The sequence below is a fragment of the Styela clava genome, chromosome 5 (genome assembly GCF_964204865.1).
Source record: "Styela clava chromosome 5, kaStyClav1.hap1.2, whole genome shotgun sequence".
NCBI lineage: Eukaryota > Metazoa > Chordata > Ascidiacea > Stolidobranchia > Styelidae > Styela > Styela clava.
In genome coordinates this window covers 23271306-23397402 of record NC_135254.1, presented here as the reverse complement: position 1 = coordinate 23397402, position 126097 = coordinate 23271306, and the positions used below count along the sequence as shown (strand labels likewise).

Here is a 126097-nt window from a genome sequence, read left to right as displayed (position 1 = left end):
TTTAGCAGTTAAATAACTCAAAACTTGGGAATATGCGCCAGGGCTGACGCGGACCGACCGCTGTGGAGAACCACTTGTTTAGTCAACATTAAATGCGCTCGACCACCCGATTTCGGCGATCGACACGTTGGCCTCCTCTCGTATGTCATTCATAACTCGTGTTACGCGTGATAACTACATACTTCGTGAAATGCTCATCTCCATTTATTTATATGGGCTTTAATACGGAATTTTGATAGGTGTGATGTCAATCAAGCGATACCTCTTGTGACCAGTGCCCATTGAAAACCAACGCTATGTACGTACTTTGGTCCAGGACGGCGTTGAGTGGCGATATTATGAGACGGCTGTTTCTGAGCCATCTACTTGATCGTGATAAATCGACTTTGGCAACAAGTCATTGTACAGCTTTCTATGCCTCAACTTCAACCAAGATCTTGTAACACAGAAAAGCTATGGAAAACGCCAGATACATCTTTTGACTCGTTAAGAGGATCGTAACGTTCGTGTATGTCAGCAAATCAGAATAACTGCCTCATAAAGTCATTCAGAAAAGCATTTCATATATTTTCAAATAAGGTTTAATTCTGAATGGGCTTTTCAGCACCTCAACAAGCATACAAATAGATGTAATTGAAATTTTTAAAGTTGTCATAATAAACAACAGATTTCCACGCATTGCACTTGGCAGCACCAATATTGTGCTAAAAGATCATGCATGTATAATAGGCTGTCATAATACAACAAACTATATTGGAAGTGAAGTTACACCACGCATTTGTTGAGCAAGTAGTAGAAAACAACACTGAATAAATGCCACATTAACCAGACAAACAACATAAAACAGGATTACAATGTAGGAAAAGGAACAATGATGGATGTATTTAGCCTGATCTGTTGAATACTTCCAATTAATTACAAATTGGGGCACAATATATGTATGTGATTGTTCAACTCTTGCTGAAGATTATAATATGTTCTGTGATTTCTTGAAGAGAACAGCCTGCTGGACTGATGGAATATAGGGAATAATTCCACAAAAACAAACTACAAATATATAGCCTTTCTATCGCGCATTACAGGATAAGATCTTGACTGCTGGTAGAGTGGCAATCAGTTGTGAAGCATCAAAGTATAAGTTTATGTAACTCATAACCACCAATATCTTATATATATGAGAAATATGACCAAAAGTATAATTATGGCAGCAATCTTAGCATAGGAAGACCGTAGATTAAGAAAGTGTGCATCTTGCTTGTACTTATGCGATAGCGTTGCTAAGTTGCTCGCTTTGTCACCAAGATCTGAACGAAAAATAATAATAAACAGTTTGCATTGTATTGAAAAAATATTTACCATAATCGAAAAAAAAACGAATTTTAGCAAATAAAAGCATTACCGGTATGTAATATCTTCATAAGAAAATTGCAATATTTTATCATAATTTGCTACATTTAGGAATAATAATATTCATCCTGAGGTAACTTACTTTACAAACTAGTGTAGTGTGCTATCTAGTAAAAAACGTTTATATATAACGTTTTAATAATCAATACCTGACAAAGCAACTCCTCGTTGAAGAACATCATCAATATTAGATACCATAATCCTCTGTACATCTTGTAACTCACTCGCAACATGAGTTAAATTTCTTCTTGTTCTGGTATCAGTGTACGCTTTCTTAGTTTTTTGAATATAAGTATCTGAAAATTAAATAAATACTGCATTATGCGCAAATAAATATGAAATATTAAGTAAATGAATGAAAAATATCATCTGTCATCGTCCGTAACTTGTTCAGTATTTAGCTTTCTGTGAGGATATTCCAATGATTCTACCACCTGCCTATCAGTGAAATGGGATTTTGACAATAGCCAGAACAATATAACAGACTGTCAATAGTATGGGCAGATAATCAGCCTTAAAGAATGTAATTATTACTGAGTGGCAACAAGTCATCAACTCCTAATTTATATCAGTCATTGGTAACCAAAGCAGGCCAAACAAAATATCAGCATGGAGGTCAAAATTAATTGCTCCAGCCTCCAGTAAGTACAGAGTATGAAAAACTTACCAAATTCTATAAAAGCGTAAGGTCTAGAAACAGAATTGACTCTATTTCCATATTGCACAAAAAATTCTGATTTTAACTCCTCCAAATATGAAAAAGCAAGCTTCTTACTGAATGATCTTTCACACAGAACAAGATAACATATCCCCTTATCAATCAAATAGCTGTAAAACAACTAAGTTATAAATGCCATTTCCTACAATGCGAGATAAAATACACAATTTGAAGAATATCAGGCAATTCAGAAAGAAACTCCCTAATCGAAGATTGGCTCATGAAGTAATATTGTTTGATAGTATACAGATGTATTGAATGCAGAAACCTTGTAGATTTTAATAGATATCAGATATTACAGGAATGCAACAAAAATGCTTCATGGAAGTAAAATATAGTATATCCATTGGATCAATCGTTCAAAAACCAATTTCAACATTGTGCGGTTTTTAAGGTTATAAACAAATCCTTAACCAGTAGAACTTCATATATAAAACTATTTATATATTTTAATATAATTTTCAAATAGCATACATGAATGATACCATACATATACTTCAAATATTCTAAATTATGTTACAGCCATTTCATTAAATTGAACAACAACAATTAGAAAACTACAAACTCACTGAAAAAGCATAGGTGGAGTTTCAATAGTGCATCGGTCCGGACTTTGTTGATTTAATTTTCGAAATAACAGTTTTGCTTGATTCTGATATTCTGTTAGACTGCGACCAACCTGCAACCAAAAATTCAAGTATATTTTTTTTAACTGTTCTAAATTCTGAAATTTGAGTCTTTGGAAATAACTGAAAAAATACACAACGTTTGAACTTATTCATAACCCTATCATTGAGTATCATCAACACTTTTCAACTGTATACATGTGCAAAGGTTTCACTTACATTTAAGTTGATTAATTTGTTTTTATTTATCAAATCAAAAAATAAGAATCGAGGTTTTTCTACACCAATTGTATAGGATATTCGGAACATGGGTATACAATAAATGCATTTACATTTCAATTGTCAAAAAAGCTTGTGGAGATTAATTCTGTAATTCCTGTTACTAGAGCAACTTGATAATGTGACATAAGATATCAGAATATAATAACCTGTTCATCTTCTTGTATTGAAGCTGCTAATGCAAGGCCATCTGCCACCCTTGCAATCATTGTCATCAAAACCATCTTGCTGTCTTGCCTGGGTTGTGTGTATTCAGGTATTTTATTCCATATAACAAAAATTCACAAATTTCTTTTACCCAGAGTTCTCTTTCAATACCCAAATACAGTAGGTACTACCGGTACTGGATATTTTAATTAAAGCAGTAAACAATATACTGAAATCTGAAAAATATAACTCCTTTGTACAAACAGTTGGGCATACTCCACCGTTACCCATGTTGCCTAATCCACCCTCCTCGCACAACTGTCTGTATGAAGGACCATATTATACTTATTCGATTTATTGCATTTTATGCTTATCATAAGGGGTGTATGCCGCACGTTCATGTGTTTTAGGCCAGTATGGTCTTGTGTATACATCCCGTCTTCAATGTTGATATTTACTAACTCCTGTGTTTTTGCTTTTACGAGACGAATAAACATACATACATACATACCACACACAGATATATCTTTACCGCTATACCTGTATACAGCTATATCAATTTTATAATTGAGTATTTCGGTATTTACTGCAGTAATGATCTTCTTGTTAACATGATATTTTAATGAATGGTAGGAGCGCGAGAAAGTAACGAACTTTATGAACTGTTACGGCAGTACGGTAAACCCCGGACAGCTTTCAATGCATTGCAATAGCCTTGTATAAAAGGCTAATATAGACTAATATACCTACAGACCTATAGTGCCGGTATTGCGCTATAATTCCGTAATTTTGTGCAAACGTCTCAAAATACAGAAATATGTTTTTACAGATTTTCGTGACGTGTACTTCGCTGAGCTGTACACTCGACCCGCGTACATGGTTGACTGACTAGTAGTCCGGCAGATAAAGGGACCTTTTTGGCCCAAGTCTGAAGTTTTTTTTATTTGTGATTATTCATCTTAGGGTCATTGCCCATCATTTCTACATGGGTGTGGAGTTTGCAGCCTTGAGCAATTTTTTTACGGCTCGATATTTGTATTAGTGTTTTTTGTCAAACCTGTGTATCATAATGACGCACAACCTGAACCATAACCTGTTACAATACTATTTTCAGGTTGTGCGCAATCTTGGTGCACAAACTACGCAAGCACCAAATTTACTAGGAAATAAAATCAATAACTTTTAGGTATTTATTGAGATATTTGTATTAGTGTTTTTCGTCAGACATGTGCATCATAATGACGCACAACCTGAACCATGACCTGTTACAATACTATGTTCAGGTTGTGCGCAATCTTGGTGCACAAACTACGCAAGCACCAAATTTACTAGGAAATAGAATCAATAACTTTTAGGTATTTGTTGAGCCCAGCTTTGGTTCGCGACCCATATACAGTATATGGAAATACTGTCGAAACATACGCGTAAAATAAAGAGTACTATTTCAAAATACCCATTTTTGTTGCAATTAACAATACAAGCCTGCTAATGCAGTCGCCAGTGGTTCAAGTGGATATACACCCGGTGGAGAACAGTCAATTATTTGTTAGCGAGAGCCGAGAATTGTTATGCAGCGGGATGATCACGACGACGCAGTTAATGATAATGATATCACGAGAACAAGAATAAGAAAATTGCTACATTTTATAGTATATCCCTGGGAAAGAATGTAGTTCATTCTTATGTTCCATGCCAATGCTTTTCAAACTACCAAAGACTCTCAACACTTTTGCTTCTTCTCTTCTATAAAAATACATTATTATTATATATTCTCATTTCCATCTGTTTGTTCGTGCTCCCAGATAACCGATCAGCGGCCTCCAAGGAGGACGGGGGCTCTTTTAGGAAACCCTGTCATAAACTAAAAGAGGCGACCGTGCTTCTCTTGCCTGTTGTCATGCTGTCCCTGGAATTCAGCTACAACAAAAATTTCACGAAAACGGATTTTTAAATTTCATGATTTTACTAATATTCTCAACAATGAATGATATACGGGTGGTAAAATGCCAAGTTATTCCAACAACATGATCATGTTTTGCAATTTACAACCAATATTTTGTATGTAACTTTGTTTGACAGAGCCCCAAGAGCTCTAACTACAAATATCAAAAATGTGAGGCCAAAAAAGTCACACTACAACATTGTCAAATGTGCTGTATTTACGATAGATAACAGGTTCACCAAAAAGAATTATATACATGAAAAATGGTAGAATAAAGATCAATTCAGCAATATTTACTTGGTGATATGCATCTGTTGATGATTTTATGTGTTTGTTCCGGAAGTTTAATAACAGAATTAATCGTGGTTGTTGGGGATGTTTTAAAAAAAGGTTGCATGAAAAAAAGTTTTCACAAAATGTCAAGGTTTGATAGTAGTAGAGAAGTGGAAAAAATACTCCCATGTTTTTTTTTCATTTGATAACCACGCCACAGAACTTCCCCGATAAGTATACGCAGCAATTGCGAAAGACAGAAATGCCAAGATGGGATTTCATCGCATTGCAAACCAATATTAGCAATTCTTATATATATTCGCGCATTCCCATCTGAACAGCGTGATAAAGATTATACCCATCTACACACTTTAAGAACTATGTCAGATGAGCGTCATATTATCGAATATCAGTAAAGGAATGGTGCAACGGGAAAAGACATATAAGGCGGAACTTTCGGTAGTATGCAATCAAATCATCTTATTGTAGAATATATATTTAAAAACATGTCATCACGCCAACTGCAGTCCGAAACTTTTTGTCTCTGGCTGAGCTTAGATACCAATTGGCACTCATGTAGGCTAAACTGGTAAGACAGTAAGAGGCACGCAATGGAGCAGATACTAAGAGTATCCATCCCCCAGCTGTCATTTGAGTGGATACTGCTGTTTTTATTGCAGATGTTACTGATCTTTTTGTATTAAAGATTTACTGGCATCACCGATTAAAGGATGTTGGAAACCAACACGCAATATTACAAAACTTACTTTCAACACGCGTTTTGAATGAATGAAAAGCTGAAACTAGTATTCTTTAGAACAGCATTCAAATTCTATGGGATGAAATCATACACAAAAGCTCGTCAAAAACCTATAGCTCAATAATCAAGTGGAATTTGATGCATGTGCGCAAAAATGTGCGCGTTACTAGGTACAACCGAAGCACGCATGAAAATGTGTGTGATGTACTAGTATTCAAAACGTTTGACTCAACTACGTTGGCATAACAAGTGCACATCTCGGTTTCGCATACGCATACCTTCGATCTTCACAAGGATATATTAATTTTGCCAAAGTCAATGCAACACTGAAAGGTTGCGGTTTTTCCAAAAGAAAACACGTTACACATCTTTATACCAGTGGATGGTTTTACATGGCCTTGTTCGGAGGGAAAGACGAGGTCAAATATTCCAATCCAATTCAACTAATAAAATATTTCCCAAGTCCGTAAGCTTAAACTAGGAAAACGAAATGCGCGCGGCAACGCAAATGTAGTCTGAAGAGCGCAATAGAAAGTGGCTAGATGATGTCGATGGATCTTGGCTCGTATTAGTGAAATAAACTACCATTTATTCTTCTAAAATTGAATTTCTGACATTGTAAGGAGATTCAATGTTACTATGTATGCAAAACTAAACCATGTAGTTATGAAATAATTGTTTTTAACAAAAAAGCGCTCTTGAAGTATTCGTACCAAGATGGCGCACAACCTGAACATTGTATGTTTACCAGGTTAGTGTTCAGGATGTGCGTCATCTTGGACCGAATACTTAAAATCCACTTAAAAAAAATTGCTCAACATTATATACTCCACACCCACCTGGGTATCATTATATATGCCATATACATTATATCTAAACAATAAAAAAAACATTATGTCCCAAAACAATGTTAAGGCCCGATTCTGCCGGACTATAGCACGAGTAAATTAAATTTTGAAACAAATATTACCTATTATGTTTTGAAGTGTTTGGACACATTTTTGAGAAAATAAGCCATGGGTGATTTGATGTGAAATTCGATATGAACCCAGACTCGACCAAACAAACTCAGTGCTGCTGTATAAACCTGGCTGGGAAAAATGGATGTTTCCAAGAGCACGAACTTCCTCATTTTCTTTCACATTGGCTAATCAACAAGCTGTCAACGGCGACGTAACAATGGAGGGTATTCATTAACGCCGCTGCGCGTCGCCATTTTGTTTTTATGTGGGCATGCGCGGGAAAGTACTGTCTTCTGCTTCCCCGTGACGTTGGACTTGTTTGGGCTTTTCGATTGCAATGGCGGCTCGTGCGTCTGGTGGTTCCAAATTGCATTGCTGCGTACCGTTGTGTAATGGCGATAGCCGTTACTCACCAGACTTATCGTTCCTCTCTTTCCCTAAAAATGAAAAAATGAAGAGAGCGTGGATTCACAGTATTCGTCGCGATCCTGGTAAACATTTTCAAGTAAGTCAGTATTTTGTGGCAAATATTTTTTTCTTCTGGTTTTAATTTTAGTTTTGACCCTGATTTTCTCTTCTCGCTTCTACTTTAGTTATTAGGCTATATCTATGCGGTTGTAGGCTATATGTGAGTGTATTTAAGGTGAGCACAGTCCACGACTTTCTTTTCCAGTTTTTGCAACAATTAATTTAACTAATGATTTGGTTTCTACGAGACTAACTACTTATCCTTCTTCCATGCTTTTGTGTCGGTATGCATATAATGCAAGGATGCTGTAGCAAGAGTAAAGATACCGGTAACTATCCCACAGTCCTAAGTGATTCAAGAGTCTTGCAGTGAGTCCTAGTGTGCCGCAAGACTCTTGAATCACTTAATTAAATTAATTTAACTTCTGCTCTTTTCAAATCTTAGTTAGGGCTCTTCTGATTCTGTAGACTAATAAGTGTTTATTTTGTCAATACCGGTATCTTCCTGGTGTACTGATTATGGGAATCAAGCTAAACTTAATAACCTATATTATTATTAGGTGGGCATACATTGATTCCTTGAAGCCTAGCTTCACTTTAGTTGGTGTTATTTATTTAGTTCGTATCAGCTAGTTTATTTTGACTTATTAAAACAGATTACACTAAGCACGCGAGTTTACGGCAATCATTTCAGATCCGAAGACATTTATGAGACGCCTTCTGGTCGACGCCGTTTGCACCACAACTCAGTTCCATCAAAATTTAGTTGGACAAAGTTAATTGCAGAGAGACCACTGCCAAATAGACTGAGGTAAAACAGATATATCATTTTTTAAGTTAGACTATACCACCATACTAGTATCAAACCAAAATTTAAAATTAACCAATTTGAAAAAATATTTTGACCCAAAGTCTAGAATATCAGGGTAATCCAACATTGTCGGCTCCGCGGGCCACAAAATTATTTTTTCATTGTTCGCGGGCCACAATAGTGCCAAGAATAGGTAAACAGTGCAATACAAAACAAACACTTTTTATTGTGCAAACACATAGTCATAAGACATAGCCTGCTCTGGCTAATAGAATCCGCATTCGATTCCTAGTTTTCTATGATGCCTATATTGTTAGCATATATTCTCGACCAAAAAGATAGAAAGCCAGATACTAATTTAGACTACCAAGCACATCATTCAACTTCGCTAGTTGCAAATTGGAATTATATCAGTTGGAATTATATCAGTCACCTTTGGCACATTTTTTTCACATAGACAGCTTAATCTTCAGGCATGGTGGTGAACATTGGCTCATTTTTTTGTGGTTTTGCTAGCTATTGGATATTAGTTTTATGTTGTGTTTCCGAAATTATGGGCATAAACCAATGAGCATATAAAGCCATATATACAATGAGTGGAAACTTCCAAATATTTGCTCATTAATCCATTGTGCCCTGCATTTTTACGTCGTTCAGCTAAATGGTTTGTTGCATATGAAGAAAGCACATCGTTCGCTGCAAAAATCCCTTGATTCAGCTGGGTCCAGTGCGAAATTGGCCGTATTGAGGCTTTTAATTTTTCGATTCGTATTCGGTTTTGGGTTTCGAAGTATGGTACGTTGAAAGCATACTAACTATAAGCATATGCATATTGGGAATACATATCTATTATCCCTCCACCACCAAGTCCATGCTTCCGAAAACAAACAATACAGTAAAAACTAATTCCATACCCGTCTTCGAGGCGCGGCGGTGTGGCTCAACGGGCGAAGCGTTAGGAATACGCTCGCCACCGCACCTCTAATTACTCTGCGTGGGTTCGCAGGTTCGAATCCCATGCAGGGATGGGTATGTGCGAGAGGATTGCTGGACTCCTCGCCGTCGTTGGGTGGTTCACGTAACCGCTGGTCGGTTACGGCTTCCTCCACCACCAAGTCCATGCTTCCGAAAACAAACAATACAGTAAAAACTAATCCCATACCCGACTTGGAATGGTAACCGGACGAGAGGACGTGGTTCGCCATATGGATAAGCCGTCTTATCGGCTTTCCTCTCCCCCGGGATAAATATGTAAATCCTATCCTATCCTATTAGGCAGAAAACGTAGCTACAGAACAGAATATGAATCAGTCGCCACGTGGGGTGCGGTTATTGCTGTATTTATTCATTGATATAACATGGGACTTACATATTTATCCGGGGGAGAGGAAAGCCGAAAGCCTTTCAAATGACGAACCACGGCCTCTCCAAATAGCTCTGTCTGCCTGAATTTTGTGAGCTATTCGTATACTTATTAAAAATACTGATTTTAACTATAAATTACTCTGGGATATCTTGCCATTGAAATTTAAAATTTGCCATTTTCATGTCTTGTGAATTTACACAAAAAAGTTCGTTTTTTATTTTATTACATTTTGTTATCAATTATGATTTTTGCATGTATATTATTTAATTTTAACGATCCTTCATATAGTCATATATATAGATACTGTTGATTTGGATGCAATTATACTTTTGTAATCAATAGTGAGATATAGAATTTGAACAAGGGTCGCAGCCAGGATTTTTCCAACGGGGTGGGGGGCATACGGTGAAATTAAAACAGTGCGCCAAAAGTGCAATTCACGACTGCGTGAGGCGTGTAATAAATTAAAAACAATGCGACGTTCACAGCGAAATTCCACAGTCACGTGTAGCTCGCCTCTGTTTTCTTGACGGTGTTTGGTGAATATATACAAAAACACGCTCGCGTGTAGCGCCGATCGAATCATGAAATCTGGAAATTTTACTTGGAATTTAATGCTAACAAAGTTGATTTTTTATTGTCATTTATTGATTATATACATGCGGCGTGATTAGTGGTGGGCAAACCGTATTTTTTTTATATAAAATTATTCGAATATTTTAACGAACATAACGAACATCGGCGAAGATGTTAAAGACAACTATTAAGGAATGTATTCACAACAAAAATTAATTTTATTCTGATTTTTATCTTCTGTGTTGAATTAGTATCACAGTTACGGTCCCAATTTTGAGCAAACAATATTATCATTACTGACTCCGGGATGCGATATTTGTGAAGCTGATAGTTGACATTTTTATGTTTTAAATTTATATCGTTTCCGTGTTACTTTCATATTAAATAATAATTAAAAAACTCCGCAAATTGGTAATCTCTAGAATACTCAGTGTTGAGTATTCACGTAACTCAGCTTTGGTTTAAAACACTGATACTTAACACGTGAATAAATCAGCAATAATGGCATTTCTACGTGGTCAAAATATTATTTCTCCGCAATATCTCGGGAAATTTGCATAGAATACATTATTCACATGCCTTGCTTATCTGATTCAACGTTTCTAAATTTACAAAAACGATGTTGACGCGATTTACGCAAAATTAGAAATTGAAAAATATGATGGCGCAAAAATGACACAAAATAAAAAATTCTCACATTCATCGTTTCTGTCTGTTGGCGATAGCCGTCGGTAAATTTTACGTAACTCGTTGTAAATTTATCGCCCTGCTTTGTATTAAAATAAAAGAAATCGGGAAGAGAATGTCCTGAAATTAGCTCATAACCTTTCTTTCATTTCGAACGGCCATAACGGCGGTTACATACGCGTTACTGAATAACAATCAACAATCACGCATTCTTATTTGTCATTATCAGCGCCAACAAAAAAATAACATATCGTAAAGATAAAAAAGTATGGCGGTGTTAATCGCGCTGCGGTGATAATACGCAGAGTAATATCGTTTTGATGAAACCATAATGCGCGACCGTAAAACGACAGTGGAAGAAGTTTTGCATGAAATTTTTTTCTCAAACCAAAGGGGGGGTGGGTAAGACCAGTGGTGGGATTTAGCCCGTTCTATACAACCGTCTCACGGAATTTAATAAGATCAGCGAATCGGTCAGCATTACTAAAAAAACATGTAACAGAACCGGCCGAAAACTATGACTTTTGTGATGGAACCAGCTGACAAACAATTTAAATCCCACCACTCGTTACGACCCATGTAAAGGGGGACGTGGGGCTTTGTATTCATTGATATAGGATGGGGTTAACATATTTACTCATGTGGAGAGGAAAGCTGATAAGCCGATTCCCTGCTATTCTTCTAATTTTTGTCTTCGTTTTTATTGTCAAGATATCCCAGACTGCCAGAGTGATTTGAAATCGGAGAGCCCTGGGGCTTCGTATGGAGCGTCTTATAAACTATGATTGCGAGAAGCTGTGGTTCGCCATATATTTAGGACTTCTTATCCCTTTCCTTTCCCGTGGATAAATATGTACCTAAATGCTAAATCCCATGCTATAATCAGAAATAACCGCACTTGACTTCATATTCTGTGCTATAGCTAATAGATATGCATTCCCAATAAGCATATGCTTATAGTTAGTATGCTTTCAACGTACCATACTTCGAAACCCAAAACCGAACACGAATCGAAAAATTAAAAGCGTCAATACGGCCAATTTCGCAACCGGCGCGGCCGGAGCAAGGGATTTTTGCAGCGAGCGATATGCTTTCTTCATATGCAACGAACCATTTAGCTGGACGACGTAAAAAATGCAGGGCACAATGGATTGATGAGCAAATATTTGGAAGTTTCCACTCATTGTGTATATGCTCATTGGCATAAACCAAATGACTCAATAGACATTTCGTCTTCCAAGGAGTTTTAGTTTACGGTAGTTATTGTGAAAAAAATAATCCCAAGAAGTTGCGATGAATCATGCTGAAATTAGCTTTCGGTACTCTTGAATGACGGGTGACGAAATAGTATGAATTCAAATGATTGTTATGAAGAATAGACGCGAACCCACGCAGTGTAACCAGAGGTGAGATGACAAGAGTATTCCTAACGCATAGCACAACGCGCCACACCGCCGAAGATGCAAATTCGTATGTCAACTAGCGAAAACACTATCAAAATGAGCATCAAAATGTTTGGGGTACTAGGTTATTGTGTTTTCAATTTGTGAATGATACTCGATCGAGATGGTATTAAATTGATAAATAAACGAGAACGAAATCGTACATTTGCACAATCCAATATCTCTAGTTTGCTGGTATAATATATTGACATCTGCTGCCCGAAAATTCTAAAATAACTAAACTGAAACTTCTGAAAATAACTAAACTAAATCTCACAAATACACTATATAGGCTAACCTATTTGTCGTGACTAACAGTGGGCTACACAATTCAACTTAGGAAAGGAGGTCATAGGTAATTAATGAATGTTATCGAGCAGAGACAACCGTAGTTCTTGTAGACACATGTAGATCTATTTAAATTAATGGCTATAAAGTAGTCTATTGTCACAATTGGCAGTTTTTTTTAGCACGGAATACGGATCTTTCCTGACGAAACGCAAATGCATCAAATATTTAGGACGAGGGCAGATACCGGTAATATCTTTCACGCAAAATAGTTTGTGTATGCGACACGCTATGTATTGTTAGGCGCTCCTTCCCATTTCCTAGAAAAGAGATAGGCTACACGTCGGTGCACGCTTTTATGCTATTATTGATACTATCCCAGCTCCTGCTGTTTTGGTACAGAGGTGTGCAATATGCGAGCAATGGTACGGTCCGTGAAATATATTAACGTTAAAGATTTCGCATTCTATTATTTTTAAATGATATTTTTGTAATGGCGTTATCAGCGTTTTTACTTTGTGTTGAGTCACATTGGGATGAAATTTCGTTGGAGAATATTCAATATTCTAATAGGCTATTTCTTTATTGGCGCTATGTTTTGAGTAAAATATCAAAAATTTTGAGTATCAGTAAAAAAGAGAGGTTGATTATGAAAAACGAAAATTCGACAATGGGTGTTATCTGAAGTATCTCGTTGTTTCACACAATAAAGATGTAGTTGTCATGATTTGTCAAAGAATTATACGACAATATCGAGCGGCACTCAGCGTCACCTTAATTTTACGACGTGGCCCATTCCATTGCGATATAAACAACTGCATGCCCCTGTTTTGGTGTTTAAAAGTGCTAATTCGATAAATGTTTTCGAGTCGTGTTCATTTGCAGAATATCAAATATATATATATATCAAAAATATGGGTAACGACCCAATTATTGTCTTGGACTGTGCAATATCAACACTGAACTCCATGAATCTTGTCCTGCATAACTCAAAAAATGTCTTCCCAATCCGTCGGTGCAGCATTGAATATAAGTTGGCCATACATTGTCACGGTGTCAATCCCTGGAATTTTGTAGCCTTTGTGGATCAGTGCAAAGTATGGTATCAATCCAGATATTATAAATATCACTGCATATAAGTAGATCCAATTTGGTGAGTCGACAATTGGTGCTATCACCAGATACAATGCAGACAAGGTTACAATGATAGGAATGACAATCGGCACCTGCAAATTAGAAAAAATATTATAAAGCTTATAATAAATTCAGTATTAGCGGAATTTTTGCGGTAACAATATAATGTTATCTGCTACTAAGTTTTTTTTTTTTATTCTATTGCTGATGATGAAACAATAGTTCCAGTTTGATCTTTAGTGATAGATCAACCGGCACGGGTAAGTTAAAATATAGAGATATGCAGGCTTCGTACCTTGTAAGGCATCGGTAAATCTTTCCTAGTAAATCGAAGCACTATAACGGCCGCAGCGCTGAGACCATAAAATGTCCAAGCTGTAAAACTGAATGCATATAGCATCGTATCGAAGTCACTTGGAATCATAAAGATGAGTGTGATAGCGGAGTTGAGTAGAATAGAAGGCGTTGGCGTGTAATATTCAACGTGGACCATTTCGAATATCTGAAATATTAGAAAATATAGAATGCCTGTTCTCGAGGGAAGATCAACCAGCATTTTTGTTGTAGCTGTGAAATAGAATGGGATTGAGATAAAACTGAAATAACTGGTAGTGTTATTGGAAACGAAGTGACTACATGGATCGTTTTGGTAAATTTTTGTTGGCCTTAATGTTGTTTCCGTTCGACTCTTGAGTCTTTTTGGGATGCGGAATTCCACTGTTTAATTTTAAATCATGGGACAACTGTTTTCTTTAGGTAAGCGTGACCGTTTTCTTCACGTCTGTCCTTCGTTTGGTTTTGCAAACTCAGCTTTACACCAGTTTCTGATGACGATTAGCATGCGGCAATAACGAATCGAAATTTCAAGGAGCGCGTACAAATTTGCTTGGTAAATACATGGATCTTATATCAAATAAGCATATCGATATACGGTACATCGTTTAAGAGTTGGTAAAGCAAATTGACACCACGTGATTAGAGAAATAGTGTATGAACAAAGAAATATGATGCGGATGCTGAATTACATCAGCCTCCACTTGGTGAATAGTGAGTAGGCTACATCCAGCTTTCACTTATCTAGTTCAATGTAGACGAAAGTATCGTCACATTATCTGTACAATTTTAGTGGGGATAGCAAATAGTGAAAGTACTTCAGCAACAAATACTTTTTAATATATTAACGATCAGACGTTAAACCTGAGACGTCCACACAAATTTGCCTGTTTCTTGTATTTATGTTTTGGATACGCATCTACGCAAAACATTTTATATATATATATCTACTGTAAAAAATAGATCCCAAGCAAACATATTTGAATGTATATATATAAATATATATTATTTCTTACAGAAGGCCACTGCCCCGCGCGGGCTGTCACAAACGGCATTCTTCCTCCACTTAAATACGATCCGTTTAATGATCCAGCAGTTGACAAGCACACAGTCACCGGTATGATCCACGAGAATGACCCGAGAACACGATCACCAAATGAAATAGCCACAGCGGGCGAAGTGATCATTTCGTTGGGAGTTAAAACTGCAATAAAAACGATCAGTTGATGAAAGTTCATAATTCAAAAAGAAGTGATATTGTCACCGTATGCTTACAATAATATGTTGCGTTTCTAATTTGACATTGGTAGTGATTGACTTACCTGATAAATAAGCAACGTTCATTAACACGTAGAATCCTGTCACGAGAGGCACTGCTATTAAAATCGCGCGTGGGAGCGTTTTGTGGCTTTCTTTTACTTCTTCCGTTACGTAGTTCAAATTATTCCAACCATCATAGGAAAAAAGTCCTTGATAAAATGCCAGGCCAATCTGTGTGAAAGTAATTGTGGTCATGCTTTCTGTATCAAATGCTTGATCAAAGTTGGCCTTTCCAATAGGATTTCCTTTCCCAAGCTGAACCAAGCCCCCGATAATAATGATAATCATCGCAAAAAATTTAGCGGCGGTGAAAAAGTTTTGGAATTTAGTAGATGCCTTGACACTCCAGCAATTTATCAATGTCAGTAACAACAGCAATATTGTTCCGGCAAATTTAACTACAATATCAGGCGGAACACAGTCGCCTGGATAGAAAGGTTTAGCTAAATATATACCGAATGTTATAGCCATCGCGGCACTCCCAGTAGATCGAACAATAATTATTGACGTCCATGCGTATATGAATCCCATAGGTTTCCCATACGTAATTCCATGATACGCAAAATCTGCACCAGATTCCGATATCCTTGTTCCTAATTCAGCATAGCATAGGGCCGCTAAAAGAGCCAACAACCCACAGGACGCCCACAGCACTAAACTTATCCCAACGTTTCCGTTTACTCCTTGCAATAGACCAGATGGTGAAACAAAGATTCCTGATCCAACCATTGTCCCAGCTAATAAGGCGACCGCGCTCCATATACCAATCGTCTTCTTTAATTCAAACTTTTCCCAAGATTGTACTGCTGAAGTATCCATGTCCAAAATGTGCAGATATCAAGCCACTATTGGGCATTAATTATAAGTTCGGTTACTGAGCGAAAGCTGGTTATTGATTGAGCCGAACAAACGATGTTTGCAATGAGGTCATTCGACATGCAGGCTTTATTGACTTGCTTTCTTATTCAAACAAACGAAACGGATAACAATCAACTTAATTAGAAAATGTCTTTGTCAAGGCTTTGTTACACGAATCGTCAGGAAGCGGCTTAGCATGAATCCTGAAGAAATGTTCTTTTCTATTTTCTCAAGTATGAAATATACAACACGCTCGCTATAAGTAGTCACAAACAATAAAATTATCACATGCATTTTCTTATTCCTTGAGTCAATGTGGGTTTAAATCGAACAAACAATGGTTATTGCAAAAGAAGCTCATTTTTCAAGACGAAAAATCTCCCACGAATTGACATTTTTCCTTCAATAAACATCCAGCATTTTCTTGTATATATCGAACTCTTTAATTATTTCTACTTTTATTTTAAGTAGTGCAATTTACTCCCGTATCAAACATTGAGTCGCGATCAAAATAAAGTTTGTAATTATCACCTAATTTTTGCATTTTACCCTCATTAAAGTTTTGAGTATTTAGTGGCGTCTGAAGCTGCCGCTAAACCATTGCGGCTGATTTTTTGGCTGCCACAAACCAATGGCGTGAGGCGGGGTTCCACGGTAGCAAATTGAAAATCATGACGGGCGAAATTTTGCTGCCACAAACCAAGGCATGTAGGCTGTGAAGGAGCTGCCATGAAGGGGTAAGAACTGCGCCTCCTCATTAATTATTTTTTTCGTATTTTTGCTACAATTAAAGCATTCCCAAATAGTCGACCATAAGAGGATATCAAACGCAGCCACACAAGAACCGGCAAAATGTTTAACAGATAATTGTAATTATAATTTAATTGAAATCTAAATTCTGATTGGTTCAGAAACTAGTATAATAACTAGGGTTACCATATTTTTTGTGACTTCGAAGGGGGACGCCTCCAAAGACAACGACCCCCTAGCTGTGATTTTGTAACTTTACATGTTCCGATTTTACTACATAGGCCTCATCTAAATCCATCCCGGCTGTCTTCGTTGACCATATATATATATTGCCATCGAGAGTTCATGCGCATATTCTCTGTATAAATATCGGGTTCAGTTCGAAAAATAAAAAGGGATTGACGTTAACGATACAAATAATTCGAATTAGATTTTTTATGTACAGCAAAAGGAAGAACAATTAATAATGAAATAGCCTGTCGTTTTTAAGCATTGACAATTTACTTATTTGCCAGAGCATGCTTTTCTGCTTTTCAATGTTATTTTCACGTAAACGTCAGAACAGGACCGATTAGTATTGATTTCACATGTGATACGTTACGGGAAACAACGAAACAAACAAAATAACACATTCACCTCCAGTAAGTTGGCTAGATCTGCGCTGCACAGCAACAACAGTAACAAGAATATGTTGGTACATTGGTAATGTTCGTGTATTATGCTGGATGGCTGAATGCCAAAGCGGGACGTTTGGCTGACTTGTCGGGACAAGACGCTAAAAAGCGTGACTGGTCCGCCTAAAGCGGGACGTATGGTAAGCCTAATAAAAACACCAACAAATGTATGATCGTATTGGATTGTATTTCAGGTATAAACATAGATTTTCAATTTAACTGCAATAACAACCAGCGATATATTTTAAAGCCGTGTAGTTTAAAAGACAATTAAAATACGATGTAAACAAATTTATTATAAACTTTGTCTGCACCTTGTGCATATATTGATGACGACATAAAAATGTCAATCGGAGGTATATGCTAAAGCCAATTCGATTCAACTCAAGTTCTATTCTTCTAAATTCTGTTTTATTAAAAAGTATTATACAGAGTGTCTATACAGGTGCATTTTGTTGAATTTTTATTCTGAACGTATTTTAGACATGAAAAACGATTGGCAAAACTGCGCCTTGTTGCGAATTAACAATTTACTGTACATCAATAAAATATACAATGCATGTAAATCATTTTTAACAGGCGCTGTATGCCAAACAGGAAGGAGAGAAAATACTGTTATATTAGGCAAAATTGCAACCAAAATGTCGGGGAAAGTGTACAATTTTATCATATTTGCGAGCATAAGTGTTTTTCGTGACTTAGGTTTCACAATAGCGCAAAGGCCATAAACTAATTATATAAGTGAGTACAGACGGATTACGATATGGTTCGCCATAAACAGTAGTGAACACATAGTGTTCGAATTCCTAGATAACTTTAGGCTAAGGGTGGAGGGACGAGGTATTTTCATTGGAGACAATATAACTCTCGAGAAAATCGTCGGCTACTGCGATTGATTACAAATGTGACTTTCCAATAGACATTTTTCTTAGTTCCCTTCGAAGTATCTTTCCACTTGCTGACTGCGGTATCGTCTCGACAAATTGCACTCCACCTCTCAGTCGCTTGTAGTGAACCAAATCTCCTGAAGTATTAGCAATATAAATAGATTAGAAATAGAAGTCGATTTTTTTTTATTTGAAAACTATGGAATTATTTGTATCATTAAAAATTGTGTGCCTCCACGTGATCCAAGAAATTTAAACATTGTTGTAGGTTCATGATAATGATGTCTACTAAAATTGGGAAATGAACGTTGAACGGAGGTACATGGGGTTTGTGTGAAAACATTCTTTTTTTTGACAAAGTGATATGGTGTTTTGTATATTATATCAACAATATGAAGAAACTAAATCTTTCGTACAATGGTCTCGCAGCCTTTCTCATCAAATTATTTAATAAATCTTAGTCATTTAAACAACTGAATTTCGAATAGCAAGTGTTGAGTCTGCGTTCCCAGAGTTTACACCGACTCAAAACAAACAGTTAAATAGTATTCGTAGATATTATTTAAATAGTTTTCGTAAATATTATTATATTTTTTACAAATTTTATAAAGCACGTCCTATTTTGTTTAGTTTTTAACCAATGTCAGAATGAAATCTTACGCTCAACAAATTTTATAACAGCCTCTTCGGTCAACGACGGGCTTTTTCTGACGACAAATGCCTTTGGGAGTTCTCCAGCTAATACATCTGGAATACCTATTACAGCAGCATCTTTAATATCAGGATGGGTCAGTAACACTGATTCCAATTCAGCTGGTGCCACCTATGAGATTGAATTATTGTAAGAAATTAATTAAAAAAAATCACAATTTAGACTATGAAAATAAAACATTATAATAAAGACAATTTTGATAATATACCTGGAATCCTTTATATTTTATTAATTCTTTCAAACGATCAACAACGTACAGCATGCCGTCTTCATCATAATGCCCAAGATCACCTGTATGTATCCATCCATCCGCATTTATAGTACGTTTAGTCGCCTGGGTATTTCCCAAGTACCCGCTCATCATCTAAATAGGAACAAGAATATTTATGATTTCTTATATTTTTAGTTAACTCCCAACATATTTTGTACATATTCAAGTGATCGATATGTGACTGATTTATTAATTAAAGCACAAAAATGAATAACTGATTCTATCTATATTTTATCTACGATATAAGACCAATGTGATTTTTTTAAACTTCAGTAAACATTCAATTACTTGGGGTCCTCTGGCCAAAATCTCTCCGTCTTCCCCAGCGTTGAGCTCCTTTCCCGTTTCTGGATCAATTACCTGAAATTCAAAACACGAAAAGTGAAAAATATCGTCTAGTAGCCTACACCTTAGTATTTTTATGGGTATTATTGCCTCTTACCGGAATCCAGCAAAATTTCGTTTACGCAAAAAAGTACACATTAGTGTAATCGAACACTATTATATATGTTTTCACTATGCACACACTATATTTCGTCAATTGAGCTAAATTGACCTATTCGTTCACACTAAGAGTGAGAAAATGTGGGCAAACTGCAAAATGATTTGAATAATTTTACCATAATTTCGGTGTTTGGCACGATTGTTCCAACCGAATCCGATCTAGAGACTAATGGATCTGCTAACGTAATAGGCACCATCTCAGTCATACCATAACCTGGAAACCACAATTGATTTCAGTTAGTGATAATATAAATAATTTACTCACTTCATCAAAAACTAGTTGAATATATATATATTGTTAATCATACCTGGAGTTATCAATAAATTATATTTATCTTGTACAGTTCTAATAAGAGACGGGGCACAAGGAGCAGCCCCAGTAAGCATTCTTTTTAAAGATGAGGTGTTGTATTTGGTATGTAGATGTGTTGAAGCAAGTGCAATCATAATTGGTGGCACGGTACATACGTGAGTAACCTGTAATGAAGTATACATTAGAAGTAATGTAACTGAATGACGAATAGCTTATTTCCATCAGCATTCATGGAAACTCAGTAACTGCCTATAAAATGATTGGATGAACGGCTATAATAATTATTCTAAAAACTAACCTGGTGTCGTTGAACAGCTTCCAACATTGTTTCAAGATGAAATCTTTTATCTACGACAAGTTTCGATCCCCGAGAAATCGTGTGTAATGCCATAGAATAGCCGAATACGTGAAACATAGGAATCACGATATATTGACAAGAACTTCGCGATTGATAAAATGATACACTGAAATGACAAATTTAAAATATATATATATACAGAATAACAGTATATAGATACTGCATTATACATATTATGTGAGCACTTTCATATGACTCTCAACAACTTTACAAAAATGATCTATTCATTTATAAAATTGACCTCATTAATAAATATTTCGTATGGTCCAAATCTAATCATGCCATTCAAACCACCAGTTTTTCTCCGATAGAGTTGCCGGCCGTGCCGTATTTGACAATAGTTGGTATTAACGTTCGTGTTGCATTGGTGCCAACCTGCATAAACATAACATAATGGGAAAAATACCGAGACTTTTTATAACTTACGAATTGATCACTGTTTGAGCCATTGTATAATAATGTGACACGACGACACCCTTCGGTAGTCCCGTCGTTCCGCTTGAGTAAGGAAGGAGAAAAACATCATTTCTCGGGTCAAACTGAACGAAAGGATAGCCTGTAACAATATCAATCAATAATCAGATATCCGAAGAAAAAAAATTATCAATTACGATTGCGGTAACTGGCGTTACGAATGTTCGACGAAGTTTTGAAAATAGTGTGAAACCACAATCAAATCGCTTCCTGTGGAGCAATTCAATTAAAACCACAATCAAACCTTTTTGGGGGGGCAACATTGACATTCAACTTAACTTAGGGTTCTGAAATTTTTATTTGCTAAGTTAGATCGAAACAGCTAGCGGGTCCGATCTAACGCTGGAATACGCGTGTTTTCATAAGTCGTGTGGGTCTAAAAAGCATTTTAATCTACGGAATATGGCAATCTCTGTTTATTTTTTTTTTAATTTCAAAAGGTGGGAGGGGGGGAGTCGACCCGCAAAACCCCCCTGGCTACGCCACTGGTAATAACCACATAATAGGCCTACAATATTCTCAAATGTATTAGGTTAATTTTTTAAAGAAGCTGAGACTGTTACTACTATTGTTCACGTAGCCTACCTTGTCCGTCGTCGGTTCTCACTAGCTTGGCGTACGAAGTGATTCCTGGTGTTTCTTCGAATGTGAACACGTTCTGAATTGTAAAAAAATTATTCACATGACAGCACTAAAACAGTAATGACAAAAGTACTGTTTGGTATAGTAGCCTACTAACTTTACTAGAGGATAAGGGGAAAGTCGCGCCTATGCCATTAAATCATGGTTTACTTATACGGTTAGCTCCCGTTGTCGGATTCTACCTGGTGAACCGCTATGTTCTTAGAATCCAAACTTTACGTTACACGAATATTGCCCTGGAACATGCGTCCCCGATCAGGATATTTCGATGTTCCGGTTGATAAGACAGTGAACCAAACGGTCTACTAGTCCGTTGCAAGCGGTACACGTCGCGCAGTGATAGTCCCGAAACGTCAGAAGGCTTGCCCAAACAGCTTCTCGTTTCTGACCAGTTTCGTATGTACTTGCCATGATGGGTCCCATCACATTTGAACCCACGTACATTTGAACCCACGACAATTGCACATGCATACTATTGCACCTATGGAATTTTTCTTGTTTTACGGATATTTGTACCCATACTAACCCTAACCCATGGGTTTTAGCACCCGCGGATATACATACGCGGATATACATGGATATTTGAACATGGGTTCAAATGTACGGTCACCGCCATGATGTTCTAATGTTATGCTACCTATGAACGATTAAAACCAAAAAACGAAGTGGGTTACCTTGAGCGTTGAAAGATATTTCTTTACGCTTTTTAGGCGTTTGTAGACGTCTAGATCACAAAATGCTGCGTTTGGATTTGAGAGCTTGAGTTGCTGAAGTATTTCGGCTGAAATTAAGCGGAACTGATAACGTAAACATTTCGTATCACTGATACGAAATTGATCAAACACCAAATAAGCTTACCTTCTGAATATAATGGGTTGCAAGTTGTTGTTATTCCACCGCACGCTGAAACAGCGAGCATGACAACAATATATTCAATGCAATTGGATGAACATATTGCCACAATATCTCCTTTTTTGATTCCAAGTTTGTTTAGTGCACTTGCTAGTTTTCGAACGTGCTCGCTCACTTGGTTAAAAGTTAAAGTTTCTCCCTTGGTGTTGTCAATCTATTACATATATAATATTAGTCATGAAAATAGTTCCACGGGAAAGATCATCGTCTATTGGAAAAAAAAGCTCTCAATATTGGGACATGTCTAAAAATGAGGGTTTAAATTTGAACTTTTGTCCATAGAAGAACGCACACCGCAGGTTAACTGTTGGGTTTGTTTGGCAATAGCATCTCCAAATATATATATTTGTTTAGTTAGAAGATAATTTGATTTCGGGTTCTAATAAATTATTCTCATATAATATATATATAATATAAATATTTATGGTCTACTGGCTCTCATGTGTATACGAATACTCGAATGAAAAAAAATATCTGCATGCACCGAGATTTGTGAGTATATACCATGATACATATACGTCACACTATGAGATTCGCGTGACAAGGATTTAATAATGTGATATTTTTTGTTGGTTCCGTGTAGGGATTGTAAAGGTAAAATAAGGAAGTTACCTCATTATTCAACAAAATCAAGATGGGATTGTCAAAGCAATCGACACTATTGAATAAAACACTATGCTAGTTACAATATTCATCGGATAGTGTCTCTGGAGAAGAAATATTTATTGAAACAGATAGGTTGATCAGTGGCTCCCCGAAAGAACGAACTCTCGGAAAATATCGAAGTCGAACAAAATTACGAGCAATTGTTGATCATAAACGAGCCTACCACGGAAAAGATTTGCATATTTCTACACGAGCTATATGTATAGGCCAGGGTGGCTAAATTATCTGTGGCCCGCTACGCTTTCAGAGAGTAATAAAAAAATCGCATTTGGTGTTATTTCGTCATAAAATACCCAGAAAAATCTTTTGACATATTGTTACACCACTGATCATGCATAAAATGATCTATCGTTAGGCATTACAAAGTGCTGTGAGCAATTCATTAAAAAACGACACTGTGCGAGACAAAATTCAGGAATCAGCTCACAGATGAGCACTTGCAAGTTCAATTTTGAGTTGCTAAGAACTCATATTTTTTTTATAGTCAGGCACTCACGGTCACTATAATTTTAAATAAATAGTTGCACGCTCTAGACCAGTGCTCCGCAACCGGTGTGCCGCGGTTAACCTGCTTTCACGTTAGCTTGAGCGACACCAATCCAAATTTCTAACACCAACTTTCAAATGAAGCAATGTTTCCGAGTAAACTTATGCGCCACTTAAATATGAAACATGCCGTTCATGCGCGCAAGCATATAAATTATTTCCAGCGGTTGTTAAGTCAAAATAAGAAGCAAGAGTGCTCTGTGAAGTCGTCTTTTACAGTCTCCGAAAAAGCATTAGAAGCTAGTTATCGTGTTGCAAAATTGATTGCGCGTCACGCAATGATCCTAATTTAGAGCGATTGTGCTCATTAAAACAACCACAAATCTCTCATTGTTATATGAACATAAAACAAAGTTACACCTTGTATTTTTCGTTTGTTGTGGTGTGCCGTCAAATTTGACAAGTTTTATAAGTGTACCGCAAGTTAAAAAAGGTTGCGGAGCACTGCTCTAGAGACTAGATCTATCGGCGTCTAAAATGTCAAAGTTAAAAAATATGTGATCTTACCAGAGCGATGTCGTCACCATAAGCCGCAATCTGTTTCAAAATGTATTCATGAACGGGAACTTCCGGAATAACAAGATCTGGGTAAGGACTATGTTTCACCATTATGATTTGTTTGAATTGCTTTAGTACTAATATGTATTATGAATCTAATGAAGAAAAAGTCCAAATCTTAAACTTTCTTAGAAAGTCGGATATCAAACGGCGATAGAATGAAAAGCGTACTTCCAAAGCAAAATATTTCAAAATTGAACCATCTGCAACCTTCAATTAGTTAATTCGAAATTCGTGAATAAGTCCCGACAAATGTTTTTATATTAAAATCTAATATTTGACTCAATTCGGTCTCAGTCTGGTCTTTAACTGATAATGAATAACTAGCTCATCCGGTTGAATACGAACAGCGGTATGTTGCATTAGTGAATGACTCAGTTTACTTGATGACTATACCTTGCTTCATTTTGCCAATTTGAACAACTCATGACATCTTTAGTTTTTATTAATTTATAACCACAATGCAACATCCGAATACTAATCCCGAGATTGAGAGTGATTCGCTTCATTATTCTCCTTCTCGAATCTTTGTAAATAAATCGATTGCTTTCTGATGCTGTAATCTGGAGTTTCTACATAATACAGAACTCCCTCTTCACGAGGAAGAGTTGTGACTCAATACACGGGTAATGTTAGTTTGTCCTGGAATATAATAGGAGCAATTAGTGACTTGTATGTCTGCAACCAAATACATCATATGAATGACACAGCTCTGATGAATCTCTTGCGCCGCTAATAGTGAAACAGATAGTTGGTCAGTTTTACCACGCCGGTAATGATCTATGCTGTCATTTAGATAGTGAGTCGTGAGCTAACGACAGACTTCTAAACGACAATAATATAAGGGCCTCGGGCCGTCTTGGCTTTCAAATTGCGACTTGTTGGCGATCAGTTAATTGCGGAAATTGCAGAGATAATCTTGCAACCGACCAGAAATAATTCTTCAAGATTTTCTTTGTCACAGACTGTACTAGATTTCCATCTTCTTAATGTTGTAAGTCACTGCTCAGATATAGTAGGCGGAAGATCCAATGGCTTGACAATAATGAACCATACTTTTCTTTAATTCCAGATGCCTTACCGATCTGCATATTCTTAGTTGTTATAGTTAAAATGTACACGTATTATCTTTGGAAAAATGACTAGCAGCATTCATTGGTATGAAGTTTAAAGCGCACACTCAACTGAAAGTTCTAGATGAAAATTCAACTAATAGATCATTCATATACAGATATACTCAAATTCTACGGAAGATGTCCTCGGCATTAGGGTAACGAACGACTTCCTTGACAAAGCTAGCTAGCTTTTTAACTTTTTTAAATTTATGCCCGTCTCCAAGGTATCTCTGCATTTTGTTTTGTCTGTTTACTTTTTGTATTGTTTATGACGGCGAACCAAAATAAATGATTGATTGATATGATAGTAGCTTGGCCAAGGGTACCAGCAAGATTTACGTTATAATTTTAAAACTTTCTATTTAAATTAGACGGTATGCAAAACCACCTACACAGCAACGCCCTAACCCTTATGTCGATTTTGTATATACTAGTGCATATATCATTTCATTATGTCAGCTTTCGTGAAATGCAGCAGAAGTATAGATAAAGGGCGGCATATTGCGTTGCTTCGTCTCTCGCGCATAGCGTAGACATAAACATTTACCGTACAAGACATAAACATTCACCGTACATGCCCTCGACGAGAAAAGGCACTCTGCACTCATACACAATGTAAACGGATTATGATTCGAGCGTGCTTTTTATCATGCTGCCCTGGCATATTGAGGTGTCGACTGACCTGCTGGTAAATTGCAATATAACAGAAAGTCTATGTTCAACCAGGTAATCATATTCAGCTTCAAATTAAAACACAATGACATCCATAAAATGACCATGCAAAATAATTTGCAGCGATATTCTCCGCTATCTACATCAATATGAAATTGTTTCAGTAGCAAGCATCATAGAGCTGCAAATTATCCAATGCAAACTTGTGATCAAACATCAATCAAGGTCTGCTCAAACCCGAATTAGTTTGATGGCACAAAAATGAAAAGTACAAAGTGTAACAATAAGGCAAATTCAAAGTCTTTCACGAATGTTGCTCGGGAAATATTTTCAACAAAAAGCCCTGCAAGGAGATAAATAAATCTACAGCAAGCCAGAAGATTTGATTATTCAACTTCAATCAATAATATTATTTTAAATCATTTAATTGTAATGGAAACAAATTTTGACAAAGTGATTCTACAAAAATGGCATCGGTAAAAAAATATTTGAAATTGCAGTCTTTGAATTTTATAAAACTCGACCACATAGTGACGTGAACTTACAAAGCTGGGTATATAGATTATTGAAGTTTTCCTTATAGGTGGGTGGAGGGCCACACACAACTGGGCTGTAACACCAACATAGAAATGCTCTTGTATTGTATATTCGTGCCCTATAACCAAAATACCGACAACCTACATTAAATTTGTTCGCAAACATATTACGAATAGATTGTAATGAAATTAAAATCATTTGATTCCATAAACACATACAAGATTGGTAAATAAAAAAATCCGAAAAAAATCACATATCATACATTATTTCTTCCACATTATTTCCAATACACTACTCAGACAGGACATGTATAACAAGTATCTCATATTGACTGTGATTATAAATATTGTGAATTTATGCAAGGTCAACAAATGCCCTTCTCTCAAATTATATACTCATCAATTATCTGGTATATAAGGTAAGGAAAATCATAATAATTAATTGTAGATAACTAGAGTAGAGTGAACCCCATCAAATTTTACTACCATCAAAAGCCAAATTACAAAATGACAAAACTTCACAGCAATTTTTTTTTTAAATCAGAATGGGAGAGCAGAACAAAACTTCTAGTAAACTCATGTTAGTGGATTCAATCATCCAAGTATCCTATATGTTCTGCATCAAAAACTATTCATTGGCAATTGGCATAAAAAATATACTTGTGTTGTTATATTTCTATGAAGGTTCTATATTTCTATGAAGGTTCTAGGAAGATTTATCGGCCAAAAAATTTTAGCTAAGATCATTTCACCGACAAAAAGAAGACTATATAGCATTGGACATGTAGAGTTCTTACTCACCACATTAATAGACAGATTAGTACATGATTCATACTTTGACAGTTCATATAAAGTTACATAAAATAATCATGATATCAAACACAGCAAAATGCTGCCCAGATTACATAAAAAATGAACAGTGGTTTGCAATGAACACACAGAAACAAACATAGTATGTGTGGTCTGTGGTCACACCTCGAATAGGTTCCATTGACAACGCGTTAATATTTGAAGTTTGTTAGTGGCTGGAATAGTGCATTGATATACAGACTAATTATCAGTGTTTGTGAAACAGTCTTAAAAGTCAATATTCCGAAAATGATAATATCAGTGAATGAAAAGCATTTATGGTTTTGAAAGATTTTTGAATTTGTTTTCGAGTTATTATTATCAGCCAAATGTTGATGTTGATGCACTTAAGAATTAGGAACACTCAAAACGTTGGAAAAAGTGCTAGATCATACTTTTTCAAAAATATAGGAGTAGGAAAATATAGCATTACCAATCTTTCATTACCAAATCGTCAAAAAGTATGACATCAGCATGTATTTAATATCATAAACCACAGATGTAATATCCATGAAGGACCATGATGACAAAAACTAATCTGGATATTTCTGGCCGCGGATCATACTTGAGTAAACACTGCATAAATATTGAGTTCATGTGAAAGTACCATGGCTAAATGGTATGATTATAAAAAGGGTGTTCAAAGTAAAATTTATATATTCAGCAATTATGATACTTTTACTTCATGATACATTTCTATCTGAACTTTTTCTGTTTTAACATTGTGTAAGAAGTCAAACAACTATAACCAAATTTAATTGGGTGATAAATGCCAGTAAATTTAGACTTTGGAATTTTAAAAACATTTTTTTGAAATTATTGGATATGTATGAAACAAATTCATTTGACAAAGTTTTTATAGATAATACTTATCACAGGACACACAACACAGTTGTAAGTTTTGATTGGCAGTAGAGATCCTATAAACTTCAATAGGTTTAGTAGGCAATAGGTAATTCAGAGAAAGCGCTTGAAACTGATTGAAAAATAGAAAATAGAACTATGCCCAATCTTTAATATTCAAATATAGACAACACTTTATTGTTGGCCAGGAAAGTGCATGTGATGATAAGGATTTGGGACAACAGGTGGAGGTTGTGCTTCCAATGGATGATGCAGCACACCATTGCCGTGCATAACAAGACCTGGGTGCATAGGTAAAACATGCCTTTGATGGTCAGTTGATGGTTCAGGAATATAATTAGGTTGTGGTTGGGTATGGACAAGATGATGGTGTGGTTGTGGTTGCTGAACATCAATATGTGGAGGTGGGGTTGGTTGCGCAATGGATTCATAATTTCGTTTTCGGGAAACTGTAACTGTAGTGGGAATAGGTAGAACAACTGGTGTAGGTACATGTTCTGGTTCAACATTTGGAACTTCAATAACTCTTGGACGATCAATAATCCGAGCTTTTCTCTCACCCTTTTCAACTATTCCTATAATCCAAGCTTGAAGTCCCTCATGCTTGAAAATTTCTTTGCAATATTTTTCTGCTTGCTCGCGTGGAAGTGCAATTAATAAACCTCCAGATGTTTCTGCAGACGTTCCTTCTAATAAACCAAATTTTATAACGCTGGCCTTGGCAACAGCGGCCATTTTTTCGAATATTGGTAAATTATGTAAAACAAAATTTACCTCATTTCGCTGTTGTTTTGCTAGATTATCTGCATGTCCGAGTATTCCGAAACCTGTTACATCAGTTGCAGCATGGGCGCCAAAAACATGCATCAATTGCGCAGCAATCCTATTCAGTCTAGACATATGCAACATTGAAATACAATAAGCATTCTCAATTTCTTCTTTTGTAACAATGAATTTGATGCGATTATAGTGTTGATTTTTTTGTAGCATCCATTGATATGCATTTACCGCTATTTGTGTACCAAGAGGTTTCGTTAAAACCAGTACATCGCCGGGAACTGCTTGATCAGGCATGATAAATTCGTTTTGTTGACAAATCGTGGTTGCTACTCCACCGATAAGGCACCATGGATTGACTACAGTTTGACCACCTGTTACAGAAGTACCGGCTTCTTTTGCCAAATCCCGAAAGCCTTGCATCATGAGTGGCAAAATAATATCTCTTTGTTCCTCAGTAAATTTTTGACTTGCACTTAAGAGCATTAACATATTGTCACATTCTAGCACACCCATTGCATATAAGTCACTAAGTACGTTTGCACAAGCTATTTTGCCCATGATATAAGGATCATTCACAAGTGGATAGAAAAAGTCCGTTGTTTGTAGTAATGATAAACCACCAAATCGCAGTGGAATGACGCAAGCATCAAGTCCAATACCAATTGTTGGGAAACCATCCCTTTTTTGTGGCTGATCGTTGGTAAATCCCTCGAGAAGTTTGAGCAGAGTCTTCTGAGGGACTTTACATCCTCACCCTTTCAACCCAGTATAATCAGTCAATCGAAATTTTTTTGCTAATCCGTGCTCTTCAGGATCCCAAATTTTCCGGGATGCCATTATTTTGAGGGTCTTTGGAACAAGACACACAGTGCTTATGTTGAACTATTCACAAACTGAGGCAGAAATAAAGAAGAAAAAGTTAAAGTGGGTAACTTTGGAAGTGTAAATTTATACTAGTTTTACTACTATTAATAAAGACTGAGAGATGAGTAAAATGGATTCTGCTCAACTTTATCTGAAATGCTGAAGTGCATTAATTCATTTACTACAGTACCTATTATGCTATGCTCGTCCTAGAATCCCACTCCTGACTCTAAGAGGTTCGAATCCGGAGGCCTCGCTGCCATACAGCCATACGCCATAGGGCAGTTCACATACAGACATACCCGCTGGTGCATTTGGACATTTGGAAGTCCATACCCGAAATGAACTGATAACCGGAGAAGAGGGACCGTGGTAAGGCTTATTATATGTACCGGTACGGTATTATTAAGCCCTCTTATTGCAGTATTGGATTTCTTCTCCCTCCAGCCCCAACCCCCAAGATAAATAGATCTGTGTGACATTAAATCCTATTCAATATTTCATATTTTTTACTAGAATTCCAACCATCCATATGCCATAGCCATGCCACAAGGAGTGTTACAAAAAAGGACTTAGCCTATTTCAGTATTTCATGCCTCGATGCTCATTTTCATTACCAATAAAACGCTTAAAAGAGAAAGCATCCTTATTTCAGTATTTGAGAAAAAATTCCGTCAAATGTTAAAGAATACTCACTTGCAACATTCAGTAAACGCTTAAAAATTCATCTTTTTATTGGCTATGAATAGATGAAAATTAGAGACCATGTGTTATTCCTTATATTTAAGTTGTGGTATTATTATAGACTATCGTACGGTACGGTACCTACCGGTATTATTGCTTGTATTATAGGTGTGTTATACATATTTTTGATCTAATGACCACGCTCTATAAATTATAACTTAATAAAGGTACCGTAATAAAAAAAATTTTTTGCCCAAATCTTGATTAACTTGCTCTCCTACCAGCCTACAGTCAGACAGTCCTATAATAATAATTTTTGTCACTAATTGTTTGTGCCCATTTCAAACAACAGCCTTGTAACATTCGAAATATAAAAACAATGCCCCACTATAAACAATTGACTGATACCGGTATATATATATCTGTATATACGGTATATATACATTTTTTTAAAGTATGTGTTAATACAAGAATACAATAAAGTTCATCACATTACACATCACCATCCAATATAATCCCCATCACCATTGTATGTTCCATTAATTCAGCATCAGTATCATCCAATTTTTTCAAATACAATGGTCTATCTCGAACTACACACAATTCATGCCAGTTCATAAAAAACGACGATTCGAGCCTACGTTCAGCAGGTACAATACGGTATTACTGGAAAACACGCTCAACGTCAGGATGACTAGTAATGCCCCTTCTAGTGGCCTAATCGTACTATAGCAGTGTTTCCCAACCCGAGCGTTTGAATGAGTCAGCAACGAGCCAGAAATTTAATGCTGGTCGCAAACGTTTTTGCGAAACTTAACTATCAGCCAAGTTACGATTTACGTTAGAAATTACATAAAACATAATAAGCAAGTTTATTCACATAACATTAATCGAGTCAATAATTACTGGTTACTAAGTAGGGCTGCTCATATATTCGAAAATTCAACTATTAGAATATAAATTTACTATTCGAAAATTTGGTAACAAGTGACGCGACGGGTCACTTGCGCGCCGCTTAATCAAACGATCGGATTTCCCAATTCATTTGCGGATTTCCGACGAAAACACGAGTCTGCACACGCTTCGATAGATACCTAAATGGTGTTTCGCGAGTTCGAACAACGAGGAATAGATTTTTTTTTCTGGTGCTAAGTGTCAATGGTGGCAACCCAAATTTTTTAAATTGAAAAGCGGCAATACTAAAAATAAAACGGAGAACACCTTAAGTTTTGTTTTATGATGGTCCGCGATTAAAAACGCTTTTTTAGACACCACGAATCGCAAAATTTCGGGTGCTGAGGTAGTATACGTACCAGGGCATTTTCCCTCAGAATTCCTTGGATTTTCTCTCAAGATTCTTTGGATTTTCCCTCAGGATGCCTCCACATTGGTACGAACAGCTCAGATTTGTCGAATTCGCAGAAATACGAATGAAAACAAAATGTAATCAGGCACTTTCACGCATTTTTGTGTCCACGCATTGTCATGATATTTTCTGAGTAGTATTGCTTTTATTTCGTCAACACGTCCGCAGATTAAAATGATCACAATTAAATTAATGATAAAGCAAGGCGATGAATATGTATTTTTAATTCACTGATATACTTCAAATATAGTTTTAATTCTTTTATTTAAGTGCTAAATCAAGTTGTACTTTCTGGAAATTTATAGCAGATAGTAGGATTTTTCTAACGGCGATAACAAATTCGCAAGATCGCAAAAAATATGTATCCAAACTAAATATAATCGGGCAATATATTTTCACATCATCATAGTCCCAGATTGCCTTGCCATTTTAAACCAGTAATGCTTTCATCTTGTCGTAAATCGAAGCAACCGCGAGTTTCCATGAACACAATTAAATTGAAATAGAAGGACATTTTAAATTCTCGTCGTCGTCATTGGATTGAATATTGTGCGACAGAAAAGGCCATTTTATACACTAAAAAATTCGGCTTTTTCAACGAACGCGTAATTGCGGCGGATTTCCGATTTTGAAATTCGTTAAAGTTCTGTTGTGTTTGGTTTTATTGCTTTTCACACAGAGTACGCTTGCAATAAACGCACATTGAGTCCGCAAAGGTTTTCGCCGGTGAGAAAATAGTCCGCGACCAAAAAATGTTGGGAAACGCTGTACTATAGTCTGGCAGCCGAGACGCGTTATGAATCATCAAGCATCAATGTTCTTGTTTAAGCCCGTAACAATGACCAATCAGCAATATATAGGTCAACAACAACCTAACAATTTCAAAATATTTAGCCGCAGAGACACATTTTTTTGTTCGGACATATATTGCCTCGTTTTCGTGCTTTTACGTGTTATTTGTTTTCAGTTGTGTTTCCGAAAACTTAATTGTCATTACCAGTATGTCTTTTGATCCATTGGGCTCAATCTTGTTTTTCAGACATAAGGTTTTCATAACTCGTGATTATTCATCTTGGGGTTATTTCCAGTCATTTCAACGTGGGTGTGGAGTTTGCATCCTTGAGCGGGAAAATTAGGATCAAAGTTGATTAAGCAAGCACCTAATTGTTCTGTAAGACAACGTGACAAGATTGCCGCCACTATAGCGAATGTGCGGTATAACTATGGATTTAATGTTATTTAACTCATTTGTATGATTAGTATGTGAATTCATTGAATAGGTCAATGCTCAATTTCCCCGATTATGATTTATCCTAATTAATCCTAAGTCCTAGCAGTGCCTCTTTGTATCGACAACTTTATCGTGCAACTTTTCAATATACGAACATTGGAATTACAATCTACTGTGTGCTTATTGACCTCTGAAATGAGTCAGTTAACGAAGGTATAAGGACACGCAAATAAGGGCATTCTCCGCTATACCACCACAATAAGTCACATGGAAATGACATAGCTCAAATTCCGATTTTATAATCAGTTTTATTTATTTTATTTTTATCAATTATTTTATTGTCTATTGCTGATTATGGAGTGGAAATAAACTTATACTTATACTCAACTTCTGAACTTAGGAATTTAATTGAGTCGCTTCAAGCTACATGCTTGTTTTGTAGCTACAATAGCCTACTTGACTAGGGACAGCTAGGCGGTATAATTTGCAACCAATTTCAATTAGTATTATATATAAAATCGATCTTGGTGTTTTTTCACAAATTTGAAAACCTCGCACGAGGGCCTTACAACACAGTGGTTCCCAACTTTTTTTCAAGCGACACAAATCTTGTAAAAATGAATCCTGTAAAATCTCGCAACCTAATAGTATTCACAAATACTAAACGACGTGTAGGGCTTCCATGGCCACGATATTGAATTACAAATAAATAAAAACTTTCATATAACAATTTATTCCTCATTATTGTTTCAGCATAATTAATTGTTTGCCATCGGCGATTTTTTGAAATCGTGGCGTGGCTTCACCAAGTGAAATAGATGCTTCAAAGTTTTCATGCTATGGCCTATGATAGCCTACTTCCCGCACATACAATTACTATTGAGCAACACCTCAGTATCACATACAAAATAAACAATAAAATTTACTAGAAAATAAAATCAATAACATTTAGCCTTGTGTTGTTAAAACAAGCGACCCAAAAGAATTTTTTGGCGACAAACTTTTGGTCGCCCAATAGGCTGGGAAAGACTCTTTTAATATACACGTAGGATATACGGAAAAGCTGCGTATAATGAAAAACCGCTCCATGACCTCCCAGGAAGGACGGGGGACCCGTTAGAGAAACCCTGTTATAAACTAAAAGAGAAGGCCGTGATCCACTTGCTTGTTTCATTTGCGTCTCTATAATTCTAGCAACAACAAAGAATTTCACGAGCACGGGGTCTCGCTTTTATTATTTCTTTATGTTATCAGAGATGGATAACATACGGGTGATATAAGGTATTCCGACTACATCACTACATGATCATATTTTGCTATATTTTGTATGTACCTTTCTTGGACGGAGCCCCAACAGATCCAACTACAAACTATGTTAGAAAGAGAAGACGCCAAAAAAAGTTCCACAGACTTGGTCAAAATATGTATTATTTACGATCGATAAACAGTTGCACCAAAAAGCATTACTTGTAATATACTAATATGATAAAACAAAGATCAATTCGGCGAAATCTACTTAAGGCTTGGTGAATATGGTGATATGCATCTGTTATTGAGTTTAGGTTTCGGAACTTTAATGACAGAGTAATTGTGGATGTTTGTGCCCACAAAATGTCAAGGTTTGAGATCGCTAGTATAAAAAATACGTCACCCTGCTATCTCCAAGCGATACATTACCACAGGCGGTCTCCGGAAGATATAGCTGGCACTATCTGCAAGAAGTAAAATGCGAAGATGAAATTCATCGTATTACGACACCAGTGTTAATGATTCTTAGATATATAACACTGGAATTACCCACTGATGTTTTATTGCTATTTCTTTGAAGAAAGTAATACAGGACATAACTTTCAATATTATGCAATTAATCAATCTTGTTGTAGACTAAATCAGGGCTACTCAACTGGCGGACAGTGGTCCGAATCCGGACATTTCGACCATTTAATTTGGACCGCGTTTGCTTGTTTATTTTGGCAGCAAAAGCATCGTTTGGTAGTTTCGATGATTTTGATACAATTTAAATACACAGCTATACAGTTTGTCGTACTGGTACCAATACGCGACATTTGTGTCTATATTTGCGAGCCATCATCATTTGACGTTTCGTTTATTTAATGAAAAAAATATTCCGTATCCGGACCCCAGTAATTTTAAAGTTTTCTAGACGGACTTTTGGTGAAAATACTTGAGTAGCCCTGGACTAAATATCCAAAAATGGCCAGTTTCAAACTTTTCGCCTCTTGTTTTATCGTTCATAGACGAGTGAAACTTGATACTCAAGCGAAACTGCGCACCACGTATAACCGAAGCAATCACGAAAACGCGTCCCAGTGATCAAAGCGTTTGATTTAACTGTGTTGGCATGGCAGGTACACATCTCGAGTTTACATACTAATCATCATCAGAAAGATATGATTTACAACTTACAACTAACTGGATATTTAAAACGATTTGGAAATGTTTCTTTGCAATGAACTTTCAACTTTTTAATAAATGTAGCAGAGAGTATTGTTAATTCAAAGCGTTCGACCAGAGACATTGCACAAGATATAACATTTATGGCTCGACACTCACATTTGTTGAATGAAACCATCGTTACGCAATTGTGCTTGAATCATGTAAAATATATTACGATCGGATGACTTTTCATTTCCACCAGTAGCAGTCGTAGTTTTAAAATTATTGGACATTGGACACGAAATGTTCACAGGGACAGTTTTGTTAAAATGTCATTTTTAGTCTCGCTGTTATGTGATGGACCTATCCGATCGTCAAAATTTTCGGTACTTGAAGTCGCTGGAAGGCTATTTTTAAACACTATTTTCTCTGAAATCTATGGGACGCGATATTCCACCCCAACTTTTTGTTTCACCTGGCATGCTTCCATCCAACCAGTAATTCAATAGAAAAAAAACTAATATTCTGACAAAAATATATTAGCTAAAAGGTATAGTTTGTCAACATAGAACAGGATATTACATAAAGCCACTAGACGGCAATCTGGCCAATCAAAGAACAGAATTAATAGCACTTATTTCCGTCAGACAAGAAAAGATTGAAACGATTAAAATAAAACTCTAAAAGATGCAGTACCCTGCCACTACAAACCATTTCCATCCTGGGAGATGCAAGATGCTTGCTGTAATGGGTATCAATTTTCTCAATCAGTTCCCATGTATGAACTTTCGAAGAATTTTTTAAACTAAAAGTACCATAAACAAAGCTATCGTTGATTCTAAATATGCAGAACAGATAACCAAATATCAAAAATGCACTGATGGAAGAAAATGCAAGGCTTTTGATTCCAATCTAAGGAAATAATGTGCATAACTTTTTGTTGTCTCAAAACAAATCATATGTTTCGAATGGTATGAAAACTGTACAACAGGACCTCCATGACTCATATGGTGTGTGAAGCTTCTGCCTGCAAAAATATTCAATCAGGGTTTTCCAAGGACTGAATCGATCATGCATAACTGAAGTTCTAGTGTGGAAGTCACTAAAAAAAAAATTGTCTTCAAATTTTTCTAATAATCAAAATTCAGTTCTGCTTCGAATCATCCGATCAAAGAGTTTCATAGAGTGTAGTGTGTAGTGTAGTGTGAAATGCGAGTGGGCAATAAATATGAGCATTCTGGCGACAAAATATCACAGATTTCAGTTTCATCTCATTAGTAGAGCTGTTAATAAAGATATTGCACTCATAGCAAAATCACACTAAGACAATACTGAATGGCATAAATATAATATAAATGAAATTAGTATGTTAGGAAAACAATTGCACTTGCCTAACTGACCTAGGATATATAACAAGATAACCCAATGCAAAACATAAAAACAAGACCAGCATGATAACCAAAAGTAAGCAGACTACTGAAATTCGGTAATTTTGTTGATAAATCCCGAGCAATCCATTTTATATTATGTTCATCACATCATACTAAAATTGATATAAATACAACCAGGTCAGAGTTAATCAAGTCTCATATTTTTTCAATATACAGAGCACCTTGGACATCAGTAAATGACAACTAGATTTATCCCACCAATCAATCGGTTAGGATATTCTAATTGTCAAGTATATTATGCCACAGCAGTCAATTAAATAGAGATTCTACATCAAACAAACAAGTAGTAACAAATGACAGAGGAACTGAAAAACTAATTTTCCATGCAAATGAAACAACTCGAATATCCACCAAAATGTTTAAATAATAATAAAATCTAATGGTATGGAATAGCACCAGAATATATCATATGCATGATACTGCCGTATTCTTTCAAACCCTGAAATAGTGACTGGCGATAAAACTTAAGAACAAGTAATTAAATTGGAAAATGAAATTGCATTAGTGTTGTATAACTGTGAGGAAATGCGTAGTATGCAAATATGTTGGGTTTCTTGTAGTGGAATCATCTATGACTCGCATCCTGACCTAAACAACAAGTACCGGTATATGTCTCCAAATGACAGGATGAGATGGACCGAAAACAGCATGTGCTGCATTTTTACATTTCTGATCATACATCATCTTCTTCCTGATTTTATTGATGATTTAACAACTTTCTTCGTGGAAGGTTTCGAACCGAACCATGATGTCTGTAAGGAGTAAGTAAACAAAAAATTTTCGAACACAGATTTAAAAATAAATAAAGTGAAAACATACATATATATCCCTTATGAATCACAAAGTAAAAAAAATTAGTGAACGCTGATAATAAAATAAAATGAATATTAACGATTCAAACGAATCAACTTATAGATGTGATGAAAGGCACATGATGCTGGCTCTTCGGAACGCGCCAGCTGTCAAACATCAGATTACCCAGTGCGAACTCGAAGAAAAGGACAAAAATGAAAGAGAGTACTTCTCACCGTCATAAAGCGGTTCACATAACCACTTCCCACTCCAAGTCCAAGCATCTGAAACAAGTAACTGGTCAACTATTCCCATACATGACATGAACTGGTAATTAAATTCGAGGCCGCAGTTTATATTATGATTACTTTCCTATCCATGTTTTCATTAACTCACCCTGTATTCAAATATATCCCGTACAAATTTTTCTTCATCTTTATTGAAACTTAGCAACATAGACATCGCTTTGATAAGTTGCTGAGCCTGGGCATAAGAAATAATAAAAGATTGTCAAAAAAATCAGTACAATATACTCCCAATTAAAATATGCTGAATAGCTTGTAACTCGATGAACGAGTAAAAGCCAAAAATTTGTTTCCATGGTATGCTTCAGTAATACACTACCAAATGTCAGTTTCAAATGGAAAAGAAAATGGTGAGAGGCGAAAAGGTTGCTAATTCGATCATGATTTCATTACAATTTGATGGACAATAAATCAAGCTGACCTAAATGCTGTGGATATGAAATCAATGAATAGCTTTTGACAGATGAGCCCACAGACCGTGTGTTAGCCTTGCTGGTACTCATGTAGTGTGTGTACCAGGTTAGGGTTAGGCCATAATTTTATTCCGATTTTCCTTATTTTAGTTCTAACTTCTAGCACAGATTCAGGGACTGTCTGTGTTAGCCAATGAATATACCCTCTGCTCATAGGACTCCATTCCTTTACACAACTGGAGGTAAAGTGGGCGAATAAAATTAGTTACCCCCATATTGGTACACACAGTTCTGGAGCGCCGTCTTGCCAAGGTAGAAAATGTCAGAATGAAGGTATAAGTTCTTGGCAAGACTCTCAAAAGGAGAAAACCAGCAAAAAAAATTAGAACAATCCGGATACAGACAAGTATGTCAGAAAACTGAAGAACAATGCTGCCAACTTACATAAGGCATGTTATAACCCAATCAGGCAAATATACAGTGATTCTCTTTAATTAAATAGGTATACTATAAATTCACATACCTCGGATTGACTACATGATAAAAATGTCAAAATAACATGTTTTAAATATTTCACGGTTATTTCTCGTTGCTCAAGACTTAAACTTGGATCATCAATTGCTGTTGTACCTGAAACAACATGTGAAAATGTAAGACTATTTATGGTACTAATAACAAGTTGTTTGTAATAAAGTTGATATTACTGAACAACTCATTATTGATGATTATTACAGTATTAAAATTGATAATAATAATTAGTTGTTTCAGTCTAACTTGGCAATTATAAATCTCAGAACCCCCCTCCCCCCCCCCTTGGAAAATTTCAGGCTACACCCCTGATACAAGTTTTACAAGTGATTGGTCAAATGTTTTTGGAAATGTGATTGATGATAAAACTGGATAGACCAGGCAAACTATTGTTTATTTAAGCTGATTTTGAATATAATACAAAAATTATTCCTTCCTGCTTTCCTGCTGAGTTTTCCCAGTCTCATTCATTCACTGTGTAGGTTTGTACTTCAAAAATTTCCCAGAAAATTATGCATTAGGATTGCTTCCTCCTTTAGTAATCTTGGGTGTGTGCAAATAATAGAATTTCACTTCATATGCTTACTTTAATCATTTACACCACAAAATATATACCCTAAGTTTCAGAACAGTGGGACAAGCGTAGCACTGTGAGGCAGGTGAACTAAAAAGAGAACAAACGGGACACAATATTTTTAGGACAGATTAATTTTTGCTTGGGGGTTTGTTAAATCGCTCTCAGCACATTCAAACCACTCTAGTTATGATAACACTAACACCAAAGTAAAACATTTTCATCTATTTAGCTTCATTATTTGTGTGAGTGTAAAGGCAACATAATGAGTGAGTAATGATTCGTGGCATATTCGTATAGAGCAGGGGTTCCAAAACTTTTTTCAGGACGACCCCAAGGAGAATTTTCAAGCGTCCAGTGAGACCCCATGAAACTTTGCTCTTTCACTGGACTTTTGAGTTTGGTCATGTGGTGGTATTAAGTAAATTAGGCTAAAACCAAACAGTGATGTCACAATGAGCACGTACATTTTCTATAGCTTAAGCATAGAGCGATGCTTATGGGCCTGTTTTACAGTAAGCCATGGTACAAACTGCTAAATTTAACATGGTTTGTCAAATCTTAGATAATTTGTACATCCATCCTCTACCATACCTCAGCGACCCCATGACCTGTTTGTGACCCTACCTACTTATCACTTTGACCCAATTTGGGGTTGCGACCCCTGGTATAGAGAGTAGAGATGCTCAAAAATCAAGATAATAAAGTTTATATTACAATATTTGTACCTAAAGCAGTTAAATCTGGCACAGTGTCTTCTCCGTTAACAAAAGGAGTAGGTTCGCCAATACCATTAACTTGAGATTCCTTCTTTATAACTGCAGAAGAAGTGGACGTACCATTTGTTGCACTAGCCGACCTTTTATTCTGTAAATTACGCATAAAATTTATAACTTTTCTATTGATAAACCATGCTGATTGTGGTGCCTCACAGCCGCCACAGGGCATTGCGTGTTCAATGATGTTGATATAATAGTAGAGTAGGTGTTCCAAAAGTTTGTCTACCAATATGGAGGTAAGTAATTTTGTTCGCCTACTTTACATCAAGTGTAAAGGAACTGAAACCTATGGGCAGGGGGTATATTCACTTGGCTAACACAAACAGTCCCCAAACTCGTAATATAACTTAAATAAGGAAAATCAGAATAAAATTATAGCCCAACCCTAACCTGGTACACATACTATGGGAGTACCTAATAGTAAGCTGTTTTATAATACTAATATACGCTGTGTAAGTTCTACAAAATATAGTGGGACCAGAAGCAAAACAACTGCTGGACACAAGAGTCTAGTGGTTAAAGCATTAGATGTAACCATTTCGGCACTACAGGTTAAACATCCCAGTTTCAAATCCCATGCCACAATCTCACAAAGTTATGTTATAAATTGGGTAGGTAATGTAACAGGTAATAATCAGCAATTAAACTTGATATAAAAAAACTTTATTCAAGTTTATTATCAGTGCAATAAGAATTCTAATATATGAATGCATGCAAGCTTACTAATTCCTTATTTAATGCTTTTTTCAAATCATTCAATCTTTGCTGTTGCAGCTTAATAAACCGTTCTTTTTCTGCGACCTTTTCTTCAAACTTATTCCGTTCTGATCTCAATGTTGAAACTTCTTCAGTTTCTTCAGCATGATTGTTCTGAAATTGTCATGTTTTTATTTATAAAAAGAGATAACTTGAAGCACTGTAATTCGAATTGATGCCTCATGATTCCTATAAAGTTAGATGTCGTGAACTCCAATCATAAAAAGTTATTACACAACAGAATCTCAAAATAAACCAAATTCCTTTTAAACTGATACCGGATTTTCTGTCTAATAAGCCAATTTCTGCTCCCAATTTTTTGGCCTGATTTTTCGAAGTTAGCATTTTAGCCAGCCCGGCTTATTTTTTTTCATGGTTTGCTTATTATTAGCTTTGGACCAGAAATACGAGAAGAGGGGGACAACAACATGCCTTCTCCGTTAGTTTTTATAAGTTGACGTTCTCACACTGTGAATCTGGCATATCTCAGCTGTGATTATTATATTTGTGCTAAATCGATAGAAATAGAGCACGCAATGGTGCTTGACAAATGATAATAAACAAAGGCAATGTATATCTTTCTATACCTTCAAATTTCAAAAAACTCCATTTTTGCATTTATTTTATATATTATTTTGTGTGTTTTCAACAGACTAGGTGGAGAAATATGATATAATGAAAAAAGTCTTTCACGAAACTCACCCTTAAACCTGCAATTTGTTGTTTACAATCCATTAACTCTTCTTCTCTGAGTTGCAATGAAGTCGTCATATGATTAACCTAAAATTTATTGAAAGTTACATTGATTGAACCAAGTGCTGGAAGTCATGGGAGCACAGTGAAAACTTACAAAATTAATTCGTTCTGGAATCTTAATAATCTTTCATTATTCGGAGCAATATTTTACAAAAAGACAATTCGTAAGTTGGGAATTTCATATTCGAGGTCTTTTGTTAATGAAGGATCCACTGTACATTTTGTCCACTTTATATTTTGTCTCTGCGGTTGGCTTAATACCTATAGTGTCAGCGATACGATACGATTACCATACGCAAAAAAAAAACCTTTTGTATAGAAATTATGTAATGAACATAGAAGGAACGTAACCTTGTTGCAAATTAATACATCTGCTGTATCAAAGTTCGAACGATAAATTTGTGACAACTGACAACAGCAATGATAACAGTTTGAATAAACAGTAAAATATAATGTTAGGATTTTTATACTTTCGTATATGATATGTGCAAGTCTTATTTTCCATCTGTAGAAACAAGATGTCTTTTTCAACCAAGCAATATCACTTGTATTAATAATACCTGGAAGGGTTCTCAAGAAAAAATCTTACTTTTTCAGTTAATTGCTTTATGTTAGAATTATTTTCTCCATTTAAACTTTCATAATTTAACAATTCTTCGTTCTTTGTCGCTAATTCCTGTTTCAATAAATTGATTTCCGTTATTGATTCTTCTAATTTTCGTAATGTTGCTTCAGATTCTGTTTGCGTCGAAGAGAATTTGTCCTTGAAATCAGAAGACTCTGTATATAAATGCACAAGATTGAGAAATGCTGAATTTATAATGAGATTTCAACCTGAATGTGTTCTACTGAATTGACATCTAAATTTTTATCTCGAAATTTTTCAAATAGCTGTCCAGTGTCCTTAATCATATCAACAATAGATTTTAACACAGAGTATCTCAGCTTTTTCAAAGCATTATTCGTGCATCGAAGAAGAGCTAAAAATTCTCCAGAAAGACAGAATGATGGTCGATTTGGACTAATTCACACCGAAATTTTAGCACCATGACTCAACTTATGAATGAAACCAAGTACTAAAAGTGCTTGAAAGTCTGAAAGCGGGTTGCTGATATTATAATTTTACAGAAGTAAACAAAGAAGTACATCAAGTTTCCCAAAACATCCGATTGAATATAAAAAAGCATGTATGAATTATTTGAAAGACGTTGTAGGTATAACAGTTCGAAGATTTTTTTTAAATGTTGGTAAGAACAAATTGTTCCTAAATCGTTAAGATTCGAAGCACTGTGTTTTATTATTGTTCAATGGTTTTATTTTGTTTCCAAATTACTCTATTATCCCTTTTAAGGCACTGAATACACAACAACAACAAGAAATATCTACAGTGCTAAAATCACTAAGGAAAAATCAGGAAGGAAAACTTAAAAGCAATAACATATAGCAAAGTAATTATGAGAAATCAGTTGCACACAACTTGGTTAATCATAAACAGTATGAATCATTCACCTCTACTTATCGTGTTAAGTTTTTCTTCGGTTTCGCATAACTTTGTTTCAATTTCTTTATAACTTGTTTCCAGTTTATTGAATTTTTCTCTTGTTTCATCTCGTGATAGTCTAGTATCCTCAAGAGCACGAGCCATCTCTTCACTGATTCGATCTCTGTTTGAAATTTCTACCTGCGGAAATCATTCAATTACAACATCATGTAAGCATTGTTTGCTCAAGGCAGAGGAATAGAACTTCTTTATATAAGTTTGCTCAAAGCTAGGTCTCAGGACCTCAACTTAAAACAGAAACAGTACTGATGAACTGGATCATTGAAACAAGTATGAAACATGCTTTAATTTTCCAATTATTAAATTTCGCAGAAGCGCACACAAATTTATGGAAATGAATCAAGTCACTGAGATATGAACTAGGGGGGGTGGGGTATCTTGAGCATATGGGGTTAATTGAGTACAATGTATATAAAGCTCGATAACTTTTTTGTTTGTTGAGTGAATGGTTTGTACTTTGTAGCAACAATAGTTCATATCCTATGCTTCCATTTCATTGCATATAGCTCGCATTCCTATCAATCATAAATTTGTTTCAGATATTTGTATGTGAAATTTTTTCTGTTCGTCAAAAAAATTGTTTTGAAAACTTTCATGTGACACTTCTCTGTTTGTATATTCAAAACTTTTTGTGATGCATTTTAGTACTTTAGTAGAGACTCTTTTTATCCCAGTAGATAATTTTAGTATAACTCATTTTATTTTTATTTTATTGAGGGTTGAAAAAATGGAGGTAAATTGAGTCTAGTGGAAAATTACTGTGGTGTAAATTGAGTATGTGTATAAATGGTCTTTCCTGCTGCTATAACACAAGATTATAAGGTCCTGTGTAATTATTCTGAGCCCTAACACTTTTTTTTTAGCCTGAAGCCTGTGAATTTTTCAGTATAGACTACTATATCTTAATAATATGAACGTGAAGCCTGTGGATTTTTCAGTATAGACTACTATATCTTAATAATATGAACGTGAAGCCTGTGAATTTTTCAGTATAGACTACTATATCTTAATAATATGAACGTGAAGCCTGTGAATTTTTCAGTATAGACTACTATATCTTAATAATATGAACGTGAAGCCTGTGAATTTTTCAGTATAGACTACTATATCTTAATAATATGAACGTGAAGCCTGTGAATTTTTCAGTATAGACTACTATATCTTAATAATATGAACGTGAAGCCTGTGAATTTTTCAGTATAGACTACTATATCTTAATAATATGAACGTGAAGCCTGTGAATTTTTCAGTATAGACTACTATATCTTAATAATATGAACGTGAAGCCTGTGAATTTTTCAGTATAGACTACTATATCTTAATAATATGAACGTGAAGCCTGTGAATTTTTCAGTATAGACTACTTTATCTTAATAATATGAACGTGAAGCCTGTGAATTTTTCAGTATAGACTACTATATCTTAATAATATGAACGTGAAGCCTGTGAATTTTTCAGTATAGACTACTATATCTTAATAATATGAACGTGTTCAATTTGTAAAAAAAAAATTGAGAAGATGCCAAGGACATACGTATGTGAAGAAACGCCCTCTGAAATATACAAAAGCGGAGTTGGAACTTGCCATCCGTCGAGTGAAACAAGGCGAATCTATTTATGCGGTGTCTAAGTCTACCAAAATGCCATATGAAACCATAAGAAGAAACCATCTTTACATAATGAGGAAGATCGGGCAACCAAAAGCACTCAGTGATGATGAAGAAATGCTTCTTGTGCAAATCATAGTATTGGTTTCTGAAAGTGGCTTTCCTATTGATAGAAATGATTTGCAAATGTTGGTCAAATCTTACTTGGATTACAAAGGAGAAATTTCTAGGTTTGTTGATAACAAACCAGGAAAAGATTGGATGCGATCTTTTGAGAAGCGTCATCCCGAGATTTCAAGAAAAAAGCCAGAGTTGTTGACCAAAGCTCGAGCTGAGGGATTATCTCACAGCGTTATATCTACGTTTTTTGAAATGTATAGGTCAATATTAGAGAATAATGGGCTGTTGCAACAGCCTCATAGAATTTTCAACTTAGATGAGACTGGACTGAACACTGATCCGAGATCTGCGAAGGTGTATGCCAAGAAAGCATCAAAAAATACATATCTGAAGTCGGCATCATGCGGAAAAACATCCTACACTGTTTTGTTTTGTTGCTCTGCTGCAGGAAAATTTCTTCCTCCATTTGTCGTCTTCAAAGGTATCAACTTATATGACACATGGACTACAGGCGGTCCAAAAAATGCCATTTATGGTGTCACCCCAAGTGGATGGATGCAAAGCAATGTTTTTGAGTCATGGCTTACGAGTTTTTCAAAACACATTGAAGCTCTTGAAAAACCGTGCTTGCTTATTATGGATGGGCATGGAAGCCATATCACATATAATTGTGCTGAAATATGCAAATCTAATGGCATCATTCTTCTCTGCATTCCTCCAAATACTTCTCATGCTTTGCAACCCCTTGATGTAGGCGTTTTTGGACCGATGAGAAGCAATTGGAGGGAAATTCTCAAAACATGGTTCAGAGAAACAAGGCTCCAGAATGTATCCAAACCTGTGTTTCCTAGCCTTTTAACAAAACTAGTTGAAAAAATAAATCCACAGTGGGCAATTGGAGGATTTCGAGGAAGCGGTTTGTTTCCTGTGAATGAGGAAATAGTAAAAAAGAGAGCAGTTGACAGGCCAAACCCAGATTCCAACTCATCATTAGGTCCAGTGAGCTTAGAGCATTTTCAAAAGGCTATAGTTGATGTAATCACCCCAATGTCCTCTCCAGAAACATGTAGCGCTAAGAAAAACAGCAGTCGTTCCCGGAAAAGAGTGCAGGCAAAAACAAGAGAAATTCTCACATCAGTCGAAAGTATGGATAGGCTTAAAAATGAGATGATTGGCAGAAAAAAGAAAAAAACAGCAAAAAGAAAGATCATGATAGTTCACGAAAGCAGTTCCGAGTCAGAATTAGATTCTGCATTAGTTGTTGACGATGAGGCAGAAGATGAGGATGAGCCTTGTTGCTCACTTAGTGATTTTACTACAAAAGAAAAGCATAAACTAAAAGGAGTGACTGTCAACTATGGAGAAGTTAACACCCTCGATTGGCTGATCGTCCAATATGGTGAAAGGAAATTCCTCGGTCAAGTTGAAGAAATTGTCCTCACTGATGTGTATAGAATGAACTTCGTACGATACCAGCCCACGAAAGAGCCCAAAGGATGTGTGTTTGCTTTTCCCCAAAATAGGGATATGGAAAGTATCTCAAAGAAGGAAGTTGTTGGCAAAGTCCAGCCACCCATTCCTAGTCGTAGAGGTGAACTGGTATTTGAACTGAATGCTCATTTGTGGTAATGACTTTATGGCAACCATAGGTGTGATTAATCATGCGAAGTTTTAAAGTGGTGCCAGATAATTTCGTTTCAAGGTTTTTTAAACAGTTTTTTTTAAAAATAAACTATATGTACCCAAGTTTCTCATGCATGCATTTGATTTGGTTCTAGGGCTATCTTGGCTTTGATTTAACTGGTGGATGTCAGTATACTCAATTATCCTCGAAAAATGGGGTAAATTGAGTATACCAACTTCCAAAAAAAAATTGTATTTTTGGGCGACTTGAATACGTTGAATAAGATTTAAACTTTTATGCAAGAAAGTACAAAGTCGGAGTGTTACAATGGAACCATAATATCAGGGAGAATCGATTCCACTCAGATTTCACATGTCTTCAAATGTCAAAATCTACTCAAATACCCCCCCCTACTGACTAACTAACTTACCAGTTTCGTTTGTATTTCATTTTCTAATTCTTTGATTTGATTTGAATATGACTGTACTGATATATTTCCATTTTCTTGTTGTTTTGCTAGCTCATCCTGAAATAGGATCAGTTTTTCTTTTCTATTGATCATAAAAGGGAAATCTTGGAATATTTACATAGACTAATGTATTATGAGCAAATTAGCTGATACAATTTTTCTGTATATTATAACATATCATATTGATACATGAATAATTGCAAATTGGTAATGAGTTAGTAAAATTTAATATGTAGGAATAATATAAGGTACTGTCCTAGAAACATGGTTCTAAAATACGATGATAGACTATTAAAATTTTATCTACTTTTGTAATAGTTGAGTGTAGTGGTAGTGGACCCCAGCTGGAAATCTATGGTTTCACAGAATGAACCTATGGGGGATCGACAAGCCTTCGCCCCAAGGGGTGACACAAGATCTCCGATTTGAATGAAAAAAAAAAAAATTTCCAATAAAGGATGAATAAAGTTCAACGAGAAATAACACTTCTAAAATAAATTTCTTTGTGGTTTTGATAAAAAGCATGGTTTCTATCAGAAAACAACTGTACATAACAATATTAACTGTTCCTAATATAAAGGGTCCACATACCAATATAATCTATGGCACTGGAAAGGTTGGGGAATGGTTAGGCTAGGATGACATACCGATTTGATTAAATACAAAAATTTATTTCGATCTCAAACATGTTGTACTTCACCAGCACTGCATCGCAAAATAAGAGTGAAATATGTTTACCTCTAATCGTTTCACATTTCTCTCTGAGTCCGTATGACATTTGTGCAATTTATCAATCTGTTCCCGTAATTTCGTCTCTGATATTTTATATTTATTATTAAGTTTTTCATTGTTGTGCTCAAGCTTCGCTTTTTCAAGGTCATACTTTGTGGTCTATAATTAAAGAAGGATATAATCAGAGATTATATAAATCCCGCTCTGTCAGAAGTTGAGTGAGCACTCAACTAACAAGTAAACATTGTATGTGACAAGACTGAAATGGTTATTGAAGAAATACCATCTAGCAATGCAAATTTCATCAATAGTTATTCCAGTTTTCACTAATGGCGTTTGGACTATGCTTTCAGCAAACTTCAATTCCAAAGATTGGCAGAAGTACACAACTTTCTGAAATGTGACTGGGTGCACGTCCATCATGCAGTATTTTACTTTATGGAATAAAGAGTTTGTTTCATAGACATCCACATTCAAAAAATTTGGTAGTCCATTCCTTTTAGATTTCAAACATATAAATTGACCAATTATGCAACAAAATCATGCCAAATTTGTTATAACAAATTTTAAATAACAAAGTGATTCCTATTGTGTAAAGACATCATAGGTCTACGAGTATCACTATTTGTTGCATGTTTATATATTTGAGAGGTTGAACTGTGATAATATAATAGCTAAGTAAAACACTTCTAGAAATCGAATTTTACATTTATCGAAGTAAATTTGACTACAATTCAGTAAAATAAGATCAGGTAGTATAGGTACATAATAAATGCATATCCATATGATACATAAAATTATAAATCTATAAATGAATTCAACTCGCATGAGTTATTGGACACAAAGTGGACCTATGAATCATTCTGCTAAATTGTTGTTCAACTTTTTGCTGATGTTGGGCGGATTGTTGTTGCGGAAAAGTAACTTTTGCAACTAATGGACCAATTAATTGCACATTTTTGGTACTTATAAATGAGAGAAGTCGTTAGAAAGCTAAAGACTTTTCAATATATTAAAATTCCCTCCTCCAAGTCTTAGCAGACCTGGTATTTCACCAAAAGTTAACTCTTTTACTTTGATTAAAGCGGAACACTTTTTTATTCTGTGGCACTTGACTGCCACAGTCAAGCTTGTCCACTGATAAGCTCTATTGTAAATTTATTATGAGTTATATTATTCGTACCTGTTCAATCAAGTCAGCGTCAAGTTGAGTTACTTGTTGAAAATATTCTTCACTTTGATTTATATTTTTCTCATTTTCTTCATGCAAATTATTCAAAGCTGATTTCAGTTCTTCAATCTGGAAATTCAATTCCATTCAATTCAATTCTCAATATGAAAAATGACCCAATGACTACTTAATTAAGGAGAAATAAGATTTATCTAATATGATATCATTATACCTTTAAATATGTGGGTTAGACGAGTAGGTAGACTTAAATCAATTTCAGTTTTTTGATGACGAAAACGATACAATTAGACCAGTTAGTTGTAGATTTTCAAATAATTTAGTTCAGAGATAAATAACACAAACTTCAAGTTTGAAAAAGGTACCCAAGCTAATGGAGTAACAGAATAAGTTTACAAAACATTGGTAAACTAATTACTGGAAGAGTGCGGAAAAATAAGCAGGGCTAGTCAGAAAGGACAAAGAGTGGAACCTCTGCCAATTGAGTTTTAATCCTGCTTCAATGTATGTTAGTTATTGCTTTATGTTGAACTTTTCAAGCATGTAAAGAAACTCATGTCACACTTTGAAAACCCCCTCTAAACTAACATATATCCTGAATGTGTATTGAAAATTTTAAGAATTAATTTGCTGGCGTTGTAGCAAAACTAACATGTTGTGGTCAATAAAAACCGAAAAAATGTAGCAAGTAGAATCCCCATGCTCATTCAAGTATGGCTGCGGATAAAACTACAGTAGTTACTGAAAAAAAAAATTAGGAAGAGTGGACTACTACTTGGATGGAAACTGGATGTTCATTGTTATGTGTTATGAAGAGTTCAATACTGCAACATGGTTAAATATTTTTAACATGGCATCGACCTAAAATATATTAGGCTATAAGAAAAAATTTCAGCTTGCATTCCAATTTGTGTAGTGCAATTCTGAAATAAACTATCGATAATTTATGAAAAATTATGTTTTCAAAATATATTATATCGTGTTTAAGATTAAAATATTGTTAATATAAATATTATCTAAAAAGATTTCAATTTGTCTTCTAAAAATATTTAACCCAAAAATATTCTGCAAATCGATATACTACTTGACAAATCCACTTCACGTTGAAGAGTCATATTGGACTCAACTGAAGTGTAATTGATAACAAACCATTTAGAAAATGCTAGTTGCAAAACAAGGTGCATAAATGATATGTGGAAAATATATTGGAAACGAATGTGTTTCGAACACCAAACAAAAACCATTTTAATTACCTTCTTTCTACTTGAAGATTCAAGCTGTTGAAGTTTATCTTCTTTTAAATTTAATTCCTCACTGTCTTCAGCTATTTTTGCATTTAAGTGTGAAACCTATAACAATAGAATAAGAAAATTAGGCCCATACCAGGGTTTGTTTACTGCATTGCTATGGCATCTGCTAGCATCAGTACAACTCTAACCCTAACTACCCTCAAATGTCCTATAAACAATCTTGCATAAATATATTATTAACAGTCTTTTGCCACCTCACCACCGACAAAAATGATATATATCATTCATCTTTACTCATGATACAAATTACAGCTCGCAAAAAGTAAACAATCACCCCATAAACCATTCTTATAATGTAAAGAATATTAAACGCGGCAATAAACTAACGTAGACATACCTGTTGTTCAAGTTGATTAATTTTTGTTGACCAAGTAGATTTAATATTATTTAATTGTTGATGTGACTCCTCAAGACGATTCTCTAACGATGTCCTCTGTATTGCGTTAATAAATGAATGATTAAAATTACAGTGACTGAAAAAATTGTCACCAATGTCCAAGAGTATACCATAACTCAAAAATAATTGATGAGATTATAAAATGTACTAATGCTTAATAAATAATAGGGATGCGACAAGATTCGGACTCGTGCTCGGATTCGTGGCCGAATCTCTCGTAACTTGATACTCGGATTCGGTCCGAGTCTTTGATAATTTTACCCGAGTCCGAAATATCATACGTCACGCGATAGTCAAGCGCAGACTGGTGGCGGATTCGACGTTCTGTTTTGCAACGAGACTGTCCAGCGTATTTTCTCTACGGTGAAATTAAAACTAGGCGCCAAAACTACAAATTCACGACGCCGTAAAAACAAAAAATGTCAGCGAAAGTCAGCTGAATAAATTCCAGTGTTGCGTGTAGCTTGCCTTCCATTGCCAGACGTCGTTTAGTAAATGTTTACCACGTCCTATTTCAAGCATATACTTGCTAATCCCCAAACAGTGATTAATCCGTAATCAGCGGTAACCATGTCGCGCTGTTCGCCTTTATCGTTCCATAAATGATCTAGTTATTTCCGGAGAGAAACAAATGTGAGAAATAAAACGATAAAATAGTGAAAATTACGGTACTTCTGAGAAAAAAGTACAACTCGCAGATGTCAGTGACACAATCGAATATATGTACAAAAACAATCTCGCAAGTTACATCGATTAAATGTGTATAAATTTGGAAACTATTACTCGTGGTCGTTGGATGTTAATCGGGCCGACTTTTTATTTTTATTCAAAAAGTATTTACATACACCGCGATTAGTGCCGGCCTATTTCTTTTTATTTACTGATAGTAGAAAATTACTAGAAGACTCGATAACAACGCGGCGTCTTTACTTCTTATCTGTAATTTTATCACAATCGCGAATTGTTTTTTTTTTGTCACCGCGATCGTTTCGGCGACCGACATCCTAATTGTTTTTGGTAAACTATATTTTTAAAGTACATTTTTTTCACTATCAGTTCTCACGCAACGCCGGACATCGAAGTTATTTACCTGCCTCATTTAATGGGGTTTGACGTTTCTAAATGTGAAAAGGTGTTGGCGCGCTTTATGCAAAATTGGGAATTGCAAAGATAACGATAGGCGCAGAAAGAAAACCAAAAACATAATAATTCTCACATTTATCGTTTCTGTCTGTTAGGTAGAGTCGTATGTGAATTCTCACACGTAACTCTCCCTTCTAAATTAATGTTAATAAATTCGATTTTGCCTTTCAAAGCGCCGTTATTTGTATTAATGAAAATGATTGTGTCAGAAGTTTGAACAGGCAGCTCTAACTTAGCATATAACACATTTCGCCTTTCACGCCTCTCTTATTGAATTATAATCAACAATTACACATTCTTATTTTCCGCGGATTCGACAATCGCTATTGATGGTTTTCAAACGAAGAATAGCTAGCTATTTTGTTGCGATATATTTATAAGATACATTTATTCGATGCTTCCACAGTTGGTAATTCTTTATTAATATCTCAATTATCACGGAGATGAGGGTCTGTATTAGCGCCGACTAAAAAAGATAACATATAAGTAAAAATTTCCCATAAAAAATTTGTTCCAAACGTGTGGGTTATGGCCCATATTTATCGTGACAGGACACGAGCGCGGCGTCTTCAGCAGTCAACGCAACAAAGTATTCCTTTGACGGGGAATAGGACCTATTTATACTAATTTAAACCAGCCGCTCAGCGAATGATCGTCTCGAAAGCAATAGTGTTTATGTGCAACGTTTTGAATTACATAGTCTTATCTTATCTTACACAGAATGTTTAATTTATGGCCAATATACACGAACAACAGCATCACTTTAGGTATTTATTTCAGAGCTATATGTGAGAGTATTGGACTAGGGACTCGGACACGAGTCCAGCACAAATACTCGGGATTCGGCCGAGCCGAACCTTTTTGGATTCGTCGCATCCCTATTAAATAAATGAAAAGAGTTGGTAAATTTGAGCATAAAGAACAAGCGACGTAAACTCAGGGCAAGCGTGATAACAAACATAGGTATTATTAAGAACATTCCTCAGTATCTGCACTAGTAAAATCGAAAAGCAGTTACCAAGAGGATTAATTTTGACATTAATAAAACAAAATAGATCTTTTCTAATTGATTTCGGTCTGTTGGTATTATTAATAATAACCTTGCTTGCTGTGAAATTCAAAATGGATTCAAATTCAATGATACCATTCGAATAATAGGATCACGGACCATTAGATATACAACAACCTTTGAAAGTCAATGAAACATAAAATATAGCTCATTCTCAAGTATGTAGGTAGAATGGCTAGTAAATGGAATCAATAGGAATATGATGGAAAATTATTGCGCAAATAAGCCTATATCAAATTAATATGACCATACAGCAAACCTAGAAGAAACTCGAACAATAGGTTCATGATGAAAATACCTTCTTACCTCAGAAATTAAAGCTTGAACTTGTTCATTTTCAGGCAAATTATCTGTTGTTATCCTCTGTTCTAGAGATGAAATTTTTTTCTTCAAATGATTGATGACAGACTCCTTTTCATCTAATTCAGTTGTTGCCTGATTACAAGTGAAAGGTTTCATTAATCATTTATCACCAAACTCCTCTTCTCTGTGTGTGAATGAGAAAATATGATTTGTGCAAGTGTATACCATGTGATTCACAAAAACAACATAGATCTCAGAATAACTTGTATGAAAATATTTATATTTATATATGAATTGTATGAAAAAATTGAAAATTTTCCTCCATATTTGGATAAATATGATTCCTGCCGATCATGGTTTCAATTGTTCTTAGTCAAGCAATTCACTAGCACCTTTCCCCCTACCCACGACTGTAGATTACTATGATTTAATTCCGCTATAGCTTCCACATTCAAGGTACTCATAGTCCTAATATGTTTATTACATTAGGTAACAATTGGTGGGCAGGAAATCGAAACCTGACCTGCAATGCTAATTGCTAACATAGCTAGGACCAGTGCACTAACCAAAAAGGGTACTAAAGCATTTTGGAATCTTTGGGCCGGACAGTAGTGCAGTGGTCGCACTAGTAAAAAAGTAAAATGGGAAAGGTTTCAAAGCCAAACAACCATCACAGCCTAGTTAGCGTGGCCAAGATTTTGTTGAAAATTTTGCACTTATTAACCACGTAATAAACTTTTTAAGGAGCCTTTAATTTGTAATTAAAACTAATGCGAACGTACTTGGTACATGTGGCGGTACAAAGAGTGAAAAAACCAAACTTAGCGAATCACATCCATCGTTAGCTTGAGCAATTTTAATGACGCAATAAAATAACCGGATATGCAAGAATGAACATGACTTGGAATATGTATGATCGTTTGATATATGAACAAAAACCATTAAGCAAGAAATTTATATGTAATGTTGGATTTATAGAACTTTTTTGCGTATCTCTGCCCATAATTGAAATTTATTGGAAGCTCACGATTGCGCCGCGGCCAAAAGTTTGCCAGCCACTGCTGTAGTGAAATCGATCTTATACGACATCTGTTATTTTAGGATATTTATCAGCGAGATTTTCAAAGAATCAAATATAGAAATGTCCTCAACATATATATAACCACTGTTTGACATGTCCTCGTTTGCGGTGACATATATTATGATTCCGAATACCGGTATTAGATTATGTAGCCCGATTGCATTTATGCACAATAATATTGTTTTTTCTTTCAATTAAGTAATGTATTTTGGGTGGCTATGTGACTATGTCTAAAAATTTTCAAGTTTTAGAGACAAGTTAATTTAGAAGATACATGTTTCAATTAAATATTCTGATTCCCGATTGTGTCAAGGAAGCATTTCGCATCTTGAATTCACATCAACAAAATAGCCCATTACTGATTATTGTGCATGAAAATAGAATAAGAATTGGCCGTGCCAAAACGAGCAATACAGTTTTCTATAGCAAGAGACATCATAAAACGAACTACAATTTTTATAACTTAACTAAACAACTAAAATAAAGATCATGCATTTGTTAAATAAATAAATGAGGTGGAACTGAATTTAAGTTTTTTGAAGAAAGGAAAAAGATGTTGCCTAGGTATTAATTACTCAAGTTCAGCATCACTAATGGTGATTTACAGTTTACACAAACTATGAAGTAACGCTATTTACATAATAACACCTATTAGTCATTCAGTATGCTATAACTAATGTCAACAGAGAATGATCGCAAAATAGAATATAGAAATAGAACATCTAAAATAAAACAAACCTTATTCATAATAGCTTCGCTACTGTGCCTTAGACCTTGGTATTTTTCGCAAACACTGGAGTGCGTACTTTCCAAGGCAGAAAGGCTGCTACGAGTCTATATACAGAGAAAATGACTAAATTAGAGCTTTGAAGAGAAGAATAGGATTTTCAATTCCAGATATTCACCAAATAACGGTTCAACTATTCCCATACTCAGCATGAAATGGTAACAGAACCAGAGGATTTTATCATCTTTCCTGTACCCGAGGATGAATATAAAAATCCTATCCTATTTTAATTAAGAAAGATTGATACAATATGATGTAAGAATTGAAACACACCTCAACTATATATAGATATAATATAAATATATAAAATATATATAAGTTTTATATATTTGAAAAACTGACTACAGAATAAGAAAAGTTCTTTAGAATATCATAAAGAACTTGAGGTGAGGTAGTCTGAGACTAGACAAAGAAATAGGATGAGGGTCTACTATGCTTGTAAGTAACAAACCAAATATCAGTAGGTAAGTTCAATATGTCAAATATATAACAGGTAGTTCGGAAAACAGTTCAGCATTCGAGAAAACGAATTTTATTTTAAAAAGCCAGATGTTTTAAATTTTAGATTTGTTATGATTATTATATGAAAATTATGCGGAAAAAAACGTTAAAGAACATTAAATGTCTGAATTATAAAAAAATATTCTTTCAAACATCAAAATATTAGCTGATGAACTTTTACCTATTCCTAGTGGAAAATATACAAATGATTGAGTATGACACATTTAGAACTAAAACTAACTTTTTTGAGTGCTTATCAAGTAATTTAGATTTACCTTCTTTAAATCGGTTGTCAAGTTTGAAATTTTGTCTTTACATTCCGAATATTCAATCTTCAATTTTGAAATAATTTCTTCTTGCGATGCTGCTTTTGAGGCAAATTTTTTACTGAAATTATGAACAAATCATGAAGCTAAAGTTGACAGAGATTCTCAATCTTATCGACCCAAGTAATTCGACACCAAACTAAACGGTAATATATTGACTACACTTATAATTTACAAGTAGCATCATTTTCTAATAAACCATAACCCCTCAGAATGTTACGAATATTCACCAAGCATAGATACCCAAAGTAATCAAAGTTACTTAGAAAAAAACAATGTTAAGGAATATGATAAAGCTAATCCGCAGGAGCGTTTTGCTGTAAAACAAGTAGTAACTGTGATAGCATGGAAAATCACTGCACTTTGTGCATGCACATTTTGCTGTAAAATAAGTAGGCTAGCCTATTCGTGATAAAAACAGTTAGGTTTATTGAAAGGTTAGGGTTAGGGTTTGCTCTTGAATAACGAATTTCTTTTAAATAAAAAGGTACTTCAAAAACCTAACTGTTTTTATTACAAATACTTGTTTTACAGCAAAATGCTCAAAATGCGGTGGAGTTTCCTACGACGAGATTTCCTTCGAGATTTTCCTGAAACCGTTAAGATCAATTAGCCAACCTTTTTTAGAAACTTCAAATGTCAACATTATTAAAAGCCTGAAATTCAGACTCCGGGGAGTTTGGAAATATAACTCTATCTTCAATGAACGCATGCCACAATTTGATTTCACAGCCCTGATTATAATGCAAAATAATGATGTATGTTAGACAATCTTCTTTGATGAACTGTACCTTTTTTCAATCTGAATTTTCAACTCTTGACTTGTAGAATTGAGAGATTCTGTTGTCGTTCTCAAAGAAACTTCTAATTCATCATTATTCTCCCGACATTGCATTAATTCAGCAATTTTTTCATCGAGTGATTCCTGTTGACGTTTACATTCTTTTTCACTGTTCATCAACTGAATTAAAAAAAGCGGTATAGCTTGTTACTGGAGAGATCATGAGTGTTGGTTTACATTTACAAGAAATTGGGCTATCACACTGACCATATGCTTGACTTTAGCCATTTCTTGCATTTGTAGATCATTTAATTCTTCATTGTTATCTCGTTTAGCGAAAAATTCATCTCTGTTTTTTTCAAATTCTTCTTTTTCACTTTTCCATTCATCAATAGACGATTGAAGTTTTTTATTTTCCTGTTTTAAATGGAATAAAGCAAATTGTAACCACATACATTATATTTATTGAGCACCACTCCTAGCTATTCCGATATCCCATCAGGTCCTATCTCGAGCATGAAATCGAAAAATCTATCATGTCTATTCATCATATCAAACTTATTATTAGAATGAGCATAGTTAGGCTACATATCAAGAAAATACTTCTTGAAAAAGCTACTACATTTTATAATTGAACAACGATCATGCTCTTTACCGGAAATTAGTTCATATAGATAATTTAATACAAATACACATATATAAATGGAAAAAAAAATTTTAAGATTTAAGAAAAAGTCAATTTTGCTTGAATTGTAAGTTACATATAAAATTAGTTTGTAAATGAAAACCTACCCTTCTTAAAGTTTCAACTGTTTCTGTTAAATCACTTTCCCTTTTTTCAAGATGAGAAATATTTTTCTCCATTTTCTTTTTCCCATCTGAATACGTTTCTTCCAATTCTGTCATTCTACGCATCGCTGTATCTTGCTGCTTTTCAAGTGTTGTTATCAATTTATCTCTCTCTTTTGTGCATTCTTTTAAAGATTGTCCATAATCTAGATGCAATGAGAGAAGAGTTGATCAGTAAAGAATGTAAGGAACTATCATCCAATAAATTATCCCAAAAAATATATTACCGGTACTATAGTTCAGTACTATAACCAGGGCTGCCATAACGTCCTTGTTTTGTTTTTAGGATTTATCCTTATTTTGAAGGTTTTTGTCTTAGAAAATATTTTTGTCCTTATTTCTAAGAAACGTCCTTATTTTGACATGTGTGTATATTTTATGGGTAGAGGTTCTAATACCAGGCACTTGGATTGGTCAATTCGAATGAAATTTTACAACCTCATTGATTGCTACACGCATTCATTACGTAATAACAGCAAATTAATTGACACCATGACAAAACAATAGCCTATCGGTCATAATCAGTGTGTGTAACTTAAATCAAAATACAACATGGATGTGATATGGAACAGGTTGTTTCTAAGAATAAAGAATTGCTGAAGCAAATCCTTCTTAGTGCAAAGTATAATTAGACATGTGTCGAACTGGCATGAATAATTTTGTTTATTACATTTCGTTCTTTGTTATCCTATTATTATGTTTCCCTGATGTCCTTATTTTTGAGTTAATATTGATCACAGTTGCAGCCCTGACTATAACAGATCAACCAAAATAACTTTTTTTTAAACACAAAAATAATAAGTGAATTAGAACATTCAACTCTTTAAAAATGATAATAGTGGGTCCAAATTTCTGATCTGTGCAAGAGATACATTTTTTCATCAATATCAGAAAAATAGAAATAGAAAAAAAATTGCCAGCACCAAACTTTCAGTAAACCGAATTGTGAAACATTAAACATAATCAAATAGAGAAAATCGCTACAAATAAAGCATTTCAATCTCTTCTCTCAAGAACTTCTCCAAATGAATTATTAGCCTAATGGCAGGCATCATGAAATGTTACATAAATGCAATGCATATGTACAAATACAATATGTGACTAAATGGGATACACAACAATGACCATTTGTCTAGAGCAGTGCCTTTCAACTGAGTTTCCACAGAGCCCATAAACACTTGTCGTGATGGCATAAGTTTTGGGAATTTTGTAGGGTAAGCAAGTTCCTCTTTAAGTTGACGCCAAAAGTGTGTCATTTTCCCAATACTTATTAGTGTGAAACAGCATTTTCTGCTTTAACAACTATCAAGAATAAAAACAGAAGTCTCTTGAGTAGTGTGGATATGTGCATATTCCACCGAGCAACATATAGACACAATTAACTTCTGCAATACCTTTTCATTTATATTGTTGGAGTGTCCAACTCCGAAATATTTAACTTTCATACATTCATGGGTGTTTTTTGAATAAATGCCAATAGGGTTCTGTGATGAGCAATAGCATATCAACTACCAGAGTATGTCAGCTTTAATTTTCTAACCTGCTAACTTGATTTCTAATCGTTTCACTTGTGTCGTTCTTTGCAAAAGTGCTGCAAATAAATCTTCTTTTGATGAAGATTCAGCCGGCTGTAAACATGGAAAAATATTTTATACCAATGTTTTCCAATATATATTGGTTACACCCCCAAATAAGTTGGGGATCAAGTAAATCTAATATACACTGCTCACTTCGTAAGGTCTACATTGTCATTTCAAATAGTCAATACAAAAATACTATGGAGCAAATTAAAGTGAGTAAACATAAAAAAAATTGCTGGTTTATAATGCAAATATTTTGTTCTATTTAAGAAAAACAATTTTCTTGTTTTTAATCACAATCACAAGTATAGCTTTTTTGATCAATGGTTCACAACATTGATATACAACTACAAGGTTATTCTAATCTACTTTCAACAAAAAATTTCATTCCTAATTTCTGTCCATTAATAATCCCTACGAATGTATAAAAAAACAAAGTATTGACTGAATCGAACAAGCCGAACATAGCCTTTGACATAAGCAGCATCAAACACATTGAACTAAATATATCTGTATATGGCAGTGGTTCTTTTTTGAGCGCAACCCAAATTTGAGTTTTATGAATACTCGCGACCCAATCCTAAACATCGCAAAAATGCATTTTTTTTGTTAGAACTGTTCGACTCGCATGCAGACAACGATTTATTAGAAACAGCCCATTGAGTGTGATTGGTGAAACTGAAATCCCTTTTTGATTATATCTTCAATACACCTACGAAACTCTATATTAATGAGGGCAATGCGCAAGTCGTCACTAGAATCGTGGTAATTGTCGAAAATCCAAGCTCGCACAGATACATGGTAGCAGAAAAGCCGTTGCTCCGTTTCCAATAACCTATACCGCTGTCCGTCGCAAACATGACATTCTACCTAGGCCTTGGGCTCTCTCGCAATATACAACTTTTCACTCATCAAATATGCAGACAGTGCTTCTTTTGCAGTAAATGGTACCTCGATCTGAAGCCGCTTTCTCTCTAGATCTATAATCAACACAACGACAAGCGATATGTATGGTTACAGAACAGACACCATAAAACAAGACACGTGACTGGCATATATAAATTGTGATGCAACAATGCGATCAAGACAGTTCTTACTGTGAATGGAATTTTATATTGTTTTGAATATCACAAAGGCAAGTAGCTAAATTGAGAAGCCGCCTCCTCTTAGATTGCCTTTGCATTGACGACCTTGGCGCGACCCATTTTTAGACCAGAGCCAAAATATAATATTTGATGTTATCAACTTTCATCTCCCAAATACAAATTCTATACTATTAACGTTCAAAAATTATATGATTTTGTTTTCTCACCAAGTCAGCTTCTGATCCTGATAAAGACGTAGAACTATCGGCTCTTGATAATCCTGTTGTACTTTTCCACATTGAGCGACCTGGAATGGTATATGAAAATTATATTCTTAGTGCTAGTGGTGGCATTACTCACATATTCGGGGAAAAAAGTATTTTTAAAATATATCTATCCTTTCATGGTATGTTTTTCTTATTTAATATTGGTTTTGTCACCAGAAAATTTCTAATCCCAATTGCAGAATTGAGGAATGTGTGATATTAGATTCTGGAAAATATAGGCATTGTATTGCATATAGGCATACACTTACTGACTCATAACAATATAAGTATTTTAATTAATACAGTAGTAAGGTCAGAGACAAGGCAGGTCGTCTATGTAAATAGTGTGCTAGAACCAAAAGCAGAAAAGAGCAAATCAACATACTGGCATAACAGCATAAGGGATATGTATACCTCGAACAGGCATGCTTTGTCGTCTTATCCCAGCAGGTGATAAGGATCTATCTTTTTCAGGGGAATCACTCCCTTCAACTTTCTGTTTCAATTTTTTAAACATTTTGGTCAGTCCTATAGCCAGTATAGCTGAATCACTGTATAGTGAGTATTGTTGAGAACTTGAGATGTTCTACTGTTTGGATGATGGCGTCTGGAACTATCGATGAATTCACAAAGACTTGTTGAAGCAATGAATGCTGGCAGTTCAAGTGCGAGAGTTGCGATGTATACACTGATCAATGCACTTACTGCAGTACCGGTACTGACCTATCAACTTACAGTATAACCTATATCAGTATATTACATTATTACAGTATTATGTTCAATATGCCTGAAGGTTTCATTTCAATACCCCTCAAGTTATATGCCTACTTCTATATTCAAATATAAAAGTAAAATCAATTAATGTATGTTATGTATATTTAAGACCAAGTGTAGCCTGGTAGCACTGCCAAACTGTGTCTGCAGCAGGGAGAGCAGGACTGCAGGAGAGAGAGAAAGTTTATTGGGTATTTTTTCAATCAAGGTTTATTAGTTTATGTGAAATACAGTGCAGCTAATTCTTTAATAGGTCAGTCATAAAACAGTGCGATGAAAAGCCATCATAATACTGTACGGCACAGATTATAAGTTTATACCTGAATATATTATATTATTTATATGAAATTACTATGGCTTCGAAATGGGGCACAACCCAAAAGGCAATCTTCAGAATCAGACTTCCAAACTAGCAAAACTGTGAAGCTGCTGCCAGTGCCAGACACATCTCCATACTCTACATCTGTCTACGTGTTAATTCAGGGTTGCCAGACCCCAGCGATCAAAAAAAGCCAAATCAAGACATAAAAAAGCCAACAATTTTACTAATTACAAAAGCCCCATGATTTGTCAGAATTTAAGCCCTTGGCAACGTACTGATGATGATATAGAGCCATTAGTTCATTCAGTGAGGCACACGAATAGAAAGTAAAGTTTCTATAGAATTGTAGAAAGTAAAATAAATATCAAGCGGACAGCATTATTTTACCATTCCATATATACAATACAGGGTGCCGCTTCAGTCTGTCAGTATGTAATATACCTACATGTTTCTACTTAAACTTCAGTCAGTCAGTCAGTAGTTTATTTTATCACATACCAAAAGTACACAATAGACAAAAATAACTACGAATCACATATAAAACAATACTTTCAGTGTGAAGGGAGGCGCGATAAACCAGAAGAGGTTATCGAGCAGCGTCACCCTGGGGGAGTGAGTCTAAAAATTAAATCATAGTGAGAAAAAAGTCAAACAGGATACTAGCAAAAGTCGTGAATAATAAATAAAATAATAAAGTCGAAGACGGCCTTTTTACACATTTTAGTGACCGATATCACGGTGTCACTCTATTTAATATGAGAATGTGACTCCCGACACCACTGGTCGAGGTAGCCATGGTAACAGCAGTTGGTTATTGAATAACAAACAGAAAGATAAAGTCGAGTTAATTATTCCAATCGATGCGGAAATAGTGTTATATTTTGACGCCGTACCGAAGTACGGCATAGGAGGGTAGAGACCGCCGGAAAGTATAAGTGAATTCAGTAACACTCAGAATTTGAGTGATTTTTAAATATAAAATCGTAGGTCTCTACCGAAGGTGGAGGCAGATGTAAACATGAAAATGTGACAAAAATGGGCAAAAAAGCAGTAAAAGGTAAGCATTTTTCTGGTAAATGCTAAGCTATTAATCATAGGATAGATCCAGTACAAAAGCGCATGAGGCAACAAAATGCACTAGAAATATACAAATAGGATGATGAGAACCACTATAGTACCGGTAAGGTATCATGCTATATTAGTTAAATAAAGCTGCACTTAATAAATACCAATAATTGATAATAATATCTTAATAAATAACAATAATACGAGTTAACGCTTGTAGTATTAAGAGATAGTTGTTTATCAGGCGTTAACTCAAAGATAGGCACTTGTGTGTGACTGTATGACCACGGAAATCTGAGTTAGATTGGAGGTAAGAAAACTGGCAATAAATAAAGCAGTTCAAAAATTCTATAAGATTGCACACATCAATAAATATAGAGTATAACAAGAATAGGGATGAATTATGATGATTCCACAGTAACATTGCAATATATAAAATACAACAAGCATTTAACAGCAAATAAACAGGTCTCTTCATTACAGGCAGGCTGTGGATCGAGTTGAATATGACCTTGATGGACACAAAGCAAGGATAAAATATGAAACAGCGACTTGGAAAATTCAGGTGGGTTGGTAAGAGGAAATCAGGAATTTTTTATAATTAAATTTGAAAGTCATGTAAGATGACTCACGTAGGTCTTGGGGTAGACTGTTCCAAATTGAAACACCTTGATATTTCAAAGAATTTTGGGATTTGCTTAGTGAGAAGCGAGGCACAAAAAAATTACTCTTTGTTGAGGAGCGGGTGTTATATTTATGCACTGAAGTTAGGGTGAGAAAATACTGGTCGAAAGCCGCTGGCAATTGATTGTTTTGGAATTGGTGCATAATCTTAGAAATTTCTAGTTTGTAGATGTCATGTAATTTTAGTACTCTATGCTTATAATATAGATTGTTTAAATTGGAACGTAAAGGTGCCCAAGAAAGGATTCTAATGGCCCTATTTTGTAAGACTTCCAATTTACGCATGTTTACTTTAGCTGTAGAACCCCATGCCGCTATGGCATACTGAATGTGGGCCTGAAAAAGTGCGAAGTAAATGGTTCTTAGTGTGGTATCCTGTAAGTAATATCTAAGCTTACCCAGGATCCCTACCGTTCTTGATAGTTTTCTATGCAAATCAGCAGTGTGGGTGTTCCACTTTAATTGGTGGTCGATATTGAGTCCTAGATATTTATAAGACTGGACTACTTCTAAATTTCTGCCATTGATTCCAATTGCGAGGTTGGGGTATCTAGTGTGAGATTTTGAACTGAACACCATGACTTTTGACTTATCTATATTCACTGTTAGCTTGTTGCATAACATCCATTCATAAATTTTATTTATTTCAGTGTTCATATTTAGCTGAAGTGTAGTCGGATCCTTCGCGCTGGTGAGCAAGCATGCATCATCTGCAAATAGTTTACTCAAAAGATTCGAGCTGTTGGAAAGGTCGTTTATGAAACATAAGAACGCTAATAACATAAGAACGCTAATTAAACTTGTGATATACCTTGAGAAACGCTAATTAAACTTGTGATATACCTTGAGAAAAATTCTTCCCATATCGTACTTTACTATTGAAAATGTTTTCACTTTTAAAATTTATAAACCATCAATTTTATTAAAAAATTATCTAACCCCCTGCCGCAGCGCCGCTCACAGGTGGACCACTGATATCTTATTCAGTAATTTTTGCAGAAATAAACTAAAGCTTACATAAACCATATCACAGTATCAGGCATAATGAAAATTGAGTTATACAATTATTTTTTGGAAACAGAACGTAAAACTGACAAATAACACGCAAAACTATAAAAACGAGGCAATGTTTACAACCCTGCTTGAACATTTGTCTGAGCAGCTGCAGAAACTGCAATTATTTCTTATTGGGTATGGCGGTACCGGTACGGTACGGTATGTTAGTCGTTGGGTATGGCTAAGACAGTACAGCAGTACTGCAGTAAGAGTTACGGTAATGTAACAAACAAGGAAATCGATGCTCCAGGAAATCCTTATGTTAAGTAGCTAAGTACAGATAATAGGCTATTGTATTTCATATGATTCTAATAATAGACACTAGAATAGACTTGAAAAAAGCCCCAAAAAACGCCAAAAAGCCAAACGGAAATTCTGACGCCAAACGCGTTTGAAAAAAGCCAAAAATGGCAAATTTGGTGTTAAAAAAGCCAATATGGCAACCCTGCGTGTTATACCGGTAGCGCAGCCGTAGCATATCATCAAAGCCTGAATGTCAAGTACCGGTACCTACCTTTCCACCGCCAGCTGCCGGTAGAGACGAGAACGGCTTTGACATATCCGCTTCCCAAACTTGCACGCTGTAAGGGCCCGTTCACATATGTTCACACCCGGTATGCGTTAGTTTGGGCAATTTGCAATCAGCTTGACGATATCTTTTGAGGAATTCAAACCTTACTCTGGGTTTTGTTCGCTTTCCCGATTCTACAATCAGTTACTTTTACTTTTGTTTTTATCTATTTTTTTTTTGTATATTGCTGATTATGGAGTCGAAATAAACTTAAACTTCACTGTTAAAACAAGAATACCGGTACTGTTATTTTCGGCTGCATTTGACTTAAAATGACTGTCCTCTCCAGTCCCCGAAGTGCGAGATAAACTTACCCCCTATTCCCATTTCCTCGCCAACCTCTATCCACGCATTTTCCTTAAAAAATTTGTTCTGGTAATCTACCGCCCCAACCGCCCACAAACAATCCTTCTCCCTAACCAACTCTATTAACTTCGCAACTTCCATTTTTCGGGTTTGGGTATTTGCTAATTGGTTAGGTTTTCGATAGTTGAATTTATTCTGCAGATGACACGAAATTTCCCCGCCATTGTTACGTAACAAATGAACCGTAGCACGCTGCGTTAACGCATTCGAAGTATGAACACCCTTAACGCAATTGCGTTGGATTCCGTTCCCAACGCAACGCAAACCTATGCGTCAGTGTGAAAGGGCCCTAATTGTCAATAATATTAAATACGGCAATCATATGCACATATAGCTTTGGACTCGCTGCAGCTATACCGGTATCATAAAAAATGTGATGCAACACACTCCAACCACTTTTCAGCACTCTACGGTAGTTACACAATTTTGAGTTGTTGTATGCAACATGTCATTGTCATGTTTAATGTCATTGTTGATGCATGCTTCAGGCCAGGGTGAATCAAAGTGACGTTCCCCTACCCGGGAGGAATTCCATCCTCCGGAGGATTTTTGTCGTTCGTGGCAATGATATACATATGCTCATACATATGCTCATTGTTCGTGGGGAGGGATTTTCTTTGTATTTTCTGTAGTATTGCCAAAATTCTTCAGTAGAATTATAACTATAATAAAACTTAGTTATGCACACAATATTAACTAAATAAACTGCACAAAAGCGGACGTGCGACTTGCGCATAACATTAGAACAAACAAAATATCGTGCCTACTTTTTCTACATGGTGGTAATTGAGTGCTCCAAAAAAGGCGAAGGAGGATTTTAACAAAAAAAAAGTTGGGAAGGGGTTGAAGCAAGCATAATATGACGATGAATTCATGCCGTGTTCTGATATAAATTATACCGAGTATAGGGTGAGATTTATGGATTTCCCTATCTTTTAACAGTATTTTTTAGAGTTTGCGCCTACAAACTCGTATAGCCTACCTGTTCAAAACTTTAATTTGAAAAAAAAAAAAAATATCTAACCACATGTCGTTTACATGTACAGTGACAATACCATTGATATCATTATTTGCATCAATTAGGAACAGATTCGCAATGAATTATGTGTTATTCAATGTCGCAGAGTAGGCTACCGAAGGAGTTTTCAAATGTTGCCACATATGAGAATCAGCACGGAATAGTTGATCAGGGGTTTAGGCAGACCTGCTCATATCACACCGAATTCAATGCAGCGGCCACCAAAGTTCGTAATTTGCTAGGCCAGTGGCTTCGTGCTTGCATAGGGCCAGGTCAGGAGCGTGTCCTGCTACTGCTATGATGACAAGCAGTACAGCGTGTAAACATCTCGCCGAACCAAAAGCGGCGGATACCAAAATTTGTAGTCTGCTAGGCCAACAATAGCTTCGAGCGAATGAGTCTCGAAGAGTAACTTTTTGGAGCTTTGGTACAAACCCCCCGCCAACTCTCAAAACGAGAAAATTACTTAGCCTACTTAGTTGGGAATGAAAATTGCACTAGAAATTCAAATCATTTGTAACCCTAACTCCAACTGGGTAATTACTAATTTGTTATTTTGAAACGATCGAAACAAAAGGAATGAATTCATATCTAAGAAATATGAAACTTTCAACATAAAGAATTTTGGTATCCCAGGTATGAGTTCATTATATATCAATGAAAATCTTACCAATTATCGGAATAATCTGCTGTATAATGCTAGAGTGGCAAAAAAATCCAGAATGTATGAAAGTCTCTGGACCACAAATGTGAATATCTACATGAAAAAAATCTAAAGATAGCCCTAGAATTCCTATTACAAAGCTGTCTGACTTAGAAAAGTTAGTGTAGATTGACTTTTTGTATGGGCCTGTGTTATTGATATTAGGTAATTAATTTGGCAAAATGGCTTCCCAGCAGTTTTGCTGCATATGTTCCAATATCATGCTTTATAGTTGTAGTATAATTTGCCCTGATTGCTTAAAAACATTTTCCCCTTTTTCTTCTTGTCCATGCATAATAGACAGAGAATCGGAATCAGATGCCATTCTTGATATTTCAGATTTTGATTTTTACAATGTTAAGCCATACTTTTCAATTGAGAGTTTTAGCGAAGTTCGAAATGTCTTGAATTGCTCTGGTACATCAAAAAATCAACTAACTTTAGCTCACTTCAATATTCGTTCAATTCAAAAGCATATTGATGAGTTGTCAAACATTATATATGAATTGGAATCATCCCCCACCATAATAGCACTTTCCGAAACTAAACTTAAAAAAGACCCCATAGTAAATATTGATATAAATGGTTATGATTTTTTCCACACACCAACAAAACTTAATGCTGGTGGGGTTGGAATGTATTTTAAGTCCCATCTTAATCCTACTCTGATTCATAAATATATGTTGGATGTCACTGATTGTGAGCAGCTTTGGGTGGAAATACCCACTCATATTGAAAATTCCTTGCCAAATATTATTGGTGTATTGTATCGACATCCTGGACCTAATCAATCATCTTTTATGAGTGCACTCAGTAGTACACTCTACAATTTGGTTTTTGATTAAAAAAAATTATAATTCTAGGTGACATTAATATTAATTTGCTGCGCTCCTCAAACTTCACAAAAAACTTTCTTGACATGCTGAAGTCCCATGTCACAGTTCCATTGATAACACACCCGACGAGAACAACTAGCTCTACTTCTACCTTATTAGACCATATGTATTCCAATATATTTGAAAAAAATATATTGTCATTTGTATGGCAGACATGTTTGACGGACCATTATTCTATTTTTTGCCAAGTTCAACTTAATCATGCTCTGCCCCTGCACCAACATAAATTGAAGCGCGATATGAGCAAATTTGACTCAGACAACTTTGTTAGGGATGCCCAAGAACTCATTCACTCCTATGAGATTCCTAGGACAATTAACACTGAAAACTTCAATTCATATTTTAATAATTTTGTCTCCAAAGTCATGAGTGTGTGCAACAAGCATGCGCCACTCAGAAAATTAACCCGTAAACAACGCCAACTTGAGAAAAAACCCTTGATCACCTCGGGCATTCTACGCTCAACTAAAGTGAGAGATAAGCTGCATAAATCCCACTTTATTAACGGTTCAAATGAACAAAAACAATATTACAAGAGGTACGCTAATGAGTTATGTCATTTAAAAGATAAAGCCAAACAGATGTATTTTGCTGATTGCTTCAAAAAATATATAAATGATTCCAAAAAGACCTGGAATATGATCAATTCCCTAATAAATTCTAAATCTAACAGAGACCCCCCCAATAGACTCATCAATCAGTCATCAGGGGATATTGTGCATGACAGTGATAAAAGGTCAGCAATGTTGAATAATTACTTTTCACAGATCGGCCAAAATTTGTCATCAGTATTTGATGATACGAGTGATAATGAGCACCTTAAATTTATTGGTAGTCCGTAAGTCCGAACATATCGTCCATGTTCATGGAAGAAGCCTCAGTGATTGAGATTGAAAATATCATTAATTCTTTAAAAACAAACAAAGCAACAGGGTTTGATCATATTCCAGCTTATCTTGTGAAACTCCTCAGTAGTACCATTAGTCCTGCAATCTCTCAACTTTTTAATCATTCTGTGCGTCTTGGTGTATTTCCTAATCATCTTAAAGTGGCTAGGGTTGTCCATGTGTTTAAGGCTGAAAAAAAAGAAGATGTTTCCAATTATCGTCCCATTTCTATTCTTTCATGCCTTTCGATTATTTTTGAGAAGCTAATGGTTGTGCGCCTTCAAAATTTTCTAGATAAGCATTCTATTATAAATTGTCATCAGTTTGGATTTTGGAGCCATCACTCTACAAAACACGCAATATTAGATATAATTTGTAAATATTATGAAATCATAGACAAAGGATTGGTAGGCTCTAGCATATTTTTGGACTTAAAAAAAGCATTTGATACTGTGAACCATAAAATTCTCATTAGCATTAAAATCCGGTAAAGTCCAAGTCCAGTAATCAGGAATGGTGATCGTGGCCTTGCATTTCTAGTTTCATTAGAGGGTTCTTCTGCGGCAGGAATTGAAGTAACAGCTGTTGAGTAATTCATCTTCCTTTTCGGTCTTCCTTTTACTTTTTCTTGAACGCGTTGATTTCTTGGTTTCTCCCTAGCTGTTGCGGTCAAGCTCCGAGCGAGGCTCAGAACATACGTGCATACGTTCAAATAGTCACCGCCGCGCGGTGGTTCACGTGAAACGTTGTCACATCCCTGACTTAGGCAAAGCGGTTTCTTCTCCCAGTAAAGCGTTTTATTATCCGTTCAATGAAAACTAATTCAACATGCTGCTGCGCAACAACATATAGATGGGTTTTGACGGGAAAACTCAAATTCGTCAAAAATGACTTACGCAATTCGGGTATTAGCGTGACGATACGCACTCCCTTTTGATGACAGTCGGAAGGGCGTGTTGCCAATGGTCGATGTCTGTTTGGTTTACCCGTTTGTTTCTTGTTGTTTTGCGGTTGGATTCGATTTTCTTGGTTGTGCGTCATTCAAAACTTTTTCAGGTTGTGCGTCATTTGATGCCATCCTCACATTCGAACCAATCACCGATCTCTCTTATTTCCGAGGTTGACGATGAGAATTCAGTGACAATTCACAGACGGATTTCTCGTTGGTTTCATCTGTAGATTGTCGTGCAACCTCAGAAATGGATTTATCGTTCTGCAGGATACCAAGTCTGCCGTGTCGCTGCCTAAGCGATAGTCACTTCGGTCGTTGTTATGCTCTCGTTGCCTTTGGTTACCTCTCCCGTAATTGACGGTGCCCGGAGTCTTCTTTTCTGTAACAAATTTGATATTTGAACTATAATATTCCTAATTACTTATCGATTTTAATCAGTAAGTATGTTGATAGGTATTTGTCTGTTTATCTGTCTGTCTGTTAGATGCACGCGATATCTCACGAAAGTGAAATTGGATCTGCTGCAGATTTTTGCATGTGCATTCATCATATTTCGGACCAGTAGCCTATTGATTTTGGGCGAATTATGATTAGCGAGTTATTAATTAATTAGTGATGAAGAAATCTGGATTTTTACAAAGCGAGAGATTTTCGAGACGCGCTGAATGTGTGTGTGCGTGTCCGATGCGCAAGTTTTCACGCTAGTGAGTCAGAGCGAAGGATACAAACCGCTAGATCGTATCTCGTGATTAATCTTTAAGCATTGTCCATATCTCTCTTGTAGCTTTGTCGTCGTCGCAATGCGCAAGTTTCCTTCGAGAAATTTTCCACGGTATTGAGTCGGAGCGAAGGATACACGCCGCGAGATCGTATCTCGTTACTTATAATTACTCTTTAAAGTTTAAGCAATGTCCATATCCCTCTATCAGGTTCGGGGTTGCAGAATTCCTCACCAAAATATCGCTAGGCTGTGTTTGAATAGCCATCGCCACCCGGGTTAGCGCCGTTGTATTTGACACAAAATATAGGATTGGTAAATAGGCTATTGGCTGGAAACTAATCGAAACAATCCAGTTCGGATTTGCAGAATTCTTCATAAAAGTATTTCCTCGAGTAGTATTTCGACGACGACATGGGGAGTTGGCTATTGTTTCCTACATTTTTGATATCGGCTGAAAACTATTCAAAACAATCCAGTTCGGGTTTGCAGAATTTTTCGAATCGAAACCGCAGTTTCTGTTTTGGGGGATCCCCTAACTTTCGATCGATAAGTCTTCGGTCTCTGACCGTTATTCTCGTTTATATATTGTTCGACTTATTTTTTATTACACATGTGTCAAAGTTAGACTTTTATCTCAGGTGTCGCTGCTTGATAACCAACTTCGATTTTTCGCGTCACTCTTCATCGTGAAATATCATGTTCAATTTTTGTTCACAGTGAGTGCATTTTCATTTTAGTGAAAAATAAACTACTGGCTGACTGGCTCGTTGGTTCAATCTGTAAATTGTCGTGCAACCTCCAGAACTTTTTCAGTCTGAGTCGGGTTTTTTGCACTTTCTGGAGCGATGCCTTCAGACGGGTTTGTTGTTTCCATTTGATTTACCCTTTTCGGTCTGGGTACAGACCATGTGTCGCTGAGTGTGGGAAACTTTTTCTCTCGTTGTTCGCAGTTTCGCTTGAGATGACCCGGTTATTTGCAGTGCCTACAGACTGCCTCAATGACGCATTCTGGTGTGGCCAGCTTGAAGGCATTTGTTGCATGTCGGTACATGCAGCTCCTTCGGCAAGTAGCCTACGCCTTGCATCTTTTGCCGTCGATGGTAATGTCTGGCAGGTGTTCCTTTCTGAAGTCGTCCATCATGAGTGCAGTGCGTCCATCATGAGTGCATCATTAGCATCAGCTTTTGAAAAAGATTTCTCGTACGGGATTCTCCGAATTGAGATGAGAGTCGGCGGCTTATTTGGCAGAGTCACCTCCATTATGACGTCTCCTGCTCTGCAGTGCAGTCTCTCCTCCAGTGTTCTCAAGAAACTCTCCTCTGCAGCTTTTTCCATTGCTGTACGCCAGTGCTCGGCAACCTTTTTTAAGTGACGGACCGGTAAAGCCTGACCAAAATTTTGGCGGGACCACCTTTGTGTTGGCAATCTATTCAAAACAAAGGTGATGATATTTATTGCGAAATCTGCATTTGTTTGCTGGGCATTAATTGTTCCAATTTTTGAAACACGGTCGAGAGTGATACACGTTACGTGTTTCTTGCATTCAGCCTTCTTTTTTGTAGTTGTCAGTTGTCACTATTGAAAACCCGACCTCACATAAGGCAAAAGGTAACTGCGCCCGCAAACGTCTGGGTATTCATAGAAAATTATAGATCAAAAACTGCCAAGGTATATTTTGCAAAGATGCTTCTCAACTCATAATCACTTGAAATTTAAATCAACTGCCCTATATAACACAATCTCGACGTCAACGAGACAATCGCATCGTTCGAGGAAGTTTCTAAGGCTTCATTTAAGAGTTTATTATGAAAAAAGGAGCAAACTGGACAAATTTCTTTGCTGCCACTTATGGCTATGAATTCATATTGCAAATACAAAGTATTTTTTCTTCGCGATTGATGTTCCCGGTATATCTACACTTTGAGTTTCGTTAGATACTTTGGGGCGCAGTCATTCGAGAATTGCTTTATTGATGTTTGTTTAGCCATATCTATTGACGTGGAAATCGTTCATAAAGTCAGACATGCTGCTCAGATGCGTTGTTTTTGTCTGGTTTGTAAAGGTGTTATTAGGGCTTTGGCCGCTTTCATCAGGCCATCTTTCTGCGGACCGGTAGTAATCTTTCCGCGGACGCGGCAATGGGCCGCGGCCCGGTGATTGACGACCACTGCTGTACGAGACAAAGTAATGTATCCAGTTGTCTTTCTAGTACAATTGTTGCTCTTGTACAACCCCTCCTCTGGTCGCAGAAACCTCGTGTTGCGGTGTTAACACTTAGTACATCCATTAGTCCGCCAAGGTCCATGTCTCGGTTCGTCTGCAAGTAGACTGGGAGTGGTCTCTTAGTCGCTTGCGAGTCTCCGTGGTCGTTTGAGATGCAACAGTGGCAGACGGTTCTTCAGCAGCAGTTCTCCTTGATGCGGCAGCGTCCTCCTTGTCTTGTGGCTGTTGATCTAGCGCCGACTCGGGTCGGGCGTTAGGGGATAACCTTAACCAAACAGCAAATAATGTAGATCCGTACCATGAATAGCAATTTTTGTTGAGCACTAGCTCATATAACGTTGTTGAATAGGTACGGTGCGGTAACTTCTAAAAAGGCTAAGCTACCTAGGAAGATATGCCACAAACAACGATACGGTATTTTCATGCTTGTATAAAAGGTTTATGATTAATTTAATGACAATTCTTGAATATTCGGCAGACTTCTACTACTACTATATATATATATATAGGCTACACTGGCTACAGCTTATAAATGTGATTCAGAAAATAATTACCGTTTTCGTAATTCACTTTTGTGAGGAAGAGGGGAAAATAACCAATTTTACTGATTAGTTGGTCCAAATTCATAAAGTCGACAAGAACTAAGCAATGATAAGTCATGCAGAAGTTGAAAGCAATGAAGCGATTGAGAGGTGAGAAATCATGTATCAAGTTGTAGGCTGATGTTTCAGACTGGTGATTTATCTAGATTAGTGTAGAAATAGCCTAGTATGCCAACACTGCAGTATTTAATAGTATTTTTATTTGTCTAAAACACTCATGTTGTTAATTTTAGATACTGTACTACAAAAGAAAACGCCAATGTTCTACCAATCCAACCTAACGCAGGCTATCGTCGCTATTGCTATCAGCACTATACCTGTAAGAATAAAATGGATCGGAGAAGTCTTGAAGAAAGGCGTACAGGTATATGGGAATCATAACAGTTGCAAACAGCTTAGATGGAATATTCATATTGAAATACTTTGGCATTCTTCTGCACTTGAAACTATCAATCAAACTGATATTGGCGGACTTGAAATTCATTTTTTTCTCAACTATAAAGATCTTTTGAGGTTAACGAGGCATTAATGAATGAAAGCTAAGGAATTTGTTTTATCGCTGTGTGGGGAGAATATAACGAATGTAAATGATGCCAGGACACGTCTTTTCAAAACTGGCACAGCTTTGGATTATATTCTTCCATCCAACAATGGTTCACTAAAGAAGCATGTTCTGAGGGCAAATTACTAGACATGTATTCATCACTGTTTCCTAGAACCAAAGCCAATCATTTTCCCACCTATTGGCCATGGATGGGTTTTATGGTGTTTTGCGGGTTAAATTAATGGATCCACTTACAGCCCCCAAATCAGTTCTTAGGTTGGCAAACTGCAAGTGTAAAAAAAAGTGGGGGCCAAAATAATTTATGCATGTGTGTAAAAAACAACTTAAATTGCACAGAATTTTGTTTTTGTTTCGACTGCAAAAACCACAGTAAACCTATGGAGAAAAAGTCGATTTTTGAGAATGAGGATTTCGGAAGCAACTCATAGGAACTAGATATTGAAGTATGCGCACCAAGATGTCGCACAACCTGAGCCCTAACCTAGTACACAACCTGAGTTCAGGTTGTGCGCCATCTTGGTGCGCATACTTAAAGAAGTCCGAAGTTAATTCAATAAATATTATTTATTAGTAATTATTTTCAGACATCTGTTAGTGTCGAAAGTCCTGTTTTTATAAATAGTATTGCCTTTGTTTTCAAATACACAACCACATAAACTGAAAAAAGGGTGATTGTAATATTTCTGTTCACTATGTTATGAACATACTGTATTCATTTAATTTTCGTTAGTGTGAACAAGCTGTAATGTGTTCAGTATGTTCATTTTCATTCAAAACTATTAAAAAAAAAAATTAACCCCATGTGTGCGCCACGAAACTCACTTTCTAAACATTTTCAGGGCCTCGTCGCACTGCCTAATAACTAGTTCTTTTGAAGTTTCTGGATGAATCTGAAGGTTCGTCTTTATAATAACTTGTGTTATGGGAAGAATGAAGATTGCCTTCAAGTCCTCAGTCCAAACGTATCTGCTCGCATTAGCTGATTCTTTTCATAACTTTTTTTTTTACCTCTGGCATTTTTTGCTATAATGTGAACTCCATACTCTCCGTCATCGATATCTCCTTGGGAAAATCCCACACAAATATCATACCGAAATTATGGATCCTTCCTAAAAAGGAAAGTTGAATAATTTTCTTTTAAATGTTTCCTAAACTTTGCGATGCACACAAGCCGTCTCTCAGAATTTGCCGCTTCTTCGGAATATATACGATGAAGGTTTGAAACAGTCGTTCCGGTAGTTAGATACTTTTTATTCTTATAGGACTAGGTACCTATAGAACGGCAATAATGAGATGGCAATGTGGGTAGAGCATGTGGTCACATATTTTTCTCAAATCCATATTCTGCTCTTGGATAAAAGAAGTTTTACTTTAAAAAATAAATGTTTCAGTCTTTATTCAATGAATATTACATTGTGCAGTAATTGCTCTCCTTGCTACATTTCGTGGACGACGCTGGTCCATAAACTTTATGAATTGTTCCGGAATTCCCAGTCACGACAGCAAGGTTCGTAAGCTAATACCAATCGTAGCCGAAAATTTTTTGCACACTCGAATGCATTTTCCATTTATTAATTGTGAACGTAAATTTAATTAGAATTTTTAATATAGCGAGACAATTTCTTTGCAACTTTTATTTTTCCATTTAATTAAAGGGGCGCTGGCTTATATGATCACCCAACGTCTAAGTACAGATAATCAGAAGAATTGGTTAGATTAAGAGTATATTAACAATGACGATATCAAATAAATTGAAAATTAAAATAGAACTAACCCTGTGTGGAATTGCGTTGAGCGTAGTCGGATAATTTTTTAGTTTTAACACCTTGTCAGTTTTCTTAATTCTCATCACACTCTTCATTAAAAACAAAGTCTGGGTCTGAATCTGACACACTTTCGGTTTCAAACATGTCATCTATAAAAATAAAACGAAGTTTTCAGAATTATTTAGTTATGTCGAAAGAAAAATGAGCCTATATCACCGTTTCAATTTTACTTTTATTTGTAGAGCACAGCCATGCTTGTAAATCAGATGAACTGGAATTATACAAGAATGAGGTCTTCCACAATATCGATTTCACTAAACTAAAACGGTTAGACCCAATGAGTAGTCATTTTTCTGTGCAGAGCAAGATAAAAATCTATACGGATGCGTAAAATGAATATTGTAATAGTCTAACAAAACTAGAAATTTCCCCTGAAAAATAGTTCACTTGCTCGCCAATATTAGCTCAAATATCAACAAAAATGAGTATTTGCTTGCTCAAATGAGCAGAATAAGAGATCGAATATGAAAAGTTAGCAGGAGCAAGTAAAGATCTCGAACTTCATCGTTCACTGTCTGAATCCATCAAATTTGGAGGCGCCTGAGAAGAACTCATGAGTCATAGTGAGACCAGAAACACACCTGGAATGTATTACACATGTTTCAGTCTTATACGATTATAATAATTATTGAAGTACCAATACGTTGCAATATCGATACCGCTTTATATGAAACTATACAGTATGTTTTTAAAAAATAATTTCACCTGTAAGATTCACTAGGCAATCTTTATTTTTCGGAAGAACAAAGTTCTAACGACTTTAGCTATCCTGATCTTGAAGACAGGCCTGCGACTCCTACTGTCTTATGAATTATGTCGCATTACATGATCTGACATTCATTATGGTTTCATGTTTTTTATTGTTTTGTTATTTACTATAAACCATGATCTGTCTTATCTCTTGGACGGTACGACACAAGTTTATGGATCTTGGGCTGATAATCAATTTTCCAGGCGATAGAATGCGTAACATTAAATTCATTAATTATCTTTCACGGATTTAAATAATAACATGTCAGCGTTACGTGTTGCGAATATCGATACGCTCTGTTGCATTTGCGTGATAAACGTAAATTCGTGCGTGACAAGACGTCGAATTACGTTGTTGGTAAGGTCAAGTTGTCGTAGCGATGCGGTCAAGACTACAAAATATTGAAACAGTTGCATATAAAATTTGAATGGCTCAACATAAAATCAGTACGAAACTGTCCATAGAAAGATATTCAAATTTTCTATATCTATATTGTCGATTACACATTAGGTTATTTCCTTAAGAAATCGAACTTTTTTGGTATTTAAAATTTGCTTTTACTTAATATTTTCATACGTACATTAATTAGTACGTCAGTTTTTCTAGGACAATTGTAAAATATATGATCGATATTTATGACATAAATAGCCCCAATGACCAGCTTTCATGCAGTATGAAACTTATTTGAATACTCATTGTGGTTGTTAAGATATAAGAGTATAAAGTTCTTTGCTTTTTACTCGAGGCGCAAGCCAGTTTTCCGGCTTGCAGAGAGTGTACTCGGGTAAGCCGGAAAACCGACTCACAGGGTTCAAGCGGGCTTGAATCATTTTTGGTTGGTACCGTAGCGTAGACCAGGGATTCTCAAACTTTAAGTCTTACGGAGCCCTTGGAGAGGAAAATATGTTCTCCTGAACTGTCTTCAGTATTGTCAAAATTATTTAACAAATGTATGTCCGAATCTCCTTTTACAGACTGCTGGAAATTACCTGTCATTGTTCCCACTTTTAAAAACAGCGGTGATCGCATGGGTTCTGGTAAATATCGTTCAATTAGTCTTTTGCAAATTATGAGAAAACCACTTCTCAATTCAGCCATTACCGATCAGATAGAATCTCATCGTTTTTTAACTGACAAACAATATAGCTTTAACCGAAAGTATATTCCGTGGAGACTTTTGCACATCCCTTCCCGTCCTTGTACGGTTTAACTACTACAAATCATTCAGTAGTCGTAAAATATATAATGTTATTTTCCAGATCAGTAGTTTTTAACCGGGATTCCGTGCCATCCTATGGGGGTTCACGAGTTTCCAGTTAAACCCGAGACACTATATTAACCCTATATATATACTGTTTGAATATAATCATATATACCTGTTTGCTGTTATATATATATATAATATATTTATAGTTTATACAATGTAAACAATAAAAAACAATAAACAGTTGAGCAGGGATTCTTCGTGCTTCCGGAATGTTTCATTAGGGTCTAGCTCCATCAAAAAGGTTGCTCTATTCAATTGATTTTTCTGCCGAATTTAATAAACACTGAAAACACGATTTGGCGACTCCGGTGTGTCGAGTCAAACCGATAAAACGACAGTTACGTGCTAGTGATGGGACGAGTCCGGTGTCAGCCAGATTCGACGAATCAGAGTAGAACTTCGAGGGCACGAGTCGAATCTCGTGGGTCCGTGACGTCACAATGAACGCAACAATGCCCGCTCATCCACATAAGTCGCATCGCGTATCTTCTACTAGCCCAGTGGTTTCCAAGCTTTTTAAAAAAATTCCATGACGGACCCCTTGCAATTTTTTAATGATTCCCGGTCTTATGCACCAAAATAAAATATTGAAAGATCACAACAACAAATCAATGCGCTGTACGGTACAGTATAGTGAAAAACATCTCTTCTCCATCTGCGTTTATCACGATAAACCCTAACTTCACATACAAATTTCTTCTTAGGAGGTATCTTGGAATTAATATTACAGAGCTGAAAACGTAAAAATATAAGCTTACAGTTGCTGTATGTTGAAAGCTAAATTTGACGGCTAATAACTGAAAGTTATTGGCTCTCTGGCCACGCTCCACTTACCTAACGACTAAGGCTGTGATTGCGAAGCAGCAAAAGGCGACAAATGTGTATTTGCAAATTTATGAGACATATAACAGGTCCCCGGACCCCACTTTGAGAACCATTGTGTAGCCAAACCGTGCCGTTTAGGTAGCGGCTAAACTCAGCGTCGTCGTCAATACAATACTTCGACAACAAAAACGTCGAAATGCACACATATTTGAATGCAAAAATTTTGATCGCGATACGCCTCTTATACTGCGATGCGGTATGGCTGGCAATTTTGGCCTAAGAATTGCAATCCCGGCGCAAATGCTAACGCGAAACTTTTCACGTCATCTCTTTAAGGAATATGATTGCGTGTAATTATCTCGATTTGCTGAAGGTGTTGAAGAAAAGAACTCTTGGCCTGTTCCCCATTTAAGGCGTAATTTATATTTTCGCGAACCGAAAACACAAATCTAATATTGTATCGGCACATATTTTATGGTACTTACGGCGAAAATCACATAGAGCTGGTAACACATTGGGAGTGTGCAAGTGATATACAGTATTATATGGTTTCGTCATAGTGAGGTTTTCGCGGTTTACTTGTTGGCGACGAATGAAATGAAATCTTTATTCATTCAGCACTTCTAGGAAGAATATAACTTTTGTGTAAAGCGTCCTATAGAATATTATGCTTCAACCGGTAATTCCGATATTTCCTCAAATCATTTGGTATTTTAATTCACGTTGTCACTATACGCATGATTTATCATCGTCACATCGCTCAACTAATATGGTCATTTCACTGCCAAATTTGTATAATGACATTTTTAATATTACATGGTAATTATGAAAAAATATATCAATCGAATATTAGTGGATTTTCCGATATAAAATACGACGTTTCGACGAGATTTCTAAACTAATGTTGATAATCTCATGGTTAAGACACAGTAAATAGAAAAGTGGGTAACCTTCTTCCTATATAACACGGTGGTCTTCTTTGACAATGATCAGGTATAACGAGAAAATGAAATGTAAATATCAACACCGTCATTTGCAGACAAAATACGATCTTGTTGAAAGGCCAACGGTGTCATTTGGAGTATCGTCATTATGCTGAGTCCCGCAGTTATAAGAGTTATTCGAAGGTTAATAACAATGTAGTTTACATTTGGATCGATTAGGCAAAAAATATCACGGCACCGGTGTACTTAAGCTATTATTAATTGAAAGTTAAATACGTTATATCCGAAGGGCAAACAGTATAATGTTAAGCATTATGACGATAATATGACGTAGAGATGGAGATAAGTCTATTTTTATACCAGGACATTATGCAAAGCTGTGGTTCGGATGTGGAACATTCAGCGAAGATCTTCACTTTATTTACAAAACTCTATATAGTACTTTTCTTTCCGTATTTTGATGGCTGAACACAAACATATTAATGATCTTATGTGGCTTCCCTCGCGAATGATCATTCTCAAGACGACATATCGAATTCAATACAATTCAGTACTTTTCTTTCCGTGTTTTAAGTGTCGAACACAAAAATAACAGTGATCTTATGTGGTTTTCATCCCATATTATCGTTTTCAGCAGGACATACTGAATTCAAAAAATCACAGTCTAACCTATTCTTTCACTGGACGTTGCAAAAACAAACTTTTTATAAGTGTACATCATGATGACAAAAATGGATATCATTTTAATAAAAATATTTCACTGATATCGTCTTCGCATCAAAGGTTTGTGCATTTGTCTCAATAATGATATAGAGTTTGGAAAAATTTGCGAAACAGTGCAACATTTGTGTCGTAATACTCATATTTTTGCGACCTGTAAATAATATTTCTGTATTCTCGATAATGATTCATTGAATCATCTCTAAAAACTGATCTAAACATCAACACAAATACATTATCCAAAGTATACACCATAATCAGCATAAATACATTAGTTAGTTCTTTTCGGAAGCATGGACTTGATTGTGGAGGAAGCCGTAACCGAATAGCGGTTACATGACCCACCCTACCGCGGAGTCCAGCAATCCTCTCGCACATAAATATCCCCGCATGTGATTCGAACCTGCGGCCCACGCAGGGTAATCAGAGATGCGGTGGCGAGCGTATTCAATACGCTTAGCACGACGCGCCACACCGCCGAGTCTGTTTATCTGTAAACAACAGGTTGCAATCGAATATGTTTCCATACGCTGATGTCCAGTCGTCTAACTCAGTGGTTCCCAAACTTTTTTTTTCGCGACCCCAATTTCAATAAAATCAAAGCCTACAGGTACTCGCGACCCCACAACTAGAAACGTTGAGCAACTTCAAAAATCAGTACTCCATATACATCAGTTAAATTATCTCAATGGGAACAATTTACCTGTATATCGACTGCATGGTGAACATTTGTCCAAAAAATATATAAACGAGTCCAGCAATGCGCCGGAAAAACGGGGCATCCTCAGACGATTTGATAACACATGGCATCGTATGAAAACCCCGGTAAAATCTCTCAGATCAGAATTATAACGGTTCTTTGGCAAAACAAAGGCGGACTTGATGAAATGTAGTAGATTGCAAGGGAGTGTACGATACTTCGGAATTAGTAAGATTGCTTCTAAATATACATAAATTTAAAATCTTAATTAGTATATTCCAACAATGTCTTTGTAATTTTTGGTTCAATGTTAACATATAACAGATTGTTGCATTATTAATTCGAAAGTAGAACAAGGGCATGAAAGTAAAATAGGAAAAAACGTGTACGGGTCCACATCTTTCAAGTGCCTTTCATTATGCTAGAACTTGTTGTGGTTTTGTCTTTGACTGCTCAGAACGCTATGAAATTATGTATGAAACGTCTAAATACGTAATATTAGAATACGAAAATGTTCACTTTTATGTGGAGCGACCTGGACAAAACACGTAGCCTATACTCGTAGATTTTAGATTCTTGCTTGAATTAACAAAGCGCTTTCGCAACTGATCGAAACCTGAAGTGAAATTACTCGGCCAGGACTAAGGATGCTAAGTATGACCTACTTACAAGTATTCGATTCTCCCGATTCCTAAATTTTTGATTTAAATTCTCGATTCCGAATCTCGATTCCACGACATATTATCGAGAAAACATACCCACCTAGGTAGTACCGTATTATGGTATCAAACGAGAGAGCGATGTTCAAATATCTCGACGGACAAGAAGGTCGAAACTAAGTTGTATGTGTATCCAATCTCTCACAAGAAACAAAATCGCACAAAAAAACGTGCCCCTCAGAACCCACAGCGATTTTAGATGAATGAACGTAAAAGCCTTATAGCGAAAATATATATATATATAGTGAAGTTTGCGACGTCGTAGCAACTCAACATAGCAGTAAAGCAGTTTACACATATATATGTGGAGGAATTTCCACAAAACATTGTTTGCAATGCAAGTTTTAACCTCGAGAATCGATTCTGCGACGAATCGATTCTTTAATCGAATCCGGACTCGATTCCGCCATACCTAGCCAAGACACCGTCTAGTAATTAATACCATACACCTAATCCAAATGCCAATCGCCAAAAAAAAGCAACTTTGCTTCGTATATTCAGTAACCAAGCGGCTACACTGATACAAAATAATATAATTTCTCGCAGCTTTGCAAAAAATCCGATTCGCGTACCAGCGGGTCAACTACTCATTCCGATGTATTATTATCAAAATAGCTATAAAAAGAAAAATATTATTGACGCCCGTATCACCTAAATATATTTACTAATCACGGTACATGTCGTCTAGCTGGAAAGGTTGGGTACCACACGAAAGTCTTACCGAGCAATTTTGGCGCTGTTTGGACAATGGATGATCGAGTCATTGCTGAGAAATTCAAAGCTACAGGCACCTTTACGGTACGGTACCTGCCGACTAGTACAAATTTCAAATCCCATTCACTTGTGTGCGCATGTTCGACATAAATTAAGCGAACCTGAAAATTCAAAATTTGAATTGCATTGATTTTTACGTGGGTCCTATTCCAGGGATGTCGAACCATTTTGATGAATGGGTCAAAAACATTATTTGTATCATTGAAAAGAAGACTGTGGGCCATAGATATTTTTATCGAATCGTTCTTCAATGAGAAACATACTATTGTATCTTTTCAGCAAATCGTACCATTCTTGGTTGATTTCATTGTGTAGTTCGAGCTTAACACATACAACATCCATATCAGAAAACAGTAGTTCAATTTTTGTTAGATTGAAACAAGAACGACTATATTATCAATTTTTATCACTTAAGTTTGTATGTTTCTTGCATTATTTTGTGACTTGACGTCAGTGGTTCGCCATCCCTGTCTTATTCCGAACATTATAGATCATATTTTGTGCATTTATGGTTGGAAAAATAAACAATCTTATTGAAGGATCTGTGTTTATATATAAGTGATCAAAATAGAACATGATGCAAAATAATCAATATTTGGTTCTTGCCCAAGAAAGGTATGTATGCTAGAATTTGACGATTTTCACGCACAACATCGAAATTATAGCTCGTGCATTCATTATTTGACAGTGCGTCTTACGATGTTGATATATGTATAATGTAAACGAATGCATTAGTATACGTAAATGGTGCAAAATGGAAGTTAAAATAAACAACAAATAAAAACACAACTTCAAACTTTCTATTTTCGATTACGTGAACGTAAATTTCGTGCGTACTAATGCGTATTTAAGTTGCGATGACAGCTTATTAAATTACGTTATTTGCAAATGTATATGTTACTCATGTGCTTGGAAATTTTAAAATATGTAAAAATAACTTCGAATTGGATATTGCAAATTATAGGCTGTCACTACTGGATTATTCCCAATCCACGCCAATCCAATTTTACAGTCGTCATCAGAGGTTTTCAAGTGTACATATATGCGAGTTAAAAATCTACAATCATGACATATTACGCTAAAAATAAAAACCCTAAAACAAAAACTGAAATAGGAGAGTAAGTCTTTTTTTTTGAATAATTCGATCGATCAATAAATAATATCAATTGGCGATGATAATCACGTGTGGGCTACGAATAAAAATTATGATGTGAAACTAGATACAATATAAAAAAAATTGGAAAACTTTACCAACATTGGCCTATTATTGGTGCTAATATTGTGATTGCTATAGGGCATTTTAACTTATATTTGTGCCTAGTTACAGAAGTCATTCAACAAATTATTGTTCTATCTATAATAACTTAGTAAAAGTTGTTGCAAGGTAGTGAATTTATGGCTAACCCTAGCCGAGATATTGAAAAATTGACCACTTTACGCACAAATGAAATACAAAACAAAAAACACGTTCTAACATGTATGGAATAACCTCGACTGCTCGCTGCAAGAACTTCTATATTCCCTAGTAATTGGGGATAGCTGGATGACTTCGTTTGGTTTACGTATTAAAGTTCGCCTGTTTATGCACATACGAGTATGTATTGCTGACGGAATGAGCCACCGAAAAAAGATTTACTATTACGTATGTGAATGCCGTTGCTTTGGCAGAGGATACAATTTGTTTATCATACTGTTTGCATATCATTTGATGCAAACGACTTTCCACGTCAGCGACTGGGGAAAGTTAGACGTAAAGTATACGTTTTGTTTGCGTATTAGAAAATAATGCACGCTGTATATGAGAGTGCATTATGACATAATTACAATTTAATTTTTTGGCAAGCAGTCACGTTTCGGTTTTCGCGTCGACGTCGGTATAATTCAAAATTATTTGAAGGAGTAAAATTTGCGTTAAACCTTATTTTATTCCAATGAATTATGATGCGATTTTAAAGTCAATAAACTAAATAGTTTTCATTCTCAAAAGTTGGGTATGGTCCTTTGGAATATGGAGAAGAATGTAAAATATATTTATAATGTGACTTCAAAGCCAAACCGAACAAATCCATGCGCGCTTTTGATATGCGCGTTTCACAAACGCGTAGGTCATTCTAATTTTTCTATTACTTGCATGGAGGTGTTTATTATCGTTACCGAGGCCAGTGGCTCTCGACCTTTTCAGTATACCGTTGGTTATTTAGATGATTCGCCAGAAATCTACTGAGGCGAAGAATTAAACTTGTTAATACTGATGTGTGCAAGTGATTTCTGCTTGAAATAATGCTTCTAATTAGAACTGATGACACAATTGTCTTGAGTCAATAAAATGCTATAATATAGCAATGACAACTCAATATTTTTTTTTTAAGAAACCAATCTGATTGTTTGAAGAAAATCTTTTATTTTTCACATCACCTCAACGCGAATGAACTCGAACCTCAAGTCATAACAGTTCATTCCCACAGAAATATGTACAATGATAAAATTTACAAATTGGCATTTGTATTAGGCCATATGCGTACAAACTTTCCAAGCAAATAAATCAAGGTCATTCATGGTCATATACCACATACAATTCCATCCAATTTGAGCCAAATCCAAAAGTGCAAAATTTTTTTATTCAAATTTCCCGCAATGACAGTATACTTCATGCGTAAAGTGGTAACATAATATTTAGTACGTAATCTCATTTACGATGGTATTTATTTAATACGTAAACTAGTTTCAATTTGCGCAGAAAAAAACAAAAAGGTTTGCATTTTATTGTAACTTCTGGATTTCTACCAGCAATTAAATATCAGTGGCAAACTTTTTTGAACTTAATTTAAATTTAATCAAACATGCAAAATTAGTGAACACTACCGAAATTTCAATAACCTAGAAAGGGCATTGCATCTATTGTTTGTAATTGATCAAATATGTATGCTTACATTTTTTGTTTTCGATTATGCACGTGCAAGCATGTCCCAGCCATTAGACAATTGACGTAGGTAATATACTTTTTACCAGTACGGATCTGTCTATTTAAACCAAATCATGCAATTATACCGTGCCAATTGGTTTAGCCAAATCCCTGAGAGCATTGGTATAATAATAGAAAAAGTCTTCTATTGGACACGATTTTTAAATAAAAATGACTTCAATAAATACGAGAGTTATATCCACATTTATAAGTTAATTAAATAAATAAACTTTTATCTAATCTGAGGTTCAAATTTCTCTATATAATGCCGGGTTGGGATGAACAATTTACGTTTCATCGTTTCTTGTGCTTCTGAGCGAGCGTTTACAAAAAAGGATTGCAAAATTTATCTTGAGCCAAACAACGCTGATTTCGCTGTACCTCGGGGAGAGCAATCAACTTGTTTTTAACACGTTAAGAAGGAGGGTGGCGCATAATAAATTTAAGTTTTTATTATAATATATATTTTATGTATTTTTTACTATCATGATAAAGTTTTATTTGGTTACATAAAAAGGTTCCGATTTTACTTCATAGCCCCCTATATTCATGATGACAAAAACGAAGGGCATTATTTAACCTTGTGTGTTTCTTTGAATAAAATTAGTGATACTCCCGAAGTATGCGAACCAAGATGGCGGACACCGGAACGTAGTATGTGTACCAGGTTAGGGTTAGGTCATAAGTTCAGGTATAAACACTACGGGAGTCACTTGGCTAGTCCCCGAACTCATAATAGAACTAAAATAAGGAAAATTTATATACAATTCTGGCTTAACCCCAACTCGGTACACATACTACGTGCGGGTGTCCGCCAATTGGTTCACATACTTCGGGAGTACCAAATCAAGCAAAACGTCTGTCTGTCGGTGGTATGTGCTTTTCAATGCGAAAATAGTACAGTATCAGAAAAAAAAGAGTAACGTTGAAATCACGCAACAATAATGAATATTTTTGAAGGTATAATACTCTCGCATATATACTGCCAACATGCAGCCAACTTATGCATAATTCAGGGAAGAAAATACGGTTTCCAAAACAACAAAATACATTATAACAACGATGAAATATGCCCAACTTGAGCAGCTTGCACGCGTAAACGTGTATTCTTCATAGTGAAGGAGGTGCAATTCAATTTTAATTGACTCAATAGGAAAGCGGTAAGAGCGTAAGTGAGATTATAATAATGAGAGACTGGAGAATAGGCAAGAGAAGCTTATACAAGTGGGTAATGGAAGGTTACGAATGAAAATTTCCGGCAACGGGAATAAACGACTCACGTGTGGACAGTCTTTGTCAGAGATTATCATTGTTTCTATAGTTGAAATATGAATACTAGTGGAAATTATATAAATAGAATATAGTTGAATGAGATTGGTTACAACAACTCAGTTTATTCAGTTTCAGCATAATCATCTGGTTTTAATTTATTAATTCTTGAATGGAATGAGCCACACTAGGAGGGTATAGATCCATACATAAAATGTATAAAATTCGGAATATCAATTATTTCAAGTTAGTTCAAAGCAAGGTTTCGAAACTTCAAACTAAAAGTGGAGAGAGTACTCAATAAAAAAAAAACAGTCGAGGCAGATGATGCGTGATGAAGATTCAACATACTTCTAATACTCAACTTTGATTAATATATCACTCACAATTTATCAAAGTTGCTTAGGAATAACTTCCTTGTTACAGTTTTTTGCTCATTGAGAAGTAAATTATATATATGATAATAACGTACCGAGACGCTCCTGTTACATCATTATGATTATTAGAGCCATATTAGCAATGCTAGTTTTCAAAACATGCATCTGCTTGGATCCACCGCACAAAGGTATGTTGGAACGTTTACTGTTAAAAACAATATTTTATTTATATCGATTAGTAATGTTATTTCCTCAGCATGGGGGATATCTCTGTAATGGCCCCGTTATGAAAGTAATATAATATTTGTATCAATAATATTATGTATCAAATCCGAACTCGCTGTTCTGTTCAGATTTGTGAAACGATGTAGGGAATATTCAAACAGTAGGGGTACGCGCGGTAACGTGATTTCTGACACGCTAAAAAAAATTACATGGCAATATGTTCAGTTTTTGCACCGTGCAACGCATAAGCATTAAATGTAAAAAACATTCAGTATCGTTACCAATTTGACTGATCATTATGAACAAATTTTATTTATTTCAACAAATATATCTTTACATAATTATACACCAAAGGTATATGCCCTATATGAGTCATTTTAAACCAGATTACGTAATGTAACATAAACTATATTTTGAGTAATATTTACTAATTTATATTCATAAGAGATAAACTTTTATTCTATATGACTGCCGATGACTCACTTACTAAAAGTTATTCACGTTTGTTGGTCATTAATTATACATTTGTTTGTATAATTCTTTCTTTTTTTGAACAATATCAAGAATAGAAATATTAGCGATATTTCTTCCAGATAACAGACAGTTAAAATGCGGATGAATAAGGGTATGCTTCGTTAAAAATGACTTTGTGGGTTTTGGCATTTCATTTGTTCTTTTCATATGTGTCTGTGACGTTGAGTATATCGAGAATTAATTCTCCCGTATTGACAAAATACATACTCTGTGTGAACTGTTGATTCAAATACAAATTTTGATACAAATACCTGATGTACACGACGTATACACGCTTGATTCTGATTCACCAAAGCCAAGTTCGTTCAATTCAAGTTTGAAAATACGCTTTACCGGACTATGTGACGGTGTTGAGTGCATTGTGACGCACTTGTTACGTCATTTATTCAATAACAAAAAACCCAAAACTTTTCACGTCGCCTGTGTAGAGAAAAATTACGTCATACGATTTCAGCTGATCATTCGAGTCTAGACTCCAGTCTAGAGTATATACACAAATAAATGCATCTATAGTGGTGGAGTTAGGCCTCCTATCTGATTATTTTAAAAGTGATTTAAATATACCTTCAAATACAAATTATTTCAGTATATATACCAAATATTGTTTAATAGATTATAACCATCGATTTTTGACGAAATAATCTTTTCATGGTTTTTATATTTTTGACACATATGCTTCACTGTTTGCACAAAAATTAGTCTGCGAAAAAATTACACAATATATCAGAATAAAAACGGGAATTTTTTTTTTTTGGCGAGAGCAAAAATATTGTTCACTGTTTTCCTGGCGCGCATTTAATATAGCTTTAAATCCTTAAAAATTTTCGAAATGCCAAAATTTGACGAATATTAAAAATATGAATGCGTGCACATGTACGCAAAGGCCTTTACAATGCATATTTAAGCAGCTTTCCTGGAGTTCAAGAATATATTACTGTCGCCATGAATAATGTATTATGTTTTAACGGAAAATTCCGCTTCTGCCTATAATGAACAAACCTAAGGTCATGAATAACATAATACTTTCGCCCGCCCTCCCATTATATGCCTCATATTTGCTGTAAAAGAAGTGTTTATAGCGAAAGCCCAGCACAAATTCCGACGAGTTTGTTTAGTATGTCTTTTTTGGTATCCCATATACCTTATATATAACTTATGAATTCATCGCCGAAAACCGTTATTTTGCCAAGACCGTTTCTCTGCCGAATGAACCCAGTATATATAAATCAAAAATTGCGTTAATTGTATTGTTTAATTAACAATCTAGTTTGAACTGCACAATTTTATGTGGTAGGCATGATATATTTATATTATGTTATCGTAGTAGAGCGTTTGAGGAATACATATCACAAATTATAAAAAAAAAACATCATTTCTCAGCACATTGCGAGTATTGGCCACCAAAAATTAAAGGTGATGCCGGGAGTTTTCAATATTTTTTATTTTGATGTCATTTCGCCTTTTAATCTTTAGAACTAGAAAAATATCCTGAATATTGGATGCACGATGCAAACACTAGATTGCGAGAATCATTGAAACGTTTGACGCCAAACACAAAACCTGCAAAAAATGTGATTTTGATAATTGGAGATGGAATGGATGTGGCAACAATGACAGCGGGTAAGCATTTTGCGGCGAAGAAATTTAGAATCAGAAGGTTATATATTGAATACATATTATTAACATTAAATTTCACGTATATAACAGGCAGAATTTACAAAGGACAAAAGTACGGAACTTCTGGAGAAGAATTTCAGACAACTATGGATAAATTTCCTTACGTTGGACTGAGTAAAGTTTATACATGTAAGTATTGAATGCAAAAGCATGCACGAACACTATAAGTAGCAAATAGATAAGATTTGGTTTCGTTTCAGGGTAAATCTTACGTTTTTTTACATCTGTTTTTTCATCGCAAATCCTGTCCCATTTTTGTAATGACTAATCGCTAAATCCCTGATAATAACATGAGAAAAATATCAGAAAGATTGCAATCGGCTTGATAGACTTTGTGGTATATTTTTGTATTATTAGTAGTATTCATATTATATTTCAGTAAATAGCCAAGCACCGGACAGTGCAGGCACGGGAACAGCATTGAACACTGGAGTAAAAACCAACAGTAAAATGGTTGGTTTGAGTGGACAAGCTGTACACAATAACTGTTCATCGAGTATTGGAAACGAAATTAAGACGATTTTAGAATATTCAGCGGACCAAGGTAAGATGGAATTCTTCTTTATAAAACGTCCAAAGCTAAAACAATTTCGGTACTCCTGAAGTATGCGCATCAAGATGTCGCATAACCTGAACCCGGACCTGGTACACAACCTGAGTTCAGGTTGTGCGCCATCTTGGTGTGCAAACTTTCGGAGGTCCACAATTTCTCTATATATTAATGTAATAGTTTTAACACTCACAATTCAACGTCGAAATTTGGCATCCAATAAACACGAAACAATACTTTTGAAATATAATTCTTTGAACCGAATTTAATTTATTATTGATATTTCCTATAGAATACTTCTGCTAATTTTTCTTACCAAGCAACATATTTCAACAATTTTCAATGTACGGAGAGTAAATCCATTAAATTGTTAATTTCAATTTTAAGGCTGTATTATATTTATTATATTTTAAGCAATTTTAATATTTTATATATAGTCAATAACAACTTTTAAAGACATTGAAAATTGCTTCACATTATATTAAATCAATTGCTCGAATATTCATTCAAGTTAGCGAAAAATAGAGGATATCTGTATGGCATTTAATTGGATGTCTAATCAAATGGTTTGCTTTATATTACAACATTCTGCCTAACTGCGTTATTGCAACTCGAATCATACTTGTAACAGCCATGCAAAATACTGAAAATTTGACAAAGTAAATTGTGAATTTTTAATATTTTCCCTCTGTAGGTAAATCCACTGGAATAGTGACATCAACTTACCTCACCCACGCAACGCCAGCAAGTGCGTACGCCCACGCACCAAACCGTCAATGGAAAACTGACGCAGACTTAACAGAAGAAGCAAAATTAAATGGGTGTAAAGATATTGGTTCACAACTTATTGAACATGGACGAAAAATTAATGTAGGTATTTCTAGATCCACAAATTAACAGTCTCTGGTTGCCTCCTACACCGTTTTTGCGTGTCGAGAATCGGCTACTGTCCCAGACCGCTATCTGTCGCCCGCTCAAAGTGACCATTTGCAAAACTTGAGCAACACGGTTGCAAAAATGGTTGGTGGCGAATGGATGATCGCAGTTCGCTGGGTATTTTTATCATTCTTTAACAGCCAGAAAAAAATGGACATATAATATTATTGAGCTCTACTTTTTTTTTCAATTTTGACGAGGATAAACTGTGAGAACTATTTCGTATCACATCTAGGTACTTCTTGGCGGAGGTCGAGCTTTCATGCGACCAAAGGGTTATAAAGACGAGGAATACGGTGATGTGGACGACTCACTCGGTGGACGAAACGACAACAGAAACTTGATTAAAGAATGGATCAAATTAGAAGGATCTGATAGAGCAAAGTAACTAACTCCCCGACCTTATAATTTGGCTTAGATATATTGTACTTGGTGTTCCATTGCTTGTAATGTAATGATATGTACACGGATATGATGTATACATCATATTTCGGTTTCAAGGAGAATATCTAAATATATGTCCTAGAAATTGAATTCAAAAAATCCATCTCCTTTTATCCATATATTTTTTCAATTAGGTATGTTTGGGATCAAAAAGGATTTGACAATGTTGATCCCACAAACGTCGATAATTTGCTCGGATTATTCGAACCGGGAGATATGAGATTTGAACATGACAGAAGAAATGATCTTGCCGGGGAACCAAGTTTGGCTGAAATGACAGCAAAGGTACGTTTGCAAATCCATGTAAATATTATTAATCTAAACGTAAAATTTTCTGAATACTTCTTAAAAATTGTCCTGTTACTTTTCGAGAAGTTCATGCTACTTTTGAATTTTAGGCTATCGAAATATTAAGAAAAAACAGGGATGGTTATTTTTTGCTGGTAGAAGGAGGAAAGATAGATCATGGACATCATTCTGCAAAAGCCAACATTGCGTTGTCTGAGTTTGCAGCATTAGATGATGCAGTGAAGGTGAGAGAATTTAATTATAAATAAAATAAACGTCGATCAAGGAAATGAATGACAACTGGTTAGAAAACATACTTTACACCAAATAAAACCAGAAGGACATACAGACAGACAAATACCTATCAACATACTTACCGATTAAAATCGATAAGTAATAACAACGACATACGGAAGCAATGAAGAAAAAAAGAAAATTCACAAGTTGAATTTTGCTATTAGGATAGGATAGGATTTACATATTTATCCGGGTGGAGATGAAAGCCTATAAGACGGCTTAACCATATGGCGAATCACTGCCTCTCGTCCGGTTAGCATTCCATGTCGGTTATGGGATTAGTTAGTTATATATATATATTTGTTTGGACTCGGTGGTGGGGGAAGCCTTAACCGACCAGCGGTTACGTGGACCACCCAGCGGCGGCGAGGAGTCTAGCAATCCTCTCGCACATAACCATCCCCGCATGGGATTCGAACCTGCGAACCCACGCAGAGTAATCAGAGGTGCGTAAGAATAACATATTTTTACATTGATATACTTCCACGGTTGCTTATCCACACCTTTTATTTTTAGCTTGCAACTCGTATGACAAATTCAGACGAGACGCTGATCGTTGTAACTGCGGATCATGGTCACATGTTTACTGCAGGGGGATATGCTGTTCGCGGCAATCCTATAACTGGTATGTTTATATAAAGTATATTAGGTTTTAGGTATCTGCCCTAATACTTCAACGAACCTTCATCAATAATTATCCAGAAGTTGAAAATTGACCAAAATGCATTGATTTTAAAATAAAACAGCGAATTATCATATGCTAATATCGAAAATGGCAACAAAACTAACATTTTGTAGATTTTCAAATTCTAATTTGAAGTTTGAGTGACTGTTATCTTGGTTATAAATAATTAAATATATGAATATATATAACTATATAACTTCTATAGTTCAGGATGCTCTGCACAGTATCTTACGCTATGTTGAAGTTTCGTTCTTTTGTGTAATTTTGAACTCTTGATTTGAGATTTATGGCAAGTTTTTCACCTTCACAGGACTTGCTGATGATCACGAGAAACCCTCAAAAGCGTTGGACGATGTGGCTTACACAAGCATTGTATACGGGACTGGAAATGATTGGTTGGGAAATAGTGGAAATAGAAGACTCAATAGACATGCGTCTGCGTCATGTAATTATTTACTCATACTTCACCATGTATTACGTTATTTTGCTCACTTTTAACTTCAATACTCATATTTTAAGAATAGTGTGAAATTGATTTTCTGGTATTTTGGAATGCACCGCCAAGTACCATGTTAAACAGTGTTTTTCTTATTTTGAAGAAATAGGTATTAGACTAGTGTTATCCTATGCTTCCAATATCCGACAGAAGTCACAAATTTAAGTTTGCGATGTTTCCGTCATAATTCAAAGTTCCTCCGGGAGAATCTTTTTATATAAATTCATGCACAATTTTGAATTCAATTTTGACAAATATCTTTTTTTAGTTCAAATGGATTTTGAGTTCCCTTCTGCAATACCACTCCAGTCCGGAACTCATAGTTCGACCGACGTTGCAGTGATGGCTCGGGGACCCATGTCACATCTACTCAGTGGAATTTATGAGCAAAATTTCATAGGATATCTTATGATGTACGCTTCTTGCGTAGGTAAGTAAATGTTATGATTTTTGAATTAATAATGACACAACATGAAATAATAGAAATATTAATGAACTTGATTGTTTATTTTATAATTAATTTAGAAAGATATATTTTTCAAATACGTCAAAATAGATATAATAACATTGATAACTGAATAGTTGAATGGATCCTACAGGAATTCCCGGTCTTGTCCAGTTACAACAACGTTTTTCGAACAGTGAATGACACTCGTTATGATTCTTGGGTGCTCGTGGAGTCATCACCAAATGAAATTCATATCTACATATCGTAACAGTTTAACGCTTTCATATATAAATTATCTTATCATTGAACTGGTGTAGCAAATGAAAATGTTTTCGATTTCGAAGGTCCGGATAAAAGACATTGCCGATCGCAAAGAAGATTTCATACATGGGATTGTTCAAAATACGTTAAAGGTGAGAGAGAGTATGTTGATCTGAAGAAAATGGTTTATCAGTCAGTATTCATTGCAATTTCCAACGCTCAGTCTGTTTGTGATCAATTATACTTTAATCCCATTTACCCAGCTAATGTGTTAATTAGGTCCAAAATGGAATACATCGATTTTCTTTTCAACGTGTTAATATTTGAATATGTGACAAACCTATGTTTATAAATATTTTTAAGGTTCATTATTTCGAAAATCATCCTACAATGTGCGGTTTTCCAGTATTTCACGACAGAACAAAAATGTGCCTTGGTGGTGCAGAGAAGTATATGAAGCTGAATGGACAATCATGAAACCTTTTTCTGCTCCCAAATCTACATATTTTCCTGCGACACGGCAGTCGTATGAGCAGGACAATACCAGGCCATGGCAAATGACCACAAGATCAAATCTCCCTCAGCGGCCTACCATTCAACCAAAGAGAAAAATGTACACAACACGCCCATTTCGTCGTTTGGTAACGGATACTTACGATATGCGACGTGCAACCGCACCGACAACAGCATCATATAGAAAACGACAAACGACTCCCAATCCTCGATTAGCACGGAGGAAACCGGTTCAAAGGATGTCTCCTAAACCTCCATCCATCAGAAACAGTAAAGCAACCACCAGACCACAATTCAGACGCAGGACCAGGACGGGTGGTTCTAAAATCTTGAAGCCCACACCCGCCGGGAATATTAATAACCGGAAAAATTTTATGCGTCGGCCTAAAACGACACCAATGACAAATCATCGACAACAAACAACAGTTCGTTACTCGGAAAGGAAATCACAAATGTGGAATCGGGCGCGAACAACTGAGGCACCCAGGACAGGAACCCCTACTCCTTCCGGGAAACTCAATCGTAAAGGAACAGCTTCAAAGTTTCATAGGAGAAAAAATATTCAAACTGGTATTTTGAACAAGAGAACGCGTACGAACGTAAGAAGAAGAATGACAACTGCCACACCTCACAGTATTTTTCGACGGGAACTAACAACAGAAAGCGAGGATGACACAATCTCTATCTCAAACGGGGAAAATTATAGGCCTAGCTCTACTTCGCCAACACCTAACTCAGTGACATCTGGACGTGGCAACTTTTTAGACCGTTTAGCAAAGATTATCAGGTCACAACTAGAATATATGACAATAACCTCTAGTAGTACTGGAATGACTAAGTTGGATTTGTCGTTGATGGTGAAACCAACAGTGAAAAACATGAAGGATTCTAGGAAATACAAAAAGTCAGCACTTTCCAGCACAAACGAAACAAGAGCAACAATTGTGTGTATAAAATGGAGTTCTACTGATGGGCTCATCACTTTGGGACCAAATTCATCCGAACACTCATTCATTTACAAAGAGCCTAAGAACGAGAGACAAGTCAACAGACATGTAAAAGCCGCGTCAGCAACCGACAACACTGCAGCTCTTGTGCTTCTAGCTCTGTTCGCAGTTGCTTTCTTACTTTTGACGCTTGGTCTTCTTTATCAAATCAGAAAACGTGATGCAATGATAAAAGAAATATTAGCAGAACGAAATAAAGAGAAATTGAAAGCTGCCGATTCCAGGATGCGTTTGCAAGATGTTGACGAAAACGACGTAGTGTATGAGGATATAAATAGTAACAATAATAATGTTATTGAGAGATCAAGAGTAGGTGGGGGAGTTGAGACTATTTTTCAAGTTTGCACCTCTCATACCCAAGCACCTACAAGATTGAAGTAATATACATCAAAACTATCCCGTTAATCTGATAAACATCGTCATTTGTATAGTTTACTTTAAACGAACGATCACTGCTCAAATATATTATCATCGAACGACTAATATGACCGTTGCAGTGTCAGCGAAATTCATGTGGAAGGTTGTGACTTTTGCTGACAAAAACGAGAAAAAGATCACTTCAACTATTCGAGCAAGCTGGCCATTGGAAGTAGAAATTTACGTGAAAGAGGCAATAACACTAGATGCACGACCTTTTCATTGTGGCTTGATTTCTGTACTTTGAATGCTTAATATAAATATATATATTACATTATATTATATTCTTATTTCCCTAATCTTTTGGTCTGTAAAGTTTGTTAGCAAAGTGAGAAGATTTTAAATAAGAATAACACGCAGTAAGTGCCAATATCAGTAGCTGTATGTCTAGCTAAAGCACAGTAGCGACGATGCGCAGACCCTACATCAGAGGTGTGCAGCATACGGCCCGCGGGAAGCTGTACGACCCACGAAACATATTTACGTGGCCCGTAACAAAGTTAGCACTGACGTTTGACGTACGTTTGAAAGTTTTTGATTTATATGTAAGAAAATATACGCGATTTGATGTTGTATTACACTATGTTAAAGATTTGTACGACAGGGATACAAGAAGTGATATTACTTTATTCGTACCATGTTGTGATTAAAAAGCTGTTGTGAAAGACACTTTGATAGATACCACAGAATCGTGTGACAATGCCAGTAACAGCTTGGAGATATTTTTCGAAAAATGTTTCCGGAGAAATAGCAGAGCTTTTGTAAAATTTTGAAGTAGAATAAAGTCACAAGTAAATGTTGATCTAAAAAGCTGCACATAATGCTGTGAGCATTTGTTCTTAAAAATGGCAAACTTCAGGGATAAGCTTAAAGATGAGCAACTGCAAACTCAATTTCCGATTGATAAATACCGTATAGTTGTCTTAAGGGCCGTCCTTTAGCGGCACCATAAATTTGCGTTTCGACCCTTTGCGATAAACAGTAGCATGACCCCTTTTTTTCTAAACGTTGACTTCGTGCAACGCAAGTTTCTCGTCAGCCGATGTTTACAATAAAAAACAAACAAATACCACAAAGAGCAAGGATAGGTAGATAGTTTCACGTAACCCCAATTGTTAAATACTACAAATGCGTCCCCCGCGACAAGCAACAATAGTTTATAGCAATTTTATAATTTTACCACACACTACAATAGGTTAGTGACCTCAAATCCTGAATATTATCACAATCGCTATTAGCATTGCGACCTCACAAATCTTTAAACTATTTTATTCGCCCTAATTTCTCTAGATACCTAAGGAAGCGTCGATGGCATTTGGTGTTGTCATGTGAGTAAGAAAAAAAGTGACGTCGGGGTATGCGACCAATGCGAGTCAGAATAGGGAGCATTCAGTTTGCAATACTGAAAACGAACGAACAACGAAAATAATGGAATTGAAGATTTGTAGGCAATGTATTTAAATCAGACTTTGCGAAATTTTCTGTCAACAAACAAGATGTGTGAATGTTAAATTGCCGCGACTCGTCTCAAGCCTTTCAAATCAAATTGTACATAAATAAAAAAAAAAAAAATATTAAATGAGAGATACATTTGCACCTAATCATAAAGATCGATTTATCATCTGAATTACATCTATTTTTGGGTATATAAATGTATGAATATTCTGGAAGAATGAGTGACTGTTCGGGTAAAACTGGTGTTCGGTAATCCAAAAGTGACTTTCAATTCCTTATTTAACAAAAATATTCCTTCAATTGATTATTGATCACAGTATTCTCCGCATCATAAATTACTCAAAAGTGTCAGATAATTTTATATTCAGAGACTAGTTATGACTTCTGGATCTCGTGCGTATCTCGGACTAGGTCTTCTTATAGGCCTGTTGGTTGGATTAGCTTTATTTTTTGGTTTGTACTTTGGGTTACCTCCACAATGTAATAACAATGAAAATGGGGAACATACCAATGAGGAATATCCTCTTTTCGGAGAATACAATTCGGCAGCTGTTGCTACTGATGGTGGACCTTGCTCAGTGATTGGCAAAAATATTTTGAAGAAGGGCGGGTCGGTCGTGGACGCAGCAATTGGAGCCATGTTGTGTGTAGGATTATACAATTGCCACAGGTAGTTAACTTGAATATAAGGTATTTTATGTATCTGTTGGCATATTATCCTTATGTAAACGATCAATGCTTTAAATTTTTTTCATATAGTATGTGTACTGTTTGGTAATTTACTGTGTGGTGGGACTAAGAGGTTCGCATTATGAAATTTAGGCTTGTCCGAGCACCAAAAATATTTTTCACAAAGTCGAACGGGATCGAAACCTGAAATTATCCATTAAATTGAATGCGTTTATCAATTTTATCATTATGTGCGGAATGATTTATTAAAGTTGAATAACAAATTTGATACGCAACGAAAAATCCAAACGACGTTCATATATCTGACCTAGGCCATCCTTCATACTATAACTCTATGGAGAACATCTTTCTTTTTTTATCTGTACCACGGCTTGCTTGTTTTTATAGCAACTGAGACATTTATTTTCATGGTCCTAAAGTTTTAAAAATTTGTCAAACTTCACTATTTAAATATATTTCTATTTATTTTTTTTAATTTTTAACCATATATTAAAATAGTTGAACGAATGACTGTAGAATTGAACATAAAAACAGGATCATAAAAACTGATCTTGAAAACTTTGTTGAAAGCTTGTTTACCGGAATATGCTTCACGAATATTCATTTCAGATGCATTCGACCAATTAAGTCGATTTTCAAACTAAAACAATGTTGAGAGGGTGGCCAAACACTTTAATACAATTCATAGTCATCAATGCACAATGTGTAATACTTGAAATGATGTGTAAATAAGCAGATACATTACAATTTCAGTAGGTACAAGTTCCAAAAATCGATTCAGCTGTGAATGCATGTGATGGTGCAATTTTCAACATTCAACAGCAATCATTAACCGAAACAAACCAATGGTGTTCAAAATTATTCATTTTTAAAACGTTTTCGTGCATTAAGATCTGGACAGTTTGATATTTATTCAAACTACTACTTCAAAATTGTTGTTTTTACAGTACAGGAATTGGTGGAGGATCATTCATGAATATTTATGATGCCTCAACCGGTGAAGCAGTATTTATCAATTCTAGAGAAGTTGCTCCGCTTGCAGCTACGGAAGACATGTTTAAAGGAGATCCAGACCTGTCGACTATTGGTAGGCACGCATCATTGAATTCAATACAGCTACCAAGTATTTCAGATGCCGCGAGTTCACATCGACCTCGGTTATGAAATCTTTCGAATCTAATTTAAATATTAATTTGGTCCAACGTTTTTTAAGGCTACCACCGATCATCACGTGGTATTTTACTTCACGTTCATATTTCACATACAGGTGCTTTGGCAATAGCAGTTCCCGGAGAAATAGCCGGATATTGGGAAGCACACAGACGTTTCGGTAAATTGAAATGGGAAGAATTGTTTGAACCTTCTATCTAGTTGGCAACAAACGGATTTCTTGTTAATTCAGCGTTATCTGGTGCAATAAACTACAAATCTACTGTACCAAAAATTGAGTACAATCTCGAGTGAGTGGATCATTCAGTTAAAGTTTCCGTTTGAAACGAATGGCCCTATTTGGTTTTCTATATATTAAGTGAAAAAAACAAATAAATCAATTTCAATAACATAACCATTTTCAGCGCAACAACGTGAAATGTTTCCTTATATTATTAATAATTATAATATGCAATTTTATCATTTTATAAAAAGAAAACTGTATAATTTGTTATTTACTCTAATTTTGTTCAAGTATGTATCATTGTACTGACTTCGTTTATATGTATCTCAAAACATTACGTAAACGAAACGAAACACAACTTAAAGTCAGAGCATACCTTTCCAATCTCAATTTAAGTAGTCAAATGCTAAATAGAATTTGACTATGACTTCATCGAGACGTTAACTAAAACCGCATTCAGTAAAATGTCAAATGGATTTCAGTTTGGGTATATTTTACTGTAATTTACGTTGTACTCATGTGCAGCCTTGATCAACCAAGGCAGAAATGTAGTACGTGGGGACCCTTGTTTCCGGCGAATTTCTCTACATTGAAATTTATTGTGCTTGCGTTGAAGAGTGGAATGTTTGCATATCGTCAGACTAATAAAAAAAATTGCCTAAGTCTAATTTTAACATTTTGAGTAAATCAAAAAAAAACTTCATAACTTTCCCATTTTTCAATCTATTTCAAAATTTTTTTTATCTAGATTTATCTTATCAAATTTTTAATTATTTTAGGATATCTATAACTTCCAAATTCTATTTTATATGCGCTAAAATTGACTTAGGCATTTTTTTATTCCCGCACCCTGAGTTAGGCAATATTATTCACATCTTCGCCCTATATTTTCTCTGTACATTCGCTTGACCTATATACTTTGTAAAAGTCCATTCGGCAAATAATCAGAGGGTGACTTCCATTAAATTAATATGACACGAAAGCCAAGACAAAATTCGATATTCCTCCTCAATCATAATTGGGCTTTGATGAACATTAGGATAGATGTCAGCCCACAGGCCAGATGTATTGTATTCGCTTGATACAAGGAATGTAAAATTTCACAACTCAAGCAACAAACAATATAATAGAATCAAAACATAAATAACTCTTTTGAACCTAAAACATCAACATAAACAAACAACTGTAATCATGAATTTATAGTAGTATACTTCATTTAAGTTTGTATAATCTACTCGTGAGGAAGGTTGTCATAAAAAGGATGACAGTCAATTGGCATAATTGATTTCATTTCTTGAAGATCATTAAATTTCCTTGCACAAACTGGAATACGAGATCTGAACATTGGCACCCATTGACTTTGAACATTCTGTACACGGTGTGGTAGCGCTTTCCAAATTGATTTCTCAAACGAAAGCTTGTAACGAATACTACCATCACTTTCGTACTTCAGGGCACGCAAATCATGCACTCTGGGATCTCCTACTCTTTTTCCGGGTCTAATGCTTTGAAGGAACAATTGATTCATTCTTTTGAAATCAGTGTGCCTCATTTGGCAAACATGATATGGTGATGGATGGATTCTTGCGGATTCCATAAGTACGATCAAATCTCTTTCAGAAAAAATGTCGCCTACGATCTTTCGTTCAATGACGCTGTGCATCGAGTCACATTCCATTTGTGTATGTCCAGCCACCAAAAATTTTTGCTCTATATCTATGTTGTGAGTTCTTGCCAGACTAGAATATGCATTGGCTACCGTGCTATTCCTATTTTGGTAACCACATCCATCGCTCCAAACTATGGTATGCTTCAGCTCGGGATTATTACAAATGATTCGCTTAAAATGCTCAAACTGCAAGTAAGCAAATACTTCACTAGAAAGATTGCCTTCAGTTTCATTCCAGACGTAACAGTAACCTGCTTTTGATTTCGTATCATATAAAGTGAAATTGTGTACCTGTAGCTTAGTTCTGTAATATGAGGTACTAGCTCTCGTTCTAGGACATAAAAGCACATCTCGTTGAAATAAACTTCTCTAACGACCCTCCTGTTTTCTTCCTCTGCAACATTTTGGTAATGTCTGTGGAGGGCAGATATTGTGGTGCCTGGATACAAAAATTTTATGTTTTTGTAACTTGGCAATTTTCTGCAATAATGGGAGTCTACAGTTGGTAGTATGCTGAGCCACTCTCTTATAAACTCTCTATCCCTTTCACTTACTTTTGCACACTTTCCACTTTTCGGACCTGCTTGAACAACAGCTGTTTGGTTAGAAAAGGTTTTATCTTTAATCCAAGATACCAAAGTTCTGCAAGGCATCCCAAACGTGGAAGCAAACATTTCTTTGCAGACTGGCAGCTCAGAACCATTCGAAAGCTTTAGTTTGTAAACATATGAAGATTTTCTCCTAGATACACCGGATGATCTTTGTTGTTTAACCTCATGTGTCCCAACCAGAGTATTTATGAATATTTTGCGTTTATTCCAAGTCGTCATAGACCAAAATTTAATGAACATAGCAAGTCTTTGATCTTCATCTACAACGTTACACTGGCGAGTTTTGACTTTGCTACAGAATGCAGATCTACATGGTGGCCCTGGTTGACGATTGGGCACATTCTTTCCTTTCCAGTTTCTATATGATTTTCCACGGAGGCGCCTGATTTTTCCTTTATTTTGTCTCCATTTGTCGTGCACTGGTCTCTTTTCTCGGTTAGGTGAGGGCTCGTCATAGGTTTCAATAGTGCCATCTGATCTTGTAGAGCCTTCATTGGTATTGTCCGAAATACTCGTCGTGTCCAGATTATCGAGACTTACATCAATATCCAGTACTTCGTGAAACGGTAAATACCCACTTTCACTATATAAATATGCATCGGAATCCCTATCGCAACCATCGAGCTGAAGCTCTATAAAACTTCCAACTTCATTCACCTCATCTGTAAAAATTAAATACGAATACATATGAAGATCGCTCGCTACTATCGCCGAATAAATCCGCATTTTTTGGCGTTCAATAACTTACCACGTGTGACACTATCATTTGCAGAAGCATTTCCAAGTAGAGCATAGTTTCTCAGCTTCCTGGACTCCATACTGTTAATATTCGATCACTACAATTACTTGCCGGTAGCGTCCAGATGTTGAAATATATTTATATTTCAGTACACCCTACTTGAACCAGAAAGCGTTGCTAGTCGAAGAGTGTCGTAACGACACCAGAACGTACAAAAACTGGATGCGGATAGGCGTGTTTAAATGTGCCTATCTCAATTATAGTCAGTTTAGGCAAAACCAAAATCTGCCTAAGTCCACTTCCTGAGATAGGCAGATTTGTTTTTGCCCCCTAGCGGCTGATTTATACCAGATATGAATGTTTAAATAACATAGAAAGATAGATCTTTCCCCAACGAATCCAGCGATACCAAAATCTCAAAATCGACAAAAAGTGACTTAGGCAATTTTTTTAATAGTGTGACGATATTCCACTTTAAGCAAATATGATTCCAGCTTTGTGACAAACAAAACGATTATTTTGGTATAGCCATGCCTGGGCATGAAAATCCATTTACGATACTGGCAAGATGCTTATATTGCCTAAACAGTGTTGTTAAATTTGAAAGGGTTGCTTGCTCTTTATTGGCCGGTGGCGACATTTATGAAATTGAACGCCTTATTATTTTTCATTCAAATCAAAGGCGTAGCCTTTTCTTCATTTTAAATAACCAAGACAACCATTGGCAAACATTTCATTTAGTAATTCATAATTATTTGTAGGCCAATATTTACAAATACAAATGGAAGTCTGAAGAAGGAAGGAGACAAAATAACAAACACTGCACTTGCTGCAACTTTTCGTATAATTGCTTCAGAGGGTGCTCCAACGTTTTATAATGGAACACTCGCCAGTCGTATTATAGAAGATCTTAAAGACGCACCAGGAGGACCGTCAATAATAACGGAAGACGACTTGAGATCGTACAGGTGAGGATGACGGGTAGAGACGGAGGCAAAATAGGGTGACGTAGTGGATCGTATGTGTGTAGCTTGAATATCATATAGAGTTAATGTTATATGAATGAGAATATTTTATTTAAAATGGCTATTTTATTGTAATTTAGAGCTGGGGTGAAGCCATTGATCAACATTTCTATTGGGGATCTAACTGTTTTTACACCCGGTGCTCCAAGCGGCGGTCCTATACTTTGCTACATATTGAACATTCTAAAAGGTGAATAAACGAATATAACTTGATATTTCAACGTGTCTTTATTTTTGATCTAGTTATACCGCAACTTGCTCCAAATCCATTGATGTATATGACAGTAGAGTTTAAACAGAAAGAAATACAGTGAATGTTAAAAATGATTTTATTTTTCAGGATACAATTTTAATGAGGAAAGTATGAAATCCACTGGAGATCAAGTACTAACTTATCATCGAATATTAGAAGCCTTCAAATTTGCATATGCCGAAAGAACTCAACTGGGGGACGAAAATTTTGATTAAAATATAACAGCAGTAAGAATAAAATATTTCAGAAAACGTATATAAAAATACCATCGAATAGATCAATGCACTAAACCTAATTTGTAACACAAAAATGTAAGAAGAAATTACAATTTGTTGATCCCAGCCTAATAATGGACAGCAATAACTCAACAACGCGAGGTTACTACGCAGTATCTATCCCATATCAACTGAAATTACAAATACTATAAATTTGAAGTATGTTTCAACACGGGTGTTCAATCAAATCCGAGATTGTCCAAATAGCTAGAAAATAAAATTTTGTTACGGTACTAGCCTATTATGGCAAAAGCATGACTCGCGGTCGGACAAGCCCGATTCGCATATGCAAATATGTTACCAGGACGCCTTCTTTGCATTACCGGAAATGGGTTTTATAACTTTAGTGCGTACCGTGGATAATATTGCTTGTTTTGATCTATACAATATATATATTGCATAGAGGTTATTCTCAATATTTATTTATTGCATTGTTACTACATTTTATGAACGAATACCTTTACTTAATTGTAAAATAATGTGAAATATAGTGATCGAATGTCAACCCAGGAGTTTTGTAGGTTATTCCGCATTCTTAGTTCATTTCATATTTTTCTTCATTCACAGCTTGTTTCAAATGTGACCTCTGATGTGTTTGCTGAAGAAACTCGTTTGAAAATAAACGACTCGTGGACTCAAGACGTAGAATATTATGAGCCTGACTTTGTTCTTCAACCTGATGATTCTGAAACAGCTCACTTGAGCATAGTTGGTGAATATGGAAGCGCAATATCAATTACAAGTACAATAAATGGATAGTGAGATCATTTTCTAATCATTTGTATTAGTTTCAAATTATTCGATTTCACGATTTTGCAGCAGTACGCACAAAACTGTGTAGTTCTACAAATTTGAAAGAAGCCACAAATTTCAGCTTATTATTTAAATTTATTGTTTTCCGATGTTTTATGCGTACATACCTAATTGCCTACGTAAAACTGTTACAGTTACTTGGGGCAAATGACTGAGCCAAACTTGATATTTTTTTAAGTTTTGGATCTTCAGTACGAGGGTTTCGAACCGGAATAATATTTAATAATGAAATGGACGATTTTTCCTCACCAAATATCACTAATATTTTCGGTAAGTTGAATTAGTACGACGTACCGGTAAGTTCGACAAAATTCATATTTAATATATACCGATAAAAGTGAAATCAACAGTTATTTGAAATTGATTTGAAGCATCGGAATCAATACTAAAACACAAAAAGCACATTACCTATAAATATTGAATATACCCTAATGTTCTTTATTTGGCGTTGACTCAATCTGTACCACTTACATTTCATGCCGTCTGAAAGGTATATACAGTATATTATTCTTATTTATCATTCATGACTGATTCAGGAAAATCTTATTTCCAGTAAGTGTTTCACAGAGGTTTTTGAGGTGTGAGTATATAATTACGGATGATTCAGGGGGATTCGTGAATCAAGCAACTCGTTATCTACAATCATTTTTTTTCAGATTTAATGTACCAAACGCATCAATTTACTGGACTTACTCCTGGACTTAGCAGTAAAGAATTTGAAAATCATAATCGTCTTTATAAATAGCTTATGTGTTTCTAAGGTGTTGAACCATCGCCAACAAACTATATTGAACCGGGAAAACGTCCAATCTCTTCCATGTCACCTACAATTGTAATGAACAAAAAGCATCCAGGCCAGTCTGCAGTCAAAATAGTAGCAGGAGGGTCTGGAGGAACAAACGACAGGAACTGCGTTGGTGAGTGTCGCCATAATTTCCATTGTAAAACATTCTACGGAGGCACAAAATTTTTAATCCAATGATAAGATAAGATAGTTTTACGCGCATTTTACATTTATTTCCACATAGCAGAAAACTTTTATGATATAATTTTTTTCCTGTATTTTTCAGCCTGTTATTACGTGATTGCAGTGTATAAATGGCAGCGTGAAAGTATTATTTCCAATATTAATTGCATAAAAGATGGGCTTAAATTTATGAACATGATTTCCATAATATTTTTGTGAGTTTAGGTGACTGTCTTGCTACGTCAATTATATCAATATATCAGTGGATTATGGTGTAAAAGTATATCTAATCTACATATTTTCCATGTTATATTATATCGATAAATATTGTGATGTCTGGATCATGTGCCTATGCCTGATTAATAGCTATATACATTCTTGAAAAATGATGTTCTTGTTTTGTTTTTCTGGATATTTTGTTTTTTTAGACAATTATGAATAATTTGTGGTTTGGAAAGCGAATTGATGGAGCTGTTTCAATGAAAAGGTTGCATCATCAACTTATTCCTGAAGTCGCACAATATGAAATGGGATTTGATGCCGTAAAAATGAGTTCATATCTTATATGTATATTTTTTTTCTGGAAGAAAGAGATATGATAATCGACTAATATTTCTAACAATTCAGTTGATATCAAAATTACAAAGTAGAAATTTTGTATTAGAGCAAACAAGAGTTGCTGTTTTTACTGTCAACGTATCATATTCCGGGTCGTTAAAACTAGTGGGATTGGTTTCGAATGTTTGAAAATATCAGCACCGCGAAGTCAAAGCGATACGAACAAACTTCTGCAGTATATATTATATAGGCTACGCTACAATAAAAACGTCATGTGTCAGCGGGTGCTGCGCAAAGAATATACGCTTAGAATGGGTGGAACTAACATATATTCCAATATCTTCATTTGAATACTATTTCTAAAACAATATTGACCTAAACTATTTTTCCAAAAAGATTACTTGATCGATCAATAGAAATTGCAATTTTTTCTGTAGCTTGATACCAGATAGTGCTCAATATGGTAATTATAAAACAAACATCATAGTTTAGATGACTTTGGGAAATATTTATTATGACTTTAAGCTGAAATATTACCAAGTACCCAAACGACATAAATTTTTATAGGGTTATTGAAGTTGATTGCTATTGAAGATAACATTTCCGCAATTCGCAAAGCACCTTTCATTTATGAGGATTGAGAATATTTTTTTTTATCAGTTGTGGAAGTACTCATTTATTTATTATTTTTATTCATATATACATATTTACGAATATCTTTGCCATGGGGTTCAGTTTCATTCATCCTAGCGCCATAGATCGAATGATCCTAGAATGCCAAAATTTAGTTGTTTTATTATTTCAGAACATTGTTCAAGGTCTGGAAGATAAAAATCACATCACTTATTATTATAATCCACCTGGATCAGTCATCCAAGCCATTGAAAGACATCACGATGGAAAGCTGGGCGGGAAAAGTGATGAAAGAAAGTCTGGATATCCGGATGGTTATTAATTGTTAAATCAAACTAACCGAAATTTTTATGGAAAGTAATAATTCAATCGTTCACTCAAAGGAATCAAAAATTGATTGAAAATCGGTTTCTATGTTGAGTAAAGTATTTGTGTGGTATTGTGACAAAAATTGTTCGAATTCAAATTTCTGAGAGAATTTTAATGTAATTAAAGGTAACGCGGAAGAGTAATGTCTTTCGGCTGTCAAGTATCGGGTGTCGTCGCATTTCGATAAGAAATAGGAACCCGCTTGTCATCGAACGCTGGTTACGATGTGATGCATATTTATAGGTTGAAATCATTGAGAGGTAGGGTTTGATTATTTAGAAGTTATGTTGAACCATTTTCCGCCATATATATACGTCATTCATAAAAGAAAAAGTTTATTAGATAGAAGAAGTTCGAGTTCAGGTATTTGCCGTCTTTTTCTTTTCTCTCTTTCTCTTGTTGCCAAGTTGGGGGTAAAGAATGACGTCGTCAGCTAATCGCGTCATTCAAAAAATACCAAGGTGTAAGGAGCGTCTGCCATGAAGTAAATTATTAACTTACTTACCATGGCCGATGTAGTCTACATATTAACCGCAAATAATTATCAAAAATTTGTGTGAGACCGTTTGACGCCAACACACGGTTTCAACGTTTTCATGTGAAATGATTGAAAGGTGTGAGAGATCATATTATCAATCACGTTACGAAGACGAAGAAAAACATAACGCAGTCCAAGCTAGGGCTACCAACCGTCCCGGAATGGCCGGGACAGTCCCGGAATTGACGTCTAGCGTCCCGTGATGGGATACGGTTGTCCCGGAATTTACTGACAACCAACCAACCAAGGATTCAGATTCAGATATTTATTTTCGTCATGCAAAAAACAATGCGCGATATGAAAAATGAATAAATAATATAATGTAACAAAATGTCAAATGGATATCGGCTTGTTGCAGTTGACGCGGAGTCGCGAAAAGACTCATAGAGTCATCTAGTCACGACAAGGAAATAGAGGTCTTGTGTAGTTTGGACCTAACGTACTTCTAGTGGGCGTAACATAAAAAAATTTTGATATGTCAATCCTAACCCCATCTGACTACTTGAATCCCTACGGCATCACAATCACGTCATAGAGCTTGCCAAATCGCTCGAAATGGCATTGGCGCCGACGATAAAGAACTGACTGACGTTATCGATCTCTCTCCCATTGGAATCGTTGCGACGAGAAAACGAGAGAAATAACTGTTCGATTTCGGGTGCTCGTTTGCGCGTCTTGGATGGCAGTTCGTATAGTTTGAAGGGCTCTATTACGTCACTGTAACGTCGTGATGACGTAATTTTTGAATGGTGTAGTCAGGTGGGGGTTAGGATTGATACGTGAAAAAATTGTCATGCTACGCCCACTAGAAGTAGGCTATGTTAGGTACGAAACTACATGAGATCCGGAAATAGAAGGCCATTGTAAACGTCTCGGCTGGAAACGGATGTACGGGTAATTCACGCAATATATTTTTTAATAAAAACAATAATATCTGTATGGTTCATTTAAATAGGAGTGAGTCGAAGTTTGTGGATAAGACATGTTTCGTCAAGCGTGACCTCCTGATGATATTACACTAAAATAAGCTGAACAATTGCAAAATGGATTATAACATTATATCAGATTAAGATAGGATTTACATATTTATCCCGAGGAGAGGAAAGCCGATAAGGCGGCTTAATCATAGGGCGAACCACGGCCTCTCGTCCGGTTACCAGTCCAGGTCGGGTATAGAATTAGTTAGCCAGTTGTTATCGGAAGCATTGACTTTATGGTAGGGGAAGCCGTGACCGACCAGCGGTTACGTGAACCACTCTACAGCAGCCACCCTAATTTGAAAAGATCAAAAACTTGATCCAGTGAGATTTGTTGAAAAATATAGTTAATAAAGTTGCGGCGTGTAACAATATTTTGCGTTTCTTGTTTTTAGTTAATAATGCACTGTTAGTGTGAGTCTCTTTTATGAGGAGGATTTCATTATTCAGTCAGTTTTCAGGCTCGCACGGCCGTCTGTTTTAGGACGTCCCGCTGACAGCTCTGTCTTAGCGATAGTTCATTAATTATTATATTTCCGTAAAGAACTATAACTAACAAAGATCTTCTTAAAGCGACAAAATCACAATAAAAATATAAATAAATAGCAGAAAAACTGCTTTCTTGATTTTTTTTTTGTTAAATAATTTGATCTAATTAGCACAAATTGTACATTTCCCCTGTTTTAGTTTTTTTTGCATTTATGCGTCAAGGAGTCAAGATTTCACAAGTTCTTTGATTATGATAAAATTGTTTACAGTTTGTGAAAATAACGCTGCACGACGCGCACTGTTGCTTTTGACGTGCTTCGTGTTTCACAAGCTTCTGTTTCAAAATTCTAGACATTAAGGTGTCCCGGAATGGTTTAACCCAAAGTTGGCAACCCTAAGTCCAACGTTACTGAACCGGGAAAGAATTCGAATATTTGTATATGCATGCGCGTCGCCTCATCGGCAGGACAATAAAATACTTATAGTCAGAATAAAATGCGTGCTGTCACCAGGTAAGATGTTATGGTGGTAAGAGTGTTATGAAGTGGGAGACTTTAGTTTGATTCGAGGATGAAACCTATGCCTTGAAATCGGTTTTCATTGTATCTCGTTTTTAATTTTTCCGCCTATAAATAAATTTATTTTTTCCATCACTGAATAGGATAGATTTTATAACAAAAAGTCGTACATAATTTTTTTTTGTTCTGCGTCTCTGCGACCCCCCGAAAAGTGCCCCACAAATCAACGGACACGAAAAAACGCGGGTTTGTGTAAGTGTAAGGTGACATCTGTGTGATGTCATAATTGGGAGAGTATTAAATGACCGTCACATTACGGAAGTCAACGGGTTGAAGATCCCTGCTTTACACCAATGCTCGAGGCCAAAAAAGGGTCTGAGCGACTATGCAAATTACAATTGTTACGCCATTGTTGAATCATTGCTGATTGGTTATTGTTACGGACATAAAAAAGAAATCTATGCTCGGGGGAAATCCATAAAAATTCATAGGTGCTCCCGAAGTATGCGAACCAAGATGGCGGACATCGGAACGTAACATGGGTAACAGGTTAGGGTTAGGCAATAATTTTTTTACAATTTTCCTTATTTTAGTCCTATTATCAGTTCGAAGACTAGCCAAGAGCCTCCCGTAGTATTTATACCTAAAATTATGGCCTAACTCTAACCTAGTACACATATTACATTCCGATGTCCGCCATCTTGGTTCGCATACTTCGGGAGCCCCAATTCATATATATATATAGTTGTAATAAAACGCGACAATATTGTACCCACATTGTTACTTTGTTTGAGAATTCTTAATAAAAGGTCGTTTTGACTTAATTACAGAACCGTTCTTAGATTATTTCGATATCTCGCTATCGCGTTAGCAATAAGTCAGGGTGCATGTATGAGCATGCAGTGAAATACTGTAGTGAAAATAAAGAAATGACCACCGTGAGCTTTAGATTTTGCGTAATAAAGAATAACTAATAAATAATATTAGCAGCGACCTTCCGTATTGACAACATTGACTACTTTAGGGTCCAAAACTGCTAGAAATATAGCACCATTCCATTCAAGATCCATCATCATCCTTTCACTTTTCTTGGATTTGGTTATGTTTGAAAGATGCAAGTTCTCAATATCAATACAAATCTTTTAAGCACAGACGGCATAGAGGCTCTGCACATACATGGTTATAATTTATAATGGTTAATTTTTCATTTACATAGCGTGGGGCCTATGAAAGAGCGGTGCCCACTGTGGCGCATAGGTTGCGGTGGCCTAAGGACAAGGTCGGCCCTGTATGTTATATGTATATATGTACAAGTGAGGAGTGTCCCTACTTTTTGTCATGGAACACCAACAAGAAATTTATTCGTCTGGAGGTTTGATATTTATTTGCTTCAGAACTATCAACGCATTATAGCTAATTTCATATAAAAAGAATATATCAGTGCGGGTTCGAAACAGTAATTTTCAATATTTGAAAATTAAATGGGGTTGTATGTAAATTATCCTTTCACAAAAGTAATCCACTTCAACTTAAACATTTTTGCAATATATATGCGTGATATCAACCTGTCAGATTATAGAACTAATTTGCAAAATTCTACGAGATCTCAGTTGGACTCGTCCATCAGCTTGATTCATTGCCGCAGAGCGCGATTGTCTGTCTCCGACTCCATGCAGAACAGGGATCTCATAGAGTGAGGCGTTACTTATTTATTTCATATTGGATTAATTATTTCTAAATCTTAAATACTTTAACTAATAAGAATTGGAATGAAGAAAGCTAGTGTGATGCGAAAGAATAATCGGTCATTAGAAATCACTTGATAGAAAGACGTTGTCTAATTTGCATGTACCGGTACATTGGAATATGTGGAAAGCACCATAGTATTGTATTTTCTCAACAAAAAGGTTTGTGGTTTTTTACTTTGTTCTGGTTCGCTATCATATAGGTTTACGAGGCTACCTACGAATTGTCTTAGCAGAGCTATACCGGTACTCAAATTAGAGTAGCATTTATGCTAAAATGGACTCCATTCACTATTACCATGGGCGCCATTCATCGCTTCGCTGATTACCGTTTGTTTTCAATTTTTCGACTGTGTTTTAATGTATGAAAAAAAATACTGGCATGATAATTTTATTAATAAGAAAGTATTTCATATTGGTCAGAGGTATAATATACCTGTAGACGATATAAAATGGATAGATATCTGGAATTATTATATTCCCAAAAAGTTACAAATTTTAGGATGGAAAATAGCACATATGGCATTGCAAACAGGGGATAAAATAAGGCATTGGGTAGATGGTGATAATGCGTACTGTCAGCTGTGTAACAACAACATTGTAGAAACTTGTAAACATTTATTTTTTGAATGCGTTTATGTTAGACAATTCTGGGAATGGTGTAACATTGCACCTCCCCAGTACAATATTAAAAGTATAATTTTCCTACAAAATGTAAAACCAATATTACTGTATTAGGACTGATCATTGCGTGTGCAAAAGGGGCCATATGGGATTTTCGAAATTATATTATATTTGAAGAAGGGCAAACTTACCAATCAACCATGCCATCATGCGAACAATTTTCAAATGCAAGCTGAAACCTGCCATCAAATATATGGGCTGATGGGAGAAGGAACAAAATTGAAAATAATAAGCGATGGAACTATTGATGTATTATTTGATAAATCTGTTATGCTTTAAATATGTATATAGTTGGCAATTGGCATTGGTTAGGTTTTTGCTATTTCAGTATTCAGGTAGGCCTATTCGTATTTCTCAATTCTGTGTAGACAACGTTAAAGAAATTTTATCGTTCATTTTTTCACAAATAAATACAGAAATAAAGGTTTAATCAATAATTTTGAAGGTAAAATCATTGGTACATAAAACATGGCGACTGCTGCAGAGCCTACTCAGGTTTCTAAAGACGAAACAGAAAAAACGCTGGAAGACGGAATTGAAGAAATTAGGCTGGCAGAGGATGATGTGAGTTACCGATAGATTTAATTTATGAAGAATAAATTGGGTTTTTAAATTGGAAAAAATTCTTTCTTTGGTTCTGAATGTTCCGGAGCTTGGATTGCAGAATTCAGGAATTGTTTCGAGACAGTCAGACACAATTACCAAATTACTGAATTACGCCAAAATTGTTAGATAGGTAGACTAGGTTCTGAAATTGTTTCGTTTATTTTCAAAATTTCATAATACTGTAATGGCTACATGAAAATGGAAATTTCTGGAAAGCGAATAAAACCTTTTAGAGTCTGAAAGTTGAAAACATGAGAAATATCATGTACAGATGTGCCAGCTCACCATTTTGCAATCACACACTTACAAAAAACACAAACCTTCTGATATACACACAAAAAACAGGAATGTATTGCACTGTCGGGCTGTTGTACTTTTAAAATACTTGAGATAATAACGACCAATTTAATCTGATACAAAGATAACGCTGTAACACAGTAACATGTGGAATGCAATGTGATAAAGTTACAAAAGGATAGTCAAATTGAAGCTGAAAATGCTTGTTGCATTCTGAATTTCTTTATTCTGTTATTATTTCTGTTTTTCCGCAGTAGCTCAACATTTTCAACACAATACTGCAGTAACAATTAGATTACATGACCTTATTGCTATCATTTTTTACTGCGATTACGTGCAGCTGCAGAGATGGGGAGCTTTACGGATGGCAGGATGAAACGAAATTTTGTGTGTCTGAAGATATCCATTAAAACGATAAATAATAAGGACAGAGCTAGGCTATAATTGAACTGAAGGGGTCTCATGTAGTTTCGTACCTAACGTAATTCTAGTAGGCGCAGCATAAAAATTTTTTGACATGCCAATCCTAACCCTCACCTGACTACGCCATTCAAAAATTATGTCACTACGACATCACAGTCACGTCACAGAGCTTGCCAAATACTCGTACGATCGCCCGAAATGGCATCGGCTCCGACAATAAAGAACCGACTAACGTCAGCGATCTCTCTCCTATCGGGATCGTTGCGACGAGAAAACGAGAGAAATGGCTGTTCGATTTTGGGTTCTCGTCTGCGCGTCTTGGATGACATTTCGCGTAGTTTAAAGGGCTCTATTACGTCACTGTGACGTCGTAGTGACGTAATTTTTGGATGGTGTGGTCAGGTGGGGGTTAGGATTGACACGTGAGAAAATTACGCCTACTAGAAGTACGTTAGGTTCGAAACTACATGAGACCCGAACTAAAGAAGCTTGATTTAAAAATAATTCGGGTTAAACAAATTATAGATGTTGTTAAACAGAGAATGAATAAATTAAAGGATAAGTAAGAGTGAAATGTTTGTAATATTGCAATGAATCACGCAATGACCAGACAAGCATATTGGTGGGAAAGGGCAGTCAGCTTGTCAATCAGACTCGCCATCACCATATTGAGTCACACAAGGCTGTACACATGATGTCAGCTTTTCAATAATAAAAACATTGAGATAAACATGTGTAATAATGCAAACTCTACAGCTTGGATCTGCTGCCCCCTACAACATGCTACTTTGTTCAAGCTGTATAAAAGCTATGAGCAAAAACAATTGGCAGAAACATGCTTCATTAACAATAACTTTCAGATTTATTTCATGCTTGCATATTTTTTTCATTCAGTCCTTATCCAACATTTAATTAGTTTCATTGACATCTCACAGATTTCTTATAGGCCTACCCTATATCTGGTCTTAGTTTTTACTTGGATAGGAAAAATTGAGCTCATTTTCTCCACAATATTTTTGTCTTAAAAGACATCTATTCTTTATGAATATATTTTGATTCACTTATCTGTTGATATTGATATTCCTGTATTGTTGTAAATTTTCCTTTGCAAATATCTTTTTCATATCTTGCTAATTTCAAAGTTATCCACCTTTATTCTTATTTGATTTTTAGCAACCTGGAACTTCAGGAATGCCATCAGCGTCGATGGCTTTTCGTAATTTGCCTAGAATTGTAAGATCTACTTCCATCTCTCCACAAGCCAGATATGAAATATTTTGCAAAGAGTTTAGGATTGCGGATTGTAGACCTTCACAGGTGAGTGGCAATGGATGATTGAATCATTTTTAAACATTATGCTAATCACTTGTGCTTTCTTAGCTAACCATTGTAGGTTTGAAGTAGGGCAGTGGTTCTTAACATCTTTATACATAACATATTTTTCACCTCCATTTTTTGTGTTCCTAACTAAATGAGCAAATAATAGGTAAATTACAGTGATACTCGGATATTTATCTCAGTAAAAACAGCAGGCTCAGTGACTTTTTTTGCAGTTGTTTCCACTGTGCAATGCCTCTGAAAGCCCCATTTTTTTCAAACTGGAACGATTGAGCATTTATCTTCATTATGTGGCATTTACTGTTGGTGGGCCATGGCTCACTAGTTTATCTTCGCCTAACTAATTCTATGTTGTAAAACAGTTAACAATTTTTATATCTTCTCTTGATCCACCAATTAATCGCATGACAGCGCTTAATTTTTTATATTATGATCAGGCTGTTTTCTCTCCTCAGATTATTATGAGAAAATCGCATCTTTGCTTTTTTATTCCAGGTATTGAACAGAGTTCATACCTATATTGAGGAACGATTAATGGGAAGAAAATGGCTTGCATTATGGAGGGGAACCTATGACAACAGTTTTAGGCATTCGATTGATATTCTGGTTGAGGTAAATTCATGTTGATATTTTTGTATCATATCAAAGGCAAATCTCAATTGATTCCATCTACCTTGGCATTTATTTTAATACATTATGTTATTTTAATAATGTATCTTTTATTAAGAATAATTTGAGTTTACAATAATTTTTCCATAGCCTACATTGGGCTAGTCTTATCATCTATAGTGCATCATAACACCTATAATGCATGTATAGGATATTTGATCAACAGATTATCCCTGAATATTTTATTAATGTATGAGATTACTTCATAAATGCAACTCTTTTAATGATTTAGGAAATTTACCAGTGAGGCAGTAAGGATTATAAATAAAAGTATAAGCTTACAGTATTTAGCAATGTAAATAAACAGTAATAAGAAAACCCAAGTGTCTGTTTCGTAGTAATATCAGCCAAATGGTAGGTGTTTTAGCAGATATGGCACATTGCCCCAAAAAAATGTAGCTGTCTTAGAATATTTTGTGCTCAGATCTCAGGTAAATATTGTTGCTTAGGCTGCCTACAAGCTTATTTTAACTAATGCTAGAAATGATATCAACATAAAGTTGCAAACGATCACTAGGTATGTTCAGAGCAACATATGGTTTATTAAACCTTCCAGAAGAATTCTCTTTTTCAGTTTTCTATCTTTTTAGTACTATTATAGGGGCTCCCGAAGTATGCGAACCAAGATGGCGGACATCGGAATGTAATATGTGTACTAGGTGAGGATTAGGCCATAATTTTAGGTATTAATACTACGGGAGGCTCTTGGCTAGTCTTCGAACTGATAATAGGACTAAAATTAGGAAAATTGGAAAAAAATTATCGCCTAACATTAACCTGTTACCCATGTTACGTTCCGATGTCCGCCATCTTGGTTTGCATACTTCGGGAGCACCCTATTATAAATACTGTGAGATGTCCATGTTTAGTGCAGTATTCTACTGCTATTTTACTTCCAAAAAAATTTCATTTTGGATATACTGAATTCTGAATTTTACTTGCCGTTATTTATAGGTGGATTACAAAATTCAAATTCAAATAAAAAAGAGTAAATTTCTGTAAAAATCATTGTTTTCCATTTTCTGTTGAAGTTTGTAAAGCAGAAACAGCAATCTCATTTTCGATCATGATTATTTTTGTTTTAGGTTGATGATGTTTGCAGTGACCAAGCACATGTTTCTTTATTTGAACCCCTAATGTGTTCTGGTGCTGGTCTTCCACAACATGTAGTTGAAGCACAATTGGAAGAACTCGATCACACTGTAGATATTGTTGAACTTCATCCAATAACATTGAGAGATGATGATCCTGATATGGATGACAAAGATCTAGAAAATGAAGAAATGGAAATCAAAGAGATTGCTGCTATTGTTGAAAACGTTAGGTCGGTGTATGAAGACTTTGTTTTCGAATATGGAATTACAGATATTTTTTTGTGGTTTTTTGGTGTGCAACATAATGGAGTCTTATATACGGAAATAAGTCACAGTGGTTAGTAGGAAGCCGTTATTACATTCTCACCAGGTTTAAATGAACTTGATATCATTCATATCCCTTGTCTTAATTGACCCTTGCTGATTAAACAGTGCTAAAAGGAGAAATAAAAGGGAGTAATGTTAGATTAGCGGTAAACTCACAGGTCCAATGTCTATTAACATTTTGAGTGAAGCAAATGGCCTCGCCCCTTGAAAGTGTGCTATCAAATATGGATAATTTTAGTCATTGTTCGGCAAATACGTTCCCAGTCTATTATTCCAGTTGAAGTCAATTTTTTTTATTCTGCATTGATCTATGAAGCCATAGTTTGGCAATTCTACTGGTATTAGAGCTGTATCTTCAAATACAAATTCCTCTTGTTAAAATTCTCAATTTGAATTTTTAAATAGTAAAACAGTTGTTTTAAACTGAAACTAAACAAGCCTGCGAAGAGTAGGTAGTACATGTTTCATTAAAATATGGCTGAAGTCAGTTTTTAAATGGCTTGGAGGCTTCAAGTTGATGGAACTTTTATTTCTGACTTTTAAAAGTACAAGTACAATTCTGACCTCTGAATGTATATTGTCATTAATTGAGTATCATTTTGATCGCTTCGGAAGTATTCGTACCAAGATGACGCACAACCTGAACAACCCTGACCTTGTACACATATTATTTTAAGGTTGTGCGCCATCTTGGTACGAATACTTCGGGAGCACTTTATTTTGTACTATTTTCGACATGAAGTATACATAGAGATCTTATTAATAAATACTTGTTGGGTTTTTTCTTGTTGTTATGAAAAATTGTATTTTTTCACAATCAATGAACCCTGAGATCTATAGGACTCAATATTTAACCCGAAATTTATACTTTTTACAAATATTGCGGACCACTTGTCATTTTGTCAGACCAGTTCGTCATCACAACAATGAATCATATTTTCAGATTCTTTTTTGAACATCTTCGTCGAGATTGGGATGATGAAGATGAAGGAGATCAGGCATTTGATGCCTATTTACGTGCCCGATTACAATTATACTATGATGTTGTAACTGGATGTGTACCCGCACCTCTAGTTGCCAGATACAATCGTACAATGGCTAAGTATATTGTTCGAAGAAAAGAGCTTCTTGACTACCAGGTATTATTCTAATTCTGTAGAGGAATGCTTGTATGTTGTACTCCCATATTTTGTGTATACCAGGTTAGGGTTAGGCCTAATTTTATTCCGATTTTCCGTATTTTAGTTTTATTACTAGTTCGGAGACTGTCTGTTAGCCAAGTGAACATACCCTATACCTATGGTCTTTAGTCCCTTTACACTTGATGTGAAATAGTCGAACAGAATTAGTTACTCCATATTGGTACACACACTTCTAAAGCGCTGTTTTTTACTGTCATTTTTGTTTTCTCAGTCTCGAATTCAAGGAGAAGGAGAACCAACAAATGCTGAAGCAGTTGAATGCTGGAGAAAATATTATGAAGTTCTCATGTTGAGTGGTTTGCTACAAATATGGGAAACATTGCAGCTGAGGTAGGGATTATTTTAAATAGTGTGACCCGAGAAAAAAATTTTCTGTGATGTCAATGTTTAATAATGATCAATTAATGAACAATTTAAACTTTGTTTGCGTTATACAGGGCAGAAGGTCCGTGTTTTCCACGAGTACTCAGACGGACAAAAGGAAAGCGTGATGATGATTCCACTGTTATGCATCTTGTTACTGATATGCTAACTCCTTCCATGCTCAGAGATTTTAAAGATGATACTGCCATACTGTAAGTTTTGCAATAAGTACTTCATGTCTTTAATCAATTAGGTTCATTCAAGGCAAGGTTCCGAGCCTCCTAAGTCCTAACTAAAACTTGAATGAGTACTGAACTACTGATAAAAAAAAGTTGATCGCTGATTTTTGGAATTGGTTTATTTATGTAACTTAGTTTTCAGTGGAGAGTGGTTAAGTTAGACTTTAATGGAGTCGAGTCAACATTGTTGGTGAGTGAGAGGAGCTACGTGAGTAGGAGTTTCATGAAAACTCACTATTTATGAGATAAAATTTATTTGTTTTTTGTCTGAGTTGTTTATTGGTACTGTGCAGTGAGCAATTTTTTTGCAAAAAAGGGGGTTTGCTTATATAGTTTAAATTTAAATACATTTGATGTATTTTTTAATTTATTTTATATTCAGTCAGCACAAGACACCGCAGTCTGCTTTGCAACAATGTTATGAGGGTGATACAATCATTTTATATCCTGGAATTCATAGCGGTGAAGGATTTCATGAATTGACTGAGTCTGTCACCATAAAAGGTATTCCAGCATTTATAGTATTTTATACTATATAGTCGGTACATTTATAAGATTGGTGTCATTTTGTGATATCCTGGAAGTCCTTCAAAGGGAAGGGATATTTTAAGAAATACACATATCATGTCTCGGCAATTTCATGCAACCGCTTCTAAAACAATCGTCATGATTACATCATTCAATAAAATATCTAACTCAATCAGCTTTCTTGTTGTGGAAAATATACAACCCATCGACAACCTTTCATTAAAATGTCATACAATGATAGTTGTATATATAAAAGCAATCTTGTGATTTACAGTGTCTAAAATAGTGTTCAAGTAACAGGTCTGATTTGTCTTTCCCTGGGCTCTCAAAACATAAATTTTGATGTTCTTCGTTTTATTTTTGATATTGTTTCCATTTGTAAATTAGCATAATGCCACAACCTATTTTGTATATTTTGAAACCTGATAAGGCAAGACATGCATTGTCAAAAGATACTTGTGGGTTATGGATATATAATCTGCTGACATAAAATGTTTATGACCTGTTAATCAAGCAAGTCATCACACCGAAAACAAATCAGATATATAATACCAAAATGGTGCAAGAATCGCATATATTATTGGTGACTTTTTTGAGACCTATGAAATTTTCAGGAAAGACATAGGGCCGTTCTAAAAAATGTCAGAAACGACCAAAGGATGACCCCCCTAGCTTTCACACTAACTACATTATTGTCACTAAAAGCCACTTCATCTGAGCTTTATTGGATTTCCAATTTATTTGGCTAAACTCAATATTTATTCAGCATATAGTAGTAGTAATAGCAGTGGCATAAATCCCACCAAGCCACCATTTCATCTGTTGTGTTCGAAAATTCTAAGGTGTTGTACATATGTGATATATAGAGCTGTTTCTTGCAGCAAAATGTAAAACTTCGATTAAGATAATGTAGAATATTGAAGTGTTTTAAAGTGTCTCAAACTATTTTATTTCTCACTAGTCACTACACAACTGAATCAATGTTTTCAATTTTCATGTTTCTACGAATTAATCTTTATGGGTTAGTTTTGTTGTAATAATATTTATTTCTTTTATCAGGTGTTGGGAAAAGGAAGGACATCATAGTTGAAGCCATCACTTATGATGACTTATTTGTCAATATAAGTGCAGCTAACGTTACTATGGAAAATATAACTTTTATTCAAGTAAGTTTTTTATTATAATAATAAATTTCGGGACTGAGAAAATTCATTAAACTATCTCTGACCATAAAGTCATAAATTTTCCCAAAATGCTTGCCATTTTATCAGAGGGAAAATACAACGAAAATTGTGTATTTTTAAATATTCCAAGATTCCTGCTTAACCTGTGAATATGCTTACATGGCATTAAGAGGGTCCTGCCGCCATTCTAAGCGAATTTAGGTGATCGTTTTTGTACATATATCGTTCCTTCGGGCATTTTTACTAATTTGTTGATTAAAGTATGCGATCTCAGATTTGTATCTGATTTGTATCAGGGGTAATTTTTAGACAAACAACAGGCTCTGCAAAATTCAGTGTTGAAAAATTCATAAAACATTATCTGGAATACTACAAAGATCTGATACACCATGAAAATATGCTGGGTGTTGTCAATGAGTAGCATATCAGTCTACCGGAAACAGCTGCATGCCCATATATAAGATCCCTGATTCCATGTATATAACAAATTGTTATACAAGGCCACCTTTAATCCTATCATAGCATGACTTCATTATTTCTCTTCTTGTAAGGATTTTTCAGTTCTCAAAAGTTACACAAGTATCTTATTTTCAGTCTGAAAATACAGAAGGAGCATTGAGAGTAGAAAGTGGATGTGCTGTTGTTACAGACTGCACGTTTAAATGTGATGGAACAGGAATCACTGTACGAGAGGGTGCAAATCTAACAATGAAAAATTGCACCATTACGGGAACAAGGGTAAGCATTACTTAATTTTGGTAACAGCTTTATTGAAACTTCCAATCAAATCATCAAATTCCCTTCATATTTGGGACATTACACTGGGTGACCCAATAATGGAAACCAGGTCATTTGGAACATATTCTAGGGAACTAAATTACTAAAACTTCGTTATTGGGTACGTTTCATTAATTACAATTACTACGCATTTGTATTGAATGAATTTTAATTCAACAATTATTCATATTCATCTCACAAACACTGGTTTATGTTAAGATTCAACAATTTATTTATAAACTTTGCCACGATTTAGGTTTTTTTTATCAACTTTTCACTTCACCTTATTTTATGCATAGTTCAACAATATTTTATGCTTTTCTACACCAAATTAGCCAGATGCTTCATACTTATTGATGACTATATGATAAATAATTTTTTCCTGAAGTAAAATGATATATTGCTAGCATTCGGACAATTCTATCCATCAAAATTTACCTTACAAGAAGAAGATTTCAAATCTGCATAACTTTATACCAGGGTGCTGCAATAGAACTGATGCCAGGATGTACAGCAACACTTGAAAACAATGATATAACTCACATACAAGACTCTGATGATGACTTTGATCCTTCATTTGATGCAACAGTGGAAATGAAAGGAATGGCAAGAAAAGGGGCTGTTCATTTGCATGTGGGTTCAACTTAATTTGCCTGTAGTCATCAGAACAAGTGGCTTGTAAAGTTTGACATGTATTCATTGAAGCTGGAGACTAGCCTACATTTTTAGTTCACACGAAGCCTGAATTTCAGACTTTTATTGGTGATGATTGAAATTGGAAAAATCAAAAAAATAAAAATAAGTTGACTAAGAGTTCTTAACAATTTATCAAAGCAGGTTTGCATCTGTCAAATGTTTTTGTTATCTAAATTTGAATTATAACTGAAGTTGAAGTCAAAATTTCCATCAACCGGGAGTCTATATATTTCATATATTTATTTCATAACCCCTATATAACCATGGTTAGAATCTGAGTCAGGATGGACTGTGAATTCCATAACCTGGTTAAAACCTGACTCAGGGTCGACTGTAAATTTCATAACCCTGGTCCGTTCCGTTAGGAATGTTTTTCATTTTTGCTTAGCATTCCCACCAATTTAGAATTTGTTTTATTTTCTTCTAAATTAATTTTTGTCTAGGTTGTTGAGCCCCCTAAAGTACAAATGATAAATAACAAAATAAAATGTGAGGGAGGCCATGGTGTTACTGTGGGAAAGAAGAAATATTCATCTCGTGATTTTTCAACTCTTGATACTGAACATCAAACGACTGATGTGGATAGTGGAGATGCCCCCGCAGCAAACAAAGGTAATTTGCATTGAATGAACAACTACAACACCTACTTATTGTTTGTACATTGAGCATATGACGAATTTTGTTGCTATTCTTTTGAATCTGCATGACTTACCTGATTAAAGAAATGGGCGCTCCAGAAGTATGTGTACCAATATGGATGTATCTAATTTTGTTTACCTACTTTACATCAAGTTGTGTAAAGAGACAAAAGCATATGGGCAGGGGGTATATACACTCGGCTAACACAACCAGTCCCGGAACTCGTAATAGAACTAAAATAAGGAAAATCGGAATAAAATTATGGCCTAATCCTAACCTGGTATACCTACTACGGGAGTACCAAGAAAAGTCCATTACCTTTTTCATTAAATTTTCAGGCAAGGACATTTTGACCAAATTGGGAGTTGACCTGAAGAATAATACAATTGAAGATATTTCTGTTGGAGATGCAATTTGAATATTGCTGTTTCATATTTATTTTATAATTGTTGTTGATGGTAGATGGTTAGAAAAAAGTTTATGTTAGTATTAACCTAGTTTTTTCAGTTATCACCAAAGCCTAGAACTCTCCTATAAACCACACTTGACAATTATCTAATGCTTCAATGTAGTAGCTAAAGGACAATAAAATATAATAGCAATGAATAAGATAAAGATAAATTCCTAATCAATCAATTTTTGTTTCGTGGCTTGAACATGTTGTTTTAGGCAGATTTTTTCACTTCAATGGAGAAAGATGAATTTGAATTTTAAGTTACCTGCTAGTATTTTTTGTATGTTTAATACTGATATATAATTGGGAAAATAACATAGAAAGCAATATGACATGCTCAATCATCTTCAACGTAATTCATTGATTACAACGGATACTGATGTTACCTATTGTTTATGTATGTGCTTATTCATTCACATATGGTAGACTTTAGCATTTAGAGCATATTTTAGTAGACTACCAAACTATCTGCTTTATCATGGGGGTGAATACTTTTTTATCAACAGTTATGCTCATTGGTGACAGTTTTTAATGGATAAATTTCCTCTTTTGTTGATATCATAAAAGTTTAAAAATTGGAAAGAAATCAGTTTAACATTTATGTAGCATACATTTCCAAATTAGTTCTAAAAATATGTGGATAGTACTAAATTCTAATAAAAGTTAAGATAGAACCACCCAGCTGCTTGCCTTAATTTATTTTCCATTTTTTTTCAAGACTAAGTCATTAGTTTGTAGATTAGTTTTAGATTTTTATGATATAATGTATTTTTGGGTAAAACTGTAAGTGAATTACTGTGTATTAGTTTTATATAATTTTACTGTGCTAAATATCTTTTTTATTGATATCCAAAATCCTAATTCCCTTTTTTCTATTTACCGAGTAAACTTTGCACAAGTTGGGACCAAACTATTTTCTAGTGTATATTGAAAATATTCAAATATATCTCATTGAGCTGTTGCAAATTGACTGCTAATTCAAGGTGTCTCAGTTGTTTTTTGATACACCTTCAAAGATCATTTATTTCAAATTTTTTTGTTACAAAGAATGCAAAAATCCTAATTTCCAAATTGTTCAAACTTTCTGTTTGGATTTTAAATCCTGATATTTATGGGTATTTCTATACATATTTCAATTGTTCTATAGTATTTATAGTTAATTTTATCATTGTGAAAATTTCTTTTAAAATACTCAATGAATTCACTTTAAAAACGATAGGATACTTTTTTCAATATGTCAAAACTAATTTTGAATGATGTGTAGTAAATAAGGCGTTAATCTGACTTTTATTTAAAAAGGAGTAACTTTAGTTTCAGTATAAAATAACACGATTTTATCCACTTTATTAATTTGAAAAGAATAGTAAAGTTGAAGCTGTTTCGATTCATATATCCTTTCCTAGATGGGATCATATGTGAATGTTTTCATTTAATCTTCACAAAAGTATTTACCTGCAGTGTGACCTGGTTGTTATCATTCTTAATATGTTTGCTCTCCCCTATTCTTAGTTTTCATTTCTTTTATGAGAGTGTTTTATTTCAAGCCATGCTTGCTCAAAGATGATCTCGGCTATTCTACCACTGTTTTTGTGTTTGTTTAGTTTTTAGAGTTTCGTTGTTTCAGAACATTTAGAAATTGTTATTCGTTGCTTCTGTAGTTCTAATTTTTCAATAAAATCAATTCAATAAAACTTGTGATTTCATAGGCTCTTCAGCTCGACTCGCCCCCTGACGAACTGAATCCGGCTCATATTCCCTAACAATAAGTGACCAATCCAACGCTTAGCTGCGCATTGCGCTATCGTGATTCAGATACATACCTGGCGTGTTACTGAACTCACTACTGAATTTTTATTAAAATACTTGAATTAATTGCCTTGTGAATCTGTAATAGGCAAAAACACTTTCATTACATAAGAATTGTCGTTTCTGCAGGCATTTCAGTGTTCATTTAAAAAACTTATACTAAGTTGTCTACTATAATGTTTTATTGAAAAAATATTTCCTATCTATGAAACCAATACATATAGTGGCGTACGCAGAATTTCGTAACAATATGATGTTAAATTTTGTGTTTCGCCCAACCACAAAATTCACTGGGATATTCGATTGATATATGTATAATTTTCTTACTAATTATCATCTATTTATTATTCGAAACGTGAATAACACAATTTTGGTAGCGGAAATAGACAAATTAATTGGGGCAGTTTGGATGAGAATTGGGGGAATCTCGTTTTTAATAAATCTAGTATACAAATTGAAAACTTCCGTACAACGTGATATTGGAAAAGCCAGTGTGGCGACATGCCAGTTTTTAAATACAGTATGATGCCATCATCCAGTGGTTCCTACCTTTTTCGATATATTCCTTTTGGTCTATTTCA

The 126097-nt window shown here is 35.4% G+C and overlaps 9 protein-coding genes, 1 long non-coding RNA gene and 1 pseudogene across 13 annotated transcripts; 6 read left to right on the top strand and 5 right to left on the bottom strand.

Annotated features, from left to right (window-relative positions):
* Positions 1–543: 543 nt before the first annotated feature.
* LOC120344304 (vesicle-trafficking protein SEC22b-like) lies at positions 544–4041 on the bottom strand. Its single transcript, XM_039413445.2, has 5 exons — positions 3180–4041; positions 2695–2804; positions 2075–2235; positions 1557–1703; positions 544–1304 (listed from the first exon to the last, which is right to left on the bottom strand). Exons 1-5 carry the CDS (start codon positions 3252–3254, stop codon positions 1150–1152), a joined length of 648 nt encoding a protein of 215 aa, XP_039269379.2. The 5' UTR covers positions 3255–4041; the 3' UTR covers positions 544–1149.
* An 8088-nt stretch (positions 4042–12129) lies between these two features.
* LOC120345040 (b(0,+)-type amino acid transporter 1-like) lies at positions 12130–17864 on the bottom strand. 2 transcript variants are annotated; one of them, XM_039414412.2, is made up of 4 exons: positions 15542–17864; positions 15236–15423; positions 14182–14388; positions 12598–13978 (listed from the first exon to the last, which is right to left on the bottom strand). In XM_039414412.2, exons 1-4 carry the CDS (start codon positions 16356–16358, stop codon positions 13742–13744), a joined length of 1449 nt encoding a protein of 482 aa, XP_039270346.1. In that variant the 5' UTR covers positions 16359–17864; the 3' UTR covers positions 12598–13741. The 2 variants fall into 2 exon arrangements, with proteins under 2 accessions (XP_039270347.1, XP_039270346.1); XM_039414413.2 differs by lacking the exon at positions 14182–14388 and having other exon boundaries at positions 12130–13978.
* Positions 17865–17989: 125 nt separating this feature from the next.
* Positions 17990–25308, bottom strand: LOC120345187 (uncharacterized). Its single transcript, XM_039414618.2, has 12 exons — positions 24614–25308; positions 22841–23048; positions 22657–22763; positions 21926–21998; positions 21293–21422; positions 20807–20972; positions 20504–20672; positions 20312–20409; positions 19980–20051; positions 19629–19784; positions 19369–19531; positions 17990–18845 (listed from the first exon to the last, which is right to left on the bottom strand). The coding sequence occupies exons 1-12, from the start codon at positions 24713–24715 to the stop codon at positions 18718–18720; spliced, it is 1572 nt and encodes a 523-aa protein (XP_039270552.2). The 5' UTR covers positions 24716–25308; the 3' UTR covers positions 17990–18717.
* A 1182-nt stretch (positions 25309–26490) lies between these two features.
* On the bottom strand, positions 26491–31059 carry LOC120345188 (selenide, water dikinase 1 pseudogene; annotated as a pseudogene). The gene is made up of 2 exons (XR_013475534.1): positions 31041–31059; positions 26491–30373 (listed from the first exon to the last, which is right to left on the bottom strand). The product of XR_013475534.1 is annotated as a selenide, water dikinase 1 pseudogene (transcript).
* A 5484-nt stretch (positions 31060–36543) lies between these two features.
* Positions 36544–61997, bottom strand: LOC120345129 (golgin subfamily A member 1-like). The gene is made up of 22 exons (XM_039414539.2): positions 61571–61997; positions 61118–61197; positions 59766–59853; positions 58169–58371; positions 57644–57793; positions 57387–57556; positions 56545–56656; positions 55720–55815; positions 53904–54032; positions 51326–51421; positions 50932–51027; positions 49673–49789; positions 48496–48648; positions 47719–47814; positions 43886–44057; positions 42966–43156; positions 42323–42400; positions 41588–41734; positions 40814–40952; positions 39507–39613; positions 38662–38748; positions 36544–38225 (listed from the first exon to the last, which is right to left on the bottom strand). The coding sequence occupies exons 1-22, from the start codon at positions 61671–61673 to the stop codon at positions 38154–38156; spliced, it is 2682 nt and encodes an 893-aa protein (XP_039270473.2). The 5' UTR covers positions 61674–61997; the 3' UTR covers positions 36544–38153.
* Positions 45434–47656, top strand: LOC144422763 (uncharacterized). Its single transcript, XM_078112558.1, has one exon. The coding sequence runs from the start codon at positions 45578–45580 to the stop codon at positions 47291–47293; it is 1716 nt and encodes a 571-aa protein (XP_077968684.1). The 5' UTR covers positions 45434–45577; the 3' UTR covers positions 47294–47656.
* A 1174-nt stretch (positions 61998–63171) lies between the features above and the next one.
* Positions 63172–64778, top strand: LOC144422764 (uncharacterized). Its single transcript, XR_013475370.1, has 3 exons — positions 63172–63309; positions 63801–63882; positions 64652–64778. It is a non-coding gene; the product is annotated as an uncharacterized LOC144422764 (long non-coding RNA).
* Positions 64779–73959: 9181 nt separating this feature from the next.
* LOC144423019 (uncharacterized) lies at positions 73960–74525 on the top strand. The gene is made up of 2 exons (XM_078113179.1): positions 73960–74086; positions 74230–74525. Exons 1-2 carry the CDS (start codon positions 74053–74055, stop codon positions 74523–74525), a joined length of 330 nt encoding a protein of 109 aa, XP_077969305.1. The 5' UTR covers positions 73960–74052.
* Positions 74526–87743: 13218 nt separating this feature from the next.
* Positions 87744–96749, top strand: LOC120345128 (uncharacterized). The gene is made up of 13 exons (XM_039414538.2): positions 87744–87883; positions 89928–90074; positions 90162–90260; positions 90511–90675; positions 91376–91551; positions 91853–92001; positions 92196–92346; positions 92460–92594; positions 93163–93271; positions 93642–93776; positions 94096–94257; positions 94620–94688; positions 94900–96749. Exons 1-13 carry the CDS (start codon positions 87814–87816, stop codon positions 96435–96437), a joined length of 3105 nt encoding a protein of 1034 aa, XP_039270472.2. The 5' UTR covers positions 87744–87813; the 3' UTR covers positions 96438–96749.
* Positions 96750–98305: 1556 nt separating this feature from the next.
* LOC120344737 (glutathione hydrolase 1 proenzyme-like) lies at positions 98306–107982 on the top strand. Its single transcript, XM_039414049.2, is given in 12 exon segments — positions 98306–98598; positions 99566–99705; positions 99886–100078; positions 103792–103998; positions 104136–104245; positions 104396–104535; positions 105151–105341; positions 105575–105666; positions 106158–106293; positions 106295–106313; positions 106792–106905; positions 107727–107982. Coding segments are annotated over 12 exon segments (1785 nt in total). The 3' UTR covers positions 107877–107982.
* Positions 107983–112210: 4228 nt separating this feature from the next.
* On the top strand, positions 112211–125401 carry LOC120345132 (testicular spindle-associated protein SHCBP1L-like). Of its 2 annotated transcripts, XM_039414543.2 has the most exons (14): positions 112211–112352; positions 113320–113438; positions 115374–115517; positions 116034–116150; positions 117293–117531; positions 118572–118767; positions 119042–119160; positions 119268–119405; positions 119815–119936; positions 121020–121126; positions 121739–121882; positions 122402–122554; positions 123061–123229; positions 123595–125401. In XM_039414543.2, exons 2-14 carry the CDS (start codon positions 113343–113345, stop codon positions 123672–123674), a joined length of 1824 nt encoding a protein of 607 aa, XP_039270477.2. In that variant the 5' UTR covers positions 112211–112352; positions 113320–113342; the 3' UTR covers positions 123675–125401. The 2 variants fall into 2 exon arrangements, with proteins under 2 accessions (XP_039270477.2, XP_039270476.2); XM_039414542.2 differs by lacking the exon at positions 112211–112352 and having other exon boundaries at positions 113290–113438.
* Positions 125402–126097: the final 696 nt, after the last annotated feature.

Coding starts and splice junctions, on each gene's coding strand:
- LOC120345187 (XM_039414618.2), bottom strand. CDS start 24,715: ATGGTGAAACATAGTCCTTACCCAGATCTTGTTATTCCGGAAGTTCCC. Junction 21,423..21,925: donor GAGAACCGACGACGGACAAG/GTAGGCTACGTG, acceptor ATATTGTTACAG/GCTATCCTTTCGTTCAGTTT. Junction 20,052..20,311: donor TGCCAAACACCGAAATTATG/GTAAAATTATTC, acceptor TTTGAATTTCAG/GTAATTGATCCAGAAACGGG.
- LOC144423019 (XM_078113179.1), top strand. CDS start 74,053: ATGCAGAAGTTGAAAGCAATGAAGCGATTGAGAG. Junction 74,087..74,229: donor AGCAATGAAGCGATTGAGAG/GTGAGAAATCAT, acceptor TGTTAATTTTAG/ATACTGTACTACAAAAGAAA.
- LOC144422763 (XM_078112558.1), top strand. CDS start 45,578: ATGCCATATGAAACCATAAGAAGAAACCATCTTTACATAATGAGGAAG.
- LOC120345129 (XM_039414539.2), bottom strand. CDS start 61,673: ATGTTTAAAAAATTGAAACAGAAAGTTGAAGGGAGTGATTCCCCTGAA. Junction 57,794..58,168: donor CAGTTGAAACTTTAAGAAGG/GTAGGTTTTCAT, acceptor CATTTAAAACAG/GAAAATAAAAAACTTCAATC. Junction 47,815..48,495: donor GAAATGTGAAACGATTAGAG/GTAAACATATTT, acceptor ATCCTATTTCAG/GATGAGCTAGCAAAACAACA.
- LOC120344304 (XM_039413445.2), bottom strand. CDS start 3,254: ATGGTTTTGATGACAATGATTGCAAGGGTGGCAGATGGCCTTGCATTA. Junction 2,805..3,179: donor CAATACAAGAAGATGAACAG/GTTATTATATTC, acceptor TTTTGGTTGCAG/GTTGGTCGCAGTCTAACAGA. Junction 2,236..2,694: donor ACTCCACCTATGCTTTTTCA/GTGAGTTTGTAG, acceptor GTTGTTTTACAG/CTATTTGATTGATAAGGGGA.
- LOC120345132 (XM_039414543.2), top strand. CDS start 113,343: ATGGCGACTGCTGCAGAGCCTACTCAGGTTTCTAAAGACGAAACAGAA. Junction 119,406..119,814: donor AAAGATGATACTGCCATACT/GTAAGTTTTGCA, acceptor TTTTATATTCAG/TCAGCACAAGACACCGCAGT. Junction 121,127..121,738: donor AAAATATAACTTTTATTCAA/GTAAGTTTTTTA, acceptor TCTTATTTTCAG/TCTGAAAATACAGAAGGAGC.
- LOC120345040 (XM_039414412.2), bottom strand. CDS start 16,358: ATGGATACTTCAGCAGTACAATCTTGGGAAAAGTTTGAATTAAAGAAG. Junction 14,389..15,235: donor GCGCGGGGCAGTGGCCTTCT/GTAAGAAATAAT, acceptor CTAATATTTCAG/ATATTCGAAATGGTCCACGT. Junction 13,979..14,181: donor ATTTACCGATGCCTTACAAG/GTACGAAGCCTG, acceptor TCTAATTTGCAG/GTGCCGATTGTCATTCCTAT.
- LOC120345128 (XM_039414538.2), top strand. CDS start 87,814: ATGATTATTAGAGCCATATTAGCAATGCTAGTTTTCAAAACATGCATC. Junction 90,261..90,510: donor ACTGAGTAAAGTTTATACAT/GTAAGTATTGAA, acceptor ATTATATTTCAG/TAAATAGCCAAGCACCGGAC. Junction 94,258..94,619: donor GATGTACGCTTCTTGCGTAG/GTAAGTAAATGT, acceptor TCGATTTCGAAG/GTCCGGATAAAAGACATTGC.